The sequence below is a fragment of the Triturus cristatus genome, chromosome 5_1 (genome assembly GCF_964204655.1).
Source record: "Triturus cristatus chromosome 5_1, aTriCri1.1, whole genome shotgun sequence".
Lineage (NCBI taxonomy): Eukaryota > Metazoa > Chordata > Amphibia > Caudata > Salamandridae > Triturus > Triturus cristatus.
The window spans coordinates 205914856-206059034 of NC_140587.1; positions in this window are offsets into that span (position 1 = coordinate 205914856).

Here is a 144179-nt window from a genome sequence, read left to right on the forward strand (position 1 = left end):
GTCCAGGCTGGATTACTGGCTGCTCTCCAGAGACCTGCACTCGTCAGTGCGGTCGGTGTCGCATTTGCCGAGATCATTATCCGACCATGCCCCGGTGCTCCTCGCGATAGCCACGCCATCCCAATATGTAAAACCATTTAGCTGGAGGTTTCCCTCTCGGGCGCTGCGAGATCAGGTCTTTCAGCAGGGACTGCGCGACAAACTAGAGGAATTTTTTTAGCTTAATGAGGGCACCGTGGATTCGCCGGGTACGCTCTGGGAGGCTTGTAAGGTGGTGACGAGGGGGCACTGCATGTCGCTGAAGAGGGGCGTTCTGCGTTCGATCCGAGATACCTTGAGCAAACTAGAAACTGACCTGGCTCGTCTAGAGTCTGAATTGACCCATGCGCCCACAGATAGGATACGTGCCGAACTGCGTTCACAGCTCACTAAATACCAGGAGGAGGCGGACAGGGAAGTCGCGTACCTGTCCAAGGACAGTCGGGCTAGGCGATATGGCGAGGGGGATCGTGCCGGACGTACACTGGCCTATATGCTTCGCGGGCCGCGTGGGTCGGAGCACATACTGGAACTACGGCGTGCAGAGGGGGACGTGGTGCGTGAGCCGCAAGACATCCTAGACACAATGACCGACCATTATAGAGAGCTATACACCACGAAGGTGTCGCCAGACGATAAAGTGCTCGACGACTACCTGGATACCATAGCCTTAGCGTGGTTCAGCAATAGTGCCAGACAATATATGGACTTGCCGTTCACGCAAGACGACATAAGGACGACGATTGCTGGTCTTCCACTCTGTAAGGCGCCGGGCCCAGACGGGCTGACGGCAGCCTTCTATAAGGAATATGCGGACATACTGGTCCCGAGGCTTCATGGGGTGTTTGAAGAGGCTGTGGAAAAGGGTGTCCTCTCTCGGTCACTGCGGGAAGCATTGATCATTACACTGCTTAAACCTGGCAAAGACCCCAGTCACCCGGACTCCTATCGCCCACTGTCGCTCATAAACCTGGACGCCAAAATATATGCCAAACTGCTCTCTGACCGTTTAAAATACATGCTGCCACAAATAGCGCTGTCAGATCAATCGGGTTTTGTGATGGGACGTTCCACTTCCCATAACCTAAGAGTGCTGTTTGGACTCCTGCATTACCTGGATCCTAGAGTCCCGGCCGCTGCGGCATTGTTGGATGCGACGAAGGCATTCGACTCGCTGGAGTGGAAGTTTTTACGGACATTATTCACCCGGATGGGATTTAGTCCGCTCTTTGCCAGGAGGATAGGCGTATTGTATAATGACCCATCGGCTAGGGTGCGGGTGAATGGCCAGACGTCTGCCCCGATCTCTATAACCAGGGGGACCCGGTAGGGATGCCCACTGTCGCCGTTACTGTTTGCGATTGCGACGGAACCGCTGGCGGCCCGCATGAGACAGCACCATACTGGGCGCAGCATAGGTTTTACGTCGCGTGGCCTGCTGGTCTCTATGTATGCCGACGATATCACAATCTATATGATGAACCCGTCGGACAATTTTGACCCGTTAATGCGAGAGGTGACACGGTATAGTGGACTTACTGGCATAGATATCAACTGGTCAAAGTCGGCAATGCTCCCACTAACGGACGGCACGCAGAAGTGTCACACGGAGTTCCCGATCGCTTGGGTTACGGACGAGGTCAAATACTTGGGTATACAGATGAGCCGCTCCACTCATGAAATATTACTGGCTAACTTCGGTGTGGCTATGGAATGGTTGGAGAGCAAAGTGCAGAGGTGGAGGACGTTGCCGCTGTCTCTGACGGGCCGCATAGCCATCGCAAAAATGGTTGTGGCGCCTAAATTCCTCTACCTGTTCGCCAATATCCCCGTGCCGTTGACGAAGGCATTTTTTCGGCGACTCCGCTCAGCGTTGCTTGATCTGGTTTGGGCAGGTAGACAACCCAGGGTGGCCTGGAACCTTCTTACACTCCCCTTCCAGCAGGGAGGTCTCGCTGCCCCAGACCTAGAATTGTATGCATACAGTGCACAGGCCCAATACTTACACTATTGGCATCATCCGATACCTTACCAGCCCCACGTGGCAATAGAAACAGATGTGGCTGCTCCTTGTCCCATGCGGACAGAGGTATACCAAAAATACAAGCGGCAGAGGGAAGACATTGACACCGTAGAAATGGTGCGCTGGGCCTGGTCAAACATCGCAAAGCGAGCGGGCGTAATGGACCTGTATGTTCAAAGTATGCCCATGGAGGCCAACCCCCTGCTGGGCCCGCTTACGGACACGGCGGTTGCACGCCGTGCGCACGCCTGTGGCCTGAAGGTGGCGGGGGATTTGTATCCGGATGACACCTTTATCACGCTGCCGGCCTTAACGGCAGCGCCTGAGACGACGGCCTCGGAGCTCCTCTTGTATTATCAGTTGCGGTCGGCCTGCAAACACAGATACCCCATGTTCCCTAAGGCTCCGCCGACGCTGGCAGCTTTGGAAAATATTCTATCGAACTTTTCCCCGTGCAAATTGATCACACGCATATACAGGACCACACAACTCACGGCGCCTGTCGCACACATTGATTCCAGAGCCTTATGGGAGGAAGACGCTGACATAAGTATCACAGAACAGCAGTGGGAATTCTGCTGCACCCAACTAGAACACCTGTCGCCTAATTACCGACTGCGACTGATACACTTCAATTACCTGCACAGAACCTACCGCACACCCATACAAATGTTTAGGATGGGTCTCCAGGCCGACACGACGTGTTGGAGATGTGGCGAGAGCGAGGCCACGTTCTTCCACCTTGTCTGGTTGTGCGGACTGTTACGCACATACTGGGACAAAGTTTTGAACATTATTGGGCGGATAATAGGAGCGGCGTTGGCGCCGGACCCGCTTGTTGCCCTCCTGGGATTCGTGCTGGGGGTGCCTAGGACGTCGCGTAAGCTTGTCGCCCTCTTGTTATTGCTAGCCAAGCGCCAAATAGCGATCCACTGGAAGAAGAGGGCCCCCCGAGGGTGTCTGGCTGGATGGGCTCTGCGACATACTGCAGAGAGCAACTGACAGCCTATTGGGACCAAATGCCGCAGCGGTCCAGACCAGTAGATGTGTGGCAGCCGCTGGTGGAATGGTTGGCTGGGACGGCAGTTGAGGAGGAGGACTGAGTCACTTGGGTGGATGGCTGCTGAGTGGTTCGTGATTGCATGGGTCGGATTGTGTGACGCGCGGGTGATGTTGGCGCCGGCCTGGTCCGAGCGCCACTTCTGGCTGCTGCTGTGTATGGTGGGGATGAGAGACGTATCGTTTGGAAGACTCGGATGGTGCGGGACCACACGGTGGAGGGCAGCTGCGAACTCCCACCCTCCTGTTGGAGGGTTCCTCCCTGACTCTGGTTTCCAGTTGGTATTGTTTTCTTGTTTATATAAAATGATGTTATTATGCCTTCTACGAATGTACACCGTGGATACGATTGTGCGATTTATTGCACTGAACCCATGCTGCCTGCCCCCGGGTTGTTGGCTGATTAGCAGTGTACGTCTTATTGAGAAAATAAAGGTTTTTGAAACATCAAAAAAAAAAAAAAAAAAGTGATATTTTGAGTTGTGTATGTTGGATTTTTGTCAATTTGGTCCTGTTTGGTTTAGAGAAAGATACGTTATTTGTCTAATCTAGTTTAGTGTCCATCTGTAGTGTTTTCACTGTGTTAGTGTGTGTGTTATGTACAAATACTTTACACATTGCCTCTGAGATAATCCTGACTGCTCGTGCCAAGCTACCAAGGGGGTGAGCAGGGGATTATTTTGGTGTGTAATCCCCATTACTCTGACTAGAAGGAAGGGTGCCTACTTGGACAGAGTGCATACAACTGACAACTAGAGACCCCCATTTCTAACAAAGTGCATTTCTCCCATCAAATCCTCCTACATAGACTTCGGGAGATTGGTGTGGAGGGATCTGCACTTAGCTGGTTGTCTAATTTTTTATCTAACCGTACCCAGGCAGTGGTAATGGGGCCTTTTACATCACCTCCCACTCAGGTTACCAGAGGCGTCCCGCAGGGCTCATGCTTGAGCCCTACTTTATTCAACATCTATGTGACGACTCTGGCTAAACTGATGGGGGATCTGGGGTTTAACCCCATTTCCTATGCAGATGATACCCAGCTCCTCCTCACCTTCGATAAAACGAGATCCGACAAACATACTATCTTCTCTCAGGGCATGATGGCAATTGCAGCCTGGATGAAAACCAACTATCTCCAGTTAAACTGTGAGAAGTCGGAGATCCTGTTGTTCGGAGGTGCAGACATCTGTTGGACACCAAGATGGTGGCCTGAGGAGCTGGGTAAAGCCCCTGTTCCTAAAGAGGTAGTCAAAAACTTAGGCATTAAGCTTGATAAAAAACTCACGATGCAAACCCACGTTAACACCATTGTTGGGACTTGCTTTCATGTTCTAAGTTTACTTAGAAGAGTTTTTCCATTGCTTCCACTTTCCACCAGGAAGACTCTAATTCAAGCATTGCTCATGAGCAAGATTGATTATTGCAATGCCCTTCTTCTCTCTGCTCATGCCACCTCATTGGACAAATGGCAGGTTGTTCAGAACACGGCCGCTCGCCTAGTAACCGATTCCCCAGCTAGGACTCCTTCACAGCCCCTACTGCGTGAACTACACTGGTTATCAATCAGGAAAAGAGTATACTTCAAAACTGGCTGTGTGATTTTTAAGGCCATAAATGAACTTAGTCCTCACTATTTTACTAAGAAATTGGAAATGTATCACCCTATATCCTCTCTTAGATCTGGTTCAAAGAAACTGCTCTGTGTTCCTAGAGTAAAGAAAGCCCGCTCGGGTGGTAAGGCATTCTCATATTTAGCTCCTACATTCTGGAACAGTCTTCCCCTTTTCCTTTGCATGGAAATGCCCCTCTCTCGTTTTAGAAAACTTTTGAAGACACATCTTTTCTAGCTTATTGACTAGTTTGCTGTTGCTAGCGCAGAGATACCCCCAGGGGTGATTCAGCGCGATATAAAATTATAAAATCAAAAAATCAAATCAAATCAAAACAAAACATTAAAAAAACATAATTTTACCACTTCAAGATTCAAACTTCCCACACAGGCACAACAGCTACTAATTCTGCCAATACTTGTTAAATCTTGTTGTTGGGGTTATGTGCATAATTTATGCAATGTATCATGTGGCCACAAACGACTGCTGTAAATAACTGGGATGCATGTAGCCCATCTAATCGGCTTCACCGATTTCTCGTTCACGTTGCCTTTAGAATAGATTCTAAGTTCACGTATGTGTTTGCTTGTGCTGTTCGAAAGACATGTTTATTTCTGTATGCGGTTGATGGCTTCGCGCCTCCCCTGATGCTCACTCCACCGCTTCATGTTAAAGTCTCCGCTCGCCTCTTTGCAGGTTCTATTTATATTCAGGTGCGGCTCTGATCTCTGTCCCCCAGGTCTCCAGTGAGAGGGACCTTTCTGCTCCCTCACACAGTAGATTATTTCTTTTCTTAGCTTGTAATGATTGTATACCCTGAAGAATAGACATATTACGATGACACCTGGTGATGACGTTCCCTTTTTTCAGAAATGTGCCGTTCAAAAATGAATTGTGTGCAATGTCCATGACCTGTGTCTGTCTCTCGCATCACTCATGAGACCCTGTCAACTGTATCTCAACCTGGTGCCTATTCCTGGAAAAAGCTATTAAGTGCCACTTCAAAAAAGGTGTTTGAAAGAGTGCCTCCGTTCACGGTGGACTTTGTGAAATCAATTCCACCAGCAGCTGCATTTAATACACCTCCAATGGTTTCTAACAATATCTTTGAAAGCTAATGCGATGCAAAAAACCTAATCATGAACTCGCTTCCTTTAGTGGCTATGAATGAAAAAACAATGTATTTGCGGTCAAGATACAGCTGCCCTCGGAGGTACGTCGGTGGTCAAGTGCCTTGGTGTATTTTTAAATGCAGAAAAAGCCCAAATAAACACAGCTTCTTTAATGAATCACTGCTGTTTTTGGAGCATCTATGGTAATCTGAACTTGGCTAGTGGGTTTGGATGATCCATCAATGTGTTTTCTGAGTCCTTTTTTTGCTCTTCCTTTGCACAGATTAGGAGTTTTTCAAATAACACTTTAATGCCTACATTTGCTGCATTCTATTTTCTATGATCTCTTTGGTTTCTTTTGTCACCACTTGTCCGTGAATATCTTAGTAATAGCGCATACATGACATAACATTTATGGTCATATTTACAAGCCCCTATTCCCACCGGAGCATCACTGTTTTTGACACTCCGGTGGCGTAGCACCATTTTCCATATTTACAGGTGACGCTTTAGTCACTTAGCATGGCATTACATCACCTTGAAAATATGCCCCTTTCTGCCTCAGTGCTCTGCGGCAAAGGGCCATACAATGGGTGTTCCTGTGAGTTTTCCACCGCAACACCCATTGCTTTTTGATCCTGCCCCAGATTTACAAGGCTGAGGTAACCCCAAAATCTAACGCCGTGGAATACCAGGTGTTAGAATGGCTATAAGAGGAGAAGACATTAACTTCTCCTCGTTTTTTTCTCTTTCCATGTGTACTATAGTCTACAGCACATTTAGAAAGAGCAAATTGCCAATATTGATTGTTTATGTGCAGGAAGGTGTCCCTTCCTGCACATAAACAGTCATTCATGCAGCACAGGCACCCTTGCAACATGGCGGCAGGGTACCTGCGCTGACTCTAGACAGCTTTTTAGTGCCAGTGCTAGGGGAAACACAGGAGTGCACTGTATTCTTGTGAACACAGCACACTCCTGCATTTTAAAAATGGTGGAGCTCCATACTCTGATATTTTTTGTAAATATGCCCCTTAGAATTTCCAAGATCTATTCCAATCCAGACACCAGGGAAGCCTGTGCGTGCCTACATCCACGTTGTAATAGAACTGCACAGTTTCACATTTCAATGATGTTTTGCTAAGGGAAAAAGCATTCTATGAAATTTCCTAACAGTTGAGAGGAAAGTGAAGATTGCTTTAAAACAAGCATTTGCAATGCAATTGTTTTCGCCTTTGGGACCTTATATGTATTTAGCTATGCGGCACATTAGCCTGTGTGCTGAAACATCTACTGTTCTTTAAGATGTAGGGAAAGTAAGCACCAAACTGCGTGACACACCAGGCATGGAGAGACTCATTGCCTTTCAGTGGGAAACAGTATAGTCCAAAGCTCTGTTTTTAATATAAAATCAGGGGCTTCGGTGGTCATATCACTGAAAATACAAAATTTGAAAAAACATTATTGTCTACGGGTGCTCGTGGAACACAATTACTATGGACTGGAATCAAGAGACTGCTAAAGTTATTCTGGTATTTTACTGACCTCTGCTGGTCGTTTTCTATCAAGAAAGTTAAATATAGGCAGTTGCCGGAAAAATTGAAAAAAAGGAAGTCCCTCAGCAGAAAGCAATTCTGGTATTTTACTGACCTCTACTGGTTGTTTTCTATCAAGACAGTTAAATAGAGGCAGTTGAACAGAAAAAAAGTCCCTAAACGGAAGCAGACAAGTCCTAGGCTGATCTCCAGAGCCCACAAAGTACATACACATATAAGTATATACTAAAGTATATACAAGAGGCCTCGAATGCTCGACCTAAATATATAAAAAAATACACTCAAGGTCAAACTTGGAGAAGAGACAGGATCTACATCAATGGAACATATGCTGCTATTGATCATGCGCATGTTTATTTTTAGATTTAACCAAGCATCAATAGACATCACAGCGTTTGACAGAGATTGGTACAGAATTAACACTATATGGATGCACACAGTAGTACATATTGTTCACTTGCTGGTCACATAATCTTATAATATAGACATGCTGTTTCTAATGCTTCATTCTACAATCCAAGACTTAAATGACTCCTGTGAACCAGACTTTGGGTTCAAAGCCCTTTTGTGATCGCAGAATTTGTGGTTGGAAAAGTCTTTCTGACTCCCAAAGCACCCTTTGCAACCCGTCTGAATCGCAATAGGAGGTGCGTTAAAGGGGCATCCTATTTACAGATCGAAGAAGAATTTATCAATGCTATATGACACCAATTTAGGTGGCAAATTATTAATCAGATATCAACACCCCAAAGGGTGGTATCTGATTCACAAGAGGGAACGGATCCCTTTTAAACTCATTCTCCTATGAGAACCCTGAGATCAGTTTCAGGGAGTGTGGGCGGTGCTCCAATGGACCACTGAAATTCACAATGATACTTTAAAAAAGTGGAAAACCTTTTTTTTTTTTAACACAGTCCCCTTTCCTTTCAGGAAAAAGTGCTGAATTTAAATAAAATTGTTCTTGATTTAAACACAGTCAGATACATGGTGGTCTTCTGACCCTTGCAGGCCACCATCCATGTGATTGCGGCCAATCCCAGGGAGTTGTAAATTGCAATCTGCCTATGAATATTAATTAGGCACGTCATCCTATAACCTGCTGTCATTCAGTATTTTGTGAACACACCTATTTGTACATAGGTCTGTTCACTAAATACTATTATATTCGCCAAAAGTACATGCACAATTTGTGACCACTGTTTGCAAACAGATCATAGCAGGAGGCCCTAAATCCACACAGCCCTTATTAAGATCATAGCTCCTGCTGGCCAGCCAGATTCGATGTTCAGCACTGGCTTACACTTGGCTTTTCATCAACTCCAACACACACCGTTCCACCGAGATGAAGACGGTGAAGCTCCAAAGTATATAAAACCTGTTGTGCACTCGAGCTGGAAAATGGCAAATCAATACAGCAATATTTACAAGAACGATGATTATATAAAAGGAAAAAAAACGAAAACAAACTTAAGATAAATGTGGGGCTTTAAAATCTAATCTTATTAAACATTGATTTTTAAGCGAGAATCACTAAAAGGGTGATAAAACTTTTTTCCTGGAAAGGAAGACTGATGGAGGTCGTTCTTTTTGTGCAGTCAATTTTTCATTTTCTACTAAAATCTCATTTTTATGAAGTGAGTGACATCAGATCCCTGCCACGGCCAGTGTGTTGGCCGTGGCCCAGCTTTTCCATCAGCCAGGGCTGCCAGGATGCAGACAGACTAAGGTCCCCAGTTAATTCACATTTTAATGCCCCTAACCTTTATCAATTGAAAGAGCTAACAGAGGGGCGGGTGTTTCTTTTAAAACAAGTTCCATAGGGGCATATCAGCAAGGCGAGGCGATAGAATTATCGCCGCTTTTGCGGCCGTTTTCGTCCGAAAAGTGGCGATAATTTTATTGCCTAATTAGCAAGCTCACGCTAACGCGTGAAAACTTGCGTTAGCGTAGGAATTCCTAACACCCAGCTTTGCAACTCTAATGGGATGCAAAGTGGGCGTACCTGACCCGACATGACTGGAGAAATGTCGCTAAGCGACATTTCTCCTATCATCAAGACCCACGCTATGAAGCATAGCGGCAAGAAAAGTAGCGATAACCCCTGTTATCGCTACTTTCCTTATGCCTGCTTCAGGACTGACTTAGCCATGATATCCTTTGGAAGGTGGATATCATGGCTAAGTTTGTGAGTCCCTATCATCAAGCTAACGCCACATTGCATGAGATTATCGCTGGGTTTCCAGTGATAATATCACGTTAGGCAGTTAGCGTGAGGATTTTTATCGCTTTTGAAATAAGCGTTGCTAATAGCACGCTATCTCAGCGATAAAAATCCACGCTAGCCGGCGATAATTATCCTAGCGCTAAGTGCGCTTAGCGATAATTATCGACGGTTGTTGCTGATATGCCCCTTAGTTTGCTGTAACATTTTCTCAATTTTTTTTGAATGGTGAATCAAACTCTTCTAAAATAACTATTATGCAGGAAGGCCAAAGTTGTCATCTATTGGCAAGATGTGTAATGTCAACTCTTACCATCGACACACAGGGCATGTACAACTTTGAATTATTATTTTTCTGCTAGTTTGCACACCTTAAAGACAGAGAGGATGATTTAGTAAAAGACGAAGAAAAGAGACAAATGGTGTATTTGACTTCCATGTATATTTGTAGACATTGAATTATATGCAAAAGCAGGGGAGAAGACATCTAGAATTTGCAGTGTGCCTTTCTCAGTTCCTAGGGTTGAGACACAGACCATACATTGGGCAAAGTTTTTTTAGAACTTTTTTTTTTTGACAATCTAAAGAAATAGACAACAATGACAGACACATTATTCAGCTTGGAAGTCGCTTAATCATTTTACTGTGCTACAGCTAACCCTGGGAGTGGTACTACGCTCCGCTCGCAGAGCGTGCGTAGTTTGCACTACTACGCACTACGCGAATTGCATATAGTACAGTGCAAAAACGCGTAGCGGGCATATTTTGCTTGCTCGCGGTCTTCAACGTCAAGTTGGCGACCGCGAGCGAACAGAAACAACATCCCGGCGAGACTTTTTCCTCATTCGCGATCAGCAACATCAAGTTGCCGATCGTGAGCGTGGAAAATAAACCTCCCGGCAAGATTCTCAATGCAGGGAGGTCAGGTTTCTCATTGCAAGTGGTCCCGTATGCTCGCGACCACTCGTGATGAGAAACTACCAGTCAGCGTTGAGAAAGCTGCCGCTCGAGTACAAATCTACTCGAGCGGCAGAAAATGACAGCTTGCACTGTGCAAGATGCCGTTTGCAAGCTTCCGGCACTGTGCAATCAGTGCGAACAGCATTTCCCTACCGCACTACGCGGTTCGCTTAGCTACGCATAGCGTGCGAAGTGCACTTTGCGTAGCTACGTATAGCGCTACTACGCAAATTACACGCAGGGTTAACTACAGCGCTGTGGTCAGGTTGCAAAACCAGTACACTAGATCGCAGTGCACCAATGTGTTATTCCATTCTCTTAGATAGGAATCATCACCCCTGCGCAACATCAGCACCAACATGAGTATATGCAGAAGTGTTGAAAACCTAACACGCTACACCAGAGCAGGGCTGGCTTTAGGGCAGTGTGACCGGTGCAGCTACACCTGGTGCTGACCTTCGTGAAGGGCGCTGAGTTTCAAAATAATTTGTGGGTTTAAAAGTATGTGAACTTCATGAACTTCCTTCTGCGTCCAGCAGTTTTTAGGCAACAATACAAATGTCAAGATAACTCTGGTGATTAATCTTCCTACTGGTGAGGGATTAGTATTTTGTCTAATGGCAGTTTTGACTCATCATAAAGTAGGACAGAGGGTTGATGCGCATGCAGTAAAAAATGGATACCACGCAGATCACAGAGCTGAGTGAGTGAACTATGAGTACAGCACAGTAGAGATGAGGGGCACTGTTTGAGTGTGGTAGTGAGGGAGTTCATGGAGAAGAAGGTCTTGGTGGGGCACCAGAAAAGACTGCCGTGCTGGGCACAACCAGCACTAATGCCAGCACTGTACCTAGTACTGAAAATGTATAGATTTCAAAGTGCCACTTCTACGAGGCTTTGATGCGGGGTACGCCCACTCTGCATACATTATACCTGACACAGGTATAATGCAGCAGAGAGGTTTACGAAGTGACGCATCTAGGCAGGTGCGCCACTTCGTAAATATGGAGCAATGTGGCGCATTATTTATGATGCCGCAACGTCACAAAAAGTGACGCAACAGCGGCATAAATGTGATGCAGAGCTTCATAAATAAGGTCCTCAGTGCATAGCAGTTCAAACTCAGCCATCAGAGGGAAAATCAAAGAGGAAACCGAGTACGATTTCCAAGTTCAGTGTAAATAACAATGCTAAATTGAGTCCTGCGTGTGGCTTCTGCATGGGAAGACGTGCCAGGAGACCTAAAAAAAAGTGTGTTACATCTCATATTATTATGCAAGCATAAATCATCTGCCATCATAATGCTACAGATCAAGAATTAAGATACAACACAACAATAAAAATATTTGATCTATAAAAGTAGCAAGACTAAAATGGATCTGTGGCCAAAATGCATAAAGAATTCATCATTGTATACCGAACAATACATACGAATTCCTTGCCTTGAGCACCAGTTTCAAAAAGGTGTAAACAGTAAGGACAATCTCTTCTGATGCCGGGAATTGTAGAAAGTCTGAAGCTTCTGTGCAGTGATACAGGGAGTGCTAAATTAAAAGAGGTTTTAAAACCATTGACCTATAAGCAGAGTATTAGGCACAGAAAAACTTTATGTGTAAAGTGCTGTGGGCTGATATCTGATCGCATGGGCAGAGCAGAAGATTGCACGACCAGTCATTGCACTGAGGAAAAGTAACCAGTCTGTAAAATAGATTAAGGTGAAACCTGACCAAAATAAAGTTCTGATAGTGATGTGCATCGTTGAATGTTCCTGCGGGGGTTAAGCTGCATATAAAGAGCAACAGAAGAGAGTACAGACACCTTTGCCCATCTCTCCTCCTTCCGTCGGGGCTGATTCACAGAACTAACTTAAGACAAAATCCTAAACTTACTACTTTTGGTATTCACAGAATTTAGGATTTTGTCTTAAGTTTGTCTTAAGACAGACTTAAGACAGACTTAAGACAGACTTAAGACAGACTTAAGACAGACTTAAGACAAACTTAAGACAAACTTAAGACTGATTTAAGACAAACTTAAGACTGACTTAAGACAAACTTGAGACAGACTTAAGACAGACTTAAGACAAACTTAAGACAAAATCCTAACTTCTGTGAATACCAAAAGTAGTACATTTAGGATTTTGTCTTAAGTTAGTTCTGTGAATCGGGCCCAAAGTGTATATCATGTATACAAGTATTTTTTGGGACATTGTGGGCAAGGAGCATGAGGGGTCCTCAAATAGGTCCCGCCTGCCTAAGGCTGCCGACATGTCCCTGACACCCATCAGCCAGAAAATTTCTAGGGATCATAAGAGGGACAGGAAGTCCTCGAATAGCAGGGCCTCATTAACCCAAATCCTTTGCCATACCAACAGTGGGTGTGTTCTAAGAATGTCCTCAAGATGGGTAAGCCCTAGTCCGCTATCAGTGATGAGAGAGGTGTAGGATGATGGTAAGGCCAGTAGGCGATGTGTTAATTTGTTTCCTGCGGTCTGTAATGGCGAAAGTGCCTGTAAACCAAAGACACCGCACCATAAGTCACTAAGCCAACGCATTTTCACAATAGATAGCTAACATGTGGGTAAGCAACTTTTTGTCCAGTTTAGTAGCAATCGAAAACACTGAGTTGATGCTCCTTGCTAGTTGGTTATTTCTATTTTCTGTCTGTGGGTGCCAAGACCCCCTACAATTCAAGGTTTCCACATGTAATTAAATTTAGTCATGTGTTTGACAGGGATAGCCTGGAGCTTGAAAACAGGTCTCGGGCCTACCCCATAACCACAGGACATTACAAAGGATTTTGTGGTGTTGATCTCCATCTCTAGTCCCTCCATAAAGGATGCAAAAGAATCCAAAAGATGCTGCAATGCTACGGGTCTATGACCCATGATGACTGCGTCGTCGGCGTACAAAATGGCTGGTATTGGGTGCTTTTCTATCTGGAGCATGCCCCTACACCTTGAAACTAGCTCCCCCCTCCAAGTGGGTAATATAAAGGGAGAATCAAAAAGACGCAAGGACAGACCGTTACCTGATGCCCCTATGCACCCTTACTGTTTTAGAATACTCTACCGAACCCAAGCCACAACTTCACAGCAGCACTTGAGTCGCAATAGATTTCCCTAATGGTATTGATGACTGATCTATCAATGCCCAATCGTTTCATGATGCTCTACAATTTTGAGTGGGACACTCGATCAAAGGCACTGGGCAGGTCCACGTAGCCCGAGTGGAGCACGCTGAGCTTAGCAATTGTATATTTACCCATAAAAAGACAGAGGTTAATACATAGGTTTTCCGGCTCCAATCCCTCAACTGAACCCATACTGGATGTCTGAGAGAGAACTGCTCTCCTCTGCCCGGGTCTCTAAACAAGAGAGTAGGATGCAACCCAACACCTTCATTGTGGAGTCGAGGAGGGAGATTGGGTGATAACAACTGGCATCCTCCCGGTTGCCCTTCTTAAAGATCGGGACAATAAGCAAATTGGACCAAGAAAGAATCTTGGTGGGAGAAGTTGCTGCTCTGACGGCGTTGGCTACCGAAGGAGCTCACAGTTTCAGGTTGCTCTTGAATGGGTCCTAGGTGACCCCATTTGGGCCAGGGATCTTTCTATTAGGGCTGGCTTTACTAGCTGCAATCACCTCCTCCAGTGAAGGGCACTGCTGCGGAGGAGCGTTGCCCCACTTCTTTAAGAGTAGTGCAGAGGCAAAAATAAAATGATAATAGTGGGATGTTGTTATTTTATTTTTAGTATTGCGCATGTAGTTGCACTACAGCCAGGTTAGGGCGGGCAGGGCTGGGCTGGGCTCCCATGACCCAGAGCGAGGAGGAGTGGTTGCTGCAACTTAAGTGTGCATGACAGTTTGGCGAGTCATCTTGGGCCGGCAAAACCGTCATGTGCACTTTGCATGTTCTCCACCGGCTGTAATGCACAGCCTGGGTGGAGACCTTACACAGCCTCACAGTATATCTGAGTGCCAAACCACGGTGCTCAGACCAATCACAACGCTGCTGTAACGCAGAGTTGTGATTGGATAGGGGAGTCTAGGAGCCTCTGTCCTTCCTGGTTCCTGCATTGGAGGAGAGGCGGTGGCTGGCAACCGGCGAACAGCCTGGCAGTTTGGTCAGGACTGTTCCCATGAGGCACAGGGTCATGACTGATTTGCATGTGGCTGGGTCTAAACTGGAGTGGCATGGTGAGCAAAAGAACGATGGATTTAACCCATATCTCTTTACTGGGGGTGAATGTATGATTTGTTCAGCATTCCGTCCATCATTTGTTTGCATAGCACTTTTCACCCTAAATTGGCAGGGTATGCCCAGATGTTGGTCCCTTGCTCACTGTGCCACTGGATTCAAGCTAGCCTGGCTGAAGAAGGGTGACATACCCTGAAACCGGTCCCAGGACTCTTGTTTCCGGTCCAGGGAAGACCTGGCTTGGCAGTTTGGTCTGGACTGTTCCCATGAGGCACAGGGTCAAGACTGATTTGCATGTGGCTGGGTCTAAACTGGGGGGGCATGGTGAGCAAAAGAACGATGGATTTAACCCAGATCTCTTGACTGGGGGTGAATGTATGATTTATTCAGCATTCCGTCCATCATTTGTTTGCGTAGCATTCTGTCAGGCAGCAGTGGTCCTGCACCTGCGTCTTGCTCTGGACTATGCCCCTACTGGACTCCTCTCCACATTCCACTCTCTCAGGCACTATCTGCATCATTGTGGATCATGGGAGCATATTGTGCAATGTGTCCTGAGGCCCCGCCTATACATAGGGTAGAGTTACTGACAGACATTGCACAAGTGAAAAAACAGAGCAGAGCTACTTTTGCACTATTTTGCTGCTTGGGTATCAGAGAGCCTAGCTAGCTGGATTGGCTACAGTATGTATCACACACAGATGCGTGCACAGGCGTAGAACGTGGAGCAACCGGAAAACGGCTTAGGTTTGCAGTCTGTGCATGAAAAACAAAGGAAACAAATGCAGGAGTCTCCACTTTCGAACGCTAAAAGATTGAAATAATTCTGATTCAGTAACAGTTTGCTTGATTTCGAAATAGTAATGCAATATAAACATTTCAAAATCTGATTGCCTCATGTTTGGCTTAGAAAAGGTCATTAAATAATTAAAAAAAATTTACTCCTTTACCTACCACACATAGTAGAAAACAATGCATAATAGCATTTTACGAAAAGTAAGGTAATCTACCCGCCTGGGATCAGTGATTAATGAAGAGGTCTATAACTTAAGGAATGTTTGCACCAAATGTATGTGCTCCTAGATCACCATGAAGGGCCACAAATCCCTACGAAAACCGGTGGCGAAGCTTTCCATGGTGCAGCAGGTGCAGTGGCGACAGGGCCCAGTGGCCTGAGAGGTACACCAAAGCATATTGTAGTAATTTACCACCTTACTAGATCACTGGTGGCTGCTGCGGTCCTATGGCGGTCTGAGTTGTAATACGGCGGTCGGACCGCCGATGCGACGGTACCCGACCGCCACTACTCCTCCAACGTGAGTTTGGCAGTCGATGGACCGCCAAACTTGTAACTAGGCCCTAAGTCAGTGTGGCATTAGAGCTCTTTACATTGGGATAGTAACTTTATTCAGGATACTCCAGTGAAGATATTACAGGATTGCTTCCCGTATAGAAAATTAAGGACAAGTCAGTCACTTAAAATGAGTACTGAATATAGCATTCCAGTGAATATAGTCATCTTTTTTGAATTTGTACATTGAGTTAATAATTAGAAAATGGTGGTGTTCTGCTGCTGCAAGTATGAGTCCGAAGCTTGCAACTATCAGGATGGACAGGTTACCCCGCCACAATGCTGCAATCATGGCGGAGCGTCCTACCTGTTGCGTCGCGATGCGTGAAGGCCTAGCAGCAGCGGCGCAGCGCAATAACCAGGCCACACACAGTTATGTGTCTAGGCATGAATGCCGCCTCGGGGGCACGCCCCCCTTTATTTAACTCGACGCGTACGCCACCGTCGCGGCGTACGCATAACGTGGTTTACATACGCGCTCTAGCGTCGGACGCTAGAGCGCTAACTGCAACATCCCTCTCCAACTTGGATGATGAAACTCAGACTCGAACTCCCCACTCAGTCACTTACTTGGCAGGCAAAGTCTCTGAGGCGGCTGCTTGGTGGAGGATTCCCTCTCAGCCCATACCTGGTCGTCGCTCGGGTGTTGGCGTTTGGCGGGCAGTCGTGTTCCACCCTGTCGGCTTCGGAGCTGGGCCCGTCCGGGTCTGTTGTCGACTCGGGCTGGGTCAGAGGTGATGAAAGTTCTCTTTCGGGAATCCTGGCGTCCTCCTCCTCCTCCTCCGCGGTCTCTGGCCGGTGTTCTGTAGCCGAAGGGATTCGTTTGAACCACGAGATGTTACGTGTGGCTGATTCAGCCCCTCTTCGGGCCGTGATCATTGTCCCGTGGCGGTGTTCCACTGTCCAGCTCCCGGGCTCGTACCGTGGCTTGAATTTCCCCCCGGGTCTCCGGGTCTTTATGAGGACATTGTCCCCCAGGGCGCGTTCCCGGCTTCCCCTGGCCCGGCTCGCTTGCTGGTTCCGCCGCTCTCGCCGTTGCAGTGCCTGCTCCGCTTCAAACGGTGGGGGGGCCCACCCGGGGACTGTGGGTAGACCATCACGGCGTGTCCCTTTCAGCATGAGGGCCCATGGGGCTTGTTTGGTGGAGCAGTGTGGTGTGCTGCGATACTCCCCAAGGAACCGTTGGATCTCTCGTTCCGGGTCCAGATGTTCGGCGCTGGCTATTCGCAGGACTTTATTTAGTGTCCGCAAGAAGCGTTCGACCTCGCCGTTGGCTTGGGGCCACTGTGGAGTGATCCGTCTGTGGCATATGCCTTGATGTGCAAGGAATTCTCAGAATTCGTGGCCCTGGAACGGTGGCCCGTTATCGCTCTTCAGTTCTGAGGGGCGCCCGAACATGTGGAATATCTTCTCTAGTGCTGGCCCTACAAACGTGAAGGCTGTGGATGGCAGCGCCTCCACCAGGGGGTATTTGGAGAAGTTGTCCACGACTACCAGCGTTACTCTCCTGTCGGGGAGGGTCCCAAAGTCCACACTGATTTTGTCCCAGGGGTGTCTCCCGGGCTCTTCAGTCACGATGGGGGCTGGAGGTTCAGGTCGGCTAGTCATCTGACACGCCGGGCAGTTCCTTACGATGTCTTCCACCAAGGCGTCCATTCCCGGAAACCACACCTTTTCTCTCATTCTGGCCTTCATCCTCTCCGTTCCTTGATGACCTCTGTGGGCCAGGGGGGTGGCTTGGTGGCGAAGCGCTGCTGGCATGACGATCCTAGCTCCTCTCAGGACTATTCCATCTCTGGTGGCGCTGAGCTCATTCCGTACGCGCCAGATCTGTTGCAGGTCAGCCCTCTCGTCCTCTGTCCACGTGTTGGCAGACTGTAGGAAGTTGGTCCACGACCCCTGTTGGAGGGCTTCCCGGGTTCTGGTCATTACGGTGTCGCGCTCCGCAGCTTGTAAAATCTCTTGGAGTGTCAGTACCTGAGGGCAGGTTAGGGCCGCGATGAAGTCTAGATGCGCTTCAGCCGCGTCTTCTTCGTCCTTCCCGGCCTGTGGGGGCTCTCTTGTGTCCGGGTGTCTGGACAGGAAGTCGGCCGGGTTCTTGGCGCCAGGCCGGTAGGTTATGTCCATATGGTACTGTTGGAGTCCAATGGCCCATCGTTCAATTCGCGGCGGGGGTGTGGTGCTGTCCCTTTAAAAAGGGGTACCAGTGGCTGGTGGTCTGTCACGACCGTGAACGGATGTCCACAGACGTATAGGTGGAAGTGTCGACAGCCCCTTCTTATGGCCAGCGCCTCCCGCTCGATCTGGGAATACCTTTGTTCGGTTGCTGTGAGTGCTTTGCTCGCATAAGCCAATGTGGCCCACCACCCTGGCTCTTGTTCCTGTGTGAGGACTGCCCCGAGTCCCACCGGGCTGGCGTCGACTAGTAGCTCCGTCCTTCATGTGGGGCCGAAGTAGACCAGAGTGGCTTGGTCGAGGAGCGCTGTCTTGATGGCTTGGAACGCGGTGTCTTCCTGGGGCCCCCACTGCCACGGTGCGTCCTTCTTCGTCAGTTGTCTGAGAGGCTCGGCAATCGTCGCTAGGTTCGGAATGAATCGGCCGCAGTACGTGGCCATTCCCAGAAAGCTGCGCACCTCCGAGGCAGATGTGGGTGCTGGGGCGTCTTTGATGGCTTGGGACTTCCGGGGGTCCACCTGAATGCCGTTGTTGGTGAACTACCCGAAGAATTCTATCTGCTGCTGGAATAGCTGGCACTTGTCCTTGTGGAGTGTGACTCCGTAGTCCTTGAGGCGTGCCAGTGTGGCTCTGACTCTCCGATAGTGCTCATCTATGGTAGTGGAGTGGATCAGTATGACATCACTCACATTCATAACTCCTGGCAGGCCTTGTAATATGTCCCTGATCGTGTTCTGGAAAATCTCCGCCGCGGATGATATCCCGAAATTGAGCCGCCGGTATCTTCTCAGCCCAAGGTGTGTACTGAAGGTGGTGATGTACCTACTCTCTCTGGCTAGTGTTAGCTGGTGGTAGCCGGCGTTTAAGTCCAACTTGGAAAACCACTGTGCCCCGTTGAGGTCCGCAATGATGTCGTCCATGGTGAGTGTGATGTGTCTCTCCCTCTTGATGGCTTTGTTGGGGAGCCGCATATCAATGCACACCCGGATCTTGCCTGGTTGGCGGGGCTTTTCCGCGATCACCATTGGGGACACCCATGGGGTGGGGCCAGTGACTGTTTCTATGACCCCTTGTTCTTCCAGTTTCTTGAGTTCTTCTTCCACCAAAGGGCGTAGATGAAAGGGGATCCGTCTGTGCTTCAGTGCCGTGGGTGTGATAGAGTGGTCGATGTGGAGTTTGACCGGCGGGTGCTTGATTTTCCCCAGGCCCGTGAATAGTTCCGGGAACTGGTCCAGCAGGTTGGCCGTTTGATTATCTTGAACTTTCCGGATGAACACTAGGAGTCCTAGGTCCTTGGCCGCGTGTCCACTTAGGAGCGTATCTACCTCTTGGTTGATGATGTGTACATCAATGGTGATCTCGGCGTCCTCTGTTCCCACCGGTACTGTCATTTTTCCCAGAAGGGGTAGTGGGACATCGCTGCCATATGCATATATGCGGGCCTTCGATGCCTTGAGTTCTGGCTTCGGTCGGAGTCGGTTGTACTACTGCACCCCCATGACGGTGACTGATGCTCCCGTGTCGATCACCGCGTTCACCTTTGAACCTGCGACCCTGACGTCGCACCGGGGTTGTGGTCGTCTTGTGCTTTTTAGGGCTCTGGTGAACGAAATCACATATGTCTCCTCTCCATCATCAGACTCCGAGTCGTCCTCCTGCAGGGCTCGCGTGTGTCTGGGCTCAGCGTCAGTGCGTGAGGAGAGGGACAGCTGGGATAGTTGTCTCACCATGCCTTTCGCAGGCCTCTTGCCCCTGTGATCCTTCCGCGGGGCGCGCTTCCGGCAGACGGAGGCAAAGTGGTTCAGGGTGCCGCAGCTGGTGCACGTTTTACATTTCGCAGGGCACGTCTTGCCTTGGTGTTCTTCGTACCCGCAGTAGTCACACTGCGCTGGGGGCGACCTCCTGGGTGCTGGTCGGCGCGTCGTTTCGCGCGTCCTCACTGCGTCTGCGCGCTCTGTCTTGACGGTCACTCCCGGCCCCGTGCTCCGTGTGTGCGCTTGTTCCATCTCTTCCGCACGTGCATCGGACAGATCGTGGGACCGTGCCAGCACCAGAATGTCAGCCATCGGGATGTTTGGTTGGCGGAGGATGAGGCTCCGCAGCTTCTTGCTTCGGATGCCATAGATGAGCTGCGCCCTGATCTCTTCTTTTGCTCGGTCGCCAGCCAGGTGAGTGTCCGCGAGCACCCTCAGCCGTGCATGAAAGGCATCTACTGACTCCCCCTCTTTCTGCTTCGCCTGACGCATTTTGAAGTTCTCGAAATCTGGGTTCATTTGGGGGTCAAAGTGAGTGTTGAGGGCCGTCACGGCCGCGTCGTAGTCGTCTGCATTACCGGTGTTGGGAAGGTGCTTAAACAACAGGTAGACTTCCTCCCCCGCGTAGTGAAGAAGGAGCGAGCGCTTCACTGCCCCGTCCGTCTCCCGAGAACCGATGAAGTAGTTGTTGAGCCTACCGATCCACATCTGCCAGCGTGGGGTGGCCGTGGCGGGGTCAGCCATCTCGCTGAAGGGTGGCAGGACACCGGTCGGTGGGTGAAACGAGTGGGCAGGCACTTGGGCTCCGTCATCTCCCATGGTGCAGCAGTGAAGGCGTGGCGCTGGGATACAGGGCAGCTGCTAGAGGACCAGCGTAGCGAAGGGCAGACGAGGGCCACGTGGAGGTATGCCTAGGCGACTTCGGGGCCTCTGGAGGGCTGGCGCAGAGGATGTGGCACGAGAAACCAGGAGGGGCGCAACGCTGAGGCGATACCAGCGGGAATCTTCATCCACCGGTTGCAGGCATTAGTGGTTGGTGCACATACGCTCACCGTGTGGAGTGGGCTGCAGTGAAGTCCAGGCCCTTACAGCAGCAGCTGTATACACAGTCACGCGTTGACCCAGGCTCGAGCGAGCAGCGTGACAGGCCGGAGGGGGCTCGGGCGAGACCGGAGCAGAATCGCGGGACTGCCACGATCCGAGTAGCAGGAGGCAGCGCTTGTTGTGGTACATGCGGCAGGTCCGGCCGCCTCGTCGCCAATGTTGCGTCGCGATGCGTGAAGGCCTAGCAGCAGCGGCGCAGCGCAATAACCAGGCCACACACAGTTATGTGTCTAGGCGCGAATGCCGCCTCGGGGGCACGCCCCCCTTTATTTAACTCGACGCGTACGCCACCGTCGCGGCGTACGCATAACGTGGTTTACATACGCGCTCTAGCGTCGGACGCTAGAGCGCTAACTGCAACACTACCCACCAAACGATCAGTTCATGCCCTCTCTTTGAACCATCATGTTTCTGTCGGGGGACTCCCGCTAGCTATGCCGGTTGAAACCTTAGACCCAACAGACATCAGGTCATTGGTCAAAGCATCTGAGCCTGCCTGCCCCATTGAGGGCTTATGTTCTGGCATATGTTCCTGTTCACAACCAACTAGGGGCCTTTTTAATGGAAATGCAGATATTTGTTATTATTTTCCATGTGCGGCTGGTTCATTCAGTTAGCACTGAAGAAGCACTTTCAGATATAAAAACCAACAATATTACAAATCCTCATCCTGATGATGGATGCATTAAAGCATGAGTGAAAACTGAAACATTCTGCCTTTCAGCAGATGGACGAAATGTAAGAGGGCCAAAGCCACATGTTCTTTCGTGCCCTCTTAATTGTAAAGCATTGCTACGAAGAATTTCTGGGGTTAACTCATTATGTGTCCGGCAATACAGATGATAACCTGGAAGGGCCACAGACAGGAGTCTGAGGCCTTGTCCTTCCCAAGACTGCAAACCAGGCACTGTTGTGAAATCTGTAAAACAAGGCAGCTGCTACAACATGCTGACACGTTCCCACACCACTTGCATGCACGTTCATACACACACAAAACAAAATAAATAAATAAAGCCACCTGGACAGGGCCACTTTAATTGCGTGAAAACAATACGCAGTGACCCAGCATTGCGCTTGCTTTGTTTCCTTCCATGATTTTGCCGCTGTACAAGCACCTATTAAACATAGCATCACACACTGCTTTGCTCTTAAATGTTGAACAAGCATTGGAGATGTTGAAACCAGAGTGTTTAAAGCAATCAGTTATGTGGAGACATTGACAAGCATGGGGATGTTCAGGCCTATATCCAGCAGACACACAATCATAGGAAAGAATCAGCTGCAGTGATATGCCTCTGCAATCTATTGCTAAACATGAAGAAATGCAACAGACATAGACATAGGCTTCCATGTGGAAAGGGAATGATTGTTTTTCCACTGCACTTGTTATCCGCTGTCATACTTAACAGATCCGGCCATTCTCTGTCAGCAACCTCATTTCTACACTGACCTGTCAGCGTCATGGAAAGCACCATCGAAGTACATGAAAATTGACTTCCCAGACGAGAATCGGAGGCCAGAACAGAGAATGCACAAAAACACAGCAATCCGCCTTATATGGTGAGGACAAAAAAGTGAAACATGTCTGCTCAGATGTACGATGCATTTACCGGTCGCAAACTGCCCATCGGGCGGTTTTCAACAGGTAAAATGCATTTTCAAATGTACCTATTACCAACTGGCAAAATAGGGTTTGCGAGTCACCATTGGAAAGGGGCGCGGCAAGGGCGTCCCTTCCTGATAGCGAGTTGCACTGGTATGTAGGAATGCTTTGCGACCGTGAATGCGTTCGCAAAACATTTGCAGTTTACCACCAATTTCAAATTGGTGGGAAGCCGTTTGCAAATGGGAAGGGTTCCCCAAGGGACCCCTTCCTTTTGTAAATGGGGTCATCAACATTTTCTCAGAGCAGCAGTGGTCCCACAAACCACCGACCACTCTGAAAAAATGAAAAGGAAACTTTATATTTTTATTTTTGAAAAGCATCCTGTTTCCATTTAAGGAAAATGGTCTGCATTAAAAAAAAAAACTTCTTATTGAAAAAGCAGTCACAGACATGGTGGTCTGCTGACGCCAGCAGGCCACCATTCCTGTGAATGCCAGCCATTCCCAATGACTCACAAATTGTTTCCTGCCTCATGAATATTAATCAGGCAGGTCCCTTGCGACCCATTTTGGAATCGCAAATAGTGTCTGAGACACTGTTGTACATTTCATTTTGAGACTTCCTAATTGCGAGTCACAAAAAAATCGCAATTTGCTAGTCACAAAATGAAATGGTCGTACATGTGGCCCCTAGACAACTTAAAAGAGTGTTTTGGAAACTTAGGGCAAGATGTGCGACTGTTTTCAGCGGTCTCACATGGGAAATCTGGTTGTTTGCGACCACTAAAACAGCTTTTGAAATGTACTAGCCCTATTTTGCCAGTCAATAACCTATTCATCATCATCATCAAGATATCTTTATTTCGGCAATTTGCCTTAAAAAGTACATAAAAAAATAAATATATATACAGACAAACTTGGCACAGAATGAAATATGTCATGACAATACATTAAGTAGTGCATAGTCCCCTTCTCCTATTCCACATTGCAAAAAGGAATTTAGAAACTGCAAAAACTATACATTCAGATGTGTCTGTTTTTAAAATTCTAAAAGCATGGCTACATTGCCGAAAACCCATATTTTTGCAGATAGGCACTATCCAATGCTTCCTAGCTTTTGTGTATGCAGGGCAAAAAAATAATACATGGAGCTCATCCTCTTTAACACAACTGCAGCCAGGGCAGGTCTCAACAGAATTTGATGCCCAGCTGCTAGTGAAAGCTCTCGGAGGTAGTGTGCCATATCTCCATTGCAAATATAGTTTTCTTGATGGTATAGGATAAATAATATCCATAAAATTCTCGAATTGATAAAAATCCTTGACACTTAAAAAAGATTTAGTTAAAACTCCAATATTAGGGGCAGTCTGCACTCTGTTTTGTTTCTCAGCCACATAGATCTTAGTGAGCATCTTCTGTGAGATCATCTTGCAGCTTAGTTCCGGTTCATACCACATATCACCCAGCCCGAGTTTGATGCACTGGGATTTTATAAACACAAATCAAGGGATTTTTAGTACACAGTTGCTTGCCAGAATTTCCTTCAGCTCTAATCTATAATACAATAATTCCGGCGTAGTCCACAACCTGTGCCAGTACCCAAGAGGCTTCAGAGCTAGTTCATCATCCATCGACCTCAGATTCAGATCCATCCTCAGAGGATGCAACGGAGTACTCTGTGGAAGTGATAGTAGCTGTCTGATGAACTTGTTTTCAATTTTGAGAAGTTCCAGCCCAGGTAAATGCCCCCAAAGTTCTGCTCCATATAGAATTGCTGCCCTGGCCTGGCTCTTGTATACTTCAAGCGGGGGTTTAATTGGTTTGTATGTGGACGTGTTGGAAAACTTGAGGATACCCCCAGCATACTGGGCTAATTTCAGCTGCGCCTTGGCAATTTGTGGAACCCATGAAAGATTTTCGCTCAGCGTTACTCCTAGATAATCAAAAGTTTTTACCCTTTCCAGATTTAATGAATCAAGTTTAGGGTTTGGCCGTGTGGAAGGTGAAGGATTAAACACCATATACTTTGTTTTGTTCACATTAATTTCCAGGCCTCGACCTCTACAAAAGTCCTCGAAACTGTCAAGGACACGCTGGATTCCCATTGGTGATTTGGAAAGTAGCAGGGTGTCATCCGCAAACATGATTGCTGGCACCCTGCTACCTGCCAAAATTGGGGCGTCATTATTAAGGGCGCTATTAAGATGGGAAATCACACCATTGACATATAAGCAGAACAGGGTAGGTGCTAGAACGCACCCCTGTCTCACCCCTCTGCCAATGGGGAACTTAGAGGTTAAAGCCCCGTTCTTCCCATGACGCACCTGGGCAAAATTGCCCTCATGCAACTTGATCAGTATTGTCAGGATTGGTAGAGGTACCCCCAAACTGACCAACACGCCCCAAAGTTTCCCTCGGGGTACTAGATCAAAAGCGGAGCGGAGGTCCACGAATACCATGTAGAGGCTGCCACCCTCAATCTTTGCTGTTTTCCAAAATAGTAATAACAAGCGAAAGATTTGGTCCATGGTAGAGGTGTTCCTCCTAAACCCCGCTTGGTATTGGCTCAGTATAGCGTGATCCTCCATCCAGTCCTCAAGTCGTTCAAGGATAAGCCGCGCAAAAATTTTTTGCGGAACATCTATGAGGCTGATGGGCCTGTAATTTGCCGGTAGCAGGGGGGAACCCTTCTTGAAGATGGGAACGATTTCTGCACCCAACCAAGTGCAGGGCACGTTCATTCCTCTCAAGATTGCATTAAATAAAATGCATAGATATGGTCCCCAGATCTCCATTTGGTGTTTAAAGAGGTCTCCCGGCAGTTTATCTAGCCCAGGGGCCTTGCTAGGTGGAATTTTCGAAATGGCATTAACAACTTCCTCAGGCGAAAACTGTATACAATCATAGGAGTCATTCAGTGCTGGTAGTGCCGGATATGTGTCCATATCAACTTTGATAGCATACAGGGCTCTAAAGTGGTCTTCCCAAATACTAGCCTCTATATTAGGCTCAGTGGCCGGTTTAGGATCCCCACTTCCTGTGTTGATTATAGACCAAAATTTACGGGCATCTCTCTGTTCTAGAGCGCATGACAGATCGGTCCATTTTGCATGGTCCCAATCCTGTTTGGCCAACTTCAGCATAGCTTTATAATGAGTTCTCTTGGTGGCGATAAGGATCTTGTCATTGCCTTGCTTTACAGCCCGAATCAACTCTTTTTTTGCCAGGCGACAAGCATCATTATACCAAGAGGAGAGGGGGGTCCTATTCTTTCTCTTGGTTGATACTGCATTAAACATATCTGACAAGATACTAACGAGATTCGTATGCAGGGCCTGCAGTTTGATATTAAAATCTGGAGAAAGTTCTTGGGTTATTAAAACATCTAATTCAATAAAACACGGCAAGACTGAATTGTACAATCTTGCCAGGTCCTCAGAGGATGCCTCCACCTTGTCCCACTTGACCCTGCGCCGGTCATTCGTTTGGACTAACCTGTCTACTCGGGCATCTCTGGGTCCTAAATCCTTCGGTTGTGTGACCGGAGAAGCCAGCTCCAGCCTCAGCAAATTGTGATCACTGTCATCCCTTACAATAATCTCGAGGTCGATAACCTTCGACCACGACTGTGTCCGAACCATAATGTAGTCTAGACGCGATTCGTGGCCCTTTTTGTTGTATGTGCACCTAGAAGGAGTATCTGAATTGGTGCGTCCGTTACAAGCCCTGATTGAGTGGCTTAGTGTAAGGGCCGTTATTTGGACCGCTAGAGGGGACCAGGACCTAGTGTGAGGAGATTGGATTTGCGGAATGGACCAGTAATCATCCTCAGTTGCAAGTGCACCATGGTCCATCCCCGGTAAGGGTTCAAAGTGGCAGTTAAAACCTCCTGCTACTAGTAGGGACACATCCGTAGGGATGGAGTACAGAAAATTTGATAGTTCGTCGACCGTAGTAGACTCACTAGCTAGACTGACAGGCCTCGAGTAGACATTCACAGCAGCCAGCTTGAAATTATTGGGCCATTTCAGGATTACACACTGTATATCGTCCGAGTGTGTGCTAACAGACTCGGCTGAGCAGCCCAAGTGAGTTGCCACCCATATGGTAAGACCCCCAGACGGTCGACCCTTACCCCCCCATCGTGCAGGTATATGAAAACCCGCAAATCCCATTCTCCTTTCCTCTGTTCTTGCCCAGGTCTCCTGGAATAGACATATGTCCATTCCATCGATAAACGTTCCCCATTCACCGCTCGCTACTTCACTATGTAGGCCCGCAACATTCCAAGACGCAATTACCAGGGATTCAGTGTTCGTAGGTGCCCTGGAATTACAGTCGCTCCTAATTGTAACAGTGCTTTCGCATAGGTGCGGCTCTATAACCTCTTGCACGTCTGGACGCCTAGCATCAGATGTAACCTCTTGGAGTTCAGGGGGGAGTTCAGCGATATGGGTGTGTTTCTCTATGACAGTAGTTGACAGCCCATCTATTATTGACGGGCACTCAGCCTCATCGACAGCCCGACTTTTGCTGTTATTCTGAGTTTGCGCCGCTCCCATTACCCGACCAAGTCAATCCACTTGGTCCAAACAGCTGTATCTGTTTTGTATTAATATTTTGGGGGGTGCTGGTGGATGGTCAGATGGAGCCCTTGATGGCCTTGCTCCTCCTCTATATTGTACTAATGTCCAGCCATTCTCCATAGCATCCCAGCGGGTCGGTGGATAAAAGTAAGACAGCGGGTAAGTTTGGATCAGTGCACCCTGTCCCTGGTACATCCATTTGCAGATATATTCAGTAGTTCGGGGATCTTTAAAGTTTACTAGGATACAATCGCCTTTGATGTTTTTAGGGCCATGACCCACCCACGATGCTCTGCGTACCATAAGGATTTCGCTAGTAATGCGTTGGGGAAGTGGTCGGTTTTTATTGAGCCAATCAATTACTTTATTTTTGAGGGAGGGGTATGATTCTATGGTTGAGATTGGGAGCTCGGGGACTCCAACCAAAATTGCCACATAAGGGCTACATTCTGGTGGCAAATCTATGGTACGTTCCTTAGGGAGATACCCCTTGCTCTCCATCTGATCACCCTTCCCTTCATCTATATTGGCATCCCCCCTCCCCAATAGAGTGGTTGGAATAGTGGATGGGTTTGTTGCTATTGGAATTTTTGGAGGAACAGGCGTGTTGTTAATTAGATCTAAGTCAGACTGAGGACGCCCATTTTTGGCAGGAGGAGGGCATGGATTAGGTATATTTGGAATTAGCTTGCTCTGTATATCCAGCGCCACCTGTTCTAACCGTGAAAGCTGCTGCTCAATACGAGACAATCTCGATTCCAGGGGATTGATAATAGCACTCAAAAGAGCAGTTATAGTGGCATTTATCTCTGCTGGGGTGTCATGTATCTCAAGTGGAGTTTCACTGCTAATGGGAGTTACTGCCCCAGTTCCTAAGGGTGTAGGTGGGGCCTGGACTAAAGCAGCTGCCTGTTGGGCTGTTATAGTTAACTCAGTTGTCATCTGGGTACCCGTATGACCTTTGGCAAGTTTCGCTTTTTTTCCCCCCCGCTCTCGGAGCCGTAGTCAATTTTCTTTTTGGCATCGCTCCCTCACGTCTTCCTCGCAACTGGGGGAGACTTAATCTCTCAGGTGAGCTTAGCATTGTTGAAGCTAAAGTAGAATCTAGGGCTTGCTCAGATGGGAGGGGCTGCAGTGGATCTAAACTACAGGATTCATTATCCATGCATGAGGGGCGATTATCTGGCATTACTCTGCTAAGAGCATCCGGAGTGCATACATTAGCAATATGACCCAAAGAGGATCTTTTTGCAAACGCTAAGTCTTGGGAGACTCTTCTTTCCATTAATATTATCCCCTGGTCAATTACGGAGTTTGCTCTTGTTATAAAATTGTCCAGAGTTCCTGTTAATACAGTCCTGCTTCTGGTTGATGATGCAGCCATAGTACGTTAGTCAGGGAGCAAAAATAACAGTACTTACAATCCTCCTCGAAACCGATACAGCAAGCAGTATCAGGGATGACAGAGGGGTGGCCCGGTCCGGTCTTGATCGTGCTTGAACGGGCTTAAACGGGCCCGCCCTTGGCCCGGGCCTCTTTCCGCTTTAAAGGCGCCTCCTGGCGCTATCGCGTCGTCAGTACAGCGCGCCGCCGCTTGGGGTGCCGGGAATTGCAGTCCCGGTGCGGCGACGCGAAAGATGCAGGTTTCCTGGCGCTGGCGGTGGAGAGTATAGGCCCCCTGGACTCTTGGCGGTGGCGGCGTAGATATGAAGCTGGTGTCGGCTCAGGTGAGTTGCTCGTTTCCCCCATATATAACCTATTATCGACTCGCAAAATAGGGTTTACAAGTAGCTATTAGGAAGGGGCATTTCAAGTGCGTCCCTTACTACTAGTGGGTCACAGTGGCATGTATGAATGCTTTGCGACCGGAATGCAGTCACAAAACATTTACATTTTACAGACTCTGTGAAGGAGGTGGTAACCCATTCGCAAACAGGAAGGGGTCCTGTAGGGACCCCTTTCCCTTTTTGAATGTAAGCGCCAACATTTTGTAAGAGCAGGCAGTGGTCCCACGGACCACTGCTGCCTACTTTTAAAAAATGAAAAGGAAACTTTTTCTTTTTCTTTTTTAAATGCATCCCGTTTTCCTCTAAGGAATACTGGCAGCATTTCAGAAAAAAACTGCTTTCTTTAAAAAGCAATCACAGGCATGGTGGTCCGCTGACACACAGAATTATATTTATATTGGATTTGTTCATCTGTGAAGGAGATGGAGGCATGTAAGACCCCTTAGTATAATTCTTGTGTATATTATGGTGGTCTGTTGATCCGAACAGGCAACCACTCCTGTGATTACAGGTCATTCCCAATGGGTCTTAAATTACAACCTACCTCATGAATATTAATGAGGTAGGAAATTTGCGACCCTATTGGGAATCGCTAAATGTATTTGAGACACATTAGTAAATTTCATTTCGCTAATTGCGATTTGCTAAAAATAGCCATTTACAAGTCGTAAAATGGAATAGTCGTACATCTGGCCTTTAGATCTTATATTTAATTGTGAACTGTAGTAGGCCCATCACTGCACACAGAAAAACAAATGCAAACTCACATATACACACCCACAGTGCACCTTATACCGGGCTACGAACGAGCTTGGTGCTAGTGTCTGTGCATATAATCTGTTGCCAAGCCAGAGGCCTCAGCTGAGAGAGCTGAAGACTAAAACTGAAAGAGAAGATGGGCTATATTATGACATGTCAATGAACAGAAAGCCCTTAAAGTATACTATATACTGAAATGAAGAGGCGCATCAAAAACTACAAATATAAAAAGTCAATAATATTGTAAATGTGAAAAGCCCAGGCAAGGTAGATGGATTAGGAAAAAAATGCAGCCTGGAGGTTAATATGGAAACTCACAGAGCACCCAACCAGAAGAAGGACTCCCGGCAAAGGCTGTTAGTGGGTGTTTTTTGTTGATGCTCCAACCCAATAAAGTGTATATTTACTTTGCCCTAGCCATAAACTGTTGCTCTAAGCAGTCTAACGTTAAGGTCCATTCCAACATCAGTTTGGAACTGGAACCGAACGACCTCCTGTCGTCGGTTCCAGCCCAGGAAGTAGGATGCAACAAACCCTGTTTGGTTGCAATCCTATACCTTACAATGGGAGTATACACTGCGAATGGAATGCATGCGGTCATTGCAAAGAGCAGAGGTGCAGTTCATCCCTGCACCCCGTAGCAGGAATCTCAAGGTGCCTGCTACGGGGTGCAGGGATCAGCAGGGGTGCACCATATATGGGAGCAGGGTAACTCCTCCAAGATATGACCACATCCTGTAGAGTGTGGCATTATTTTGTCCCAGAGTGCATCAAATCTTCCAAATCCATAATTGGCTGATTTTCTAGCAAGGAGGTAAGAGCAGGCTAAACACATCCCTAGGATGGCTAATTTGCTTAGACTCTCCCCCCTGCATCTGCTCATACCTTCCTTAATCCTGCCATCTGTCTAAGGTGGGAAGTTCAGAGTTGTAAATGACACAGTTCTCTGCTCTCCTCTTTGAAGAACATAGTTTACGACTCCTCCCCCAGGCCTGGCATTCCTATGAACAGCACACTGCCCTGCCAGCAGAGCTGGTCAACCCCAGGGTCTCTTTATAACCTCTACAAGGCAGCCTGGCTAATCCACTTAACTCTGGTCAATCAGGGCAGACCACTGGAAGGCTGAATTTGGACTTACAAACTCTCTTACATACTCCTTGTATGTGCACTTCAGGAGAGATTCAACAATATGATATTGTTGGATTTATTAATACCATTTTGGGAAGTCTTTGAATGGCCTTTCTAGCCCTCTCCTATCAAGAGTTATTAATCAATAACTTCCTATCATGTTAACCTATGTAACAGGGGATTATGCAATGGGAAAATGACTTGGGCCATTTTTCCAGGGCCAAGACTTGCAAAAACATATTTTAGAAGTACTTGTCTTATATCTACAGGAACCCCACCCCATGTGCAACTAGGGGAGACTTTAGGGGTTCTGAATCTGTGGAAATATTGCAGATCCTCCCTGCACAGTGCTCCTAGCATCAAAGTAGAATTTGAGCAGCACTTTACCAGAATGTGGTGAGTGAAATGGGAAATGTCACTTAACCCAGGGCATATAAAACTCATTTTATAAGGGTGTACCTTATAAATAGCTGACCCCCACCCGTGGGACACCAAGGGGAGACCCTGGGAGTTCCCAATATGCCAAGACATTGTAGGTTATCCATTTTTTAGTGCCCCACATCCTAAAGTCGAGTTTGGGCACAATTTACTTTTTAAAAGCAGTCCTGGCACCCAGTGCTGCTTTTAAACCGACCCCAGGCTTCAGCAGTGCACACATGCAAGTGCAAAAAGAGCTGCTGGCCTCTAAACTGCCGTGCCCTAGGGTACTAGCGACTTTTAGGTAGTTTCAATCCCCCTGCCCTATAATATACTAGGGGCCTATAGGGCAGGTCGTGCCAATCACATGGGTACCCCACCATACCCTTGTATACCCTAGTGTATGTAGGTGTTTTAACTGTATTATAATGTGTCTCTTTCAGGATAGCACTGGCCCTGGGTCTGGTTAGGCAGTGCCCAGGGTCAGTCAGAGTCAGTTACCACCAGTATCAGTTAGAAAAAAGTGGGGCGGTGCCCAGGGAACAGGATGACTTTGCAACACCGACCCCATTGAAATGAGTCGGTTGGAAAGGAATCTGACCAGTCGATTACGATGTGGGCTGGAGGGCTCCGAATGGCGGTTGAAGCTGTTCACGCCCGTAATCGGGCCCTAAGAAGGGTTAATTTGCAGGAAAAAGAGAATCCAGTGCTTAATAATCAAGATCATTAAGGATAAATGTACACAGCTACATTTTTCCTTTTCTCAGTTTTGCAGATTTATTCTAATTTCAAAGTTATCATTACATTAAACAAAATTTAATCGGAGTAAGGTAATTAGCAAATATCAAATCATATTAACAAATCCTCAAAACAAAGGAACCACGTTTGATTCACTATTTCTACATAAAATCAACAGCAGTTTCCTCTGTTCTGACCAAAGCTAGCAGATTAGAATAATAATGAGAACAATGTATCTCCAGAAAAAAAAACGCTTAAAAAATTATATTGCTGCAATACAAAATGTAAAATTATCTAAATTCTAAAATGTCTGAATGTTTAAGGCAAAAGGTCTAAGTAAAATTCAATACTCCCCTATGACATAATGTTTGCAGATCCTTTATAATGTTTTAGACAGTACACAGTCTTTTAGTATGTTATTACATAGAGAGGTTCCACTAAAATGTTATGTGCACAGCAAACTAATCAAACTTAATTTCTAAAGTGCTTGCTTGCAAATGAGTTTCATTGGATAGAAACATGAGAAATGCAACTTAATATATTGAACAGTTCTCACATTCATAACAATGAATAAAGCAACAGAGGTTTAGTACATTATCACTAACTGTTTCAATTATATCCCATCAATTAAGAAAGCTACAAGTGATTCTTTTGCACATACAAAGATTAGGTCAAAAGTTAACGAAAAGATCTGCTCTTGCATGACATTTAAACATGCACTTTCAGTAATGGTTTGCTAACTGAACTAAACCTATATAAAGCATTATTTTTCTGATTGAAAAATCATTTCTCACATTTTAAAACAATGCAAAATCTACATTTACAAGTTTTCAATTTTTAAATACTTTGATAAGCACGAAGCAGCACAAAATGACATCTAATTTAAATAAAATTCCAGGTCCTAAAGTCCCAAGTGAGTCATTCTGGGATTAATGGCTGTCATAGTGAATTGGGCAACTTTAGGTTCTAGAAATAGGGGGCAATTTTCTCCACCACCTACCCAATGCCAAATATGATTATTTGCATGCAGAGCCATGCTGTTGCCTTCCCATTATGAAAGAAAATGAAGGGAGACATTGGCCTGAGATCGCTAGCACCGGAGTGCACAACTTTGTTGGCGCACGTTGAAATGTGAACAGACAAATTGCTATCACTCACAGTGAAGACAGCTAATGGCCGGAGTGGGAAGATCCATTGCTCCATGCTGTATTGTGTGCTTGGTGGCCACTAGGCCAGACCAGTAAATTACCTCACACCTAGCTTTTTGATTTTTGCAAGGAAATTTGCATGATTACCCCTAGGTTTTAGGACCGACGCAGCTGGTTTTTCGTCTTTGGAGGGGCACTGAGTCCTGCCAAACAGGCGTCAGTGCCAGTGCGTTGACCCTTAAAAAGATATAAGGCTAATTGGCTCACCCACAATAGCCATACATTAAGTTACTTAGGGGCATATTATCAAGAAACGGCATTAAAATTATCTCCGCTTTAGCGGCAGAAAACTGCCGCTAAAGCGGCGATAATGGGCTTGATAATATGCCCTTGAGAATTTCCATAGAAGCCCATGTTCTGGTGTCAACATGGGCTTCTATTGGAATTCTCTGCGGCATATTATCAAGCCCATTATCGCCGCTTTAGCGGCAGTTTTCTGCCGCTGAAGCGGCGATACTTTTAACACCGTGCTTGATAATATGCCCCTAAGTAAGTCCCTAGTATATGGTACCAGGGGGTCCCAGGGCCTGTAAGTTAAAATGTGCTATGTGGACTGCAGCACTTACTGTGCCTCACAAATGTTACAAGACAAAGCATGACTCTCAACCACCATTTCCAGCTGGCAGAGCAGTTTTCCAACCACTAACTTGACTTTGCCATTTAAAGCAATGGCAAGGCCAAAGTCTTCCTTTCAAATATTTATAAGTCACCCCTAAGGCAGGCCTACGGAGCCTTAAAGGCAAGGTGCATTATATTAAAAAGTTGGACATGTGTTTTCTAACTTTGCACTTACTGACACAAAAAATTCCTCATTGTCATTTTTACTGTGGAAAGGCTAATAGCCCCATTGTGGCAGTTGGACAAAATATCGAATTTTCAATATAATCGCACATAAATATCTTTACAAAATATACAAAAATACCATGATACAGAACATGGTTGGTTGGAATGTAGTTTTTTGGTAATTAATAAAGTTGCCAAAAATATAGTTGTTTTCAACATTGGTTTCTTTAATATAGTGGTAAAAAATATCATTGAATTAATTTAATTTGTTGTAGTTAATATATTAATTGTTATAAATGTTTTAATATATAGTTTTACATTTTAATCATTATAATAATTTATTTTTAAATGTATGTGTTTATAGTGTAGAAGCAGGTTGTTGGGTTTATAGGTGAATAGGTTTGCATGTTAATTAAAATATAAATAAATTATATTTAATGGCAATTCATTTTTTAATTTAAATGTTTTTAATAAATTAATTTACAAGTAAGGTAATTAGCCGAGAAGCGCATGGGACGTGCCCAGGAGTGTGCCCGGGCGAAGACCAGGCCAAGAGCAGGCCCGTCTGCACCAAGCTGGTCTGGGACATCCCTCTTGGCTAGTTCAACTCTCAGCTTATATTGAGTTGTATTCTGGTTTTTCATCGAACCTTTAGTGTTTGCATATAGTATCGCCTAAACTTTACTCAATGTGTCTTGGCTGTTTGGATGTGTTTAAGATGTTGAAGAGAAAGCTAGCCAACAGCACAAAGGGGGTGGCTGCAAAAAAAACTGTCACTTTAGATGGGTATATTGAAAAGGTGGTGAGTGCCTTGGATAAATAATTTTTTGTCTGCTGAAAGACGCCAATCTATGTTTTCTGCTCCACTCACCGAAACAGCTATTATTACTGTAGGATGTGTTGACAGAGTCCAAGGTGTAAAACAAACTACAAACACCAGTCCACAGACACCCAAGCAAACTAAGGTACTACGCACTAGGAGGAAACATGGGTTAATTTGAACCCAAATGCATAGTATGCAAATCCATTGAAGTTAGCATCCCCTGGGTCCACAAACACCGATACTTTACCTGATTTCAAAGATTTATTTGGGGAAATTCTGGCACAGTTTAGTAAAGTGGCTTCTGCCCTCCTTGATTCCAAGTTCTCATGGTTGTGCAATCGCCAGGGGCTTAGTGAGGTGAAACTAGCTGACTGCGGCCTGCCATTGAGGCTTGGGCCCTCCGCTACTGGTGGGAAACCACGGCCCCCGATGGAGCGAGAGGGGAAGGGGCAACCAGCCTGTAACGTAATAGTTAGGGTCATTCCTCCCACTTTGGTGATAATGGATGTCTGACAGACCCTGTGTTGGCTGGCCCTACTACTGGGGACTCTAACCCCATGAGCAGTTCTCTGGTACCCCATGCCCAGGAGGGTTTGGCCTCTTGCTGTGACTTACGTCTTGCTTAATATCCTTATGTGATTGTATTAGAAAAAGTCTGGAGGTTATGTCCTGAAGTTAACAATGCTGCAGAAGATCTTATAATCAAGAGTACCCATTGGATCCACAGAACAATGAGGAGTAGGGGTAACATACACTCTGAGGTCCTTATGGCAGATGAGTGGGCTGGATTGGGAAGATGAGCAAGGAATTCACTAGGTGGCAGGAGATCTCCTTTGGGCCTTAAAGCAGGGGCATATTAGACCTGGAAATGTTAAGATTCTACCTCTGGGATATTACTAAAGAAATATGGTTACAAACCCTGGTGTTAGGGCACGTTCCTCCTGCATAAAGCACACCCTACCATGCTCTTTTGATATTTCTATCCGATATCTTTTTTCCCCATGAGATGATTTGTCTGAGATACACTGACTATGTGTTCGTTACGAGGCTAATAAGGCCTATGCCAAGGAGGCCATTAGGGATGAGTTTCCCTTAGGGCCACACATTTGTTTACCCCACAAACTCCCACTCTATGAGTGCCAAGCAAACGTACACTCAACTGATTCTACAGTGGTGTGTTGCAAAGGTGACATTACTACCGCTGGGAGTGATGTCCAAGTGATTGAGATGCTTTTTCGAGCATTGCCAGCCGGGCAAGCGGGGTAGGCTCCAAGTAATGGGTTACCTTCATACAGGACTATGATATAATTTTCTTCCAAGAAACTTGGGGGCAGATTTACAAGAAACTAATGCAGCGCGGTGCCACAAGTCATTTGCTGCGCAGTGCAGTGTTAGTTTCGAAGCACAGGCATGCAACATATTTACAACAAATTGCTGCCATGCGTCGGTGCAAGCACCCTTGCACCATGGTGCAAGGATGTCTGTGTCGTGGGGAGATTGTTTATGTGCACCTTCCGAATCACTTGAGATGATTTCCTCTTCCAATGTGTGCTGTAGAATGCAGCACACATTGAAAGAGGAAAAAAAAATAGGAGAAATGAAAACTTTCTCCTCCTTGCACCACGCTACACCACCACAAGGGTGGCGTAGCATTCTGATGCATTTCCAGATTTACGATTGCTTGTAAGAGCCAGGGAAGGCCTTTCGTAGTGGATCAAAGTTAATTTGGACTGACAACTCAGACTGGCTACCTCTGGTTGCACTTTATTTCAAGCACCTTTACTCATGTGGCCCAATAGATTATATGCTATTTTTATTAATTTGTATAATGTGTATTTTGATATGGATATTACTGCCAATTTTAACAGGTTATATGATTTTATTTGTGGTCTGGATATTAAATATGCTAATTTGCACAAAGGATATGAAATTATTCTAGGGGTGGATTTTAACGCCAAACTTAACATCTCCCAGCCTGGAAATGAGTGCAATATGTCTGACAATAATGGTATGGGACACGTTTATTTCCCCAGGGACCAGTGTGGGAAACCTCTTCTCCATCTGATTACGGCTTTTGACCACACTAATGTGACTGAACCCAGGGATCCTAATTATCATTTTAAGGCCACTTTTGAAAGTGAGGAATACTCTTCTACTATCGATTATATTTCCGCAACACTGTTGCCCAGAGTGTCCAGGGCTGCCATTGTTATTAGCGCATTTTGTGACCACAATCTCATTTACCTGGATTTATGACTCTCTCGGAGTTCAGGTAGCTAAGTCCATGGCCATGGACTCAATAACGGTCAAATCACAAGGACTGCACCTAGCGTGGAGAAGAGTTGACCGGGCGCCGGCTCTACGAGACACGGAGTACCGACGGAGAGAGCGGTGCCCCCTTCCTGAGCGGCTGCCAGGCTGAGGTGGGATTGAATACCCAGCAATTGCGGGTATACTCTTCTTCTTCGTAAAATGACATATTGAAGAGAGAATCTACATACTGATGAAATATATTCAGTATCCTTTGTTTGTTGCACGTATTCACATATTGTTCGCAGCAGCACCCATTTTGAGGTCCTGATGTTAATGTTAATGTTAATGTTAAGGGAGATTTGTTAAGCGCACTGTCACCATAAGTTTCCTGGCGCTGATAGACCATCGAGATTGTGCAAAAGGGACTTAGCGGGGGTGTGAAAAGAGTAGAGTTTTCAAGGATTTCCTAAAGGACAGAAGAGAGGGCTCAGTCTTGAGGGAGAGTGGGAGAGAATTCCACAGCTTGGGAGCCAGGTGAATGAAGCTGCGGCCGCCTAGTCTGGAGAGTTTGAAACGAGGGATGACCAGAAGCAGGAGGTTGGTGGACCTCAAAGTACGGGAGGGACAGTAGGGGGTGACCAGGGACTTCACGAAAGCCGGGGAGGGGCCAGTCCGGGCTTTAAAGACCAGGCAGCAGACCTTGAAGGCTATTATTTCACTGATGGGCAGCCAGTGTAATTGTTGGAGTAGGGGTCTGGCCGACTGCCATCTTGGAATTTTAAAGGCAAGTCTTGCGGCCTGGTTTTGAATGATCTGTAGCCTGGATAGCAGGGTTTTGGGAGGCCATGGTACAGGGAATTGGAGAAGTCCAAACGGAACATCACCAATGCTATTATGACCTGTAGCAAGGCTTCCGGGGTCAGAAGTTGGGCGACTTTCCGTATCCTGTAAAGCTGGAACATACAGGCAGATGTTACAGCGCTCACCTGGGCCTTGAGATTGAGCTCAGAGTCAATGATGACCCCGAGACTCTTTACACAACCAGCTGGGAGAGGCGGAGGGCCGAGCTCAGAGGGCCAATACTGGGGGCCCCAGTGGGAAGCGCTCCTCCCGGGAAGGAGGAGCTCAGTTTTCCCAGGGTTGAGCTTCAGTTGGTTTTGATTCATCCAGTGCTGGATGTGTATCATGACCGCCTGGAAGTTGGTGATGGCGTCAGGGGAAGTGAGGGGAAAAATAATTTGTAGGTCGTCTGCGTAGTTGAACACGGTGACGTCCCACCTACCCAAGGAGTGAATAAGGGGTTGGAGATACAAATTAAAAAGAAGGGGGGACAAAGATGATCCTTGGGGGACGCCACAGAGCGACAGGGCGCTGGGAGCTCTGAAAGGGCCCAGGCTGACAGCTTGGGATCTTCCCTCGAGAAAAGACCTAACCCAGGTCAGAGCGAGCCCACGGATTCCAGCTGACTCGACACGGTGGAGTAAGATGGCATGATCCACCGTGTCGAATGCTGCCGACAAATCCAGTAGGACCAGTGCCTGGGAGAGTCCTCTGTCAGCATTGCTTCTGAGGTTGTCCAGCACGGCGAGGATAACAGCCTCGGTGGAATGGGCTGGTCTAAAGCCGGCTTGATTTAGTTCTAAGAAGTTGGATTCCTCAATGAATTGCGAGAGGCAAGCAGTGACATGTGCCTCTAAGATTTTAGACAGGTAGGGTAGGAGGGAGATGGGCCGATAATTGGCGAGGACCGCAGGGTCCGCGCCAGGCTTTTTCAGTAAAGGCACCAGGATGGCCTCCTTGAACGACCTGGGGACTGTTCCAGAGCTGAGAGAGGCGTTAAGTAGGGGTAAAACACTGTGCGGAAAAGTATGGCAGATCTCACGAAACACTGAAGGAGGGCAACAATCTTTGGGGGAGCCAGATTTCACTCGCGTAGCCAATTCGGCTAGGGAGCCGGAGTCAAGGGTCGGGAAGCAAGTCAAGGTAGAGGTGTTAATAGAAGGAACTGCAGCAGTAGCCAGAGGGGGAGAATGAGGAATGGAATTTTTAATTACCGAAATCTTATCGATGAAGAAAGAGTTCAAGGCATTGCATGACTCAGCGGAGGGTGCCTGGTTGGGGAGTGTCCTGGCGTCTGATGTTAATTCAGCAAGAACCTTAAATATCTCTTTGGATTTATTAGGGGCAGTTAGTATTCTCTTGGAGACAAAGGCGGCCTTAGTGGTGGTAATGGCTTTTTTGTATTCTTTACGTGCAAGCACGTACGCCTCCCTGTCGGTACTAAGGTAATTACGCCTCCACCTGCGCTCCACTTGGCGTAGCTCAAGATGTTGAGATTTCAAAGCTGAGTTAAACCATTTATGAGATTTACTGTGTCGGGAGCGAGGGAACCGGGATAGGGGGGCAAATTGGTCGCTAGCCGTCGTGAGCCAATGGGTGATATTTGCATCCAAAGCATTGACGCCTGGGCTGTTACTAGGTGGGGGTTGGGTCTCTGCAAGAAAAGAGAGGAAGGCAGGGAGATCAAGAGCATTCCATTTCCTAGCGGCCCCGCCCTCCAAAGGCGGGAGTCTAACCAGTCCCTTCACAGAGATGGAGGACTTGATCAACGAGTGATCTGACCAGACGCATGGGGAAATGATCGGACAGGGGAGCGATACCCCCTGCGTCCAGATGTGATCCAGGATGTGGCCCCCGGTGTGAGTGGGGGTGGTGACGTGCTGAGTCAGATTTAAGCTGAGAAGTGCCTCGAACAATTCAGTAGCATGGGGGCCGGCATCAGCCTGATTGTACCAGTAATTAAAGTCGCCAAACATGGCGATACGATCAGAGGCAGTCATCAGGGCGGCAAGCTGTTCGCTGAGAGCAGCGGGGAACAGAGGCATAGGAGTGGGAGGACGGTACAGGACAATGAGAGTCAGGGCTCCAGCTTCGGAAGCTAGGCTGATGACAAGGTTCTCAACCTCAGGGAGACAAAGCGAAGAAGACGCAATGAATTTGAGATCTTTGCGTATAATTGCTGCTACGCCTCCACCACGACGGGCTGTAGGCCGGTTGGCATTCAGCATATAGTAGTTGGGTGGCAAAGCTGCCAGGATATCAGGAAGGGAGAGGTCAGACAGCCAGGTCTCGGTAAGCAACAAGACATCGGGGTTCTCGGCTGTCAGAAGAAGGAATATATCAGAGTGATGTTGAGGGAGGGAGCGTGTGTTAAGGTAAAGTATGCGGATACAGGACTCAGGCTGGGTCGGGGCAGACAAAGACTGATGTGTGAGTCGGGGTAAGGGTGTATCAGCCGAGATGCCAAGAGACACTAGGCGATCCCAAATTGTAGACGAGAGAGCACAGGGAGGGTGCTGTAGTGCTCTAAGTGTGGCAGCTGAATGAGTGATAAAAGGAGCAGCATCCCAAGGCCCTGGGCCCGTCAGGCCGCGGACGGGCGCAGACGGGCTTAACTCAGGTGCAACTCCGGCGCGCCTGCGTCGCGCCCGCTGCGCTCGTCCACTGCGCTTCCGGGAGGGAGAGGCCATTTTGTAGGGCTGAGGGCGGGAGGGGCCGAGCGCTAGTCCGCTCGCCTCGGCTCCACTCCAGGCTCCTCACCCAAGATGGCGGCCAAAGTCAGGTCCCGGGCAGCGCTTCGATCGCCTGCCAGGAGACAAATCAGGGGCAAATGCACAAATGAAGCCCAAGTAAGCAAATGCGATCAACATGCACAATTAAAAGGGGGTTAGCAGACAAAGTGCGAGTGCAATATAAAATATACAGTTCCGATTTTTAAAATAGCACAGGTGTGCTGTTTGGGCTGGGTGGGAGGAGTATGTGTGGGACAGGGCCTGATGGGAGTTGAAGTCAGTGCAAATTCTCCTCCTCCCACATGGCCCGAAAAGACCACCTTGAACAGTGCTTACCGCACAGTGAGTGGAAAAGTACTGGCAAGATGGCTGACACTGGGGTCTGGTGTGGGAGCACAAGGCCCTGATGGGAGTTGTGGTCAAAACAAACACCAGGCACCACTGTCAGACATCTTGAATGTAAAGTTGTACTTACTGTCAGGGAAGCATGGTTCATGGTGGCCTATTTGTTCTGGGTGGGAGGAGGAGTGTTAGCCCTGATTACATCTACCAGCAGGCCCTGTCCCACACACACTCCTCCCACCCAGTCCAAACAGCACATCTGGGATCTCACGAAACACTGAAGGAGGGCAACAATCTTTGGGGGAGCCAGATTTCACTCGCGTAGCCAATTCGGCTAGGGAGCCGGAGTCAAGGGTCGGGAAGCAAGTCAAGGTAGAGGTGTTAATAGAAGGAACTGCAGCAGTAGCCAGAGGGGGAGAATGAGGAATGGAATTTTTAATTACCGAAATCTTATCGATGAAGAAAGAGTTCAAGGCATTGCATGACTCAGCGGAGGGGGCCTGGTTGGGGAGTGTCCTGGCGTCTGATGTTAATTCAGCAAGAACCTTAAATATCTCTTTGGATTTATTAGGGGCAGTTAGTATTCTCTTGGAGACAAAGGCGGCCTTAGTGGTGGTAATGGCTTTTTTGTATTCTTTACGTGCAAGCACGTACGCCTCCCTGTCGGTACTAAGGTAATTACGCCTCCACCTGCGCTCCACTTGGCGTAGCTCAAGATGTTGAGATTTCAAAGCTGAGTTAAACCATTTATGAGATTTACTGTGTCGGGAGCGAGGGAACCGGGATAGGGGGGCAAATTGGTCGCTAGCCGTCGTGAGCCAATGGGTGATATTTGCATCCAAAGCATTGACGCCTGGGCTGTTACTAGGTGGGGGTTGGGTCTCTGCAAGAAAAGAGAGGAAGGCAGGGAGATCAAGAGCATTCCATTTCCTAGCGGCCCCGCCCTCCAAAGGCGGGAGTCTAACCAGTCCCTTCACAGAGATGGAGGACTTGATCAACGAGTGATCTGACCAGACGCATGGGGAAATGATCGGACAGGGGAGCGATACCCCCTGCGTCCAGATGTGATCCAGGATGTGGCCCCCGGTGTGAGTGGGGGTGGTGACGTGCTGAGTCAGATTTAAGCTGAGAAGTGCCTCGAACAATTCAGTAGCATGGGGGCCGGCATCAGCCTGATTGTACCAGTAATTAAAGTCGCCAAACATGGCGATACGATCAGAGGCAGTCATCAGGGCGGCAAGCTGTTCGCTGAGAGCAGCGGGGAACAGAGGCATAGGAGTGGGAGGACGGTACAGGACAATGAGAGTCAGGGCTCCAGCTTCGGAAGCTAGGCTGATGACAAGGTTCTCAACCTCAGGGAGACAAAGCGAAGAAGACGCAATGAATTTGAGATCTTTGCGTATAATTGCTGCTACGCCTCCACCACGACGGGCTGTAGGCCGGTTGGCATTCAGCATATAGTAGTTGGGTGGCAAAGCTGCCAGGATATCAGGAAGGGAGAGGTCAGACAGCCAGGTCTCGGTAAGCAACAAGACATCGGGGTTCTCGGCTGTCAGAAGAAGGAATATATCAGAGTGATGTTGAGGGAGGGAGCGTGTGTTAAGGTAAAGTATGCGGATACAGGACTCAGGCTGGGTCGGGGCAGACAAAGACTGATGTGTGAGTCGGGGTAAGGGTGTATCAGCCGAGATGCCAAGAGACACTAGGCGATCCCAAATTGTAGACGAGAGAGCACAGGGAGGGTGCTGTAGTGCTCTAAGTGTGGCAGCTGAATGAGTGATAAAAGGAGCAGCATCCCAAGGCCCTGGGCCCGTCAGGCCGCGGACGGGCGCAGACGGGCTTAACTCAGGTGCAACTCCGGCGCGCCTGCGTCGCGCCCGCTGCGCTCGTCCACTGCGCTTCCGGGAGGGAGAGGCCATTTTGTAGGGCTGAGGGCGGGAGGGGCCGAGCGCTAGTCCGCTCGCCTCGGCTCCACTCCAGGCTCCTCACCCAAGATGGCGGCCAAAGTCAGGTCCCGGGCAGCGCTTCGATCGCCTGCCAGGAGACAAATCAGGGGCAAATGCACAAATGAAGCCCAAGTAAGCAAATGCGATCAACATGCACAATTAAAAGGGGGTTAGCAGACAAAGTGCGAGTGCAATATAAAATATACAGTTCCGATTTTTAAAATAGCTTTGTGGCCTCTAAAAGTAATCACGGGGCCCGGTAGAGCCTCTGGCAACCGTGAGCGTCTATCAATGGGCCAAAGCACAAATGAGGCTTTTGTAGGGCTGAGGGCGGGAGGGGCCGAGCGCTAGTCCGCTCGCCTCGGCTCCACTCCAGGCTCCTCACCCAAGATGGCGGCCAAAGTCGGGTCCCGGGCAGCGCTTCGATCGCCTGCCAGGAGACAAATCAGGGGCAAATGCACAAATGAAGCCCAAGTAAGCAAATGCGATCAACATGCACAATTAAAAGGGGGTTAGCAGACAAAGTGCGAGTGCAATATAAAATATACAGTTCCGATTTTTAAAATAGCTTTGTGGCCTCTAAAAGTAATCACGGGGCCCGGTAGAGCCTCTGGCAACCGTGAGCGTCTATCAATGGGCCAAAGGACAAATGAGGCTTTTGTAGGGCTGAGGGCGGGAGGGGCCGAGCGCTAGTCCGCTCGCCTCGGCTCCACTCCAGGCTCCTCACCCAAGATGGCGGCCAAAGTCGGGTCCCGGGCAGCGCTTCGATCGCCTGCCAGGAGACAAATCAGGGGCAAATGCACAAATGAAGCCCAAGTAAGCAAATGCGATCAACATGCACAATTAAAAGGGGGTTAGCAGACAAAGTGCGAGTGCAATATAAAATATACAGTTCCGATTTTTAAAATAGCTTTGTGGCCTCTAAAAGTAATCACGGGGCCCGGTAGAGCCTCTGGCAACCGTGAGCGTGAGTGTCTGATGAAAGCCTAACCCACGTGTGGGCAGTATGGCTGAAACATGTTGACCACTTTGTTCACTGTCACCGGAGCGGTTCTAAATCCATACCGCTGGTGCTCTGTTTTTAATCCTGGTAATGGGTGTATATGAATACATTCTGAATTATACAACCCTTAGCCAGTTTTATTCACACTTTTTCACTTATATATTTTTTTGAGCTGCGCTTTCACTCGTATTCTGGTTCTTCACATGAGGATTTAGGATATCCTATTTGATATTCAAAACATCCCTGAGCTCCTCTCTCTAGTTGAGAGGGTTGTAGCCCTCCAAGGAATTAGGTTTTCCTTGGAGAGGAGAATCCCCATGATGAAGCATGTCACCTTTGTGGTGAGTGAGGGATTTTGTCCTCGAATGGGAAATGCCCAGTGATTGATTTGGGTGTTCAGTCTGTGATTCTGGTTTAATAGATTTTACCAAATTTCTTATTGTAGCATTTGATCACACTTCCTAGTTGTTCAGACCCAGGGATTTCGTACTGTTTTTTGAAGAGTTGACATGGCCAGCTTTTTGTCAAAACTTTACTCAAACCATCTTTCACTGATGATAAAATGTTTGACCATTAATAATGCCAACTGGGTGGTGGCTAATAAATTTGCCCAGCTGAATTTTGGTTTTAGTGGCGGTCGTATAAAACATTTTAAACCAGGGACATACATGGCTACGTGGTTCGACTAGCACGGTGCTCCCCACACCAGTCCCCAGTGTCAGCCATCTTCCCAGTATATTTCCATTCACTCTCGGGGACAGCATAGGCACAGGTGTGCTGTTTGGGCTGGGTGGGAGGAGTATGTGTGGGACAGGGCCTGATGGGAGTTGAAGTCAGTGCAAATTCTCCTCCTCCCACATGGCCCGAAAAGACCACCTTGAACAGTGCTTACCGCACAGTGAGTGGAAAAGTACTGGCAAGATGGCTGACACTGGGGTCTGGTGTGGGAGCACAAGGCCCTGATGGGAGTTGTGGTCAAAACAAACACCAGGCACCACTGTCAGACATCTTGAATGTAAAGTTGTACTTACTGTCAGGGAAGCATGGTTCATGGTGGCCTATTTGTTCTGGGTGGGAGGAGGAGTGTTAGCCCTGATTACATCTACCAGCAGGCCCTGTCCCACACACACTCCTCCCACCCAGTCCAAACAGCACATCTGGGACTATGCAATCCCTGAAATGTACTTGCAAGATGTCTGATACAGGGGACTGGTGTGGGGAGCACAGGGTTAGGATTGCTGAAGCAGATCCATGCGTTGCAGAAATCCGTGCTAATTGTCCTCAATGCACATACCAGTCTTTGACACAATTGGTGTCATACATGGAGGGCATCCACTCGGACATGTTTGCCCTACAGAGATCATACCAGGCCCTGTCCCACACACACTCCTCCCACCCAGTCCAAGCAGCACATCTGGGACATGCAGTCCCTGAAAGTGGATGGAAATGCACTTGCAAGAAGTCCTACACTGGGGACAGGTGTGGGGAGCACAAGGCCCGTATTGCTGAAGCAGATGAATGACTTTACCCGCTACAAAGCAAACTTTGTACGACTCGTATCTCGGGAAAAGAAGTTTCCGGGGTGCGAGTCGTACAGGGGTACGAGTCGTACAGGCCCCCCCATGCATATGTACGCACTTTACAACAACATCATTGCGTATGTACGGTGCGTACCCCAACATCACATCATCGCGTATGTACGGTGCGTATCCCAACATCGCGTATGTACGCACCCCACAACAACATCATCGCGTATGTACGGTGCGTACACCAACATCGCGTATGTACGCACCTCACAACAACATCATCGCGTATGTACGGTGCGTACCCTAACATCGTGTATGTACGCACCTTAACAACATCATCGCGTATGTACGGTGCGTACCCCAACATCACATCATCACGTATGTACGGTGCGTACCCCAACATCGCGTATGTACGCACCTCACAACAACATCATCGCGTATGTATGGTGCATACCCCAACATCGCGTATGTACGCACCCCACAACAACATCCTCACTTATGTACGCACCTCACAACAACATCATCGCGTATGTACGGTGCGTACCCCAACATCGCGTATGTACGCACCCCACAACAACATCATCACGTATGTACGTACCTCACAGCAACATCATCGCATATGTACGGTGCGTACCCCAACATCGCGTACGTACGCACCCCACAACAACATCCTCACGTATGTACGCACCTCACAACAAAATCATCGCGTATGTATGCACCGTACATAGGCAATGTAAAACAGCACAAGGAGGGTCTATTCGACTCGCACAACACCACAAAACACGTCTACAGTGCACAAAACATGGAAATGACTGACCTGGCCACATCCAAACAGGCAAACAGAGGGGCAAACTCACAACCACCCCTTATAACACACCCCCAAAAATTCAAACTCAGGCCCACCCACAAATGGACCAATAAAAAGGGCCCACACACACAAACCATGAGCCTTTGCAACAGACTCACTGCAGCTAGAGAGCACAAACCAACAGCTGCACTCATCCACCTTAACATATACACCTTCACACAACCTCCTTCACACATACCCCCTCTTCACATTCAGACCCACAACTTCACATTCTCACCCACACACCCACAACCATCCACACCCTCACCCCACACCATGCCCACAGACAAGAATCCAAAGTTCACAAGGGAGGAGCTGGAGATCCTTGTCAATGAAGTCATCAGAGTCGAGCCACAGCTGTTTGGAACATTGGTCAGACAGACCAGCATAGCCTAAAAATCACGCCTGTGGCAGAGGATCGTCGATAGGGTGAATGCTGTTGCACCCATCAGAAGGACCAGGACTGAATGCCAAGCCAGGTGGTACGATCTGCCGAGGGCAGTCAAGCGAAAAATGAATGACGACTACGCCCAGAGCAACATCACTGGAGGGGGTGGGCCCCGCAGACCAGTACATTTCCATCCCTGGGAGGAGAAGGTGATGGCCCTGCTTCCGCCGGTGGGAGTACATGGACTTCAAGGACTTCCAGAGCCTGGTGAGTACACAAACAACTTACGTAACATGGGGGTAATGGCATCCACACCGCAACTACACAAAATGCACGCAACTACCCCCAAGGCCTCACCGGCCACAACCACAGTCAAAAACAACTCTAATGCCAATAACATGTGTATGCCCCATTGAGAAAGCAAGGCCATGCTATGTCCCATGCTACACGAAGCACCAACCCAAGAATGGATGTCCCGTATGCTGGGAGGGTGGGTGTCACAAAACGCATTGTTGAACTCCAAATCAGACACAATTGCCCTCATCCCATATGGCCCAGGTACATACCCATGCACCATGCACAATGCACAGGGATTGGGAAAGTACTGGCAAGATAGCTGACACTTGGCCCGGGTGTAGGCAGCACAAGGCCCTCCTGTGACCAGTGCAAACACAAACACCAAGACAACAAGGTCAGATATCTAGGACAGGAACTCACGCTCAACGTCATGGCAGCATGCTCCATGGGGGGACAGCTGCATCACCTGGGAGCCCAAGTGCCAAATCACACTACACCCACCAGCAGGCCCTGTCACACACACCCATTACACAAGCAGACACCCCTGGGACAGGCAATGGATTTACCCACTGTCACAATGGACATGTAACACAACAACACCAATACATAGCCGAAGAAGCATCCAAGCCAAAAATCTACATGTCAAAGACTCAGGAGAACATATCAATCTGTCCCCCGCAACATACCCATCCACAAGTGAACATTGAGGAGAATGCTAGGCACATACAACTACCTGGAGGAACAGTGCCAACTTGAATGCGTATGAAACATGGATGTTGCATGAAACAGCATTAACATTGTCTGTCTCTCACACACAGGGCAACGTGATGATTCTCCCCCCAACAATGGGGGTGAACAATCACAGTCCCAGGCTCGGGAGGAACCTGATCCCACCGGCAGTGACACCTCTCAACACTCCGCGGATGACCCCGACCGACCTGGGCCCTCTGGTGTCCAAGCCCCTGCAGCACCTTGTTCAGGAACATTTGCGCCAACCACCACCCCCATTCCTGCCACATCCCAGGAGACACCGAGGAGTCCTGCCCGCAGTGAACACCTGAGCCAGTCTGGCCAGGAGGGACAAGGTGCGCCGGGCACCCAGGAGGAGGCAGACAACACTGCCACTGCCATCCCTCAGGGGTCCCGTAGACCCGATGTGCCCACAACGGCAGCCCAGGCTCATGTGGGCAGGGGTGGTGGGAGTGGAGGTAGGCGGAGGCGAGAACCTGACCAGCCAGCTGAAGGGACCGGTATGTCACACATAGACAACATCATGGACGCATACTGGCGTGATAACAGGGAGTTCAGCCAGGTAGTGTTGACCCTCACAGAGATTAGGAACCAGCAGGCCGAGCAACACGCCAGTCAACAAGAACACAAGCGGTGCAAAGGGACATAAGCCATTCACTCCGTCGGATCGCCGACAACATGGGCAACCCTCCCTGTGCCACCAGGTGAAGACCACCAGCAGTCACAGGGAGGGAGGAGGAGGAGGATTCGTCCGACGGAGCGTCCCAAGCATCGTCAAGGCCTGCATCTGAGGGTCCCCGGAGGAAGGTGGGTCGTCCACAGAAAAGACCATGAGAGACAGCGGACCATCCACATCTTCCAGGTCACCTGGCGTGGCACCTGGCCTCCATGTGCGACAGCATCACCTCATTGACTGACATCATCTGCCACATGGACTTGCTGGTCACAGTCTGACCAATTATGCCAAACACTGTGGCCTGCACTCTGATGACTTCAAATGCCAAGGATCCCATCTCCCCTTGTGAACTTTGGATTCTATGGTCCCTGTATTGCACCTTTTTCTGTGCACAAATCACGCCCCAGACCTATAATAAAAAAAATGTATAATTGTAATTTTATGTTGCAGCCATTTAGCATGAGTCCACAACATACGTGTGGGGATATGTCAAAGTATGCCTGAGTGTGGAACTAACTCCAGCCATCCATACTCTTGGATCTGAGTCCAGTCGAGGACACACATGGGTCACAATGTATCACCAAATACAGTACTCACCCGTGATGGCCTCAAGCTGCTGAGGGAGGGCTTGCAAAACTGCTCAGACAGACCAATTTGCCAGCGTATCATGAAGGTGTAGAGGTCATGGGTCATGTTGAGGTGCCCGGGGAGGGAGTCCCAGGTCTGTTTTGCGAGGTGGGAGAACTATCTCCTGCATGCAGTTGTGCTGTGGATGTGATGAACCGTGGCCAGGGCAAGGTGGGCTGCACGAAGTTGGGTCAATGGGAGGTTTTGGGTCTGGGGTTGTGGACTGCCTCCTGAGTGTGGTTCAGGAGTCTGAAGGTGATCCTGTAGCAGACAGTGAGCCATTCTAGCTATCTCAGGTGGACGGTGATGTGGCTGGGGATGTTGAAGATGAGGTGTGCGGATGCACCCTGGATGTGGACAACTTCTCCTGCAGTTTTGCTGTTGTTCCTCCATAGAGGGCGTTGCTGTAGTTGACCCGGCTGGTGTCAACTACAGCATCTGTGGATCATTTGCAGCATGCGGAGGGTGTTGCAGCATGAGGTACAGATGGTGTTGAGTTGCATGGTAAGTGTGAGCGATGAGTCCATGATGAACACCAGCTTGCGTGCGTGGCCACTTGGTGCTGGTGGGGTGCCCAGGCCGGTGGGACACAAGGAGTTGACCCAGCCGTAAGGGGACAATCCTCAGATGATGACCTCAGTCCTGTCCAAGTCCAGCCTCAGGTGGATGATGGTCAGCCATTCGTCAACGGATCTCATGCCTTCTTGAAGGTTGGATCTGGCAATGGCTGAGTCTTTGGTGAGGTTGAGGAGCAGCTGGGTGTCAATGGCAGACGAGATGATGATGAGGTCGTGTGCGCATGTGATGGTGGAGAGGGGGTCATGGAGACATTGAAGATCGTCACGCTGAGAGATTAGCCCTGGGGCATGGGCCACATGACCCCAGTGTACTACATGCTGCAGGGTGGAGGCCGACTCCCTGGGCCTTACTGGTGAGCAACTTGGTGATTTAATACTGGGCCCTCCTCTGGATACCAGGGTTGGAGATGTGTGAGCTGACAGTGTGGTAGCACATGGTGTACAATACCGTTGAGAGGTCAAGGGGGGTGGTCTCACCATTGTTGATTAGGGCTAAGTTTTCGTTGGTGGTGGCAATGATGACGGTTGCAGTGGTGTGATTACTGTGGAAGATGTTCTGTTGCCGGTTGCCTGGAGCTGTTTGCGTGGAGGAAGTTTGTTAGTCGCTCGTTGAGTGTCTTCCTGATGACATTTGCTGGGTAGGGAAGCAGGGTGATGTTCCAGGAGATCCTGCGGTACTGCCATCCGTTGTTGAAGAAGGGCCTGGGTCTCGGAATGCTCCAGCTCCCATGGAATGTGGCAAACTCAAATGAGAAATTAAGGACGCCCTGGACGTGGGCTTCAATGATGGGGAATGATGTGGTTGAGACGTTGTGTGGGAAGGGGCCTGATGGTGAGCCAGAGTGGATGGTGCACATGAGCCAGGTGGTGTATTTGTTGCTGACGGGAGTCCAGAACCTGAGGGGGGTTTGTCATGCGGATAATAGTGCTGTCTGCCTCAGTGTGCCAAGGCTGTTGTGTATGGCCATGAGCTTGCAGTGGTAGAAAGTTGCAAGGGATGTGATCTGACTTGCAAGGGTGGGGTGTCTTTTGGATGGAGATCTGCTGTCAGTTCACTCACAATGCTGATGAGCTCCTTGATGTTGTGTGTTTTGGTGCCTCTGAAGGATCTCCACTTGTCCTTGCTGATGATATGGTGATGGCTGTGTGTGGCGTTTTCCAGGGCTGTAAGGTAAATGAAGGTACTTTGTGTTGCAAGGTTTGCACAAGAGTCCGGCTCGATCTGTAGGAGTCCAGTAGGTCTGCCTTGTCCCAGGTGGCTTAAATGTTGTTGTGCTTCACAGGAAAGTCCGTCAATGTGGCAAGATTGTTGGATCAGTAGCTGATCCAGTGTATGAGGTTGCAGGGTGTGGCAGTGGTGTTGGTTCAAGTGTCCCACACAGCTTGTCTGTGGTGACTTACATCAAGCATCTTTGGGGGATCGGTAGCAGGGTGTGGGCCAGTGTGTTACTTGTCGGAGACGTGGATGCAAATGTTGATGGACCAATGTTGGATGGTGGTGTGGTTCTCCTCCAGCAAGAAGTTACTGTCCCCCAGCCACATGTAGCCTGTGGAGGTGAGGGCGTGTGTGCAGATGTACGTGTTGATGGCTTTGCGGAATTGTCGATGTAGGCCTGGAGATCTGTAGATGAGTGTTACTCAGAGGGTTGCTAGGTGGTTGGAGCAAAACCGGATTTGTGATTCAGAGGGTGTACTTGGGAATAAATTGCAATTCATCCTCCGCGTTGTTGTTGCCTTCCCTGCGGGTGATCTTGTATCCGTCTGAGATGGCAATGAAGAAGTTGTGTGCTGAGGATGCTTTTGACCAGGTTACTGTCATGAAGGTGATGTGTGGGGCCGTTGTGTTGAGGAGGTAACAGAGTCCAATGGCGTGCTTGTGGACGGAGTGGGTGTGGAGTAGGAGGCACATGACCTGGTTGTTCTGACAGGGTCTGGTAGGTGGGGCAGCGCTGTGTAGGCAGTTGGAGTTGCACACTCAGCATGCAAAGGTGTCGTGTGTGCGCTTAGGGGTTGCCTGATAGCAGGCAGTTGATTGTCTGGAGGACATTGCTTGGAGGGTGGCTGCAGCATGAGCCTGTTGTGTGACGTGGGTCATGCAAGGACCAGAGGGTCGTGCACTGTGCATGTTGCAGGCGCAGACGGTCCTGCCTTTGGCACGGCGTTGGTGCAACAGTGGCACAGACAAGATGCTGGCTGCATTTAGAATGGGTGGAGGGGGAAGGGAGGAGCATTTTGTAGGCGTGTGGGTTGCTGAATCAGGGCACTCGGTGGGGCGGTGCCGCAGGTGAGGCAGCAGCAGGCGGAAGGGGTGAGAAACTAGGCAAAAAGTAGCACACAAAGACAAGTAGGTCAGAAAGGCACAGTGCAACAGGTGTATGTAAAGGAAGGAGTGTCAGGTTACTCATGGGTCACTCCGAGAAAATGTATGAAGGATCAACAAAAATGACGGCCACAGGATCAGGCAACAAAATGTGGAGCTACACACAGGAGACACACCGTCAACAGGCGTTGACGTCCTGTCGTGGGGAGCAACCTGCACAAATACATACACAACCAGGTACTTCATGCACAATAGAGATTATTAGCCATGAAGAAATGCATGCATGTTGCCCAAGTACACATACACTCATATGCTCAATCTTTGACAATTATGCCATAGATGACGCATGCAAACTGGCAAGAGATATGCAGTGACAGAGATGAGGCACTTTGGATTGTGCAGAACACCTTTATTGCACAAACTCACACAAAGGGAAATGCATCCATACGAACAGACTCACAGGTCAGTTGACAGAACATGTGGGACATACGCTTAACCCCCCCTTCACAACACGGATGTTGTAAATCCCAATGAACTGGCACACAAGTCAAGGGGATGAGCCAAACACATCCTGCTGCACACGGAGATGTTGCAAATCACCATAGAGCCAGTTGTTGTGATGTCCCACACTATGTCCACCCGTAGCATCAGCAATGTTTCAGAGGCAAGGTTTACGCATATTGATGCCTTCATCAGACTCCACACTCCACTACAGATGACTGTCAAGAAGGGTGACTTTCATGTCATGGGAGTGATGCTACATGTTATATGTTCCATGGTGAGAAGACATGTATGCATGGTACCACAACATGCACAGAAGCAGTCCCCACACATTCCCAACCCGTAACACCACCAAAAAGCCTTGCTGCAATCCTTACCCAAACTGACATTTCCACATGTCCGTGCATGGAACGCTGATTCAGCACACGTTGCAATCCTCATGAGGAATAGCAGGAGGACAAAGATGACACGAGCAGAAAACAGGCGCAGAAACCTGGGAATGACAGACACACAAGAAGTCACCTAAAACAAATCTCGCCGCACACATGGTCAGTTACGAAACATGAACAATGTTGGACACATGCAAATTTCAAAGAAAGTCTCTTTGCAAAACTGTGTGGCATGACATCATCACTCGAGTGACACATCAGTACACACATCAAAGTCACTTTGCATTCAGTCAGCTGGACACACACATTGCAACACATGCCACTCAATGCTACAAGCTTGCACACTCATACCCAGTGACTCACCATTATGAGAAGAAGTTGCGTATGAGCTGACTCCGGATATCATCCTCCTCCTCCTCATCACTTGCCTTGTGACCAAGCCCTGGATCCTCCAAGGGTGGGTGTTGCTCCTCATCAGGATCAAGGATGAGTGGCACTGCCTTCTCAACGGCCATGTTGTGCAGCATGCAGCACACAATGAAGATTTTGCAGACCTTCTCCGATGCAAATGGGAGGGACCCGCCTGTCTTGTCAAGGGACCGGAATCGGCTCTTCAGGAGGCCAAACGTCCTCTCAATCACTCGCCGGGTCTGCCCGTGTGCATTGTTGTACCTGTGATCTGCAGCTGTTCTTGGGTTGCGGAGAGGTGTCATTAGCCATGGCATGTTGGGATAACCAGAGTCCCCTACATGGAAACATCATGTAAATAAGTGGGTCAGGAGATGCCGTAAGAGCCAAAGATACCGCAACACACAGGACCAACAGAGTATACCCACCAACAAGACATGCTCGTTCGTTGTGCAGCCGCAGCATAATTTGTGGCACCCTGCTACGCCTCATGATGTAGGCATCGTGTGCTGATCCTGCAAAACGTGCACAGACATGGGAAATCAGCATGTTAGCAAGACACACCACAAGGGCATTTATTGAGTGGTAATGTTTACGGTTGCGATAGGCTTGCTCCTGTGCCTGTGGTGGTACCAAATCCACATGTGTCCCATCAATGGACCCAATGACATGGGACATCCCTCCCAGGGCATAGAAATCACCCTTGACATCTGTCAACTCCCCAGGAGTAGGACATTTGATGAATTCATCAAGGTGCTCCAACATGGCTGCCAAAACATCATGCAGGACACAGCTGAACATTGTCTGTGACATCCCACCAACATCAGCTATGGTCAATTGAAACGTACCTGTGGCAAAAAAATGTAGGGCTGCCATCACCTTCATCTTTGGGGTCAGCGCAGTAGGATACCTGTGTTGCGGTTGGAGGTGTGGTGCCAGCCTGTCGGTCAAGTCCTCAATTAACTGTTGAGTGAATCTGTAACGTCGGATGCAGGCACGTTCCCTCATGGCAGCCAAGTCTGGCATTGTTCTTGGGACAGGCGGTGCCCTGCGAAACATTGTTAGGAATCATGAAGATTGAGAGTCTGCCAACATCAATGTCAATGAACATAGCTCATGCTAAACTGCTACTACACATCAGGTAACTATGGAGTCTGGTGTGTGCAATACATCCAGGACACATATGCCACCTTGCTGGCACTCCTACGAAAAGCCAGATACACCTGTTGATTGTCAAGTCTACATGACAGGCCCTGAAATGAGCTGGGGGCAAGTCTGAGTGGACAGCCAGAGATATCACCGGAGTGACACACATCCACGTAGCTGCATTGGAAGGATGTCATCTCATCCAGACAGTTGACTGCAAGGCACACGCACAGGTCACATGGAATGTCAAATGTACATATGACACACATTGCGTTGAAGGGATACACGTGACAACAATTAAACACAGCCATTGAGATGACGCAGACATGTATGCCTGGGAAAATATGATGACAGATGCACACACACCCTACAGCTGTGGGAATCCACATGTGGCATGGTGTGCGAAGATGTGATCCATGCCTATCTCCACACAGACCCATGTTGGATGCACCAACAGCAGATGCAGTTGACGGAACACTGACATCAAGCTCATGGGAACACATGACACACACCTGACATAGTCACATAGGGGCACGCTGATCGTGACATGTCAGTTGAGAGAGTGTCCCTGTCCCTAGCATCAGGAGACAGGTGCGGGTGGTAAAGACTGTGCCATCCCACTGCTGCTGTGCATGACACAGTTAGACTACAGACACACATGTGGTAAGTGTTAAGGTGATGTGTGCCACATAGTGCCCCATCACACATGACATGTGTACACAGGTCATCACACATCAATTGTGCAATCGCGTGTGTACGCTTCTTTTCCCTATTGTACTTGTGCCGTAGGGGTACGTGTGAAATGCACCGTACGCCCGCAATCATTGCGTGTGTACGCTTCGTTTCACCATTGTACTTGTGCCGTAGGGGTACATGTGAAACGCACCGTACACCCACAATCATCGCGTGTGTACGCTTCGTTTCACCATTGTACTTGTGCCGTAGGGGTACGTGTGAAACGCACCGTACACCCGCAAACATCACGTGTGTATGCTTTGTTTCACCATTGTACTTGCGCCTTAGGGGTACGTGTGAAACGCACCGTACCTGTGTGTGGATTTCAAAATTACATAGGAGACACATAAGGGACAAGTATTAGGCCCTAAATGCATGCTGGTTGTCATGGATACTGAGTTTTCAGTTGAAATGTGTCCATCAGGTGTCCTGGAACAGCCAGTTGGCCAAAAAATACAATGTTGCAAAGTGGTTGTTGACTTGACATGATGCTCAAAATTTGAACGATGCAAATGTGTGTCATAGGTGTATGTTTAAAGGGATTGGAGTAAACGTACGATGCAAATGTGTCTGACCAATCACTATGTACTCCTCACAATGAATGCTCCTCAGCAAGACAGATATAAGGCAGCCAGAACCCATGAGAGGGCACTTGCCTGCACAACTTTCCAGTCGACCACACTGTTGCTGTCTCTGCTTCCTCTGGACCATGTCACGTACTGTGGAGAGGGCCCAGCCATTGACCCTGGAGGAGAATGGGGTGTTGCTGGACGTCGTCCTCCCACAGTACACCAAGCTGTATGGGAGACCAGGGGAGCAGATGAGTTCTGACTCCACTACCTTTCCCTATGCACCGGTTGTGTGACTGTCACTTCTGGCATTGTGTCCAGGTGTGACAGACATGCAATGTTGTTTAGAGTGGGTCCCAGGGGGGGACATGCTTATGTCTCTAATGCAGAGCATGAGGTAGTTCCTGTGTGCACTCCTCACTTGCATTGTGCTTACTGTGACATTCACTGCATAGTGCATGACACATTCAGCCTGGCAAATCCTTGGTGGCTTTTATTCCTATTGTCCTGAGGTGATTCAGTGGTCCCCCCAGTGTGACAGGTGACTGTACCCACAGATGTGTATGAGTTGAGTGGACCTGTGGTGAGAGTGTCCAAATTAAGTGTACGACCTCATGGACATTTATGTGTGTGAATGTTCCTTGTCATGTGGGTGAGTGTCTATGTGAAGTGTTGCACCACAGCTGCATGGAGGAGGCAACAGATCTACCCATCTGATGTGACAAGTAAGCCGTGCTGTGTGTCTGACTTGCAGAGCTGGCACGACGCCTGTGACACCCCACTGGCAAGTGGCACATGTGCAGAGTGAGGGTTGTATCTGCTGTTGTGACTGACAGGCGAGTAATCTGTGCCTGGGTGTGTCTGTCTAGTCTGCTGAGGGTGCGTCAGTGCAGTGGGACATGTGACTGCTTGACACGGGCTGGCCATCAGCCTGCTGTTGCATGTGCTGCACAGTGTGTGCCATGATCAGTGAGTGTGTCGCACCCCTCATGCCACCTGTTGACTTTCAATGCCATGTAGTGCATTGGGGCTTGCACACAGGCCAATTTCGTATTGTGAATGATGCAATTCCTGTCAGCATCCTATGCCCTGTTCAACGTTTTAAAGATGTTCAAATATGTGTCTCTGGGACATGGAGCAGGTGTATTGATGTTGTGTCACTTTGTCATCCTGACAGGTAACTTCCTACGAGAAGGGGGTGATCTGGAGGGACATCGTCAGGGCCATGAGATCTGCGGGGGAGCGTAGTCGGAGCCTGCCCCAGGTCCGCAAAAGGTGGCAGGAAATCCGGTGCTGGACCCGGCGGATCACCCGAGTCCAGCTGGGGATCGACTCTCCTCGCCTCCACGGCGGGCGCCGATGCCTGACCCCCCACATGAGCTGTGTCCTGGCGGTGGTATTCCCTGACCTCGATAGGCAGTTACAGGAGAGACTGCAGCAACAAGGGGGTAGGTACATGGCTGTTTGTTGTGTTATATGTCACCAGCTTTTGGAAGTGCTCTGTAGCCTGGATACACTCCCAGAGTTTATATGTGCAGTGCATTTTCTGTTCCCCAATGTCACCTGGTGCTCTTTTTCATCCCTTCTTCTCCTTGACATGTGTCCCCTGGTCTGTGTGTAATCACATTTGCACATGGTCATCTAAGGTTCCAGTAAATCTAAGTGCACATTGCTTTCTGCATCATGTGGGAGGGTGGTCTGTGACTTGTGTTGGTACCTTGCCTGTGCCATGACCTGTTCACTATGTTGGGGGTCCATATTTGTTGGCACTGATGATGATTCTCAACATAGGAGTGTGAGGTTTCAACTGAACACCCTTGCTGCATGCATAACCAATGTGGTGGCCTCAGACATGATGTGCGAGTGTGAGATATGCATAGTGCCATGACGGTTGCTCATGGTACAGTCAGCTCATTCCAGGAACACGGAGCAGTGTGCCCACTACAGTCCCCTGAGACACCCTGGCCTCCTAATCATGTGTGTCATCCAACACTGTGCACATTCTCTGTGGGTTCAGCATAGGTCTGCCTCTGTGGCATTGGTCCCTGGCCTAGTTTGTATTTTTCTAATGTGTGCTACATGTGTCCACTGGACACGGATACACCATTTTGCTTGTGCATACCACACTGGGCAGTGCCTGTGTGGCTATTCACAAAAATCTGTTGCTGGTTGATTGTCACAAATATGTGTTGCCAGCCCCAGGAGGTCATGTTGTGTAAATCTAGCAATTTGTGCTGCACAGTTTTTGTTACCCTGAATAAGAGGTGTCACTTCTTTATCTGTATCAATCACATTGACTCAGGTATGGGTGGTTGTGCGGGAGAGGCCTACATGGGCACCCCTGATTTTTACTTGCCAGGTCTGACCTGCGTGTGAGAATTGGCTGTACACAGGATCACCGTGCAGTGCCCCTGTGATGCTGGCCAGTGCTTAATGTTCGTGCTTTGCAGCCTGTGTCATTTTTTCTAAAACATTATTCCTGCTTATACATTTTTGGCACCTGTGTGTGGTTCAGATGCAACGCAGTTTGGACTTTGTGTGCTGACATCTGTGTGGACATTCTGGCTTGCCATGAGGGTGTCTCCACAGTACAGCTATGCTTTTTAACAACCCAATTGCAGGCCCAGTAGCTTATGTATTGTCCTGGGTGTGGACAGGCAGTAGGTCATATGTGTAGCCAACTGTGTAATCAGGTGACAGATGGCCATGTGACAACTGACATAATTCAAGTTGTTACTCTAAAAAAATTGTACCTTGGCACTCACAGCACTTGTCAACAGTTCTTCATGTTTTAAATGTGGTAATTTGATGATTTGTGTTGAGAACACGGATGTGCCTGCATGAAAGATGTCTCCCAAGGAAGTGCACACCAAACGACATTTCCACTTTCATGGAACACGCTGGCACCCTTGGAAAGAAGCCACTGTTAGAATTAAATGGTGTTGCAGATACTCCATATACATGTTCCCACATTGGTCTGTATTTTGTGAGACTCCTTTGTTGTTGGTGATACAAACTAACAAGTCTCAAGACATCCAGACCTCCGTGGGCCCATGTATATGTACTTTCTGCAACACCATTCATTTCTAATAGTGGCTTCTTAGAAAAGGTGCCAGCTTCTTCAATGACAGTGTAAATGTAGTTTTGTGTGCACTGCCTTGTGAGACATATTTCATGCAGGCACATGAGTGTTCTTTTTGCGAAATGGCGAATTGGCACATTCCAAACATGTCGATTGTGTAAAGTGTTGTGAGTCCCAAGGTACCAACATTTTTTCGTTTTGTGTTCCAAAGTACTTACAGGTCTCTGAGTGTGGTGACACCTTGAGTATTGAGGTGTGTCAGTTTACGTTGGGTGCACCACTACTGTTTCTTTCAGGGTAAACAAGAGGTGGCATGACTTCATTTTATTGCTGTGCTCACTGGTTCACAGACACTAGCTTCTCAGTGTATTTCTCATTCAAGTAGTGGCCTGGTTGTCTTTTTTTCCTTGTGTCCAAGTGGCATAGTGGGTCTACCAACTGTGTGCCGTCACAATGTCTCTGCAAAGAATCATTGGTAGTGTGTGTTAATTTTGTTTAGAGACATTGTCCCAAGGAGTGTTCCTTCGTCTGTGGCACCTGACATCTTCCCTGCAAACAGTTGCACAATTGTTGTGCTGACCTGTGTCAACATTTCCTTTGTTGGTGATGCATCCCTTCAACAATGGCCATGCCTGCTCACCGATGTCTCCTGCTGAATCGTCTGTGCCATCCTTGCCAGTCACTGTACTTGTGTTTTGAGTATGTCGAAATGCCTTCGTGGACAAATTCCCCCTTTTCAGCACTATGCATGTGTGTAATCACGGCCTACCACACAAATGGTACTTGTTATGCAGGGTATTGGGGCACCTGACTGACAATTCTGGGCATTGTATCTAGGGGACTTCCACCCTATTCCTTCCATGAGAGACAACATCTTGGTGGCTGGACCAGCACCTGGACATTCCTATCAGTCCTGGGATATGCGTGACAGTATGTGTTCCCTTTGGCTATCTTAGTTTTGTAGGCAGTTACATGACTATACAGTCTTGTGGCATGATATCAGGGTGTGTATTGTGCTGCATCCGCCATGGGTGGGTATGCATGTGTTATATGTCCTCACACCCACATGTGGTGTGTCATGCAGTGTGTGAAAGACGTCCATCCTCCTGGGAGTGGGACACTGCTGTCAGTGATGTGTTGTCATAGCACTATCATCATAGTCCAAAGTTAGGGATGCGTCCATACCACCATGTAGGTGTGGTCATCTGATAATGATGTACACCTCCCCCCCATATCTGTCCACTGCTGGGAGTCGCCTGCACCCACTCCCATATGTCTGGACACTGCTGGTATTCATCTGCACACACCCCTCACATTGCAGGCCACTGCTGGGAGTCCTGTGCACCCACCCCCATATGTCTGGACACAGCTGGTATTCATCTGCACCCACCCCCATGTCTCTGTCCACTGCTGGGAGTCCTCTACACCCACCCCCATGTCTCTGTCCACTGCTGGGAGTCGTCTGCACCCACCCCCATGTCTCTGTCCACTGCTGGGAGTCCTGTGCACCCACCCCCATGTCTCTGTCCACTGCTGGGAGTCATGTGCACCCACCCCCATATGTCTGGACACTGCTGGTATACATCTGCACACACCCCTCACATTGCAGGCCACTGCTGGGAGTCCTGTGAACCCACCCCCATATGTATGGACACTGCTGGTATTCATCTGCACCCACCCCCATGTCTCTGTCCACTGCTGGGAGTCCTCTGCACCCACCCCCATGTCTCTGTCCACTGCTGGGAGTCCTGTGCACCCACCCCCATATGTCTGGACACTGCTGGTATTCATCTGCACACACCCCTCATATTGCAGGCCACTGCTGGGAGTCCTGTGCACCCACCCCATATGTCTGGACACTGCTGGTATTCATCTGCACCCACCCCCCATGTTTCTGTCCACTGCTGGGAGTCCTCTGCACCCACCCCCATGTCTCTGTCCACTGCTGGGAGTCGTCTGCACCCACCCCCATATCTCTGTCCACTGCTGGGAGTCCTGTGCACCCACCACCATGTCTCTGTCCACTGCTGGGAGTCCTGTGCACCCACCCCCATATGTCTGGACACTGCTGGTATTCATCTGCACACACCCCTCATATTGCAGGACACTGCTGGGAGTCCTGTGCACCCACCCCCATATGTCTGGACACTGCTGGTATTCATCTGCACCCACCCCCACGTCTCTGTCCACTGCTGGGAGTCCTGTGCACCCACCCCTATATGTCTGGACACTGCTGGTATTCATCTGCAAACACCCCTCATATTGCAGGCCACTGCTGGGAGTCCTGTGCACCCATCCCCATATGTCTGGACACTGCTGGTATTCATCTGCACACACCCCTCATATTGCAGGCCACTGCTGGGAGTCCTGTGCACCCACCCCCATATGTCTGGACACTGCTGGTATTCATCAGCACCCACCCCATGTCTCTGTCCACTGCTGGGAGTCCTCTGCACCCACCCCCATGTCTCTGTCCACTGCTCGGTGTCGTCTGCACCCACTCCCATGTCTCTGTCCTCTGCTGAGAGTCCTCTGCACCCACCCCTATGTCTCTGTCCACTGCTGGGAGTCCTGTGCACCCACCCCATATGTCTGGACACTGCTGGTATTCATCTGCACACACTCCTTATATTGCAGGCCACTGCTGGGAGTCCTGTGCACACACCCCCATATGTCTGGACACTGCTGGTATTCATCTGCACCGACCCCCATGTCTCTGTCCACTGCTGGGAGTCCTTTGCACCCACCCCCATGTCTCTGTCCACTGCTGGGAGTCCTGTGCACCCACCCCATATGTCTGGACACTGCTGGTATTCATCTGCACATACCCCCATGTCTCTGTCCACTGCTGGGAGTCGTCTGCACCCACCCCCATGTCTCTGTCCACTGCTGGGAGTCCTCTGCACCCACCCCCATGTCTCTGTCCACTGCTGGGAGTCCTGTGCACCCACCCCCATATGTCTGGACACTGCTGATATTGATCTGCACATACCCCCATGTCTCTGTCCACTGCTGGGAGTCCTCTGCACCCACCCCCATGTCTCTGTGCATTGCTGGGAGTCCTGTGCACCCACCCCCATATCTCTGTCCACTGCTGGGAGTCCTCTGCACCCACCCCCATGTCTCTGTCCACTGCTGGGAGTCGTCTGCACCCACCCCCATGTCTCTGTCCACCGCTGGGAGTCATCTGCATCCACCCCCAGGTCTCTGTCCACTGCTGGGAGTCCTGTGCACCCACCCCCATATGTCTGGACACTGCTTGTATTCATCTGCACACACCCCTCATATTGAAGGCCACTGCTGGGAGTCCTGTGCACCCACCCCCATATGTCCGGACACTGCTGGTATTTATCTGCACCCACACCTATATGTGTGGCCACTGCTGGGAATCCTCTGCACCCACCCACCCACCCCCTTGGAGCAGTAAACTGCTGACCTGGACCTACACACACACACCAATATGAAGGTAACATGCAGGGCCAGTCCGTAAGCCCACATTCTTGGCGTGTATACGCCTCGTATCCCAAATGTACTGGTGCCGTAGGAGTACATGTGAAACGCACCGTACCCACGCATTCATTGCGTGTGTACGGTCCGTATCACTATTGTACTGGTGCCCTAGGGGTACGTGTGAAACGCACCGTACCCACGCATTCATTGCGTGTGTACGGTCCGTATCACTGTTCTACTGGTGCCATAGGGATGTGTGTGGAACGCACCGTACCAACACATTCATTGCGTGTGTACGGTACGCTGGTGCCGTAGGGGTACATGTGAAATGCACCGCACCCATGCATTCATTGCGTGTGTACGGTCTGTATCACTGTTCTACTGGTGCCATAGGGATACGTGTGGAACGCACTGTACCCATGCATTCATTGCGTGTGTACGGTCCGTTTGACTGTTCTACTGGTGCCGTAGGGGTATGTGTGGAATGCACCGTACCCATGCATTCATTGCGTGTGTATGGTCCATATGACTGTTCTACTGGTGCCGTAGGGGTACTTGTGCCACGCACCATACCCACGCATTCATTGCATGTGTACAGTCTGTATGACTGTTCTACTGGTGCCGTAGGGGTACGTGTGGAACGCACTGTAGCCACGCATTCATTGCGTGTGTACGGTCCGTATGACTGTTCTACTGGTGCCGTAGGGGTACGTGTGGAACGCACCGTACCCACGCATTCATTGCGTGTGTACGGTCCGTATGACTGTTCTACTGGTGCCGTAGGGGTACGTGTGGAACGCACCATACCCACGCATTCATTGGTGTGTACGGTCCATATCACTGTTCGACTGGTGCTAGGGGTACGTGTGCAACGCACCGTACACGTCCACTTCCGTTGTTGCGGTACGCAGAGGTTGGTGGCCACGCTCCCCCAAGTGACCAGACCCTGGTGGTAATGTATGGGCTCCATATTATAGGTTTTGCTTTGGGTATGGGGTATGGGGTATGTTTCCTGCCCCTCACCCCCCCTGGCGCCTGGGTGTTGTTCTCACCTTCTGCGGCGTGTGCGTCGGGTCCGGTGCACCAGGTCGTAGGCTAGGAGGACCGGGATGACACATACGATGGGGTTCATGGCGTGTACATCGCGTACCGGGGCTCCGTTGCGTAGCGGTTCGCGTTGGACTCTGCTTTTCCGGCTGTGTTTGGCTCCCATAAAAAATGAGCCGTACGGAGTGACGTAGGGACGATTCGTACTTGCTGGGCCGGAAACCGCTGCTTGAATGCGTCCGGACGTCGCGTACAAGCTGTTCCGGATCAGAATCATTGTTTTTTTTTACCCATACGGTCTTTTGTACGAAACGTACAGAAATAGGCTTTCTGTACGAATCGTACTTCCTAGGTTGTACGGACAGTTTACCGGGTACGAGTCGTACGGAGAAAACGCTCCGTACACCGATTCGTACAGCCTTTTCCCAGGATTGGAATCGGCCCCTAAATGTCCTCCATGCTCATTCCAGTCTTTTGACACAATTGGCGTCATACATGAAGGGTATCCACTCGGACATGTCTGCCCTACAGAGATCAAGCCAGGCACTGGCCTCCACACTGACGGCAGCAGTGTCCCTGATCCAGCAGTCCCCCACCCCTCCTTCCTCTTCCCCATCGCCAGTCCCAACAACCCTACCTGACCCAAGCACACACAAACATGCACGTGCACACACATCAACATCCACACACACTCAGGGGACTGACAGCACACACACCAGTGAGAGGCCAAAACAAGACAAACATGCATCCACAGGCACTCCGCATACCTCAGATCCCTCTGCCTCCATAACCCCTACCCTTGACTCTCCTGCACCCCCTCTGCCCAGAAGCTATTCCTCAGTGACCTTGGCCTCTTCCCCAAAGACCCATCTGTGCCCCCTCCCGAGGGAAGAGGAGACCCCCAACCTGACATCCAAACCTGGCCCCACCACCCCCCCAAAGAGGAATAGCCCAAACCCCCCTCCTGAAAATCACCCCGGAGTCCCACATCAAAAACCCCACCACAGACCCATACTTCTCCGACCAAAAAAAGTCACCCCAATCCAAACCCCCCATCCCAAAGATCCAGTGACCATCCCCATCACAGGCTTCCCCCTCCACAAATACAGAATCCCAAAGAAAATCAGGCCCAGTCCCTCCCCCTCTTCCACAAACATTCACCCTCCAACTGTCCCCCCTCAGTCTGAAACTGCCACTGCAGTGGACCCCCCTTCTCAATCTAACCCATCCACTGCTGTGGACCCCCCTCAATCTGGCCCATCCATTGCAGAGGACCCACACACCCCTCAATCTGGCCCATCCACTGCAGTGGACCCACACACCCCTCAGTCTGGCCCATACACTGGAGTGGACCCACATACCCCTCTGGGTCCCATCCCTCCCACAACACAACACAGTCTTCCCTAGTCCGGTCCCATTGGTGCCTGGCATGCCCCAAGATGCCCCTCCCAGTATGTATACAAGTCTGCATAGTTCACCTTTACAGTGTATCATCATCCATATCATTTTGGGCCATGAAGGTGACATGAATCTGCCAAGCTTCCCTGTTTTCATTTCACCTTTGCACATAGGTAATGCTGCCATATGTTACCATAGTGCAATGGTTGAAAAGTGCAACAGTTTATGATGGGCATGCAGAATATGTTTGTGATGTGCAGCAAGTCACCTGTATGTATGTATGGATACTTGTATAGCGCACGACTACCCGGAGGTCTCTCGGCGCTTGTGCGAATACCGCTGTGGAACCCATCCTGGCTTTTTCCCTGTGAGGCGTCCACTCCTGGGCACCCCCAAGGTGAAGGCCAGGCATCCTTAGCGTTGTGGGGGCCGTTGTGGAGATTAAGCAAGCTATTGCCCAGAGTTGCAGAGTGGGACTCCATGATTAGAATGCCACCGAGGCGAGAATTATCAGGTCCGTGGAATTTTTGAGCCCAAGACCCGCCGAGGCGGGGAATTGAACCCTGATCCCGGGCTAGACCTCTGCATCAGGGTCTGCCGCTCTAATCATTGAGCCACACTTCTCATCAATACATTTGGGTACATCTGGGTTTGTTATATGTGGTGGTGACTTTGGACACAACCATGTACACAAGGTATTTGTCCAAACGCTATCATGTGACGTGATAGTGTTGGAGCCATATATGTCTCTCCAGAGGTGGCCTTCCACTGTAGGGAATTTCCCTCATGGCAGTGTGACCATCTGTGACATATCCTGATCCCATGGTGTGTGTGAGGTGATCAGAAATCTGACAGTATACAAACCCTGTTGCCTCCAAATACTCAAGTTTAATAATATGTTCTTGTTTGACAAGGTTTCCGTGGTCTTACTAGTCCAGAGTTTTCTCATCCAAATGTATGTGGTGCCATCCTGCTTTTGTCTAGATACTTCATATTGATGCTGTTTCTTATCTGTGCAAGCTTTAACATCAAGTATGCACCCACACACCATTTGTAATTGAACATGAGATTTGTGTGTAGGTTGTATTCTGTGCTAGACCACTAATGTTGTCTTTTTGAGCTATGCCTGATGCTGTGCCTGGTCAAACTGATCTGGACTAGGGGTGCTGTGATGTATGTTGCTTGGCCCTGTGCTCCATGTGTTCAGATGAGTGGACTCTGTACCCAGATGTGTATTGTGTCCATCTACCATGCAGATGCCACTTGAGCCTGTGTCATATTTATGCTCTGCAAAGCCACACAGGGGAGTATGCTGAAATGTGTTTGTGGAACCTAACTGCAGGTGTGTTTAGCAAGGTTGATATTGCATGTGACGAGCTGGCCCACACAAGGGTAGAGGTGATGGAGACTGGTGTAACGTTACTTTTCGTGTAGTGTAGACTCCTATGTGATGGTGAAAGTACAATTAAGGAGAATGTCAGAGGATGTGGGTTGTGACTAAAGTACATTGGCAGTTTTTGTGTTGGTGTCATGGCGTGTCCACATTGTCCCTATTTGAGTGCTTGACATGCAGGTGTGTGATTCAGAGTATGCAAGCTTGATTTCCTGCTTCCATGCTGCACAAGGTATGGTAGGAATGTGTAGATGTGATAGGAGAATATCCAGCTGGACAAGGTTGGATTTTTGCAGGTGATAAGAGCTGTGGTCTATGGCACTATTGTGCAATTGGCCAGTGACAGTGCATTTTTGATGAGTGAGGTTTGTTGATACTGTGCATGAGTCCATGATTTTCTTGCTCAGGGAAGTCTCATGTGGATGCAACTGGGCCACATTGAGACAAGGTTTAAATAGTCATATGTGATAGAGTTGACAAGTGTTTGTTAAGGTATGTACCCCAGTAGTGTGATTATGGGTGCTTGATGGTGAAATGTGAGGGGTTGTAAAGTTGTAGTATGTTGAGTTTGATTCTGCAGATGGATCTTTTACTCAAGTGACAAGTGGTTGGACTTGTGCAGATATGAGTGGGTATGTGGTGATATGCAAATGACTGAGAACACATCCATTGAGCTATGTATGTGTCTTGTTGTAAAATGTGGTCATGTGTTGAGTCAGATGTCAGGGTGTGCAGTGATGCTGCACGTTGTGGCATGAGTGCAGTCCAAGACATCAATGAGTGTGCTACTGGTGATGGAAGTTGTCCATCTGGCATGTTACTTTTGACGTCTACTGAGGAGGGGATGAGTACAGTATATTGTGTGCATGTCATGCATGTGAGAGGTGTTGTGCACATGCTGATGGATAGTGGTGCTGCCAGTGTATGTGTGGATGAGATGAGGGCAGCGCACATGTGAGTGAGGACGACTCAGATTGTAATGGTTTGTGTAGTTTGCCAGAGCTTGTGTGTCAGACATGCTTTTACGTTAAGATTAAACAGAGGGTGCTTGTGACGTGCTTGTGTGACTGTTAGTAAGGAGAGTTAGACATGTACTGTGACCTGGATGTTGGAGGGTGATACCTGCATATGTTGAGCTTGCTATAGACAATGTATGTACATGGATGATTGTTGTGATGGTCTCCTTGAGGACACTGGTGTGTGCTAAACCGATTAGCATCACAGGAGGAGTAGCCTCCACCTAGCCATGGCTTATGTGAGTCGTGTGTGGGCACGAGTGGCGAGTTATCCTTTGTAATCAGTAGTGCTCACTGATTGGTCAACAATGCCCTTGTATGATGTCCTGTGATGGAGGTGGTGATTGCTTCTGATGTTTAGTCATGATGCTGTAACATTGGCTGGCATTCCATTGCTTAGGGTGTTATTGGCACCTCAAGTGAATGTGTAGGGATGTGTATTGTTATGCCACCTGTGCTCAGACTAGTCCAGCCACGCATCCCCACACTTGCCAGTAGACTACACATGTGTGGATATTAATGGCATCCTGACCTTAAATGGCCAAGATGTTGGGGCACCAGGGGAGTAGACTCATTGTGATGACATCTATGGTTGTGCTGAGGACAATACTCTGCAGTGTGAGCAAACGTAACTGGAGCAGTTCACAAATTTCTATTTGTTTTGGCATTGTCAATTTCTTGGTAGCTATAATCTGGTATGGCAAGGGTGGGACTTATAAGTGTATATGAGGCCTCCCAATCAGAACTTTGTACCCTGCCCTGGAGCTTGAGGTACATATGTCTTTGTTGTGGGTCTCCTTTACTGATTAATGGATTTTGATACAGTGATAAAATACAAAATGTGGCCAAGACAGATATCATTCTGCACATGTCCACCATCCTCGCGAGATGTAGCAATTTACACTATCTTGTGGATAGCTATGTGGATTGTGTATGTGAGCCACAGATTGATCCCCCACCCCGGCGTCGTCACCTGGGCTGTCACATTCTATTACACATTTGGCTGTTCATTGGAGCCTCCAAAGCCTGCTGGTGTATCTTCTGTCCGGTGACTCATTAGTCAGCTAAGTTTTTTGCAGTTCACAATCTGCATTATTGAAATAGCATTAGTCATTAGCTGCACATACTTCAGCTTTTGTAGTTTTGTGCAGACTTGCTATGAATGTCATGCAACAAAGGTGAAAGTGTACATGTTCTGAATTAGAGTGGTGTGCAGCACCACGAGGCCAAACATGGTGACTGTCGCCAACATTGTTGTTAGTCCTATGATTTTCTACATTGCTGGTAGGAATGTAGTCTACAGATGTGGCTCTGGCAACTGTGACGCAAACACTTCTGGTTTATTTTGAGTGTGTGTTGTGGTAGATGGATGCATGGACTATGTGTCACAAACATATGTATAGGTCTGGCACTTCCTGAACCACCATCAAATGTGTGTTTCTTCTAGTATGTAGCATGCTGGGTGTACCTACCTGATGCGGTCATTCCCTCATTGGTCATACTCAACATGTTATGGACACATGGTCAGATTTGAATCACAATGATGCCTGGCACTCAAGGAGTTCTTGCCATACATTCCCTGATCTTTGCTGTCATGGTGGCCTCTGCAATGTCACCTGTCAATGTAGTATTCAATGAGGCACAATGCTTGCATGACAGCATGCTACCCCCACATGAGACCATGTATGGTTAACTGTTTTCATTACAACAAGCTTTGCTTTTTTCTGCAACCATGTCCATAATTTTTAACACAACTCATTAATATTGTTACCTGTCACTCCAAAATAGCGCCCATTATGGCTATCTTTTCCTACACCACCCAGTGGTGCCGTCTCTGTCTATGCAATCACACCAGTGTGCAACTGACGCCCAAGAAGCAGCTACTCACTGGTACGTAATCTGAAACACAACCGTTTTTTAAGTGGTCGGCCAAGGAGCTGGAGACAGGGTAGGTCATCTCGAAATCATCGCCAGGTGAACGTAAGTATCTTTCCCTTTACTAAGATTGCCGACTGAGCTGAGGCTGCTTCAAATAACTCCGTAGTACATTTGCTGATATTTATTTTTTACCGTCACAGTATGCTGAAATACAGCATACCGCTCTAGACACCCTTGAGGAGGCAAACGCATAACTCTAATTGGGTAAGTGTTTACTCCAGCGATTTCTCCACAATGTTTGAGACTACCTGTTGATATTTAAAAGGATGTGTGATCATGTTTTTCCACTTTTGTATGGTCTACTATTACACTAAGGAGCCGATTCCGATGTCGGACGGACCTGAGTCCGTCCGCTATCGGTCAGGAACCGTGACCGACCGACCAACCCACTGTCGTCGGTCACGGCCCTGCCAGTACGATGCGACTGAACCCTGTTCGGTTGCAATCATATCCCACACAATGGGAGCATGCATTCCGGTCAGAATGCATGCCCGAATTGCGCAATGGAGGGGTGCAGTCCATTCCTGCACCCTGTGGCCGGCACCCCAGGGTGCCTGCCACCGGGTGCAGGGATCTACTCAGGGGCACCATAGGTGCCCCCAGGCCACCATTCGGTGGCCTCACACTCATGGGGGCCCTACTGGGGGCCCCCAAAGACAGTTTCCAACTGCCTTTTTGTGCCAGAAAGACCGGCACGAAAAGGCAGTGAGCAAATGCCATCGTACTCTCTCGGTCATAAAGAGGCGGCCGGGGAAGTACTGAAGGATTTCCGGACGGCAGACGGGCTCTCCGAGCCTGTCGTCAGCCATCCGGAAATCTGAGTTGGTTTCCTTTCCGACCCAGCCCATCGGAATGGCTCGGTCGGAAAGGAATCCAGCCGGGACACATTCCGATGCCGTCGGCCTTCCGACCAGAATCGAAATCGGCCCCTAAGTTTTCTCACAGTGTTAAGCATTTTATATTACATTACCTTTTGTAAGCTGCGCAGTTGCTTTCTAGTTTAATTGTTCCCTAACAGGTCAGCCTTATTAGGTTCCGATAAGCCAGCCTAATCAGGTCATTATGGAGTTTTGTTAAAAGAACACTTTACTGCTTGGATCACGCGATGGTTCCAAGCATTGTGTTGATCATATTTTTCCTTCCTTTTGCTCCTGAAGAATTGTCACAGATCATTGTTTGACTCACCTAGGCAAGAAACTTGTTGATATTAATAAGCCACCAGAGATCATTGCCTCTATGGGTTGCGCACATATTCTTTTAATCGGACAGGTTGACTTACTGAATAAATAGTCTTTATCCTTGAGAGCCACCTGATCCCTTTTTAGTCACCTGCACTAAGGGTCCCTCACAGACTCTTCACCAGAGGGTGCCCATCAAGAATTGCAGCGCTGGCTTGGCGAGCAGCAAAGCCGTAGGAACCACCCCTCTGGTTCCATATTTTGTGGCCTGTTAGAACACCTTCCCTTTCACCTCTATAGGAGCGGCATACCCATGTACTTACACTTAGTCTCATTAGCCCTGACTATGATGTACGCGGCTTTGTCCACTGTTTGTTTTTAAGATACGCATTTGCATTTGTTTTGTTTTTTGTATTTACGTGCTTTTATGACTACTTTCTGTAGCCGAAAGAAAGTGATTTGATTGATATGAATTATATTTTTTATTTTAATTTGTTAATTTAAACTTATATTTTAATTTTATTTTGAGTAAAGTAAGTTATATTTTAGTAACAGGTTGTAGATTGATAGGCTGGGAATTATTCAAAATATAATGATTTAAATGAAATGGTAATTCGTTTTTTATTGTACATTCCCTATTTGAATTGATTTCTAATTATGTTAATTCCTGATTTTTTCAATTTTAATTTGTTAATTGTAATGTATATTTTATTTATTTAATTAGTGATAAGAAGTTATATTATAGCAGCAAGTTATTGGGTTTGACTTTGTATAGAAATAGATGGGGTAGATAAGAAAAATAAAATTATTTATATCTAATGTTAACTTATATTTAATTTTAATTGAATGTTTAACTAAATATTAATTTTGCAACTTACACATTTTATATGTTTTATTTCTGAGATGTTTTTATGTGTATTTTAATGTTTATTATGAATGTTTTTTTTCTTCTGTGCTTTTTTCTCATTGGTATAGGTTTGGGGGTTTTTTAATAATATTTTGTGCATTGTTTTTATGTGTAGTGGACTAATTGATATTTGTTTTATATTTTAATGTTGTACTTTTTGTGTTACTTATTTTGTTTTTTTAAATAATTAATTGAATTGTAATTGTTGGTGGAATTTTTGTTTGACAAAATATTTGTTTTAAATTTCCTCAGAATGAATTTAAATTAAAAAACTTGGTATTTATTTTTAAATATTTTTAATTTGTTTGTCCTTTTATAAATGCTTGCTATTGTAAGATGTTTTATTTTATGTTTTACACATGTTTCATATTTCATTACATAATATAGTATTTATTCGTATATGTGCTTTAATATTTTTTTATTATTATTTGACATATGTAGTTAATTATTGGGATTGTTTTTATCATTTGTAACCTGACACCATGTACCCTTCCTACTGTTGCTTTGAATGGAGTGGGAATAGTAAATCCAACCTCTCAGATTTCCAATGCCTCAACCCTTGTCGCTTAGAGTAGCATGAGAATAGTAAATCTAAGCCCTTCGAAGTTCAATGCTTTCCCTACTGTTGCTCAGATTGGATTAGTAATGATACATCTAACCTTTCCAAAGTCCAATGCTTTTTCTGTTGTTGCCTAAAGTGGATTTGTTATATTTGTGTGTTTTTGTAAAAGGCTTAGAAATGTTTTTTGTAAAGTGTTTTTATATTTACTATATCAATTTAGTTTGGAAAAATGTCATGCATATAGTTGTTTATTAGATTTATTGTTTGTGAAAATACTTTTTTTCATTTTTAAATTGATAAAAATATTAATACATGTTAACATTATTTCAAAATTGGAGTAATGTATTCATAAATCAAACTAAATTGAACATGTTTATTTTAATATTTTACTCAGGTTAAATATTGTTGTTGTTTGTATATATTTGTTAATTTTTCATTTCTTTTACTGCTATTTAAACTTGACATTTTCAAAAAATGGTTTCGTTTTGACGTTTGTACATATAATATATATATAGATATATATTATATTTGCATATATGTGTAATTTACAGACATATAAATATATATAAAATATATATATTAATATTTAAATGCATTAAATGTATTAAATAGCCAATATATTACGTTTAAATAAAGAATGATTTTAAATACATTACATTACAGATGATATATATATTATAAAAGCAATATATTTGCTGATTGTTGGCCAATATTCTTGCCAGCGATATTTTACAGTATTGTTGTATTTTGCATTATAAACATAGAGTTGCAATATTTTTACTTACAATATTTTTTACACAATATTTTTGTCTCTTTATATTAATGTTCACAATATTATGTCAGTGATCCTCCATTGGCGAGTACAGAGCTGCACGCTGACAACTCATCAGTGCTAACTTCTGAATAGGACTAATAAATATGACACTTCAAGGTATCAAAAAAATCATCCCATTAAACCTGACATTATGGTCAAATCAAATTCAATGTAACATTTGCAAAAATGGCAACTCTAGAAAATTGCCACATTGTTGCCCAAAGATGTCCATTGACTGTTTACCCTTGCTGACCTCAAGACAGCCTTATGTCCTCCTGGGCGAGATGTGAATGACTCTCAGGAAGGAACACAGAGAGACTGACATTGTAAGAGATGTTACCTCCTCCTGACAGGAAGTCCAAACAGGGTGTAAGCCCAAAAGGTGAGATTGAAAGGGGGAGCCGCCTTAGAAGGGAAAATGGTAATCATTCACAAGAGGGGCTGCTCTTTCGTTTTTGCAGAAAGGCTGGCATCGGGGACAGAGACGGGGATGCCACTGCCAAACAGTGATCTAGTAGCCCCTAGCTAGGCACACCGCTGGATTTGGCTACAAGTTCAACATACCAAGAGAAGTGTTCGGTAATGTTGTGAGCTGGTAGAATGGAGAATTTTGGGCTGGCTAGATGCCACACTTCACAGGAAGTCATCACTAGGGTGGGGGAGGCCTGGTAGCCTATTGGCTGCATCCCCCGAGGGCAAGAAATGGGCAAAAAGTGGCAGATCTCTAAATATGGAGGCACTTCGATTGTCTGCATTCAGTGTCTATTCTGTTTGGTTGCAGGGTTTTGTAATGTCATGTAGGCTTGTTCTAGTATGCATCTGCTACTTTAAGCTGGAAATGAGCAAGGGATACAAGGGATACAATTCTACAGAATTGTGGGAAGATATTTTTTTTTTGTGGCTGAATGTCCCGAAAGCTTTTTGATTATAGTTGTTCTGCTTCTCAACTGAAGAGGTCTGCTAAAAGGCCACATGCTTTTATCCGGAAATCCAGCCAGTAATCCATTACAGATACACTACCAAAGAGGAAAGTGCATACTATTGACTGGAATGACTGATGTGAAGGTAATGAGAAAAAAATAACATAGACAAAACGTGTATCAGCAACACTAAAACATTCCACAAGCTTTCATCAGATATCAATACTCTTCAACTTCATCATGTGAGGCATTCACTTAAGAAAAGGCACCCTGGGCCATCGAGGGCTTAGAAACCAAGGACTAAGCAAACACAGGATATATTTTGTGTTTGTAATGCTACAATACTTAGTAAATAATGCGGGTGGATGTTTTAAGTTGAAGCAGCCCAGCATGGCCATCCACATTACCACCCCCAAAGTAATCACATGAGAGCATTTTAGTTCAAATCTTTAGGGCTATGAAAATGTTGGACTGAGCCATGTACAAATTGCCTTATAGTTGACAAAACATGCATCTAAAAACAAAAAAAGATTATGTTTTAAACATAGGCAAGGTCAGAAAATGTAGGCCCTGATTAGGATGTAGGTGAATGCTGCGGATTGGCAACCGACCGACCTCAGGTCAGTGGTCCCGACACAGCAATTAGGATGGTGCTGTCGCAAACTTTATTTTTCAATGGGAGCTTCTGCAGTAGGCCAAAACTGCCTGCAGCACGAGCTCCCATTGAAACATTGAAGTTTTTAAAAATACCTGCACCCTGTGGCAGGCACCTCATAGGTGCCCCCATGGCTACATGTGGAGGGCCAGGGGACAAGGGGGCCTCCAAAGACACTTTCATGGAACTGCTGTCGGAAAGTTCCATCATAATCCTGACGGCGGAAATACTCATTGAGCCCATCGGAACCGAGCCGGATTCTCCAGCTAGTTTAAACTCCGACTGCCATCATTATAATGCGGCGGTCGGACTTTAAACCTACAATATCCGTTGGAAAGCCACCGACCGACCGAGATTGTAATTAGGCCCGTAATGTTACATGTAGGTTCTGTCACCTTGATAACGCACCAAGCTACAGGGTAGGAGCATAAATGTATCACAACCTGTGGTTCTTAACCTGTAGTCCGAAGACCTCCGGGGGTTTGTGGGGCCTACTCAGGGAGTCAGGGACTGTTTTAAAAAATGTAATAATATTACAAATAATACATTAAAATTAATAACGTATATACATATATTGAAGCAAAATCGAAAACTTAAAATCTTTTTCTATATTTAATTGTAAATTACACAAAGTATTTCAACATTAGAGCATTTGCTTGGTGTATACTAGTTTTAGTATTTTTGTGTTTTGTTTTACGATTCAAATCATAAAAATTGCTTAGGTCGGTGGTACCCGATTTCTATTCATAACTCAGTGGGGGTCCCTGGAGTCTAGTAATGATTCAATGGGGGTCGGCAGAGTCAAACGTTTAAGAACCGCTGATCTAAGCAATACTGATACTGGTTCCTGCCATCTGGAAGATATGAAAGAGGGCATTAACTGCTGTTTGTGCATGTATTGTATGCCTTTAGAGTTCAGTGAAAGGGCAGGCTTCGGACAGAGCAGAACCATTAAAGTTACACATGGTCTGTCATATGTATGCAAAGAACACCAAATTGCATTCAGGGAAGAAAGAAAGAAGGATAACTTCTAGAAGCTACTCTGAGGAGCGGAATAACCTGGTTTGGTTGTCCTGTGAACTGCAAAGGGTACACTACACCAGGTTGGCTGTTGGCGGCCGCCCAACTGCCGGGACACCCCCTTCATCTTCATGAACGTCATCTTCTAAACAGACCTGCTTGGACCCTACAGCAGTAAGTTCGGAAAGTGGAATTGAGTGCTGTCTGTTTCTTAGTATCTGGGAAGATCCCTGAAGGCATGATAAAGGGTCTGCTGGCTTTTCCTGTTGCTTACCTAGCCTGTGAGGAAGTCTCCATACAGCCAGAGGAATCAAGAGACACAGGAACTAAAAGTCCTCTCTACCACTCACCAGAGGATGGAGGACAACTGCATCAAGAACTAAATGCTACACGTACAGATGAGCTGAGGGATGACTCTACCCAGTGGGCACACTTCTTCGTTGACTCAGCTTCAATTGTTTTTACTTCATCCTCTGAGGTATAGCTCCCATTAACCTGTGCAATAGTCAGATTGAAATGGGCTGGGGTATCTCAAAAGTGGGTGGCTTTGACCTGCTGGTTCAGACACTGTTGTTCCTGTGGGTGAGACTGAGTTCCTCTTCCGTTCAAGCTTGAGGTTGGCCTACACTTTTGGAGTCCTTGACCTGGAGTTGCTAGGCCAACCTGGCCGTATAAAGGAATTGAAAAGCATTGAAAACCAGTAGGGAAAATAACGGGAAATAGGTTTATCTTCCCTCACACTTTGTTCGCTTTTTAAAACTGTGAGTCACTTCAGAATTGTTTGCATGCTCACGCGTTTACTACTGCTTTATTTGCCCATGTCTTCTTTGTTTCAGCCAGTTTCGGTACTGGCGATCGAGCACTACTGTCATGAATGGTAGGGTTTGCAAACATCTAGTAGCCACGTTTTAGTCAAAGTTTGTGATGAGCCATCAACATGTTAAGTGTTTGTGAACATTTTGTAAACCAACACTCCATTTTAAAGATATTTAATGCAACTGCATTTGTTTTATCTCAAATACATTACATTAGACTGTTTTTACATGGCATTTAGTAAATATTGATAACTGACATCGACAGCTGACTGTATTGTGTTTTATTATGCTAGTTTTTCCAGGAGCGTTCTTCTAGTAATATCAGCTAGTATTTGCGGAGGGAATACATTGTCCATCACTTGGGGCTCTCATGTATGGTTACATTGTCTTAACACCTTGAAACTACTCACCCACACCTACAAATCCCTCAACAACATCGGGCCCAAATACCTCAAAGAGAGAGTATCCTTCCACGTACCCAAGAGGAACCTCCGCTCCGCAGAACTCGCCCTGGCTGAGGTCCCATGCATCTGCAGAAACAGAACTGGAGGAAGAGCTTTCTCCTACATCGCGGCCAAGACCTGGAACAACCTCCCTGTGAACATTAGATGCACCCCGACCCTGCACACGTTCAGGAAAGACCTCAAAATCTGGCTCTTCAACTGATCCGGAGTTGCTCCCACTCCCCCCACCCCTCCAGCGCCTTGAGACTCTCACGGGTGAGTAGTGCGCTTTACAAACCCCTGATTGATTGATTGATTGATTGATTGAACTGCTTAAATTATTGTGATTTGTTGGATTTTTACTATTTGAACATTGGGGCTACAAGGTATACTCACTGAAAACACAGTTAAGGGAAAATGAACAAAAAATACAAAACACAAAGAGGGGGCTTGGCTTATGCAAATTAGTACTGACCCTGCTCCTCATGGAAATAATCCATATTAAATGGTTAGATGAGTGCACCCCTGAAAGGAAACAGTAACCCCTGGCTGGTATAGTGAGGTATACTTTGGATCCGATAGGTTGGAACACTACCCTCGTTAAGCGACAGTACTGATTTGCATAAAGCACATCTGTCTCGAGTGGCAGAGTTGGCAAAACATAATAGGTTGGAATGCAACCACAAGTGATTTCCAGGGGTTAGACTATTTGCAGTCATCCCTCCCATCACCTTTTGTGTGTTTTATGAAATGGCGCAATTCAAGGGAAAGAGATGCACTCCGTGTACTCAATATTGTAATCCTTTCTTTGTCGTTATGCTAATAATGGCGTGCCACCTGCTTCGCGCTTGGTCTCTTTGCGCTGTGACATGATATCTTCACTTTTGGAATCAAGTGTCAGATTCCATCAGGTTGCACTGCCTTGTTGCACCTTGGGTTTAAATCCAATGGATCAATTTCTTATATTTATTTTCTTCACCTTTATCTTTGTTTAAACATGCAATTTTCACCATTTACTCTCCTTTTATCTTCAATTCATTTTATTTAAACGAAGGTATCTCACAAAATTTCAGGAGTCAGGAGTGGGTTCCACAAGCCGTGACATTTATTAAAACCGCCCAATGCATTTCGGGAAGTTAGTTCCCTTCTTCAGGGGCATCTATAATGTACAAAAATAGAATAATTTAGCTGTTTTCATCCTCTTTCATAAAGCACTTCATTAAAATTAAAAAGACAAGGTATTTCAATCATAAATCAGCAACATAATAACCCTCGATTTACGCATTGCATTTAGCCGTATTTAGGCCCTAATGGCATTCTCATATCATTCATATGCCCTGGTTTCTTCACAATGTTTCCCACAAGTTTGACCCATTGCACCGTAATTGTTATTATTAAGATATTTACAAATATACGCTGCTTTGTTCTTACCCAAGCTTGTAATTCACCCCATTTTGTGTAAAAACAAATCCACCCGTCTTTCCTTTCAGCGCGTTAAATGCACGGATTTACTGAACTCAATGGGAACACAAATAATTCTGAATGAGGACCGGATTACAAAGAAATTTTATGCATCTTAATACTCTGAGAATGCCCATCCAGGCTTGCTCACTGGCAATAACTTGAAACTTCATAGTTCCAGAACATTTCATTCTACCCAATGCATTTCGGTCCACACGACCTTCTTTGGGGGTATCTATAATGTTAAGAACATATTCCAGTGAATAGTTCATATGCACGATAATTTTACAACAAACATTTAGACCAAACACCCCTTCGTGGCCTTCAAAAGTGTAACTAAAGCATGTGTTTGACTCTTAAACACGCTATTCACTACCTCGTCCTGCAATTTTTACGATCCCCGCTGAAACTGCCCCGGTTCACATAACACATAACTTGATGTGCCCTCCTTTTAAGCATCGCGCTCAAGACCCTTTCAAAAAGTGAAAATAAAAATCACTGTGACCCAAGTGAAAATATGCCTCCACTTCCCAACAAATATCCTCTCAAAACTCCACCCCAAGTGACTACTTTTTTAAGCTAACACTAAATCCCTGTGCATACCTGCTACAAAACGTCCTAAATTTCAACCGTCATGACCTCCTCGTTTCCCTCCAACAAGAGTTCTAGTCGTACCGCTCCCAGCGTGACTGTTTTTAACCTTATCCACCCACCTGTGTTCAAAACCTTGTCACGTGCTATCTGTGCCTCACGGTGTTTCTTAAAGTGCCCCTTACCACTCAATCCCTCGAGTCACTCAGAATCACCCCACACTGCCATACTCAACCTCTCCCCCCGTATTCATCATGAAATTATAACATAAACAATAGAAGTCACCTCCTCACCCCCCACGATCATCAAAAGTTAATAAATAAATAAACCATGTTTATACAACGTGATACAAATACATGATATAAATGTCCACATAAAGCCAAAGTCCATTGTAAAGTCATCAATGATTTGTACACCTTCACGTTCTATGGGAAAAGTCTCTGACGTGAGTATATCATTGTAACAATTTTACTCTATGACCAGTATTCGGCGGGGTGCTCTAACAGGATTTGGAACGAGGTTTAATGCTACTTCAATATGGTTAGGCCTGAAGCACACCCTTTTCTTGTTCTAACCATTTGGTGCCTGCAGTCTCTGTTCTGGGTCATATGAATTTTTAGCATGGCGCAGTTGGTCTCTGTGTATTCCTCCCAGACAGTGAGAGAAAGTGGGACTAGGTATTCACAGGATGGATCGTCCTGCCAGGATGGGTGGGGTGTAGCTGTTTCCTGCCACTCTTGCATTTCAAAGGAGCTGCTTCAGCAAACTCACAAAGAACTTCACACTAAGCTTATGCCACATCGGGGGGGGGGTGTGGCTAGCAGCCCAAGATGGTAGTTGCATAAGCAACGTGTTCCGGGCCCGGGACGCCTAATCCGTCCAATTATCAGTGATCCTGGCTTTTCCGAGTATCAGCCTGGACGCCGAAGGTAGCCTGACACCGAGGGCTGTGAAGAGTAGCCCGAGTGGTGATACTGTGCGTTGCTGGCAGAGGTTGGAGCCTCGGAGCTTCCCTGAGGCATAGCGGGCTGACGGCTGAAGGAGTGAACCTTGAGGTGGCAGACTTCCATGAGGCCCCTCGCCGGACTGGTGCATTCCTCTGCGGCGTACACATGGATGCGGGCCTAGCTGATCCATTGGTGGTGTCAGCTGCTGGCACAGATGACCTGGACTTTCTCTGCACCTGGTCTGGTGGGATTATCTGCCGGGGCCTGACTGCGGCGGAGGCAAAGACCCGGGGAATTATTTGGAGGCCCCCCTGGTTGCGATCCTGAGCCAAGTTGGCCTGTGGCAGTTCTGTTACAGCCTGATGACAGGGGGCGGCTGAGGGCCTGGAGATCCCCCCCATGGAAACGTGAGCCTCTAGATACAGAGGTACATTATTGGGCGACGGCCTGCCCTGCGGCCCCCTGTCCAGACTGGCACCATTCTCCTGGGTACACTGGCTCGTGCGGGGGCCCCTGTAGGCTGGCCTAGCTGGTCCCAGGTGGCCGACGTCGCCTGCAGAGAGCACCAAGGGCCCTGATACTAACAAGGGTACGGACTGCCCCCTCCCCCATGCTCCCGATTTACCAGGGTGGATACGGTGATCATCAGTGGGGGAATCAGTGATCTTGAGTGGTGTCCGAGGCCCTGCAACTTCTGAGACTGCGGCCCACATGGCTCTGGCTGTAGTATCACCGGGGCCCCTGTTGTGTCGTGGGTCCTTCGATGTGGACCGGCCCCCCTTACATCATTGACAGCAGATAAGCCTGGTAAATACTCCCGCCCCCCCCCCCAGGAGGGGGGCTCTGCAGCTGGGATAAGAATTACTTCCTGAATGGAGATGGAATGTGGATCCCCTTACAAGATATAATTAGCGGCTTGTTGGTTACGATATCTCGCTGTATTTGCGCCCTCCTTTCCCTGGTGGTTGGGAAGAGCCGGGAGGTGCTGGGTAGTGCAGGAGACCACAAGAGCTTGGACACTGTGAACGCAGCAAGATTGGCTGGAGCGGCCCAGGAGAGAGGGCCCCCACCCCTATGTACTTTGAAGCCTCTGGCGCATCTCCGGCCCACGAGGGCCTCTGCGGTGAGTACAAATAAAAGCATTCCCTCCCCCCAGGAGTCAGGAGGGAGGGAGCTACGAGAACCTGCGAGTACCATTCCGTAACCCTCATAGACCATGCCTTCTCCTACACCTCCATCCTTCATCCATTAGGGCTGGAGGCTTAATTGGAGGCGTGTACTGGAGTGGTGATACATAACCTGTAACTAGTCCACGCACCAGTGAAAATGGGCAGAGGAAAGACAAAAACAGCGGTGGGGACCAGTAGGGCTAGATCTCTCTCACCGCCCTCAGAAACATCATCAGTGCGCTACCGACGTACTAAAGATGGGGCAACAACTACCTCTCCCACTGATAAGCTAGACATAATCTTGCAGGGAATTTGTGACTCTAGATTTGCAATTGCACAGCAACTGGGCACAATCTCGGCAGAGCTCAACCTGCTTAAAGATGGTCATAGAAAACTGGTGGACAAAGTTAAATCAGCTGAACAGACACTAGACACTATGGTACCGAAGATGAAAGAACATGATGACCACATGCAACAACCTCAGAATTGTGGGGTTCCCTGAAGGATCGGAGGACCCACACCCAATGACATTCATAGAGGAGTGGCTCAAAACCAGTGTGGCCCCTACGGGCCTGTCTGCTCTCTTTACGGTGGAGCAGGCCCACCGGGTCCCCAAGCAAAGGCCTATGCATGGCGCGAACCCACGACCGATAGTGGCCAGAATTTTGAATTACAGGGACCGGGACCATGTGTTACAAGCAGCTAGGGACAATGGCCCGATACAGTTTGACAATGCAAAAATGTCTATTTTCCCAGACTATACCTTAGCAGTCCAACGCAAACGTTTCTCGTTTATGGAGGTCAAGGCTCGGGTCCGAGCTGCAGGCCTCACATTTGCTCTTTTATTCCCGGCCAAATTGAAGATTATCCACAACCAGTGTTCCTTATTCTTCGACATTCCGAAGAGGGCATGGGGCTGGCTAGATGGAAATTTCCCTGACACCATAATCACCGGACGCTCTGAGAAATCAGAATGGAAATCGCAGCGACCTCAGTGATGACGAAGGAAAGGACTTATGACACAGAGCACGGGGACTATCCCTCCTTCTCGACAGGCGGTGTTAGAGGGCAGACAAGAAGCCCTCTGGTCTGCCTCTGCCCTGCATACCCCCTGCCCACCTATTAGCTCCAGTCCCTCAGAAGAGGTGTATTCAGACTCGGGGGGGAGTGTTGCATTGTTTCCATCAGAGTCTACGTAGCTAAGTAATGACTTGCTGGGCTGACAATGTTGTGGGTGTATCAGGTCTGCCTTGAGGAAAGGGCTAAATTGTTTCAATGTTTTAGGCCCCGGCTAGTACACAATATGTCACAATTGGGAGTCATGCTAGGAACCCACTTGGTAAGGTTAATTGGAAATGTCCCGTGACCCGGTCTGTCCTGGGCTAATCCACCCATTGCGCATGGTACATAAGTATATCACATAAGCACCTTACCCAACAAGCGAAAGCAATGGTTTCCGTGTAGCTCATTATGTTATTGCTTCTTACACAGTTTGGTCCATCAAAGTTCAATCGTTTGATCCCTTACTGGGATAATGTGGTATTAGTTGGACTGCTGCTGGTCTATTTGCTTGCATCCGAGGGGATGGATTGGGTGAGAGGGGTTGGCTAACGATTCTCCTATGCCTATGTTTTTTAAATGATGCTGGTCTCTAAATCTTACACTATCGTCTCTTGGAATGTTCGGGGATGGGCTTGATGCATAAGCGACATGGGATTGTAGCTCAGTTACATCCTCGTCGTGCTCAAATAGTGTATTTGCAAAAGACACATGCTGGCAGAATCTGCCCCTTTGCGACCAGTATTTTTGCATATGGGACGCATCATTCCAAATGCAAAAATCGCAATTTAAGAAATCGCTAAATTTGCGATTACTTAAATTGTGATTGCATTTAAGGAATCGCAAATTGCGATTCCTTTAATGCAATGCATTAAACAAAAAAAATTGTGATTTCGAAAATATGAATTGCAAATTACCATCTATCTAAAGTTGATGGTAATTTGTGATTTCTTTGAAAAATGCAAAGTCACATGTTACACACACACATGCCCTTGGGGCATATGTGTGCACAACATGTGGATAAATTGTAATTTCAGGGGTGCAACATGGTATCCTTTTGGAACCCTTGGACTCTTGAAATTGAATGCACAATTTGTGAGTATCTATTGGGTACTCGCAAATTGAGCATGCAATTCCCATTCATTCCTTTGGGCCTCTGGGCCCATAGGATTGAATGGGAATCAATTCCTTAATTGCAACTCGCAATTTGCGAGTTGCAATTAAGGAATTTGTAGTAATTGCAATTGTTTTTGCGATTCCTACATGCATAGGCAATAGATATTCTTTAATTGCGTTTCCTTAATAATCGCAATTAAAGAATCGCTGTTGTCTATGTTGATGCATGTGCACCGTTATATCTTCAGAAACTTGTACGTTGCAGAGATGATGGAGGGGTCAGCTTTATGCGACTGCTTATTCCACCTGTTCGAGAGGGGCAGCGATCTGGTTGCGGGCTGGGGGTCCTTTTTCTCTTAATGAGAGTAGAATAGATGACCAGGGTAGATATGTACTATTGCGTGGGGCCCTAGATAGTAAGCAAGTAGTATTAGGGTCCGTTTATGTACCAAATACTGATCAAGATGCCTTTCTGTCCCACTTGTCCCATGTTCTCTCAGACTGGACCCAATACCCGCGGGTGCTGGGGGAGATTTTAATGCGGTATTTGACATGCAGCTGGACCAATCCCACCCTTCCCTGTAATTATTACCAAATGTATTGTGAACATACAAAGCTTGAAAACAAATATAATTTGTGTTAAAAAAAAAAGCTTATGACACATCATACCTCTTGGAGCCTCGTCATGGAAGAAATTCCAGAACCATCTATGGGGGAATACTCCAGAAGTTTCTTTCACTTCAAAGTTGTTTTCAGGTTTAAAATAGGACCCTCAGATCGACTCTTCAGTTCACTCCTATATCTGTGGAGGACTCTCAGAAAGCTGGCCCTGCACTTCACAGGACCTGCTCTGTACTTCAGAGTACTATCCTGCTGCTGGAAGCCTCAGAAGACTGCCCTGCTGCTGGAGGACTGCCTTGCTGCTTGAACCCAAGACTTCCCGAGTGGCTCAAAGTACTAGTTGACTGGCCTCCTGTTTTGAGCTACTGGGACACTAAAAGCTCCGACAACTTGAACCATGTACCTGGACCCTGCCTGAAGAGAGTCCTACCCCCCAAATGGTGCCCACCAACTGCTGGACCCTTGGAAGTAGTGCAAAAGGTGCACAAACAGCCTAAATCCAAAACTTTGGAGTAAAAAACTTTTCAGCAAAATGTTCCTAGAGAACCAATAGGAGACTGGGTCCTACCTGCTCAGCGATCCACCCAAGGTGCATCGCCGGGTGGCCTGACTCTTCTGTAACTCCTACTGCGTTCTTTTTTAGCAGCAACAAATCCAGTTCAACAGCTCCTCACAGAAGTGGTCCTACCTGCTCAGCGATCCACCTAAGGTGCATCGCCAGGTGGCCTGACTTTGCTGTAACTCCTACTGCGTTCTTTTTTTGCAGCAACAAATCCAGTTCAACAGCTTCTCACAGAAAGGCTGTCCGGCCTCATAGAGCTCTTGTCAGCTAGAGACTGCAGCTTCATCCCACTGAAGATTTCTGACTTCCAAAAAGTGATAAAATCCGAACATAGAAATCTTCAGTGCAATTTCATCCAGCAGCTCCCTGACATTGATGTCGCGGACACGGATGGTTGCCTTGCCCCACTGAACTTTACCTTCTCAGATTTTTTTCTAAAATTTCTTCTAAGTCCGAATGGTAAACAGAGGCCAGAACCAATCCACCTCGTGTATCCAAACCGCACTCCATCGTTGTCAGCCATAACTTACAACTTTGCACCGGTGTCAGGCGACTGGATGTCCGTAGTTGGCGTTTTGATCTTTTAGGCACTAGTTTTTACTAAAAACTTAAACAATTCATGACTCTGGGTCTACTGATTGGATTTTTTTCATTCAAGTGTCAAATAATGTATTACATTTTACTCTATTTTTCTAGATTGATGTGGGATTTTTCTTGTGTTGTGCTATCACTTTATTACTGATTAAGTGCTGCATAAAACCTTTACACATTGCCTCTAAGTGAAACCCGACTGCTTACGTACCAAGCTCCCGGAGGGTTACGCACAGGCCAATTTAGTGTCTTTTTGTGGTTCACCCTCACAGGGATTGTGGTCGTTGCTTAAGAAGGGCTCACACACCCTCAACGAGAACCCAGTTTCTATCATCCCCTTTTATTCAGTACCACCACCAAGAACAAGAAAGCGAGGCGGTTATTTGAATCATCATATGCTGATAAGTAAAATGTTTAGAATAATCCTGCTACATCTTTTTACTTTGCAGTCTATTGAAATAGTGATCTTGTTTCTCTCCCCTTGATGCTATAATTCCACTCTAAATTTTCCGCTTAGGCAGGTGGCCAGAAGTACATAAAGAATGTACTCTGCAGCTGGAATGTCAGACTTAACAACAAACTGTTGCTTTTACATGTCTTACTCATGCTACAGGTGCACCTTCTCACACTGACATCATAGAAGGGGAGGAGACTGTTGTTCTAGGAAAGAGACTGAGTTGACAACCGGAAGTGGTCTTTCGGTGGATAACTAGCCTTAACCAATATCAGTGAATTGTACTATAAAGTGCAAACTGAGGCCTCTTGGCATGTCCCATTGGAAGTGAAAAAAGGTGGGGTGCATTAGCCTGTATCACAGTTCACAAAGGCCCACGGAAAACTTTCTCGGCAGAAAGAGTGATCATTGTATCAATGGCAGCCCACGGCAGGCCCCCTGCCTCCTGCTCAAGAATGCTGCGCTTTGAGGAAAAAGGGCCTTGAAAATCATAATTACAGACAACCCCTGCAGCTCTAATTTTAATTTAGATGTAGAAAAAAACCGAGAGTGCATTAATTAATAACGAGTGATAATGGAATGTATGTATTAGAATAATGAATCTTTAATGCCGGAGACAGTTGGGGAGAAGAGAGTCAGCAAAATGTCACACCAGGAAGCAAGCTGCTGTCCCATAAAAGATTATGTGGGCCTTGGGAGATCAGTCACTGATGCCGCTGCTTTTGACAGGACGCTGCATAATGGATGCCCAGTAAAAAGATATACAAAATGGCTGCGCGCTCGTTTGTATTTATTTTGATTGAATTCGCTGTTTTGGGATCTTTTTGTAAAACAACTTGACTTGATATTTCCCGGCAGTTTTTTTCATTAAACTGTCGGTGGTGCATTGTGTCATTTTAAATGTCTATCTATCCTGACTGGTGCAATAAATAATTAAGAATAAATCTGAAAAGCCTCTCTGTCTTGTGCCAGGATATTGATGTACCCTGCCGTGTGCTCCACGCTCACTGTCTCGTCAAGGTAACAAACAGGAACATTCGTATGAGGTATTAAATCTGTTCTCATTGTTCCTAGTTTTTGAAACCTTAAATACTTTACTGAGCACTTCGGTTGCGCTCCGCTACTGTTCACTGTGGGGCAGATTTACAAGCCCTTTGCGCCACTTTTGTGTCATTTTTCCCCATGTTGAAAATGACGCAAAAGTGGCGCATGGGGATTGTAAATCTGCCCCTCTGTTTTTATTTCATTGCTTTTACAGCGTTCTGTGTCACAATTAGGGCACGTAACACTCGGTCACAAACATGGTGGATGAACCATCCGCCATATTGAAAGTGCATTTGTAATCTATTGCACTATAACAAAATAGACTGAATATCTGACACGTTTTATCTGAATATCTAGCCCACTCGACTCTAAGGGGCATATCAACAACAACCGGCGATAATTATCGCTGAGCGCACTTAGCGCTCGGATAATTATCGCCGGCTAGCGCCGATTTTTATCGCTGAGATAGCGTGCTATTAGCAACGCTTATCTCATCAGCGATAAAAATCCTAGCGCTAACTGGCTAACGTGAGATTATCGCTGGAAACCCAGCGATAATCTCTCGTTAGCTAGTTGATAGGGACTCACAAACTTAGCCATGATATCCACCTTCCATAGGATATCATGGCTAAGTCAGTCCTGAAGCAGGTGTTAGGAAAGTAGCGATAACAGGTGTTATCGCTACTTTTCCTGACGCTATGCTTCATAGCATGGGGCTTGATGATAGGAGAAATGTCGCTTAGCGACATTTTTCCTATCATGTCAGGTCAGGAACGCCCACTTTGCATCTCATTAGAGATGCAAAGCTGGGCGTTAGAAATCCCCACGCTAAAGCAAGGTTTCACGCGTTAGCGGGACCTTGCTAATATAGCGATAAAATTATCACCGCTTTTCGGCCGAAAACGGCCGCTAAAGCGGCGATACTTTTTTATCACCTCGTTGTAAATATGCCCCTAAGTAAGCCCTCAGTTACCTCAAAACACCATGGGGCATATTAACAAGGCAGCGATATGAAATTATCGCCGCTTTTTCGTCAATTTTCGGGCGAAAAGCGGCGATAATTTCATCGCCTTATCAGCCAAGACACGCTATCGCGTGTCTTGCTGACTTAGCGCCCGTTTCCAGCACGCCTAACTTTGCATCGCTAATGAGATGCAAAGTAGGCGTGGCTGTGAACCGAACCAGGGAAAATATCGTGAAGGCAGCTTCGCAATATTAACAGGGAACTGTAGTGATTTTTTAAAATCGCGTTAAGTATGTCTTAACGCAGGAATTTAACGTCTGTTAAATTCCTGACTAAGGCATACTTAACATGGGGGGTGGATTCTGTGACTAAGACCACAGGCCCTATCATCTAGAATATCGCCGTTTTCCACCATGGAAAACGGCGATATCCACACTATCTCTAGAATTTTTATAGCCTCGGCAATGCGCGTTGTTAATAACGCGCTAATCGGGCAATACATTTCTGAGATAGCCGGCGATAAATATGCAAGCGCTAAGCGAGCTTTGCGATATTTATCGCCGGCCCTTGTTAATATGCCCCTTAGTAGATTAGTAAGAAGTTACATTTTGATTGATAGCTAGGCAGAAGCGCTTAAGCTCAATTTGTTGTGATGTCTATGATTGAATCATTCAAACAGGGCACTTATTGAAATTTGTTGTCAAAGTGAATGAGTGAGATATTAGAGAGCCCCCATAGAGCTCAATTGTATCCTGTGTGATTTGCCAGGCCTCGTCTGGGGCCTATGATGGGTCACTGGGCGCTATTCGGCAGACATTGAAACGCATGCTCAAAAGGGAGTTCATTGGTTCCAGCCTAAGGTGGTGTGAAACACGCAGGTCTGTGGAACAAGAGGGAATCTTGAAGTCATAGGGAATGAGGAAGGGGTTTCCAAACAGAAAACCACTGGACTGACTTCACAACTTTTGCACCTGCTTGGAGCCTCAGAGCAAATTCGAAGAGGCAGTTGGAACGTGCATTTACTTTTTTGTCTTGTATGAGATGATCTTTTTTTTTTTTTACTTTTGAGTTTTCTGATTCTTTTACACCAGTTCTTCCCCCAAGTGCTTTACAATATTGTAACTCTTATTATTAATGGCTAACTACTTTACTTTTGAATCATTATTGGTATATGGCTTTTAGAAGAAAGCCGGGCCACGAAAGAGAGAAGCCCATGTCTTCTTTAAGAGACATCACAACTGTGAACTGTGACTGAGCTTCCCCACGGGGTTTAGAGCAAGCCCATTAGCAGTAAATTAGTTTCAGCAGCAGGTTGGCATGAATGAGAATGCTAAGGGAAAACGTATAGATGTCATACCTAACAACCAACTATACAACAATGCAGTAAGAAGGGGAGAGTAAAGCATCTACACCCAGTGTATTGTACTTAGATTTATTTATCGCTTACTACCAAAGACGATGGGTAGAAGCACTTTATGACCAGTAGCACGCTACTTCAGAACCATAGGTTAGTAGTTGATCCAATGGTTGCCGATTGGTTTTGGGATTAGTTTTGTGCACCCGAGGAATCATTCCATACATCTCTTTGTAGTAGACTAGATTAATAGGATTTAGGTGTGTGTCACTTAAAGCAACACTCCTTAATTCAGTTCTCACTGACTGGACAGAGATTGCGATATTTAAAATTGAACGATCCCACAAAGTCATATGGAAAGGAGCTATAGTCTACCGCCCCCAAGCCCCAAGTAAGACTTCGGTCTCAAACTAGTAGAATTAATAGCTCCGTATGTGCTATCCACGCAAAGTGTCTTCCTTATTGGAGATTTTAACTCTCATGCAGAACTAGCATTAGATGCGGAGGTTTGCAACTTACTGTCCAATCTGCTAACGCTAGATCTCCACTTGATCGAAATAGGTCCCACCCATTTATCGGGTCACACTCTCGATCTACTATTAACCAATTCCCAGTTCTTGCAAATGGATGTGCCTGAAACTCTGATGTGGACAGATCATTTTTATTAAATTTTTAAATTCCGACAAACTCCATCTCAACTGAAGTTCCATTGAGGAGGGATAGGAGAACAAGACATTGGAAGCAGGTGACTACTGAAAGTGTTCAGTCATCCTTCAGGTCCCCTGAAATGGATAATACAACAGACATCAATCCAGACTCCCTTGCAGATGCACTCGACACAGTCGCCCCTTATTGTTCGTATACCAATAAACCAACTCGACATAATGCCCTTTGGTACATGGCCGATCTGAAAACCGCTAAAGCTAATTGAAAGAGACTGGAACAGAAATGGAAGCTTCCCAAAGATGCTCTTGACAAACATCACTATACGCTTCTGCTAGGTGCAAACCATACTCAGATTAAAAGGACAGGTAGATATACACCATCAACAGATTTGAACAAGCTGAAAATTCTACAAAATAACTCTTATTAAAGTTGTAAAGGAGCACATCAACCCGCGTGCATGCTCCTCAGCCATGGTGGCCTCCCAGACTCTTTGCGACACTCTTGCATCCCATTTTGTGACTAAAATAAACAACATCTACTGCAACTTTCAGAACAACTCATTAGCGTTATCTTTTACCTGTTCAGCTAACTCCTGGCTCAGCCTAACTCATGCTTCACTCGTGAAATTTGAACCCATCACTCACACTCATCTGTCCGACCTTATAACCAACACTAAATCGGGCTCCCCTGCTGACCTGTGTCCCCCCTCACAATACAGCTGTGTTAGCCTCTTCACGTGTTCCAGCGGTCGCGTTTGTATGTAACCTATCGTTGTGGTCAGACTTAGTCCCCCAGGACTGGAAAGCGGCCTATGTCTCACCTATTTAAAAAAACACATGCTTTGATTCTGTGGACCCCTCTAATTATCGCCTTATATCTCTTCCTCCTTCAATATGCAAAATGTTGGAATCCCATCTGGAGGGCTCTACGTCAGGTTTTCATCCCCTACATAACACAGAAACCACCCTTGTAGTGGTAACAGACTCCCTTAGTCTTTGTCTGGATGCCAGCAAGCCAGCTATGCTTGTTCTTTTTGATCTGTCGGCGACATGTGATATTGTGTCACATCCTATTCTGATCCAAAGCCTTCAGGAGATAGGTATACAGGCTAGAGGTATACACCGCCTTACTCTGCCTTACTGACTTTTTAAAAGACAGGACTCAAACTATAACTTTGGGCCCTTTCCAGTCCTAGACTGTCTTCCTGACCAAGGGCGCTCCCTGGGGCTCCTCCTTAAGTCTGACCCTTTTCAACATTTATGTCGCTCTCCTTGCTCGGCTAGTGAAGTCTTACGGCTTTGATATTCTTTCTTATGCAGATGACACTCAGCTGGTCATCTCCCTCGAGCAAGATAGGGAGGATGTTAAACAGCAATTTATCTCTTGTACGAGAAAAATTGTCACATGGATGTCATCAAACTGTTTTACAACTGAATGGTGATAAGTCTGAGATTCTACTCTTTGGCAAAGCTCATCTTCACTGGAACGAGGACTGGTGGCCTAAGGAGCTTGGCCCGGCCCCCTCTCCTAGAGGCACAGTGAGGTACTTGGGCATCTTCTTTGATGAAAAGCTGTCGATAAAGGACCATGTCACATCCACATGTGCCATGTGTTTTGGGACAATGCCCCTTCTCAAGAAGATTTTCCAGTAGCTGCCACTGACCTCTCACAGGGCACTCATCCAGGCCCTGATTATCACTTGCCTGGGCTATGGAAACACACTCATGGTAGCATCAAACGCATCTCTCCATACCGAGATGCAGGTCGATCAAAATATGGCAACCCGACTGATTAAGAAACAGCCACCGGGCACCTCCTCGAGCCTCTCTGCTTAGAACCTTACAATAGCTTCCTGTAAAGAAAAGAGCAATTTTCAAACTCCTCTGCTTGAGGCATAAAGCTCTGGCAGGTAGGGGGTCCAAATACCTTCAGGACAAATTGACACCCTATTATCCAGACAGAAATCTGAGATGAAGCATCCGCACATCCAAATTCGGAGGATGAGCCATTACCTATCTGGCCCCACACCACTAGAAGAAACTCTCATTTTTCATCAGGGCTTGAACTGACTTCGTAGGCTTCAAAAAGTGCTTAAATCCTGGCTTTTCAAACGCTTGCTCTAAACTTTCCTGTTACCTCAGCGCCGATATGCCCTTTCGGGGACGAGTCATGCACTATATAAAATACTCATTAACATGACATCATTAGTGAGGTATCCAAGTGCTTGTAAATGGTTGGTGGGATGAGCAAATAGGCTAGAGAAGATTGAGCATTGATAGATAACAGCGATATATTTAAAAAAAGGAGAGGTTGAGATCTATGCAGTGAGATGTAGGCAATTTCCAGAAATGCTATAAAGGATATTCAGGCAGACAGGGATGTAACTTACAGCATGCCATACTCAGAGAGAGGAAACACACAAAGGATGGATGCAAGGGGTAAGGGGAAACTGAAAAGAAGAAGCACCAATTGAAAGTTTTAAGTCAAGGTCAGATTTTTATACAGGAGTTTAGATTGCAGTGTGAGGTGGCGATTTCAGATACCATGCAATCTGAAGATGTTAATCTGTTGCAAGAAAGTGTAGAAAGAAACAACATAATTTACTTGTGCGATAGGTGTATATAAAATATTTTGATTTGAATTAGAATCAGGTGAACAATTTCTCTACTGCTAGGTTTGATGGCTGTTGGGATGGAAATGCCATCTGCATGGTACACAGACACGTACTTCTCCCCTTAGTGCCCTATGGCATGTGTATCATGTATCCTGACCTATTTTGGCCTGACAAACCTAGCGTAAGTGCAAAGGCCCAGGCTTGTGTCAAACAATGCAGGGTCCAGAACCTGTCCCTTGATCTTGAGGGATGCACCGAGCATATCTACAGAGAGGACAAAGGACTACTGTCCTTGGTTTGGGTTTAGTACACAAGGCGGTGGCAGCAGCATATTGTTCTCTATGATCTAATTTAGTTGACCATCCTTTTTAGGTGAGAATGTGGCCTTGGGTAACTAGTTACCCTCATGTGTAAAGTTTTGCTGGTATGTGAAAACCCAAAGCCTTGTGCTGACATCCTGTGTGTTTGTGGAGGGCATGTGCAGGTGTAACATGTGTAGCACATTAGTAGGAGTAGGTCTTTCTGTGAATATGAGTCAGAACACAGCAAACATTTTTGGATGCTTCCTTCCATGGCACTAGATAAAGGAATGTATTACCTGTGTGACTGTGACCGGATGATAGAGATCCATACACTGAATTGAGGAGGATGGAGACCGGGCTATCTTTAGAAAGTCTATGAAGGCTTTGTAAGCAAGGGGCCGCGGATTTGTTCTTCTTGAGCACTTGAATTTGGTAGGTAGTAAGTATAAACTGTGGGACTGCATTTTTGTATTGTGCAAGGTGAGACATTTTCTTGGCCAAGCCTGCCATTTAGTCTGTCCCCGATTACTACTTTAGAGAGGTTGAAGACAGCCAGGTGCAGACATTTCCCATGGTGTGTCCATATTGTTGTTGCTCTAGCTTAAGGTCATCCCCAGTTCTGCCCAGTGTTAAGAATCACATCTGGAAAATTGTAACGAGGAGAATTATAAAGACCTACAGCTAAAGAGTAATGGAAAAAAATGCCTATAGAAAGATTAATCTTCTTTAACCTGTTACCCTATAATGGCATTGATGAAGTATTGCATGGCGCTAAATTGCAGAATGGAGCCGGCTAATGCACGCCTGCTCTGTACAATTACGAGCTTTGGCCCCCTGAATGGAGAATAAAAGGTGGACTCAGGAGTAGACAGACCTTCTGTAGAGTCCTGAGTACAAGGTAGCTATGAAAGCCTTCTCAATTAAAAGAAACCTGAGTAAATATTACATTTACATTGCCTTTGCTAAAGCAGTGCATGACTGACAGCTCAGAATTTTCTAGCTGCCCTTTTTCTAGAAACTCATTTCCCCTTTTGACCTGGGATATTTCTTAGAATGGTGTTAGCTTCAGCTAATTAGGCTCAAAACCGGATATCCAATTATTCCTGCATCCATTTCATGTTGAGAAAATATGAAATCTTTTATCGCACAGTTCATAAAAAATAATGATCCCATATTTGTCTTGTGCATTTAGGCAACACTGCTGATGTGCATAATTAAATCTCAATGCTTGATGCCACTCTCTTAAATATATCGATGAGCATTTAGATTCACGTTTAATTCACATTCATCTATAGAAGTGATTGAACGGATGTGTAATGTAACTTGATCATATAATAATATATAATCTCCTGTAAACCTTTACTGGACGAAATAGAATGGTGAATGTCGAATGGATCTTTTAAAGTGGGAATTAAGTGTTATTATCCGCACCTGCACCATACCTCCAACACAATTAGTGGCCGGAGTTTCCGCCTTGGGCATTTAATGAGTGGAGAATAGTTAACAACCATTGCTGCCGTGCAGGGGTAAGGGAAATAAAGCTACTAACACTAGCTCCACTCCTCCTGAATGATGTATTTAACTCACTCTAAAGCAGACAGTTCCTTTGAATGCTGCAGTATAAGTTCCTTCTTCAGAAGCCTCTCTCACTTCCACTGTGTGCTGAACCTCCTCCTTCTTTCTCAAAGTTAAAATGTGGCCCAAATGCCGCAGAAAAACAAAACAAAAATAAACATGTATTTTTTCCTATTTTTTAGGATTTGGCTCTAGACGGTGCGCATACGATGTCTCGAATCGAGACCTGCTGTATCTGCTTTGTTGGTCACCAGCCCGCCCATAGGCTTCTCATTTGCTGGCAGCATCATCACTCTATTTTGTATTCTCTCCATTTGTCAAGGGCATGTGTACATCATGCCTCTTCTGGAGTTTAGCCCTCCTCGAGAGCACCAGCCAACTACTGTTAAAAGTTCGCTGTGGCCAATTTCATGCATGGTATTGGGACAACTTTTTTATTATTGGAAAATGGGTGACCGGTCCCACCACAGGTTAGGAGTGCTGTGTTTTTTAATTACCGACTGGTGACATTTTAATTTTTATGAATCCCATGCCACTGCAGAGAAGACAATGTTTTTTATGCACTTATCTTTCTTTCTGGTAAATGAATTGGTAAAAGCAAACCACCCACCCGGAGCTGCTCTTGTCAGCATTTCTTTCCCAGCCTTTTTTCTGTGACTTTAGTGAGTTCTGACAACAGCGGTTGTGAGGCACAGCAAGTGCAACACACAACGCTTGTTTTTTATCCTGGATGGGTAGCGGGTACGGCTAATTCTTACCCAAAAAACCACCCCAGGTGGGTGGCCCCAGTATTTGGAAGCAGAAAACAGAATCGTGTTTGAGACGGCGTGAGAAGGTTGTAACCAGGCCAGGAGTGAGGAAGGGAGGTGAAAAGATTTGGTGTAACTTTATACTTTTCAGGGATCAGCTCAAGATGAGTCTTAAAAAAAAAATTGCTTAATACAACACCTTGATCTCAAAAGAACACTGGCAAAGCCAATAGGTCTGGTCTGTCATGTCGGAACGCTGGTCAATATACATTTAAATAAAAAGCACATAGTTTTAATAGGATAGAATGGAATTTCTAGCAGACAGGTGTGCTTTCAACAGATATAGAATCCCCTCATATATTTAATGTACATCGCAGGAAATGTGCTTTTATTGGCACAAAGAAAATCAGCAGTAGTACAAGAAAACGTACAACCGCTGTGAATTACTGTATCCGAAGACCCATTCGTTTGATGACAGAATGTAAAGAAAAAAAACACTGGCGAAGTAAAGGATTAGGAACAAACGATGGATGGAATGCTGAACAAATCAGACATTCAACCTTGTCACAGATATGGGTTTAATCCATTATTTTGTTGCTCACCACTCCACCCAAGCTCGGACACAGTCATATGCCAATCAGTCTTGACCCTGTTTCCCATGGGAACATTACAGCCCGAACTGACAGGCCAGGGCCTCCCTGGACCGGAAACAAGCATCCTGGGACCGGTTTTGAAGTACAAACCATCACTAGCCAGGCTAGATTGAATCCAGTGGCACAGTGAGCACAGGACCCACCTCTGTGCATAACCTTTTCACTGAGGATGGTAAAGATAAAAAGAGAAAATGATGGATGGAATGCTGAACAAATCAAACATTCACCCCCAGTCACAGATCTGGGTTCAATCCATTGTTTTTTTGCTCACCACGTCACCCCTGTTAGGACCCAGCTGTATGCAAATCAGTCTTGACCTGAATAGCCAGGCCAAGTCCTCCCTGGACGGGAAACAAGAAAACTGGGGTGGCATGGTGAACAAAAGAATGATAGATTTAACCCAAATATCTTGACTGGGGATGGGTGTTTGAAAAGTTTCAACACTCCTTCCATCATCTCATTGTGCTTGCTTTTTCGCCCTAAGTGGCTATGGGTATGCCCACATGTGGGTCCTTTGCTTGCGTTGCCACTGGATTCCAGCTAGCCTGGCTGATGTGGGGAGATACCCCAAAACCGGTCCCAGAATGCCTGTTTCCGGACCAGAGAGGACCTGGCCTGGCAGTTCGGGCAGGACTGTTCCTACTGGGTGCAGGGTCAAGACTAATTTGCATATGGCTAGGTCCAAACTGGGGTAGCATGGTGAGCAAAGGAAAGATGGATTTAACCTAGATCCATTGACTGGGGGTGAGTCTTTGAAAAGTTTTAGCACTCCATCCATCAACTTGTGATGGCTATGATCACCCTAAGTGGCCAAAGGTATGCCCAGATGAGGGTCCTTTACTCGCTGTACAACTGGATTCAAGCTAGCCTGGCTGATAAGGATTGATACCCCGAAACTAGGATGCTATTTCAGGTCCAGGGAAAACCCGACCAGGCAGCTTAGGCTGAGCTGCTCCTATGGGAGCAGGGTCAAGACAGATTTGCATGTTCGTTTGTCTAAACTGGATCTCGTGACTTGGGGTGAGTGTTTGAAAAGTGTCAGTACTCCATCCATCATCTTGTTGTGTTTGCTAAGTAAAGTATTGGCCCACCAGATGTGGCACTGGATTGCACTTCTTTGTGGGCAGATGTGCAAACATGATCAGAATTTCTTTTTACCAGTGAAGAGCACCAGTGGTTTAAGTGGGCTGGCTTATTTCCCATGTTGTAAATTGTTTCCATACCTCTCCTAACATCGAAGTACACCTGCCTGGTCAGAAACCCCCTGCTGTTCTTTTCAAATAAAATGCATTTTTCTAATGTAGCATTTTTATTGCAAGCCTTTGATTGTCACACTTAGGCGGAAGCATTTTAATTCTTCTTCTTTTTGTGACGTGCTGAAAGGGCCGTGCCCATATGCTCTAGATCTGTTCTAAACTCACACTACGATGGTTCTTTTTGCAGCATGAAAGTGTAAAGGGGAGAAAAGTCATTAAGCGATCAGTCAATTAATCAATAATTCTCTTGGACATATAGTAACTACAGACCACCACAGAAGGTTAGTTGATTTATTACAAAGCCAAAAATAAGTGAACATAAAGATACCTCAAGACAAGGGTATAGAAATACATCGAAATTAGCATGAAGCCAAATCTGCGTATCCAGTTTAGACAATGAAACATAAGCTATAATAATTCGTTCAAGAAGTAGGATTCAAAAGATCAGAAAACATAAGTCCAAGTTTCTCTACAATGAGGGTTGGTTAGTGAAAAGCATAAAATCCATCCCTACACTAACACTAAAGTGACATCCCTACTTAAGCATTCTCAGGAAGATGGGTAAAAAGTATCAGCATGTGGAGTCTTCTTAAGAAGTCTCTCCACAATCAATGGGTCATGTAGCATAAAGCTGCAGAGACAGGGCTTATTCTAAGGTGCTCTCTCTCTAAAGGCAAAAGAGAAGTGGGAGCATTCCCTCCTACCAACAACACATTATTCATAGGTAATGTTACCAAAATCCATTGTGAGTCATGCCATCAGCTCTAAATATGATCCGAAGGTGTTTTTCCACTGTACAACCTTGTTCTTTCCTTGATACATGTTGTCCTTAGTTCCTAGGCTTTGTGCTATGTGAAGCACAACGATCTTCCTTTATCAACTCAAGCAACACAATTGTAACTTATTTTCTCCTTGCTTGACTAGTAAAACAAAGACACGATTCTAACTAACAAGAGCGCTTCTTTTACCTGCCACACAAAACGTGAGAAAGAACAATTTCACAGCACACATCAAATTCAAACTGTTAATTCTGAAGCAAGAGTTTCCAGGGAACTTCATTTCAGGCCTACAATATTCAGCTGAAATAAGAAAAAATTGTGTGCGCTTTACGAATTTGCATGCAATATAAGACACTTCTAATTAACGTATTTACATACATGTAAAACAACACAATCAATAGCCACATTTAGTACATGAATAATTGTCAGTTGCAAAACACAAGTTCTTCACGCTAGTTACATTCACTTTCTACATTGAATCTCCATGTTACTTTTCAATTGCCTAAAGTACATCACATTTAATTTTAGCACATTTCACAATTCTAACACTTAGTTAATACAACAAAAGATTATATGTGGGTGCAATTTACACATGATAATAATGCACCTCTAAAAATAAAATATGATTTCCGCTACATCAGTTCCCCCCTCTGATGATGTTGTCATCACAAATCTTCAAAAACCCCAGTAAAGTAGACCAATCTAAACAGATGTCATAGTTAATCTCCGCTGTCTGAACTCCTCTAAATGCTTCAAATTCTCAAAATGATGTCCTGCAGTCTTTCCACCCTTCTCTCTCTATCCCTTAAGGAGTTTTCCACTTGCCTTGCCTTGTGCATTTTGTATGCCCTTATAATACCTACGAAGACAATAATACATATCAAAACTATAATGATTGGTTTAAAGATGTATCCAAAAATTCCGCTTCCTAAATTCGCAAACCATTCTCTAACCTTGCCAAAATCTTTTCCAATCTTATCCCATACTCCCTCAGCCGCTACGTCCTTTATTTCCTGATGTATGTCAGTGATGTTACTGATATATCCCTTCAGATCTTTACTTTTATCAGGGATATCAGTACAACACTGTTGGACCTTTAGCATCCAACAGACTATGCCTTCCTTTGCCAGTAACCCGCCTAATGCAAGATGTTTCTGCATCACCATCGCCCTTATTGAAACCATCTCCCCATCTATGAGTAACACTGACTAAGCTGTGTTAACCGACAACTTATCTCCAATAGTAGACAACTTCCTGATCTCAATGTCATTCCGCACCACTCCTACACTAGGTATTATCGCTCCAAATATGTCTCCCACAACCTCACCAGCACTCAGCCCACGTTTTTCCCTATGGTTCGATTTTCCTTCCAAACATTCCAAATCTTCCACATGATAAATCTTTGGACCACAACTACCACAGAAAAAGTACCATACCAATGGTTTGGAAGCCAAACATATGTATTCTTCCCACACGCATAATATATACTCCTGGCACCACTTGTACTGATTCTTGCAAAAACCTCTTCCAAGGACCACTGGCTAGAAAGATATGGTCACACACACGCTGTCCCACAAATACAATATCATAATGACTCTGAACTTGGCATATGCAAAGCTTGCCTAGTTGTTCCCAATATAAAGCTATAGGACCATTGCTTCCTTTAGCCTTATGAGATAACCCCCTCCTTGGCCCATTCACATTTAATGTTAGTTAATGATTAACCCCCTATGCCTATCTTCTACCTGATCTACAAATTTCTTTTTTATGTCTGTTAATATGCAGGTTACTGTGGGTGAAAATATTTTCCCATCCTCTCTTCTTATAATAATCATATTTGTTCAAATGTTTATAAACAGGTATTTCTGAGAGTGCCACTTCACAGTTTGAGAAGTAGTACCCATAATGACCTTTTCCATAGAACATGCTAAGAAGCAAACTACAACTAATGCCAAATTTCCTGGGAAAGTGATGGTATCTAATCCCTTCCTCAACAGAAGCAGGTAATTGATTACACACATAACTATTTGTCACTACCGTAGTGTCTACACACTTGTAAAGCAATTTAGCATAAGCATTCAGAGTATAATTGCCTTTAGACAAATCTACATGAAGAAAGCGACTAGTTTGCTCTATTAAGCCTTTTTCAGATCATAATGTACCCTCCTTTGAGACAGCAGAAATAGGTGTAGATGTCCTATGTACCCCCTCTCCATGTTCCTCAATCTTGTGTGCACTTAATATTGACCCAGTGATAACTACAGCTATTACTATGATTACCCCTGCAATGAGTCTACCAATAATACATGTGTGCCTAAGATTCAAATTTCCAGACTCTATTTTCAAAGTGGTTCGGATTATAGCTTGTAAGAGGATCAATACACAGAGTCTCTTTTTTCCACCTCTTATTCATGTGTAACAAATCCTTGAGCAATCTTTCTTTGAATCTTGGAAAAAAATTAGCAAGTCCTTTGCACAATATATATATTTTTTTTATACTTTATTTTTCAATTTTGCATGAAAATGAAAAGGTTTATCCAATATACGACAAGGAAAACAGGAGCAGGCCGTGAGACCCGGTGGATCTTCTGAGGAATATAAAAGCACAATTGATTAGGTGCAATCTTGGTTACATAGCCCTTTTTGTGAAAGCCATAGCTCCGGTGGTTATGCAAGTTTGGACCCGGGAAACAGTTTAACCAATGAGGCTGTGGTCCGTGGTTTTTACTTTCCTTCTGCTGGTCTGAGCACTAATTAATACCACTAAAGATTTTACCAAGGGAGGAGTCTGTGTGCCCCAATATTGAGCAATATTAGTGAGATTCTATTCGTGTAGAAAATCGACATTGTGAAAGGAGAGACGTATCGTCCTCCAGTCTATTTAGGATCAGATAAATGACTTGGGAGATTTGTTAAAAGTGTTTGGTAGCCTGAAGAAGGTGGTGAACTAAACGATACCACCGAAACGCATCGCTTCTTTATATAATTTTTTAGAAAGGACTCAAACAACATCTGGCTGGAATAAGAGCAGTTTCTGGTTCAAGAAAGCACCCAAAACAACATCGGGCTTAAGTAGAAGAAATAAATGTTTACTGTATTGGGAACACTAGCACTTATTTTTATGCATTTGGTGTGCCTTTGATATGTTACACGTTGTTGTTTGTTGGCTTCCTGAGGATTATAAGGTTCTCCCATTTTCCATAGGCATGACATATTTTTAACAAAAAACTTTTTTATGAGATATTTGTTTTGTTTTTAACAGATTTTATGATATTTGTTAAAAAAAATATAAAGAGTAAACACAGGATATATTTTTATATTGTATTCTCGGTTTCTATTTGGTGCTGGCAAAAGGCTTATGATTGAATGTGAGTGATTTGCCTTATGCTTTACAAGGAGTCAAAAGGGATTTTTTTGTTTGACATAAGTGTCTACTGTTGGTGTCCTGTCCCTTTGGCGTAGTGGGACCCCTCTCGCTTTTTTGTTGAAAATGAAAAGGTACAAACTAGAAAATACAGACACCAGCCGACAATTGCAGTTGTATAGGTTGACCAAGTTACATCATTTAAAAAAAAAATCCAGTCTTACACACCATGTTCCATTTAACATAGTAAAGTTCTACCATTGGGGTTGATGACGTCTTGCTAAACTCAACAGCCAGGGATACAGGGCATGATCCATGAAACATTTCTAGGTTGCAAAAAATCAAAAAGAGAGTGGACCACTTGTCCTGTATAGCCAGGGTCTTTCTTCTGTTAGTTCCTTCATAAAAGAACCCTCATAACTATACACAGGTACAAAAGGCGGCATGAACTGGGTTACCGCTTATGTGTATTAGTGCAGCATCATCATTGGGTCTTTTTTGAATGTACGCTGCCCTCCACCCGGAGGAAGACCTTCTGGTTCAACAGTAGTATCCAGACATGAAAAACAATGGAGGGGGATGTGAGAGGGTTCGTATCTGGTGAGCTAAAATCTCTTGGTCATTGTTTCCATAGTAACTTTATTCTTGAAAGGTTGATCAGAGAATTAAAAGAAAGAAGTGCGGGGTGAGACGGAGTTACTGGTCTGCCGTACTTTTCATGATGTAGGGGTCAACATGTTTCAGCCTTCTGTCAAGGTCTAAAGGCTTTCATCAGGACCGATAATTGTAGGAAGGCGCATTGTCGCTCCTAAAGTGAAAAAACTTTTCACTTGTTCTGAGTAAAGAGGTCAGATCAATAGTATCTGTACCTGGAAAAGGTAGAAAAAGTTACATTCACTAAATTTTCATAACTCGAGACCATGAAATGCTGTTTTATGAGATCATCTGGGGCAACTACTTGTTTGGGGGAGATAGGTGAGGTAGAAGATAATCTTAAGCAAATGGCGAATACCGGGGGCGGTTACGTGAGGTTAAGGGATGCTAGTCTTAGGGAGGTGAAATTATAAAATGACTATGAGAGTTTTCTCACTAGTTAGAGTTAGTAAGTGGAAACGACGGTGGGTACAATAGTAAGAACGCCGTGAACATTGTCATTCAAGGTGGGTAAAAGGTTCCACGATAAACATCGTGTATCATCATTAACATGGAAATTGTGAGTAATTAGAGATGCCGATTATGAAGACATAGGTAATGTGAGCCTAGTCGCATCTTTCAAAAATTAGGTCACAAGTGTCTCAAAACATGCTACGATAATGTGTCAAAACGTATTTACCTTAGACAAAATTATTAGCATTCCTTCGGAGATGCCCGGGGCAGGTTGAGAAATCCATTGCTATGGTTAAAGAAGAAAGCACAAGTGAGGTAAATTAGAAAGGTCTTACTTCAGTTTAGATGTTGTTCCAAACAACGGCGGCCATCGGAGCTTACCGATTCTCTCACGTTCGTTGTCTGCATCTGCCTCTTTCCGCGGTGCATCCAACCAGAATCGTCCGTATAGGCTTACCGTTAAGAAGTGCAACGGTAATAGAGGTTAAAGAAGGACTCAGTGTTGCACTGTAAAGGTTGGCAAATGGTCGTGGTTGGCAAAATGCAGTTGTGTTGTTGATCTCTCAAAGACTTTACTATATGGGATGTGAATACGTTGTGTTTGTTGATCTATCAAAGACATTACTGTAAGGGATGTAAATATATACGTTTTTGTTTTATGATGGTGTGTTGTTATTATGTGGTTATGTATACGCTCCATGGGGAAACAAACAAAGCCTAAATATGATACTCTAATCGATATATAGAGAAGCTGTGACACAGCACAGTGACATCCTTATAGGTCTGGGATCAGATGGTGGGATAATCATTTGTTTGGTGTAATTTGCGTTCTATGGTTAGTCGGAAGAGATTAAGGTTAATCAAATGCTTCGATCTAATTTGATTCATCATTGATCTGTTATTCATGTTTTGACAACATTATTAGGCCAAAGTATACCAAGGGATATTATCGTTGAGGCCTTGTTTGTCCGTGGACAGACGGTGAATCCAACGTTGATCTTTTTCAAACAAAGTACGTTCAGCATTATAGTTAACAGTTCTCAGACTCTCTAGGACAACCCACTTTAGGTCGCTGGTGTCATGGTTGTTCTCTATGAAGTGTCTGCTCATTTTGGTTGTCGCTCTTTTACAGTTCACATTGCTTTTATGTTCTGTGATCCTCAGCTTTACTTTTCGGCAGGTCATCCCAATATATCTAAGGTCACAGGGGCAGGTGATCATGTAAATTACATGGGTGGTATTGCAATTAGTATGCTGTCGAAGTGTCCAAGTTAGATTGGGAAGAAGTTGGATGATTTTGGTCACTTTTGTCAAATTGCAAACTGAGCACGTCCCACAAGGGTAGTGTCCTGTGATCGGTTCAAGGTTCCATGCTGCTGTTATGGTTTCTGTAGTTGTTTGTGGAGCTGGTCTAGTATGTACTAGAAGGTCTTTAATGTTCTTCGTTCTTTTGTTCGCAAACCTTGGTTTTGGCCATTGTAATGTATCAGAAGTTAGGATTCTCCAGTTTTTGTTCACAATCTTTTTCACTGTGTTGGATACGGTGTTATAGGTAGTAACACACGTTAGAAGATCCTCTGGTTCTGCCCGTGTGGACATCTGTAGAAGATTTTCTCTTGGTTGATACAGCGCTCTTTTTTGGCACTTCCTGATAATTTTCATTGGGTAGTCTCTTTTGATTCATTTTTCGCCCAATTCTTTGGCCTGAGTTTTGTAAGTTTGGAGATTGCTACAGTTCCTCTTCAGTCTGAGAAACTGGCTGAATGGTAAATTGTCTCTGAGAGGGCGTGGGTGAAAACTATTGTAAGACAGCAAGCTGTTCTTTGCTGTTGGTTTATGATACGTCTTCGTCTGAAGGAGATTGTTCTCTGAATAGACAGTGACGTCAAGGAAGTCGAGTTTTTGTCTGTCGGAAGTGCAGGTAAATTTTAAGCACTCATCTCTGGAGTTGATCCATCCAAGAAAACTTTCTAGGGTTTCAGCAGTGTCCTCCCAAATCATAATGACGTCATCTATGTAACTCTTCCAGAATTTTACTTTAGTCAGGTAAGGATTGACGGGATTATGAATGTATTTTTGTTCAAAATCACTGACATACAGACCCGCCACACTGGGAGCAAAGGTGCTGCCCATAGATGTACCATGGCGTTGTCTGTAGAGAGTACCTTCGTATTCAAAATAATTTTCGGTCAGGGCCAATTTGCAGCACTGTAGTACGAAATGTCTCGGTGTTGAATAAGTCCAAGGTTCCGAGAACAACACGTTTTCCAAAGTGTCTAGGGTCTTCTGTTGTGGGAGACTGGTGTATAAACTTTCTACATCCAGTCCCACCAGATACATGGTGTTCTCATTGTATATCTGGTTGTCCAGTTGATTAAGGAGGTCACGTGTATCCTTCAGGTACGTAGGTGTACGTTGTACAAGGGGTTTGAGGAAATGGTCAGCAAACTGTGATAGAGGTTCCAAAACCGACCCAATTCCTGAGACAATAGGTCGTCCTGGTGGTGGAGATCGATTCTTGTGTGTTTTTGGCAGAGAATAGAAATATGGTATTCTGGGAGATTTTGTTATTAGGAAGTCTGCTTCGTGTTTTGATATCCACTGATTAGTCTGTGCTTCTTCTATCATGGAATTTATGGTGCTTTGTAGTCTCTTTGTTGGATCATTGGTAATTTTTTCATAGAATTTGTGATCTGATAGGAGGTCTTGACATGGGTGTCATATCCTGATTTGTTCAAGAGGACGATTCCACCCCCTTTGTCAGCAGGTTTGACAATTATGTTTTCATTCCTGCTTAGTTCTTTTATTGCTAGTCTTTCACGTTTTGTGATATTGACAAATGGTCTTTGGGATGAGGGTTTGATGTTGTCCACTTCTTTGAGAATAGCTTGTTCGAAGGCTAGTACTTCTATAGGGACCAGATGGTTGGGTGGACAGAAGGTCGATTTTGGTCTGAGATTGGTATCACTTGTCGACGCATCATTCTGTTTGTTTTTGAAGAAAGCTTTTAATTTGATTTTTCTACAGAATTCTGATAATTCACACTTTACTTTGAAAATGTCTAAAGGAGGTGTGGGAACAAACCCTAGTCCTTTGTTTAGTATCTCTTCTTGATCATGGGTGATCGTGGTGTCAGTTAGATTTATCACCAGGGATTCGTGTTGCTGGGGCCTGGTTGGTCTCTGGACATGCTCCTGGTGTATATCTGTCTCTCTTGGTCGTTCCAGGATACCTCTTTTTTTCTTCCTCGTTGGGTGAACCGACCTCTCCCTAAAAAAGGGGGTCGTTGGGTGTTCATCATGGGGCCCATCATGTGTGGTCCTGGTAAATACGGGTTCATCCATCCCTGGAAATTGGGTGCAAATGGTTGATATAGTTGTTGTGGTTGGTCGTAAAAGTGTGGTGTGGACCAATTACTGCCTCGTCGTCGTTGATTTCGTCTGTATCGACCTCTTCCTTGTCTGGGATAGGAGCCTTCGCCGCTGCTCCAATCAGAATTATTGCTGGATGTTTCACCAGTGGAGTCATCATCATATTGATCAGGTATTGTGTAGTCTTCTCTAGAGTAGGGGTGCATCTTCTCAACTGAGAATTTCTTGAGATCCTTGCTCAGTTTTTGTATTTTATTCTGAGTGATGTATTCCTTGGTCTCATTCATTTCTCTGTTGATCTCCTCCAGTCTTTTTTTATATATTGTAAGTTGAACCGTTGTCTTCAGTTTGGCTTCGCTTGTTTGGATTTTGATTGTCAGAGCTTCTACTAATCTGGTGGCTGTTTTTATAATCAGGACTAGATAATCTCTGGTACATTTCCATGAGATGGGAGACCAGTCTTTCCTGAATAGCATGTCTTTCAGGAAGATCCGTGGAGCATTCTGTATCCATAATCCTTTTGGTGCCGCATTTGCACGTAAGTACTCCTTCATTATGATGCCATGGATGGCAGTTCGTACTTGGTCTTTTTTCATCTCGGTCAATTCATCCCACTCACTAGTTTGAGTCAATGTTTGAGCTAGGTCTTTATCTTGTAGTAAAGACGATTCGCTAAGAATCGCATTCACCTCATCCTCAGAATAACTCAAACCCTGGTTCTCCGCCATGTTGCCAGTTTTTGAAAAAGTGAGGGTCCTGCACTCCTCTGTGTCGGGGACCGTTATTCGTGATATGAAAATACTGTGGGGGGGTATTTTGCTACCTCCACAATGGAGACTCAACCGTATTTTCGGTGGTCAATCCGGTTTTCAAAAGAGTTTCCCGCAGCTGCACGCTGCTTAATTACAAAAAAAATCAAAGGAGAGGGAAAAAGAAGCTGTGGTCCATTCGGCTTCCTATATTAAATGCAAAAAATCAAAAAGAGAGTGGACCACTTGTCCTGTATAGCCAGGGTCTTTCTTCTGTTAGTTCCTTCATAAAAGAACCCTCATAACTATACACAGGTACAAAAGGCGGCATGAACTGGGTTACCGCTTATGTGTATTAGTGCAGCATCATCATTGGGTCTTTTTTGAATGTACGCTGCCCTCCACCCGGAGGAAGACCTTCTGGTTCAACAGTAGTATCCAGACATGAAAAACAATGGAGGGGAATGTGAGAGAGTTCGTATCTGGTGAGCTAAAATCTCTTGGTCATTGTTTCCATAGTAACTTTATTCTTGAAAGGTTGATCAGAGAATTAAAAGAAAGAAGTGCGGGGTGAGACGGAGTTACTGGTCTGCCGTACTTTTCATGATGTAGGGGTCAACATGTTTCAGCCTTCTGTCAAGGTCTAAAGGCTTTCATCAGGACCGATAATTGTAGGAAGGCGCATTGTCGCTCCTAAAGCGAAAAAACTTTTCACTTGTTCTGAGTAAAGAGGTCAGATCAATAGTATCTAGTTTCTAGGTTGTCCAGCTCAAAGGTCCACTACTTCCCCTCCATTGTCCCCTCTCCCCCCGGATTGTCTGGAGTTGCATTCTCTTTGCCTTCGTTAATCACCTGTTCCTGAAGGTAAAGTTGTAGCGGTTCCCAAATGTCTCTGGGGCGTGATGTTGGTGGCATTAACTCACCATATGTGGTCAGTTGTTCCTGACAATATATTAGATCTTCCAGCCAGACCTTGAACTTGGGCGCTCTCCCCCTCCCCCATTTGCAGGCTATCCTGCATTTAGCAAGCAGAAGGCTTAATGATATAAATTTCCTAAAGGATGCCTTAAATTCCCTTGTGTAACCCAGCAGTGTAGTAAGAGGGAAGAGGGGACGTTTTCCCCCGTCATCCAGCCTCGAGCAGCCGTGACCTCCGACCAGAACACTAGAATTGGGGGGCACTCCCATACCAAGTGGAGGAAATCTGCGCCTTCTTTTCCGCATCTATCTCACTGGTCGTGATTCCTGAGTCGGTAGTGACAGTCGTGCGGGGTATAATAAAGGCAGTGGAGGAATTTAAAATGTATTATGCGCAGTCTGCTACTGGATGAAGTTCTCCCTGTTTGTTGGCAGCAATAGAGCCATTGTTCATCAGTGATCGTGGCGCCCAGCTCTTTCTCCCATTTAGTTCGTGCTTCCAGGGCCCTGTGTGGTAGGTTGGTTTGTGTGGTGCGATAGAGCAGGGACACTATGTGAATGGGGGATTGGGTTGCAATAAAGCATGTAGTGGAGCGCAAATGGGAGGTTCAACAGGAAATCCTGCAGTGGCCGATTTAACATCAAGACGGAGTCTCACATACATGAACATTTCCATAATAGAGGGTGGACAGTGCTTAAAAAATTGGTCCCGTGTGCGGAAGGTGCCATTCTCATAGAGGGCTGCCCAAGTTTGTGCGGCATGTTTACGTAGCATCTGTTGGCATCTCACTTCACGCATGACCGGGATATCCAGTCTGCCGGCTAGTGGCAGAAGGGGGGAATATAGCGTGTCTATATCCATACGGTGGGCAATAGCTCTCCACGCTCTGTTAGTGCATTCCACAGTAGTTTGGTCCATGTCTTTGTGATTGATAGGCGCACTTATATAGGAGGAGTTAGGGGTGGAAACCATAGGTCAATGTTCTACCGCTAGGTGTGGCATGTATGGTGGTGGGTGCATCCAGTAGGGTGCAAATTGCACCTGGGTACACCAGAAATGCAGTTCCATGTCGGGGACCTCAAAGCCGCCCCTATCGAAAGGCAGGGTGAGCATCTCCCATTGCAACCTGGGTTGCTTGCCTCCCCACACCAGGCGAGTGAGTTGTGAATTGAGGGTTTTGAAGAAGATTTACTGAGCGCATATGGGATACATGTGAAGAGGTATAGTAATTTTGGAAGCACGACCATTTTGATAAGTGCTATTCGGCCCGCTAGGGAAAGTGACATTGTTATCCACTGTGTCATGGTCTCTGTGAGCTTATCCAGCGCCTTGCCATAATTGGATCTCATAAGTTGCTCCCGATCTCTGGTGACCACTATGCCAAGGTATTTTACCTCGTCGGCGCACCAGTTTAGCGGGAAGTCCGGGGTATACCTCTGGACACTGCTTGTTAAGGGAAATATCTGGGACTTGCCCCAATTGATATTGATTCCGGAGTATCTCCCAAACAGCAGGAAAGCCCTCAATATGGGATTCAGGCTTTCCTCAGGGTCCAGTAGTTATAGCCTGATGTCATCAGCATAAAGCGATATAAGAATTTGACTCTCCGGGTAGATGAGCGCATGCTCTCGATGATGTTGTCATAGCATGGCTGCGAGTGGCTCCATGGCTAGGGCAAATAAGGGAGGAGAGAGCGGGCATCCCTGCCTCATCCCCCTCGTGACTTTAAAGCTGGGAGAGCAGACGCCATTGATGAGCACTTTAGCACGTGGATTAGCTACCAAGAGCTGAATCCATGCAAGGATAGGGGGAACCCCATTCTCACCAGGACACGGGCAAAATAGTCCCATTCTAAAGAGTAAAATGCTTTGGTGGCGTCTAAGAAGACCGCCAGCGCCGCTTGGTCTGGGCCGATGTCTTGCATTAGAGAAAAAGGGTACGGAGATTATGTGACGTCGCCATTTCAGGAATTAAGCCCGATTGGTCGGAAAATACTAGAGCTGACATCAGGGGAAAAGCCTGTTGGCTAATAGTTTGGCCAAGATTTTTGCATCGCAGTTTATGAGCGAGAGGGGGCGATAAGAATCACATCTATCGCTTGGTTTGCCGGGCTTGAGAAGTGATATTATAAGGGCTTCCCGCATTGTGAGGGGGAGTGTACCAGTCTCCTGTGCTTCCTCGTTAACATACTTGAGGACTGGGATGAGGATATCACTATAAGCTTTATAAAATTCAGCCGGTAGACCGTCTGAACCGGGAGCGTGGCCAGATTTCAATTGCATAATGGCTGCCCGTATCTCCTCGTCCATGTAGTTCGCCAGGAGGTACTCCCTCTGACGCTCTCCCAGCCATCCCAGTGCAATGTTGTGAAAGTATGGCACAAAGTCCAGCATTTGAGTCCTATGCGTTGTTGGTGTAGAAGGTGAGGAAAGGATGTCTGGGGTGTCTCTACATATCCCATTGTCAGGATATATGATATCTATGACAGTATTAGTAAATCTAGGCGATCAGGTGAGTTCAGCTAGGGCTTTGCCAGGGCGTTCCCCTCCACCATATTGGCGGGCTCGATGGTATTTAATACGGAACCTACATTCTCTCTCAGCAGTGTCTTGGTACTCCGTGAGTTTCTCCCTGAGCTGTCCCTTCAGATGAGAACTCGAGTCAGTGCGTATTTGGTCATCAAGGTGTTTGAGTTTGGTTTCTAGTCTGCGGAGTGTGGATTGTATGTCCCTTAGTATGCCTCCTCCTTTCGCTATACATATCCCCCGTATTGTCTCTTTGAAAGCCTCCCAAACTGTGGAGACCTGTGGGACGGAGTCTAGATTGCGCGGGAAGAAATCAGTGATTTCCTACCTAAGCTCTGTTAAAAATGGAATGTCAATCAAGGAGTTCGCCGGCAGTCTCCAATTTTGGTAGGGACACAACGGGCAGGGTGGCTCCAAATTGAGGACTACTGGCGAGTGGTCCGAGTATGTTCTCGGCAAGTGTCTAGCAGATTTGAGCCACGTGGTGAGCCCCCTAGAAGTGTGCCAGCCGTCTATTCTAGACCATGTGGAATGAGTAGAGGAGTAACATGTGCCCTCTGTAGCTGCAGGGTGGAAACTACGCAAAGCGTCGGTCATGTCATGCGTGGAGAGGATGGCAAGCAGTTGTTGTTGGGCCGCTGAGTAGTGGTACGGCTGTGGACACTGTCTATCCATCGCTGGGTCAAGTGTTAAGTTGAAATCCCCTCCCCATACCACATGAGCAGAGCCAATGTCAAATATTTTCCCCCATAAGTTATTAAAGAACATGGGGTCGTCTGTATTATGCCCGTAACAGCAGGCAATCGTATCGGAGTGCGAGGACAGTTGAAGTTGAAAAGTTAGTGCACAGTTACTTAAAACCATTTGCAGTGTAACAAAAGCATTTAAAAACAGAACGTTAAAATGAATTCATTTTAAAGTTTAACCAATTTAATTTCAGAGACAATACAATTAAAAAAATAAAAAGCGAATAGTCGTATAAGAGGCATTATGACGAGAGTTATTATATAATTTTTAGCGTATGCCTTGATCCGTCCACGGCACGTCTATTTTCTCGCGGTTTGTAAAGATCTTATTCTTCAACAAGTCTGGAACGCAGCTCCTCCATGTATCTCCCAATTCTAGCCAAGGCGGTTGGTAGAATGCAAGAGAATATAACTGCGACCGCTTCTTTCACCGTCCGAGCTCCTTTGCGTATCCATATTGGCTTTAAAAGCTTCTGACGAGACTGTAACAGGCCAGGGCAGCAGCACATCAGGTGTAGTAATGATTCTGTTTTAAAATTACAGATTCTGCAGCTGATTTTGTTATCAAGGGATTTCCACCCAGGATTCAGTTCTTTAATTGAGAGGGTGCACTAGTCTGCCCCATTGAATGTATGTTATGGCCTTCCTCCCACAGCTTGGTGAAGGTAAGGCTGGGTTTTGTGCTCTATATATGTTGCAATCAGCCCAGGTTGACCTTCTCCTGTTTCCAAATTTGCTAGGTCAATTTTTTGAGACAATTGATAGCATTGTTTATTGATTGCATTTTGGATGGCCTAGTAATTTATGTTCTCTTGACCCCAATTCTGTGTTACCAGATCTAAAATTTCTACTGCTTCCTGCATGTAGACTTACCATGGGTTGTTTGGCCCTCCGTAGATAGATTTTAGCATGCTCTTCAGGCTTCCATCCGGAGCTTTAAGTATTTGGTAATAGTATTTTGCTCCCACACCCAAGCATTCTTTGTTCTGTTGTGCCAGACCGAACTCCAGGTGAATCCAGCGATTGCGGGAGTATTTAGGTAGCTTAAATATGCGTTTGTACACCTGGCATTGCGCTTTTTCCATCATTGTGTCCATTTTACCTGGAAATGCCTGCTGTGCATACCCCGCAATTGCCCTTATTTTAGATTGTAACACCTTTCTGATTGGGATGGTTGTTGGACTTTGAATTTTTTCATTTAGTTTGCACAGGGCGTAGATTGTTGATTGTACTTTAGGTTTCATTTTGTGTAGATGCAAAGTCGCTTTGCCCGAGTCGCTCAACCAGCACCCAAGATAATTGTATGACTTTGAAACAGCAATTGTCTCTTTACCCATGTGCCATTTGAGGATTCTTTTTTTAGTGCAACCCCGAAGATCAATACTTTGGTCTTGTCTGAGTTTATTGTTAATTCATTAAGATGGTTGTAGGTGTTTAAAGCATCTAATCCCCTTTGTAACCCTGTTTTTGCATGATCCATCACCACTAGATTGTCTGCATATTGTAAAATGTGAAGTTGATAAGCTCCGAATTTAGGGACTGCTAAGTTGGCATTATTGAGAATCTTGCCCAGGTCTGCTGTGTATAAGTTGAATAGTGTTGGGGCCAGTACACATCCCTGTTTTAGGCTTTGATTTGTGAGACAATTTTTTGTCATGGTGTTGTTTGTTAATTTGACTTTGATTCAAGTGTTGCTATATAGCAAGATAATGGCATTGAGAAGGCCTGGTGGAACATGCCAGTTGCGCAATTTAGACCAGAGCTTGCATCGAGGCACCCTGTCGAAGGCTGCTGATTAGTCTACAAAACAGGCAAAGACTGTTTTTTTGTTTTTAACGTTAGCTTGCCGGCTTAAGTACGATATGGCCGTGATGTTATAGATTGTCGAACAACCTTTGCAGAACCCTGTTTGATAGGGGGGAAGGATTTCATTTTCTTCAACCCATCTGTTTAATTATGTTAATAGGGTACTTGCGTAGGCTTTCCCTTCAGTATCCAGGAGCGCGATTAATCTGTAGTTTTTTGGTTCTGTGTTGTCACCTTTCTTGGTTGTAAAATTGACCCACGCCACAAATCTGCCACCCTTGCATGTAGTCTGCATTTAGTGAATAGATTGAATAGGACTCTCCCACAATATGCTGGATCTTCCCTAAACATTGCTCCCGGGAGGCCATTGGGCCTTGGTACCCCATCTTTTCTTATCTTTTTTACTACTTTTTCAACCGCTGTGCCATCTTGATCTTTGCTCACAGCTTCAGTAGTAAATTCCACTGCGTTGTTTGTACTTTCCGTGGGGCAATTCACACTAGTTCAATGCATCCTTCCTTTTCCACATAACTTGTGGAAACGTGTCTCAGCCATGCGCCGGCGTGGACAGAGTTACGCCGGTCCACTTTGTCATTTTCCAACCGAGCTATATATTACCAAAGTTGTCGATGTTTATGAGGCTTTCTTAGCTCATGGATCTTGATCCATTCTTCATCTAGCTTGTTCATAGCAAGGGCTTCCGCTCAATATGCAGTTCGTTGCGCTTATCAAATGTTCTTTGCGTACCCGCAATCTTGTGAGCTCTTTTTGCCTTATTTGGTTTGCGTGTTATGTCACTAAGTTTTATGTTATTATACGACATTTGTGTAATGGGTTTCTCATTTAATTTGTGGTCAGCTTTCTTGCTAATGTTCAGAGTTGTTTTCAGGGCAGATGTCCACTCCGACCAGTTTTCCATGCTGGGCCCGATACCAGGGTGGTTGCCTGTGCCTTCTTGTTCGTCTTTCCATGCCTTAAATGCGGTAGCCTGGTGATTATTCCATTTTATTCTTCTGACAAGGGCAAATTCCTCAATGCCTATTGATTTAGCTACTGTGATGGTTTGTTCCTGTTGATTGATAGTAATGTTCAGATCAACCTGGAGTATTGCATGGTCGCTGGTATCTTCTGTGTTGATTTCAAAGTGAACAATTTTGCAAACAAGCTGACTGCACACAAAGATATAATCGATTGTTCAACAATTCTTAAAGATGGTTGTTCCAGGGCCATTTGGGTCTGAACTTTTTAGTAGATTTTCAATTGGCTTGAGATCATAATTTTTTAAGAAGTTATTGAAAGTTCTTTCAGCGCTTGTTAGGTGCATCCTCTCGCTTGGCTTCGTTCCCAGGTGGTGCAAATTGAAGTCCCCCACAAGCAATTTGGTTGGTGACAGGTATGTGCATAAGATTTCCTGTATTGTTTCAATCATAGATTCTGTGGCCTCTAATTTAGACTGACCAAATGTGTTTAGATATACGTTTATTATGAGCAGTGAAACACTGTCTTTCTTGTCCCCTTTTCCCTCAACTACAAGTGCCTGTAGCATATTTGAGTTGGTATTTATAGTCTTTACTGTCAGTTGTCTTGCATGTTTGACGTAAATCGAGATCCCGCCTGAGGGTCTTCCGTACCGGTTGTGTTTAATTGCTAGTTTGTGGAAACCTGCATAGCCTTCCAGATGTACCGGCTCTGTATCTGTAGCCCAGGTTTCTTGTAGACATAAGATATCGCCTTTGCGCAGTTTGTTTGTTGCAGTAACTTGTTTAAGAGCTTTTTGTATACCTGCCACGTTCCTGGAGGCAATTTTGAGGGAATTTTCTGAAATTTGAATAGACCTTGGAGTGCTAATATTTCCCGTTGAAGACAATTTTGTGTTGAACTGCTCTTGTGGGTCCCCTGAACAATCAGCAGTGTGCACTTTTGCGTCAGGTATGGCAAATGCAACTCTGTGTTTTACAGCTAGTCCTGTTGTATTGCTCCCTCCATCGGCTTTTCTGGGGCGTCTCGTCTTTTACTATTCTGTTTATGTTCGTCTCCTCCTGTGTTCTGACAGATATTCTTAGGTTTTTGTAATTTGGATCTAGTTGTGTTTTCGAGGTACCATTCAATATACTTTGGGATGTGGTTTGGAATGGTAGATGGTTCAAGTACAATTAGTGGGTATTTTTCTTGCTTGGGTACCATTATTGCTATTCCCTATTTTTTTAAGATTTCTTTTTCAATGAGCACCTCTTCTGGAATATGGTGATTTATCCAGGTCCCTACCGTGTTTCCCGGGGAGAGTCTTCATTCCTTGGTTCAAACTGAACACTCACCATGTCTACACTTGTTATATTAACCAGTGATGTGATGGTATGTGTATCGTGCCTACCCTTGGATTTATAAAGTGGTTGGAATATACTTTGTATTACTTGTGTCGACCAGGTTTCTATTACTTGTGTCCGCAAGGTGGACTTTGTTGCCAGTCACACTCTGTAGGTGTTTAGTTCCTTTGCACGATGTCTTTCCAGAAGAATTAGGTGTGTTTCCAGTCACGGGCTGAAGTTGCTTCTTTCCTTCATCAGTTGTCTCTTCAGGGGGACTATCTGTGATTTTATCCGGGCAGATTTCTGAGGTGACTTCGTTACCGCCACTTGATCAAATTTCTCTTGAAGTTGGTTCGATTGTTATTCACCGTGTAATATTATACTGAGACCTGGCAAGGGTTTTGTTAGAGTCAACATTAGTTACTTTGGTCTTTAAGTCCTCGATGAGGGTGGTCAAGGCTTCTGGGATTGTTGCTAATTTATCAATTATTGGGGAGCAGGCACACTCCGTATTTAGTGTAGTTGCGTACACCCGTGCCCTCGTAATTAAGGAGTTCAAATTGGCCAATTTTTGATCAATCCCTCTGATTGCTTTTGCCATGATAGCCATGATATTATATATATATATATATATATATATTCACTTAAAAAACCATAGGTTTCACACATGTTATAGTTAGCTGGACATTTCACTCGTAAAAAACCAATGAAATTCCCCTGTTATAGTTAGTGCAGGCAACTATAACTCACGTGACCGCAATCCTCTGCTGATGACGTCAGATATTACATCACTGATGACATATGTGTCTTTATGAAAAATAAATATTTGTAATATATGTATAGCTAAAGATTAATGGAAGAAGACATGGGTAAATAAGTGTCTCAATACAGTGATGTAATATCTTACGTCATCAGCAGAGGATTGCGGTTGCGTGAGTTATAGTTGCCTGCACTAAATATAACGGGGGAATTTCATTGGTTTTTTACGAGTGAAATGTCCAGCTAACTATAACATGTGTGAAACCTATGGTTTTTTAAGTGATATATATATATATATATATTCTAATATTAGCGGCCAGCCCCGGACCTTGCAGAACTGCTGATACCATGATGCACTTGCCTAAGCCCACGTGGGGCGGGACTGTTGGAGATTTAAAGCAGGTGTGCTGCAAGGCTTCTGTTTCCTGATTCTGCCTGTGAACAAGGACGGGGAGTCCGAAACCGGTCAGGCTTTGATGATTTTTGAAGCAAAGTCAACTGCTGTTCCGTTTCTCTGACCCCAATAGAGGATTACTCACCTATTTGAAGCGTTCTCACTGCAAGGGCAACCTTTTCTTCTAATATTAGCGGCCAGCCCCGATTGCGAGAACGCTCTGCCGCGATTAACAGCGGATCTGGTGCGTCTAAATCAAGGCGCGGTCAGAATGGGTGAGCCCAGATTGAGGTTATAGCATGGTGAATGGGGCAGCATGGAACTTTGAATCAACCCACTGGGGTATGTTATATATTTTAAAGATGCTTCAAGTTACGGACCTTGCAGAACTGCTGATACCATGATGCACTTGCCTAAGCCCACGTGGGGCGGGACTGTTGGAGATTTAAAGCAGGTGTGCTGCAAGGCTTCTGTTTCCTGATTCTGCCTGTGGACAAGGAAGGGGAGTCCGAAACCGGTCAGGCTTTGATGATTTTTGAAGCAAAGTCAACTGCTGTTCCGTTTCTCTGACCCCAATAAAGAGAGGATTACTCACCTATTTGAAGCGTTCTCACTGCAAGGGCAACCTTTTCTTCTAATATTAGCGGCCAGCCCCGGTCGCGAGAACGCTCTGCCGCGATTAACAGCGGATCTGGTGCGTCTAAATCAAGGCGCGGTCGGAATGGGTGAGCCCAGATTGAGGTTATAGCATGGTGAATGGGGCAGCATGGAACTTTGAATCAACCCACTGGGGTATGTTATATATTTTAAAGATGCTTCAAGTTACGGACCTTGCAGAACTGCTGATACCATGATGCACTTGCCTAAGCCCACGTGGGGCGGGACTGTTGGAGATTTAAAGCAGGTGTGCTGCAAGGCTTCTGTTTCCTGATTCTGCCTGTGAACAAGGACGGGGAGTCCGAAACCGGTCAGGCTTTGATGATTTTTGAAGCAAAGTCAACTGCTGTTCCGTTTCTCTGACCCCAATAAAGAGAGGATTACTCACCTATTTGAAGCGTTCTCACTGCAAGGGCAACCTTTTCTTCTTATATATATATATATATATATATATATATATATATATATATATATATATATATATATATATATATATATATATATATATATATATATATATATATATATATTACCTACTGGCAGTCGCCAGTAGGTAGTTATAGTTAGGACCTATTTTCCATAGGAAATCCGCAACATTCTATTTGGAATAACGTTGGCGTCGATTGATTAATCTTCGCGAAATTTTCCAAACTTTTGGCCAGCTCTGGTCCACTCCTATCCTGAAAATTTCACGGTGATTCGTCAAGCGGGGGCCGAGAAAAAAGGGGGGTCCCAAAACACGTTTTCCCCATGCATTTTCCCATAGGACCTTTTCACGCAGCTACAGCCCGAAGTGCTAAACGGAATTACACCAAATTTGGCAAAGAGGTAGTCCTCAGTTCAGACTCGTGCCTTTTGCTTAAATGGTGTAAATCCATTCAGTAGTTCCTGAGAAAATCAAAAGTAAAATCACATATATATCTGGGCGGAGCCTAACCACATATCTCATCGTGAGATCTGATTGGCTGTCAGCACTTCATCCAAGAAGTGTTGGCAGCCATCTTGGGGCCAATATACATGATAGCACCTCATTAAAAAGCATTGCAGTTAATAGAAGGTTTTAAGACTTTAGTTACATTACAAATCATTTGTTGATGGTACCATACTCATTTTAGGAATTGTGGTGTGTTCTAAGGTGATTTTACCATGTGAAAAAGCCTTCTGCTGTGATATCATGAATCATGTTTGAAAGAAAACTATTTTCTCATGCTTTTCCCACAGAGGTTTGGAAGGTGATCTATAAGCTAAACTGAGAGCATATTTTCTGTAAATTCACATTATCTTTCTCAGTCATGTGAGAATGAAGTCTGACATTCTCAGTAAAACATGTACATCCAACAAGGGCAGAGACTGTCAGTTGATTCCTTTGTGTTCTACTGCAGCTTCCCAGAGTGTTCTAAAGAACAACTAGAGCGCTAACAGTCCTACTTATGACAAACGTATGGCACACCTGAAGCCATCTTGGTTGGAATAAAGTGGTACAAAATGAGGGGGTTTATTTTGCCATAGAAAGTATGATTAGTGCTGCAGAAAGAAAAATTAGGGCACATTTTGAGTGACTTCTCAAATCCTCTTCTATTTCAATAAAACATTCTGACATGCAGACTGAAACATGCACTTTGAATACCAGCAGCAGACTTCCATGGTGAGCAGTAGCTGAATTTATGGCAAATGTGTGACACATCTGAATGCCTTCTTGATGGAATCAAAGTAAAAAACTGAAAGTATTTCCTACTGAGGAGACTGTAGTAAATGAGGAAATTAGGAAACATCATAACAAATAAGTCTCCCAAAATGGCCACCAGAGACAAAAGAGCCCAAATGTAGCCCAAATATCACCCAGATGTAGCCCAAGTATAGCCCAATGACAGAATGTCCCAGAGTGTTTTAATGAACAACTAGAGCACTAACAGTCTTACTTATGACAAAAGTATGGCACACCTGAAGCCATCGTGATTGGAATAAAGTGGTAACACCTAAAACATTTAATTTAGAAAGGAACAAAATGAGGGAGTTCATTTTGCCATAGAAATTATGATTAGTTCTGCAGAAAGAAAAATTAGGGCACATTTTGACTTCTCAAATCCTCTTCTATTTCATAAAAAAATTCTGATATGCAGACTGAAACATCCGCTTTGAATACCAGCAGCAGACTTCCCTGGTGAGCAGTAGTTTTACTACAGTGATCTAATGAGCAACTAGAGTGCTAACATTCAGAATTTATGGCAAATGTGTGACACATCTGAATGCCTTCTTGAAGGAACCAAAATAAAAAACTGAAAGTATTCCCCCACTGAGGAGACTGCAGTAAATGAGGAAATTAGGAAACTTCATAACAAATAAATCTCCCAAGATGGCCAACAGAGACAAAAGAGCCCAAATGTAGCCCAAATATCACCCAGATGTAGTCCAAGTATAGCCCAATGACAGAATGTCCCGCTCCCCTCGCCCGCTTCCCGCTCGCCCATCTCAGTTTCCAGCCGCTGCTCCCCTGCGGCCCCGCCCCCGCACATCCCATTGGCCACCCCACTCCCGCCTCTCAGCTGCTCCTCCATCCCTCTACCCCTCTTATGGAGGCCGCGCAGCGGCAAGGAGAGCGGACCTTGCCTCGCTAGGTCGCTCCCCAGCCACTGCGCTTCCCCTCCGTGTGCCGCCAGGTTCGCTTTTGCTCCGTTTTGCTCCGCTTTTGCTCCTGCCTGCTGCCCTGTTCATGCCCTGATCCCTGCTCCCTGTCCCTGATTCCTTCCCTGTTGCTGATTTCCTTCCCTGGTTCCCGCTCCCCTCGCCCGCCTCGCACTCGCCCATCTCAGTTTCCCACCGCTGCTCCCCTGCGGCCCGCCCCCCGGCACATCCCATTGGCCACCCCACTCCCGTCTCCCAGCTGCTCCTCCCTCCCTCTACCCCTCTTATTGAGGCCGCGCAGTGGCCACACAGTGGACGCGTGCAGCGGGTGCGCCGCTGGCGCGCCAAAGGCAGGCCTGTCTCGCCCGTCCGCACCCGGTCCACGCCCAGCGCAAGGACCCCTGAACCACACGCTCGCCACGACGCCAGACTCAAGTATGATGCCGACTCCCTCCACACACTCAACGCCAGCCGAAACAACACCTGCTTCCAGGCCGCCCCGAAACGGACTCACGGTCCCTTCGCCTGCCGCACCTGCAGCTTCACCTGCGACAGAGCCACCAAACCTCCAAGGACGAGACCCAGCAACCTCCGCTGCATCCTGCTCAACACCCGCTCTGCACACAAACATGCCGTCGAGCTCTGGGACCTGCTCGACACCTCCGACCCAGAGGTGGCCTTCCTCCCCGAGACCTGGTGGAACGTCTCCTCGGCACCCGACATCGCCATAGCCATCCTGGACGGCTACAAGATCACCCGCCGGGATCGCGCCAATGGAAGCGGAGGAGGAATAGCCATCGTCTACAAGTCCACCCTCAAGGTCACCACCCACGCAGACGACACCCTCAACACCGCCGAACACCTGCACTTCTGGATCCACACCGACCCCAACACCACCCTCAGAGGAACACTCATCTACAGACCCCCCGGTCCCCGGGCTCAGTTCAGCGACTCCACCGCCGACCTCGCCAGCACCCACGCACTCGCCTCCATGGACTACATCCTCCTCAGGGACCTGAATTTCCACCTCAAGAACAACAACGACGCCAACTCCGCCACTCTGATCGAAAACCTCACCAACCTCGGCCTCAGACAACTCGTCACCGCACCCACCCACATCGCAGGCCACACGCTGGATGCCGTCTTCTCCACAAGCACCCGCGTCGCCTTCGACCACACCTCCGAACCCCACTGGACCGACCACCACTGCATCCACTTCACCTTCAAAAAACCAACCAAGCACCATCGCACCCAACAGCTGCCGCGCCGCTGCTGGAACAAAGTCACCGAAGACCAGCTGACCACCACCCTCGCCTAGAACCCACCTATCAACCCCACCTGCCCTGACGCCGCAGCCCGCAACCTCAGACAGTGGATCGACGACTGCGCCAACACCCTCACCCCACTCAAGAGACCATCCAACAGCCAAGCCAGCAAGAGAGCCACCTGGTTCACCGACGAGCTCCTGACCTCCAACCGCGCCTGCCGTAAGCTGGAGAAGAAATGGCTCCACAAATGAACGCCAGAAAACCACGCAGCCCACAAGGACGCCACCCGCAGACATCACCACCTCATCAGACTAGCCAAGAGATCCTCCTTCAAAGACCGCCTGGATAACAACGCACACGACAGCAAAGAGCTCTTCCGCATCGTGAAAGAACTCTCCAGTCCCAACGCTAGCGCCAACGACAGCCCGCCCTCACAAGAACTGTGCGACTCACTGGCCATCTTCTTCCACCGCAAGATCGCTGACATCCACGACAGCTTCAACACCACGACCGCACCAACGATGCACGACTCCACCCCCTCGGCCTCAGACAACTCGTCACCGCACCCACCCACGTCGCAGGCCACACGCTGGATGCCGTCTTCTCCACAAGCACCCGCGTCGACTTCGACCACACCTCCGAACACCACTGGACCGACCACCACTGCATCCACTTCACCTTCAAAAAACCAACCAAGCACCATCGCACCCAACAGCTGCCGCGCCGCTGCTGGAACAAAGTCACCGAAGACCAGCTGACCACCACCCTCGCCTAGAACCCACCTATCAACCCCACCTGCCCTGACGCCGCAGCCCGCAACCTCAGACAGTGGATCGACGACTGCGCCAACACCCTCACCCCACTCAAGAGACCATCCAACAGCCAAGCCAGCAAGAGAGCCACCTGGTTCACCGACGAGCTCCTGACCTCCAACCGCGCCTGCCGTAAGCTGGAGAAGAAATGGCTCCACAAATGAACGCCAGAAAACCACGCAGCCCACAAGGACGCCACCCGCAGACATCACCACCTCATCAGACTAGCCAAGAGATCCTCCTTCAAAGACCGCCTGGATAACAACGCACACGACAGCAAAGAGCTCTTCCGCATCGTGATAGAACTCTCCAGTCCCAACGACAGCCCGCCCTCACAAGAACTGTGCGACTCACTGGCCATATTCTTCCACCGCAACATTGCTGACATCCACGACAGCTTCAAAACCACGACCGCACCAACGATGCACGACTCCACCCCCCCCCACGATCACCAACAGCGCCAACCACCTGACTTCCTGGGCCAACACCAACGACGACGAGACATGCAAGTTCATGAACTCCATCCACTCAGGATCTCCGTCAGACCCATGCCCACACCACGTATTCAACAAAGCAGACGCGGCCATCGCACCCCAACTACGGAAGGTCATCAACATCTCCTTCGAAAAAGCGACATTTCCGGAAAGCTGGAAGCACAGCGATATCAACGCCCTCCTCAAAAAGCCCAAGGCGGACCCCAAGGACCTCAAGAACTTCCAAACCATCTCCCTGCTCCCGTTCCCGGCTAAGGTCATCGAGAAAATCGTCAACATTCAACTGACCCGCCACTTCGAAGACAACAACATCCTGGACCCGTCCCAATCCGGATTCAGAAAAAACCACAGCACCGAGACAGCCCTCATCGCCACCACAGACGACATCAGACGCCAACTGGACAGCGACAAAAAAGCAGCCCTCATCCTCCTGGACCTGTCAGCCACATTCGACACGGTCTGCCACCGCACCCTAAAGACACGCCTCCAAGAAGCCGGAATCCAAGAGAAGGCCCTTGACTGGACCATGTCCTTCCTCTCCGGCAGAACCCAGAGCATCCGCCTCCCACCTTTCCAGTCAGAAGCCACCGACATCATCTGCGGCGTCCCCCAGGGATCATCCCTCAGCCCGACGCTGTTCAACATCTACATGGCCCCCCTCGCACAAGTGGCCCACCACCACAACCTCAACATCATCTCCTATGCTGACGACACCCAGCTCATCCTCTCTCTCACCAAGGACCCTCACACCGCCAAAACCAACATTATCGAAGGTATGAAGGCCATCGCCGACTGGATGAGGTGCAGCCGTCTGAAACTGAACTCAGACAAGATGGAGGTCCTCCTCCTCGGACCCACCCCCTCAGCGTGGGTAGAGTCCTGGTCGCCGGCTGCGCTGGGGACAGCACCGACACCCACCGACCACGCATGCAACCTAGGATTCATCCTCGACTCCTCCCTCTCCATGTCCAAGCAGGTCAACGCCGTCTCCTCCTCCTGCTACAACACCCTACGCACGCTCCGCCAGATCTACAAGTGGATCCTGACCGAAACAAGAAGAACAGTGACACAGGCCCTCGTCAGCAGCAGACTGAACTACTGCAACGCACTCTACGCAGGAATCCCAGCCAAACACCAACGGCGGCTACAACGCATCCAAAACGCCTCCGCCTGACTGATCGTCAACGCCCCCCACCGCAGCCACATCACCACCCCTCCTGAGAGACGTGCACTGGCTCCCCATCGACAAGAGGATCACCTTCAAGCTCCTCACCCACGCACACAAAGCACTCCACAACGCCAGACCAGCCTACCTGAACAGCAGACTCAGCTTCTACACCCCCACCCGCCAGCTCTGCTCTGCCAGCCTTGCCCTCGCAGCTGTCCCCCGCATCCAACTTACGACCGCCGGCGGCAGATCCTTCTCCTACCTCGCCGCCAAGACCTGGAACACCCTCCCAACCCACCTACGACAGACCCAAGACCTACTCGCCTTCAGAAGACTCCTCAAGACCTGGCTCTTCGAGCAGTAGCAGCACCCCACCTCGCCCCCCTCAGCGCCTTGAGACCCTCACGGGTAAGTAGCGCGCTTTACAAGTACCCTGATTGATTGATTGATTGATTGATTGAATGTCCCAGAGTGTTCTTAAGAACAACTAGAGCGCTTACTGTTTTACTTATGACAAAAGTATGGCACACCTGAAGCCATCTTGATTGGAATAAACTGGTAACACTTAAAACATTTAATTTAAAAAGGAACACAATGAGGGGGTCCATTTTGCCATGGAAATTATGATTAGTGCTGAAGAAAGAAAAATTAGGGCACATTTTGAGTGACTTCTCAAATCCTCTTCTATTTCATTAAAAACTTCTGATATGCAGACTGAAACCTGCACTTTTAATACCAGCAGCAGACTTCCGTGGTGAGCAGTAGCTTTACTACAGTGATCTAATGAGCAACTAGAGTGCTAACATTCAGAATTTATGGCAAATGTGTGACATATCTGAATACCTTCTTGATGGAATCAAAGTAAAAAACTGAAAGCATTTCCTACTGAGGAGACTGCAGTAAATGAGGAAATTAGGAAACTTCATAACAAATAAATCTCCCAAGATGGCCACCAGAGACAAAAGAGCCCAAATGCAGCAGAAATATCACCCAGGTGTAGCCCACATGTAGCCCAGTGACAGAAGTGTGCAAAACACTTATTTTTTGAGTATTTGCAGTTTTATATAGTGCAGACTTGTCAGGTATTGGAGTGCTTTACATGAGCATTGGTTACATCACACAAGACCAAATTTATTTTGATTGTAGACATGGGGAGATTAAGTGATTTGACCAGAATCACAGAATGTTGAGCTGAAGCAGAAACTCCAACCTGGTTCCCCAGTTGCAAAGTCTGAAGCTCTGGAAGTAACACCACATCCTCTCCCCTAGGTGCAACATTTAATCAAGTGGTCAACTGGATAAAAAACATAAAGAATACAAATAATGTAAAAGTTCTTTGTCGCTATTTGAAAACTCAGAAAATATGTCCTCATTTTAGTTTTCTAGAACACTAACCATAATTTTGATGCAAATAAGACCCTCTCATATATGTAATTTCTAAAGGAAATACCCTAGGTATTACAGTTTTGATTACATCAAGATGACGTCAGGCGTTCCACACTATTGTAATAAATATAGAATGTGAGCAATCTAGTTGTTCATTGGGATACTGTTGAGAGGCAGAATCCAGGGCACGGACTCTGAAAATTGAAGGCAGGTAGGAGAGTGCAGATGCAACAATTTGACCACACTGGGCAGGCAGGAAGGGCAGTGGCAGCACAACAGACTATGGAGGGCAGTGGAAAGGGGGGCAGGGGCAACAAACCAACAATACAGGACTGGCAAGAGAGGCTGTGGCAATATGATAGACCATTGTGGGCAGAAGGAAGATGCAGTGGTAGTACAACCATACATGCCAACAGACCCGTTTCAGCCAGGAAACGTCCAATGTTTTTAAGCTCAAATGGGCTTTATTCGATCTGTCTCCTGTATACAATCTCCTCTTTTTCAATGTAACTCAAAGAGGAAAATCAATACCCCAGTTTTTTTCAAAATCTCCCTCTTACCAAGTTCAAAATGTTCGCAAGTATGGTACATTGGATCATGGTAGGCAGGAGGAATTAGGGTAGGCACATGGACTCGGATAACAGAGGACAGGAGGGACATGGAGAGGTGCACCAAACTGACCCTACAGGGTAGGCATCAGGGTTTGCAGCAGCACAATACACCACACAGCGCATGCGGGACGGGAGTGCAGCACAACAATCCATAGAAAGCAATAGGGAGGGGACAGGACCATGCACATGGACAACAGAGAACAGAGGGGAAAGAGGCAATGGTAGCTAGCTGACCATAATGGACAGACAGGAGAGAAAGCTGCAGCAGAACAGACCATAAAGGGCAGGAGGGACGGATCAGGGGCATTACAATGGAACAGACAAGCCAGGTGGGGGGGAATTAACCCTGGGCGTGACACTACGCTTCGCCCACGTAGTGTACGTAGCGCTGCCTGCTTCGCAGTTTTCGAAGTAGGCGAAGCAGGCTAGCGCTACACACACGCATGCGCGGGCATCCGTGCATGCGCATTTGTCAGAAGAAGTTGGAAATGGAAGAGGGAGCCCCGGAGACGCCGCGCTTCAGGTAAGTTTCTTTACTTCTTATTTATTTTACATGCGGGGTTTGATTTAAAAGGAGGGCAGGCGGGAGGCGGGTGGTGCGTAGTGGGGCTACGCGTAGCGCGCGAGTGTGCGTAGATTTGGGCACACTACGCGCTGCTTCATGTAGCCCCACTATGCCCACTACGCCCACCCTTAGAGGGAATAGGGGTCTGCACATGGAAACAGAGGGCTGGGAGCAAGGGGGCAGGGCAGGAGCAGCAAGATGACCATGCAGGTCAGGCAGGATATGCACTAGAAACAAGACACACCATGGAGAGCAACAATGAGACTATGATGGCATACACACAGACCATGGAGGGAAGGTGGGAGGGGGTCAGGGGCAGCTAGCTGACCACACAGGGAAGGTGGGAAGGGCCATGGCAGCACAGAAGACCATGCATGGCAAGCGGGAGGGTTAGTGGCAGCACAATGGCTATGATGGGCAAGAAGGAGGGTGCAGGGGCATGCACAAAGGACCATGGAGGATAGAAGGGAGGGTCAGGACCTGGGCACAGACAAGAGAGATCAGGGGAAGGGGCCTCACAACAGACCGCGCGGGGCAGGCAGGAGGAGCAGTTGCAGCACAACAGACCAGGGAGGGCAGAAGGGTGTGGCAGTAAAATGGACCATGGAGGACAGGAGGAAGGGGATAGGGGCATGGCATGTGGACAGGCAGTGTGGAGGCGGTAGGGACAGGTTACAGTCATCTGACAATGCTAGGCAGGTGGGAGGGGAGTGGCAGCTCAACAGAACACTCAGAGTAGATAGGAGTGGCAGGTCCATGGAACATGGTGGGCAAAAAGGAAGGAGCAGGGGCATGCACAAAGACATCGGAGGGCAGGGGGAAGGATAATAGGGGCAGCAAGCTAAGCACAGGGGCTAAGCAGGAGGTCAATGATGGGCCATAGAATTGGGCAATGGAGGGCAGGAGGAGTGGACTGGTACATCATGCTAAATGGAGGGCAGTGGCAGCACATCAGACCATGCATGGCAGGAGGGAGGAGGCTAGTCCATGGATTCAGACAACAGAGGATAGGGAGGAGGTGGATGGGGCAGCAAGCTAACTGTTCAGAGAAGGTGGGTATTAGGAACTTTATTGTTTTTAAAATGTGTGTCTGTGCGAACTACTTAAAATATTAACAAGTATGCAGCATAATCTCACTTTTAATCAGGAAGAAGAGGACGTTTGTGACTGTGACTCCGGGCTCACTTGGCAGAAACACCCCCTGACCCTCCACCCCCCATCGCAAAATGTAATGCCCGTGAAAAGGGTAGGTGGACGCAGTGTTATATAGAACATAGTCCTGAGAGCACAATTGAAAATGAAAACTAGATATAGTATATGGTATAAACTATGCACCAAAAAGTGTGATATAATAAGAACCGGGGCGTGAAATATAATATGCAATACATTGTGCGCAATGACAGATTGATTGGAGAGAACGAGATAGCACAGGCACTAGCGCTTGCTATGCGATATGCGCCTTGGAGTGTAATATGCACAGGGCAGTGTTGTGTAACCTAACTAGTCTCTAAAGTTGTAATATAAAATATGTGCTGGGGAGTGTAATGTTGCATATGCACTGTGACAAAGATATGGTTCCCAGATTGTAATATGTATGGCATAGCGCTGTGCGTTATAACATAGGCATCGAGGAAGGCACGTTAGATGGGGCAATATAACCCGTGCGAAGGCAAGTGTGGCATGACATATTCACGGGGTGGTGTTACAGTGCACATCAGCTAGAGAGTGTCATAGCATACGCACTAGCTGGTGGAATACAACACAGAGGTGTGAGGCACTCGGCGGGCACTGGTGGGTGTAACACAGCATTGGGCTCAGCCAGGAGCACGCTGTGACTCTCAAGTGAGGTTTGTCTCCTTTCCAGAGAGTAAAATAAAAAGTATTACACATCCGGCGGTGGATGTGTGTTTTATTAACTGTGAGGGAGTTTTCTTGCATAGTTTGGTCGAATTTTTGTCGAATCCCCTTTGAATGGCTTGGTGTGCGTGTATATTAAATGTGCCCGTCAATAGCTACCCATGTTTGTATAAATAAACGACAAGGGTGTCTACTTGGAGAGTACCCACCGGCGGGGGCGCCGGGATTAGGCACGGTAGGGCGTAAGACACGTCAGAGCTTCACTAGCGGTGTAAATACATTCCATGTGGATTCATTCTATGCATGGTCGTCTTTTAATGAATATCACGCAAATCGTCATGGTGATAGGTACATACGGTTTATCCAGCATGTCCTAGGTGTTTCTATAAATCTATATTTTTTTTTAAATAATAAAAAACAAAGGCCGGCCCCGGGGGATGGGGTCCCCGGGGGCATAAGTGGCCTGAGGAGGGGGCCAAAGCCCCCTCCTAAAGAATTTTTTTTTAAAAGGCCATGACCCGGGGGTTGGGGTCCTCGGGCCGCTTAAGGCCTTGGGAGGCCCAAATTAATTTTTTTCAACAAAAAAAATTAGGGTGCAGGCCCTGGGGGATGGGGTCCCCAGGGCCAATAAATTAGAAAAAGAAGGGGGGCCACACAGCCCACCTTCTTAAAAAAATAAAATAAATAAAAGACCGGCATCGTGCCGGAGGCCACGCCCCCTCCTTGCAGCACTCTGTAAACGCGCCCCCTGGCCAGTTGTAAGTTGGGGAATTAATTCCCCTTCAATACTGAGGGTCCCTGAGGGCCAACTAGCCCAACAGGTATCTCCAGTATGCGCCAGGGAGCTGCGTTGCAGACAGGTGTTCTGAGGCCACGCCCCTTTTTACACCTTTATGCAACGCAGCTCTGTGGCGCTTACTGGAGGTACCTAGTGGGCTAATTTGACCCTAGGGTTCCTCAGGATTCAAGGGGACTTAATCTCCCCACTTAAAAAACAGCCACAGGGCGTGTTTACACAGTGGTGAAGGGAGGGCACGGGACCTGAGTTAACGGGTGCAAACAAGCCCTGTGGCGCATTTTAAGTTAGGGAAATAATTCCCCTTCAATCCTGAGGGACCCTGGGGGCCAACTAGCCCACCAGGTGCTTCCAGTAAGCGCCACTGTGCTGCGTTGCAGAGAGGTGGTCTAGGCCGTACCCCTTTTTACATCTCTCTGCAAATCAGCTCTGTGGTGCTTACTGGAGGTACCTAGTGGTCTAGTTGGACCCTAGGGACCCTCGGGATTCAATGGGACTTAATCTCCCAACTTAAAACGTCCACAGGGCGTGTTTACACAGTGTGGAAGTGAGGGGACGGGGCCTGAGGTGACGTGTGCAAACACGCCCTGTGGCGCGTTTTAAGAAGTAGTTTTAATCCCCTGCCCTATTGTATACTAGGGGCTTACAGAGGAGGTCATGCTGATCACAGGGGGACCCCAACGCATATTGTTCCCTAGTGTATGTAGGTGTTTTCACTGTATTCTGAATGTCTTTAAACATAGCACTGGCTCTAGGACTGGTTAGCCAGACTCAGTTACCACCAGTATCCGTCTGAAAAATTTGAGGGTAAAGGATGATTTTGCAACAAGGCTTCTTTCTGCTCTTTTGTTTGTTCTTTCTGCCCGTTATCCTTCTTCCTGCACTTTTCTTCGTCTTTGAGGACTTCTGTTGCTTCTTTCTGCATTTCTTTTTTTTCTTTCTGTGCGTTTTTTTTTCTTTCTTCACATGTCCTATCTCTGTAGGCATAGTTAGAAATTAGCTTTTTAAAAAACCTTTGAAATTCACTGAAAAAACCATAGGTTTCAGGCACGTTATAGTTAGGAATTAGCATTTAAACAACCTTAGAAATTCACTGAAAAAACCATAGGTTTCAGGGGCGTTATAGTTAGCTGGACTTTTCACTCGTACAAAACCATTGAAATTCCCCCGTTATAGTTAGTTCAGCTAACTATAACTCGCGCGCCCGCAATGCACTGCTGATGGCGTCACATATTACATCACTCATGACATGGTCAGTGACATCCCTCATGAAATCAAACGTGCCTGCAGCGGATCTTCTGAGCCACTCCTCAGAGCCACGTCATCCAGTTCTGGGTTCCTTGGTGGTCAAAGCGACCCCACTTCAGACTAGCATGGCTATGTTCGTGCAAAGATGTAGGGGCACCAGTGTCATTGGTGTTGTGGGCCATCAATTTTGCGCCGCGATCGGTACCGGCGTCCGCCGGGGCTTGGACCAGCTCTAATCAGTGGGTAGTGAAGGCCCTATGATGCAGCACACGGCCGGCCGCGCAGACCAGGCCCTTCAATTGGATTTCTGTGTGGCTTTGTTAGTGGTCTGAGCAGGAATATCAGGCACAGTATGTTGGGTCTGCACCCTGGGCGCCATTGCACCAGTGTCAGCAAATCATAGCCCGTGTGACAACCCGGGGGGACCGCGCCCGCATACCCAGGATTCTGAGTCACGGTCAGTTGGTGGTGGCGTCTCTTCCGCGGAGGGGTCGTTTGTGTGGGGAATGATCTGGTAGAGTGCGCATCAGGCCGTTCTATTTCTTATGGGCTCAGCTTTTTTTGCCCTGCAATGCGCGATTGTACCCCATAGGCCTCAGTCCCCAAGTCGCTCCTCAAGCAGCAGGCTCTTCGGTCACCAGCCACGACAGCTCCCGTCTCCTAATGCGTGTTCACAACGCCGCTCCAATTGTGGCACGTGCTCCCCGGGGCCCGGTCCCTTGCACAGGATAGTGGGCACCACCAGGGCGCAATCTAGTCCTCGCATCCCAGCCACATGCTGGGACCCTCACAAGGCTGCCTGGACCGCTGCGTTGTATGACGCGCAGCAGCGGGTACTCACTGGGACTCTCGGCGATGGCTGGCCGCCATCAGCAGGATGCCTCTCTTCGGGCCTCGCCGTCGTTCATTCACTGGCTTCTCAGGGAGTGGGTCACTAGGGACCGGCACTGATTTTTTGACGAGGAAAGCCCGCCAGGCAGGGGAGGAGGCCCGTGCCTCAGCCGCGCCCAGGTGCACACGGCGATCGTAGCTCAGCTGGGTCTGCGGACGCCCACCATTTTGTAAACCGGGTGCAGGGCGGTTCTGCGGTAATGCTCTGTTGATTTGTCAGCAGCTCGACCTCACCACTCGTTATTCCGCTGTTTAGATGCCGATTACCTTCCGCTTGTCATTCTCTGTAGTATGAGGGATTGTAGGGTGAGATTAGGCAGGTTGGTGAAGGATTTAGGCTCCGGATGCAAGGAGCCTCACGTACGTGCGGCCATCTTGCTTGAGAGCCCTCTATCGCCCCTCCTTTGCACAATATTTACACTGTTTTCAAGACTCCCCTAGCCCTCTTTCTTCTGCTAAATGAAAAGTCCATATTTTATTCTTCTTCCACTTGGGCCTAACTTATCTTCTTTCAAGCAAGATGTTTACAGTTCAAGAGTTCAATTTACATCCCTTATAAGATCAGAGCCAATCTCCTCAATGGCTTGTTGCATCAGTTCAGCTCTCAATGCTGCATTCTCTTGAACAGACTGTGGAGCTCCGAAACTTGGGAACTCAATGGCATACAGAATCAGAGTCTGTAAGCCACTTACCCTTAGTGGAGACTGGACATTCAGCGACAGAACTGCATTAGCCTCGATTACAGGAACTCTCAACAAGATCTCGACAATCAGTATTGAAATCTCTGACCTTGTTCTCCCTGGCATTTGTAATCAGATAAGTCCACTCGGGAGAGGAATATCCTCGCCAAGGCACTAGTGCTCTCTTAGACCTCCATACAATTTCTGCACCTTGTCCGTTTCCACTTAGATCAGACTCTGAAGATTTGCTGATTGATGCAAGTTGTCTTTCAGTTGCAAGTTTCAAAATTTCTCCTCCTCTGTCTCACAGGCCACGTTTTATCTGCAACATCTTTCTTCTGTAACTGCACACAACCATTTTCCACACCAGTCTCTTCTGCTGAGTCAGACTCTATACGACTCACAACATTGCTGTCTCTCTGAGTCTTACCAGGGTGTCAGTCCCCTCAGCCTGAACTGGTGACACAGCTGGGATTACTTTTGGTAGAGGAGCTGTTTCATCAGAGGGACCCGTGACCAGTGGCGGCTGGTGACATTTGAAAGTGGTGAAGTGTAAAAGTTCATAATGAGTGCCCTGTGGCGTGCGAGGGCAGCGAGCCATACGGTCAGCATTTTTAAAATACAGTGGGCAAATGGTGCATTTTCAAGCATATTTGACAAAGCAATAAGGTTAATAAATCAATAAAGAGACTTCATATGTTAAAGACATAGGTAGGTGCTTATTCAGTATAACCACAGAACTCCATAATGAGATAACAATGCTGAGTACCTCACAGAAGTTAATTCATAGTATTCTGGGAAAATCACATAGAGTAAAATGATTGAAGACGCTCCTTAGTTTTTCAGTGTTGGCAAATACATGTTAGGCAAAAATAACCATGCTGGAGTTCAGGTGAATATGCAGTAAGGAGGCCTTTAAATTTTGTCTTTATCTTGTCACATGCACATGATTTGCTGGGGGTTGAAAGACAGAGGTGAAATGTCAGGCAGTGCCTTCTGACAAATTGCTGCTTTTCTCTTCTGATTGACATTGATTTGTGCTCTGACTGCAAAGTGATAGGATTTTGTAATGGGAAACAAATGTGTGACAATATCGCTGTGTGCGCTTAAGGAAGTGTGAAACTGAGGAAAAGGCTGTATTATCAAAACACATTTGTAACAAAGTAAAATGTAATAAATGCCTTCAAATAAACTGTACATATGTTTTCAAAATAAATAAACAGTTAGGAAAAAAGCTTTATCATTTTATCAGTAGACACACTGCGCAATATAGATCTGCTAACTACCGTCCTGGTCACAACATTAAAGGTAAGGCTGGGATTTCCTTTCCCAGTGTTTACTCCACAACACAGACTACAGCCTGAGGCCACACAAGTCGTGCCATCTGGTACATGGCCAGTCCCTTGTCCTGACAAATGGTTTGTGTTTATTGGTTCACCTGCATTTGGAAGGAGCATAAGTGTCTGCTATTGGCAGTTTCATTTGGCTGAATCCATTTCTCAGGACATAAACACAGGGATGTAATCTTGCTGAAGGAAACAATCTATGACAATGCTACTGTGGGTTTCAAGGGATGCTTGTCATTTACACTGGTGCATATATATTTTAAGGACAGTACCAATACACCTGTCTATGTGCAGAAAAGAAACACACAAGGGGTTAAATCTGGAGGTCCACAAAAACATGTCCTGGGCTTTGCAATTGGACTGATAAATATGCCAAATAAGTCTGGCTGAAAGCCAGCAAGCCAGAAGATATCTACTCATTTCGTTGAGCTATGCTAGAGAGAATTGATGAAATGTGTTATATGTTCAGCTGATTACACCCCTTCTCCAGCTTGCCTCATTTATTTGTTTGAATTTTTCTTTCACATTTGCCTTTTCATGAGGTTTAAGTTATGTGTGTACTGGTCATAATTGCTCAGCGCGATAAAAAGAGAGCAGTTTGTTTTCATTAGGGAGCCCGGTCAGAGCAAATTCCATTCATTATAAAATGCCACAAAAGACACACACACAACCACTGTTAAGTTAGGATTACGTACCCACCAACACCTGCAGGACTGTGGCACTACCACGTTGTTAACCTTAACATTGAGTCCTGAATGACGCCATTTTGTCACTCACTAGTGTTATGCAATAAGAGCTGAGGATGGTGTACATTAAACAACAAAGGTTATTAAGGCCATGCATTAGAAAAGCTTCACTCCTGTATTGAAATTGAGAGCGAAACATATATTGTTGGTACAAACTGCGGTGCACTTCACTAGTTGCAGACCAAAACACCGTATCAGCGGAATCTTTAAAACAACCAATACGCTTTGCCTAAAGTTTGTTTAATCCCAACATCAACTTAATAAAAAAATGTGTTACACATTTTACCTCCGTGACTCAGCGAGAGTGCCGGCACCGCCTCTGCTCAAGACTCCAGTTCAGCCACCACCACAACGTCTTCTCACCCACTCCCTCTTAGTGGTGCTGTCCTGAACGTGAGGAAGCCAGACGGAGGGAAAATAAGTCACCACTACGTCGTCCCTCTTAGTGGTGCTGTGCCTGAAATTGAGGAAGCCAGACGGAGGGAAAAGAGCAGAGGGACAGAATGGCCAATCACAGCAAGCTTGATAATAAAGTCATGCAGTGATTGGCCATATGTCCATGGACGTGAGCCACCACACCTCCAGCGTGCCTCGTGTGCAGGGCCACTCAACCAGAGGCGTATCCTGCCCAATCCAGATGCTGCTACATTGCTGAGCTACAGTGCTATGATTGGACAGGGCAGGTGGTCAGAGCGCTCATTTTAAGCACAGAAGGCTGCGGCTGTGACCCTGCCCCATCTCACCATTTCACTGGCAGCGAGACTAGGAGGCCTGCAGAGCGCATGTTGGGTTGACCCCGTGTTAGACCCGGCCCTCGTAACATAACCATACCTGACCCCTGCACCTCACACAGCCCCCGAGCCCACGACCTAGCCGATCCTTCCCACCAGAACACACACACCCGACCCAGACTTTCCCATCCGTGGCCTTCCTCCTTTCGGCCGCACCGGGCCCGCGTGCCCACTTCATGCACCAAGATGGCCGCCCGGCCCCAGCGCGACCCTGGCCTAGAGGCGCCACTCCGGCTGGAGGACATCACGCTCCCCTTGGGATGAGAGAGGGAGGAGCAGTTTCTATCACACCTCTGTGCTTCCCTGGTAAGGTGGGTTTCGATCGGCCCGCCGGCCTCCCCGAGGGCTGGCTCCACGCCTGCTGGGTGTCTGGGACTCCTCCCAACCCGGCCCTGAAAGGATCAAAAGACAATGGCAGGAAACCCCGACAAGCGACCCCCAGGTGACAAGACCCCTGCCTGCATAGACTCAGGACATCAAAGAGGAGTCGTCCTATAACAAGGGGTGCTCTGGGACTGTCCGGCAAATACGCCTTTGGAAACACCTGAGCCCTGCTGAGTGACTCGCGGCTCCCTGAAGATCGTAAGACCTCCGAACTTGTGCTTGAGCCCTGCTGAGTGACTCGCGGCTCCCTGAAGATCGTAAGACCTCCGAACTCGTGCTTGAGCCCTGCTGAGTGACTCGCGGCTCCCTGAAGATTGTAAGACCTCCGAACTTGTACCTGAGCCCTGCTGAGTGACTCGCGGCTCCCACAGACTCTCTTGGTCCCGCCGGACCCCACGACGACAAGCGTATCCCCCAGCTCGAGGATTGTGAGCTGTGCGCCGGGTACGCTCCTGCATTTGATCCATATCCCCCAAAGACTGTCCCGCTACCTCTTACCCCCCTCAAAGACTCTGTGAGCCCGCGCTCCACTTGTATATATTTGCCGTGCTGATCATAAAGATCCTACAACTCCGATCTGATAAAGATTCATTCTTAAGAACTCCCGGTGTAGTGTCTCTTTGTGGTGTGTTGCCGAGTGTACGATCCTAGATACGAGATTCCTCCCCTGAGGAGTCTCCCGCCAGTGCCCGGCTACGGTACCTCGAGGGTTGGTCTCAGAATAGTCAGGGCCCCCTCCGGGCTCCTCTGAGGTCGCCTTCTAACATTGGTGGCAAGCGACGGGATTCGGGCCCATAATCTAGAGATCGTACCGTGAACGGTTGACGCACTACCGACAAAGATGGCAGAAGGAAGCGCCGTGGTTCTCACCGAAAACGACACCAGTACCGTATTCCAGGCGGAACAACTGGAAGAGTACACACACAAAGAATTGAAGCAATTCTGCAAGGAACTCAAAATCGCTACCACTGGTCTCAACACCAAAGAAGATATGCAAAAGGCACTGAAAGCTTGGGTAGATTCTGGAGCCCCCCGCACAGAAGGAGCGGTGGAGCCCCACGACGAAGCTGGACCCTCCCAAGGAGAACGCAGCAGCAACCAGGCGCGAAGCTTCGTACCAGACGGGGGCCTATCCCCGGAGGAACTCGCAGACAGAGAAAGAAGTCGCCATCACGAACTCGAATTAGCCAAACTCAAAATTGAGGGCGAGTTGAAATTAGCCGAGAAAAAGCTAGCAGTGGAACAGATGCGGGTGCAAGGAGAACTAGAAGAGAAGAAACTCCAACGGGAACACGAAGGAAGGAGACTTCAACTGGAACATGAACGCAGCTTGAATGAAATGGAGCTAAAAGCGAAAAGCGAAGAAGCGCGGCCCCCGGGGAACCGAGGGGCGGCCTCCCCGGCGGAACAGAAGGTCCACATCCCCAAGGATGTGGTCAAAGAATACTACAAAAACGATGACATTCAACAGTGGTTCCGGGCCTACGAGGTCGCCATGGCCTCCCATCGGGTCCCGCAGATGGATTGGGGGGCCGGGTTGTGGGGACGATTCCTGAGCGAAGGGAGAGACACCCTGCTCGACCTACCAACCTCCATGCAGACCTCCTATGGCCGCATGAAGGAGGCCCTCCTCACAAGGTACGGCCTCACCCCGGAGATGTACCGCCAGCGGTTCCGGGACTGCAGGAAGATCCCGGGTACCACCTGGGTGGAATATGTCAACTTTTTCAGCCGCGCATTCGATGGGTGGATCAAGGGCAGCAAGGTAACCACCCTGGAAGAACTAACAGACCTTATGTTGTGGGAACACCTGGCTGCAAACTGCTTTGTGGAACTGCGCCAGCATCTGCTCGACAGCAAGCTCACGGATCCGAGAAAGCTGGCTGTCGAGGCGGATCGCTGGACCAACACCCGGGTCTCCCGGGGCCCTGTAGGAGAGTACCCCCGAGCCAGTCAGGGACCACCCCGCCAGAGAGGGGGGGGAAACCAGGGAGGGCAGAGAGAGTCCCAGTCTAGTTCCCCGAAGACCCAACCTCAGCCTTTCCCGGCACCCCCACCAGCTGTATCCAGCCCCCCCCTGAGACGGGGGCACCGGGTGACCATCACTTGTTTCCGTTGTCAGAAGCCCGGGCATTACGCCAACGACCCTGAATGCCCCATGGCCCCACACCCCACTCAGGCAGCACCCCCCGCTAGACAGATAGCCAATGTAGCACTGGGGGAGGAGGTTGAGGAGACCGAAGAGTGGGAACCCGCAGCCATGGCCCTAGTATCCTTAGGAGATAGAGAAATGGTCCCTGGAAGCCTCCTGCCCTCCAACACGAAGAAATATGGGCAGCTCGTAACGATCAATGGCCACCAAGTAGAAGCCCTCCGTGACACCGGGGCCAGCATCACCGGTGTCCTCAGTCATTTAGTCTACGAAGACCAGGTCCTCCCCAACGTCTTTTGCCCGGTCATTTCCGCTGACAACACGGAAAGTCTGTGTAAAGTAGCCCTGGTGCCTTTTGAGTGGGGAGGGGTGGTCGGTAAACTGAAAGTCGCAGTGAGAACCTCCCAGCCAGTCGACTGTCTCCTGGGGAACGACCTTGAAAGTTCCCCCTGGAAACAAGTCGAGCGCAAGACCCACCTAGGGATGATGGGCCTCCCTGAGTGGGTGTGCGCCACCACCCGATCCATGGCGGCCCAACTGACCCCCCTGGGGGAAGTCGACGACGCCCCGACCACTGAAGATAGGATGGGCCCCGCCGAGGGTCCCCACATTCCCCCACAAGAAGGGTCGATCGCCAGTGACGAACCCCCACCTTCCGACTCCGCCCAGGTCACCGAGTTAGGCGATCTCCCCGAACTGGCCCAATGGCGCCACGAGGGGGGCCCCTCCCGAGAGGAGTTCTGCCGTGAGCAGGCTACCTGTCCTTCCCTGGTAGGACCACGGCAACAGGCAGAGGCCCAGGCCGCAGGCGACCAGACTGGGACGCACCGGGTGTATTGGGAGGATGACCTTTTGTACAGCGAGCAGAAGTCGGTGGAGCTAGGATCCGGCCGGGTGCTGGTGGTACCCCTACGCTTCCGAAACCTCCTCCTGGGCTTGGCCCATGACGTTCCCCTCGCAGGCCACTTGGGCCAGGACAAAACCTACAGTCGCCTCGTGACTCACTTCTACTGGCCCAGAATGAAAGCCGATGTAGAAGCCTACTGCAAGTCCTGTCCCACGTGCCAGGCTAGTGGGAAGAGCGGAGGAAAGCGCAAGGCTCCCCTCCAACCCTTCCCTGTCGTCAGTACCCCTTTTGAGCGGGTTGGGATCGACATCGTGGGGCCTCTGGACCTCCCAACCTCCCAAGGGCATCGCTTTATCCTCGTCCTGGTGGATCATGCCACCCGATACCCTGAAGCCATCCCCCTGCACACAGTCACAGTCCCCGTGGTGGGCCGGGCGTTGATGGGAATCTTCTCCCGCATGGGTTTTCCCCGCGAGGTCGTGAGCGATCGCGGGACCAACTTCATCTCCAGATACATGACGTCCTTGTGGCAACAATGCGGGGTGTCCTATAAGTTCACCACCCCATACCACCCCCAAGGGAACGGCCTGGTAGAGCGGTTTAACCGGACTCTGAAGGGGATGATTGCGGGCTTGGAAGAGCCCCTCCGGCGTAAGTGGGACGTCCTGCTCCCCTGCCTCCTATTCGCCTACCGAGAAGTTCCCCAGAAATCCTTGGGGTTCAGCCCTTTTGAGTTGCTCTACGGGCACCCCGTCAGGGGGCCCCTCAACCTGGTCAAGGAAGGGTGGGAGGCGGTGCCCCGAGGCCCCCCCCGAGATGTGTTCCGGTACGTCCTGACCCTCCGAAACCAGACTCGGAAGTTCCGAGAGATGGCCGAGGCCAACCTGGAGGCGAGCCAGGAGGAGATGAAGCGCTGGTACGACCAGAATGCCACTCTGGTCGAGTTTCAGCCGGGCCAGCAGGTATGGGTCATGGCCCCCGTGAAACCCTGCGCCCTCCAGGATAAATGGACCGGGCCCTTCAAAGTGGTTGAGCGGAAGAGCCAGGTCACGTACTTGGTGGACGTCCAGTCACCACGGGACCCCCTCCGGGTCCTCCACGTGATCCGCCTCAAGCCCCACTTTGTGCGGACGGAGCTGAGCCTCCTACTGGCCACTGATGACGGGTCCGAGGAGGAGTCGGATCCTCTCCCTGATCTCCTGTGCACCAAAGAGAAGGACGGCTCCGTAGAGGGAGTGAACCTCTCCCCGTCCCTCTCTTCCCAGCAACGTGAGGAGTGCCGCCAGCTCCTAGGGCAGTTTTCTGACCTTTTCTCCCCGGTCCCCAAAGTCACCGACTGGTGTGTCCATGACGTGGACACCGGGGACAGCCCACCGGTAAAAAAAACCGAGCCTACCGAGTCCCTGATCGGGTCCGGTCCTGCATTCAGGCCGAGGTCTCGAAGATGTTGACCTTGGGAGTAATCGAACCCTCAGACAGTCCCTGGGCCAGCCCTGTGGTCCTGGTCCCGAAAGCAGCTGCCCCCGGTGTCGCCCCAGAGCTCCGCTTCTGCGTGGACTACCGAGGACTCAATGAAGTCACCCGAGCCGATGCCCACCCCATTCCCCGAGCCGACGAGCTCATTGACCGACTCGGGGCTGCTCGGTTCCTCAGCACCTTCGATCTCACCTGCGGCTACTGGCAAATTGCGCTCACAGAAGGAGCCAAGGAGCGGTCCGCCTTCTCCACCCCGGATGGGCACTATCGCTTTCGCGTGATGCCCTTCGGGATGAAAAATGCCCCGGCCACCTTCCAGCGACTGGTAAATAGAGTCCTGGCCGGGCTGGAAAAATTCAGCGCTGCATATCTCGACGATATTGCGGTTTTTAGTTCCGAATGGAGTGAGCACCTCCAGCACCTCCGGAGGGTGCTAACCGCCCTGCGCCAGGCAGGCCTCACCGTGAAAGCCAGCAAATGCCAGATTGGGCAAGGATCGGTAACCTACCTGGGGCACCAGGTCGGAAGCGGTCAGGTCGCTCCTCTACAGCCCAAAATCGACGCCATCCTAGCCTGGGAACCCCCCACTACCCAAACGGAGGTCCGAGCCTTTCTGGGCCTCACGGGCTACTATCGGAGATTCATCCGGAATTACGGCAGCCTGGTCGGTCCCCTCACGGGACTCACGTCTAAGAAACAGCCCAAGAAAGTGCAGTGGACCCCTGCCTGCCAGGAGGCGTTCGATGCCCTGAAAGCGGCCATGTGCACTGCCCCCGTTCTCCAGGCCCCCGACTACTCCAAGGAGTTTGTGGTCCAAACGGACGCCTCCGAGCATGGAATTGGGGCCGTCCTGTCCCAGGTGAATGACCAAGGCCTAGACTAGCCCGTGGCCTTCCTCAGCCGAAGGCTGTTGCCCAGGGAACAAAGATGGAGCACCATCGAGCGCGAGGCGTTCGCCGTAGTCTGGGCCCTCAAGAAGTTACGCCCTTACCTGTTCGGCACCCATTTCAAGGTCCAAACCGACCATCGCCCCTTGCGATGGCTCATGCAGATGCGAGGAGAAAACCCCAAGCTACTGCGGTGGTCAATCTCCCTCCAGGGGATGGATTTCACCGTGGAACATCGCCCTGGGACTGACCACGCCAACGCCGATGGCCTCTCCCGGTTCTTCCGCCTCAGCGAAGAGAACCCCCAAGAGGATGGGTAGTTCTCTCCGGCTTTCAGCTGGGGGGGACGCGTGTTAGACCCGGCCCTCGTAACATAACCATACCTAACCCCTGCACCTCACACAGCCCCCGAGCCCACGACCTAGCCGATCCTTCCCACCAGAACACACACACCTGACCCAGACTTTCCCGTCCGTAGCCTTCCTCCTTTCGGCCGCACCGGGCCCGCGTGCCCAGTTCATGCACCAAGATGGCCGCCTGGCCCCAGCGCGACCCTGGCCTAGAGGCGCCACTCCGGCTGGAGGACATCGCGCTCCCCTTGGGATGAGAGAGGGAGGAGCAGTTTCTATCACACCTCTGTGCTTCCCTGGGAAGGTGGGTTTCGATCGGCCCGCCGGCCTCCCCGAGGGCTGGCTCCACGCCTGCTGGGTGTCTGGGACTCCTCCCAACCCGGCCCTGAAAGGATCAAAAGACAATGGCAGGAAACCCCGACAAGCGACCCCCAGGTGACAAGACCCCTGCCTGCATAGACTCCAGACATCAAAGAGGAGTCGTCCTATAACAAGGGGTGCTCTGGGACTGTCCGGCAGATTCGCCTTTGGAAACACCTGAGCCCTGCTGAGTGACTCGCGGCTCCCTGAAGATCGTAAGACCTCCGAACTTGTGCTTGAGCCCTGCTGAGTGACTCGCGGCTCCCTGAAGATCGTAAGACCTCCGAACTCGTGCTTGAGCCCTGCTGAGTGACTCGCGGCTCCCTGAAGATCGTAAGACCTCCGAACTTGTACCTGAGCCCTGCTGAGTGACTCGCGGCTCCCACAGACTCTCTTGGTCCCGCCGGACCCCACGACGACAAGCGTATCCCCCAGCTCGAGGATTGTGAGCTGTGCGCCGGGTACGCTCCTGCATTTGATCCATATCCCCCAAAGACTGTCCCGCTACCTCTTACCACCCTCAAAGACTCTGTGAGCCCGCGCTCCACTTGTATATATTTGCCGTGCTGATCATAAAGATCCTACAACTCCGATCTGATAAAGATTCATTCTTAAGAACTCCCGGTGTGGTGTCTCTTTGTGGTGTGTTGCCGAGTGTACGATCCTAGATACGAGATTCCTCCCCTGAGGAGTCTCCCGCCAGTGCCCGGCTACGGTACCTCGAGGGTTGGTCTCAGAATAGTCAGGGCCCCCTCCGGGCTCCTCTGAGGTCGCCTTCTAACACCCCCTAAAGGCAATCGGCTGACCCGACATGCGCACTTCTTTAGAAATGAGAGTCAGAACCAGGTACGAGCCATGAAAATTACTTTGAAGCCCTGCCCCCCATGCAGAACTACCGGGCTCCGGCTAATACAAAAAACCTGATGCCGTGGTCCCTCACAGCTGAGGGAAAAAATAAATAATGTATTTTGGGGGCAAAATATCAGTGGGGCAACGCCCCCACGCCCTCAAAGAGGAACCGCTCCTGCCTGTGACTCGTCGGGTATGGGAAGCGTGAACACAGTTCAGTACTCCTCCACACTTCACTGAGGAATTCATCATCAATATCACTTGATATGCTCCATGCCACCGAGAGACAAGTCAGTTGTTGCTCACATGTTTTCTGATGAGCACCCAATCACCAGGTCAGGGCAGGTCATGGCAGATGTCTTTCGAGGTCTGTGCAGTCAAAGCTTCAACCCGATGAAACACAGAACGAACCACATCAGCCAATCCTTTACAGTAGTCAAGGATCAAGTAATCTGGGATATTTATCTACACAGTGGCAGGCACAGCAGGCAAGTGCATTGCTCTTCCCATCAATATCTCATGTGGTGACAACCCATTTCTCCTGTCGTAGATGCTGTGTAAACTCATCAAAAACAGAGGCAACGCATCAGGCCATTTCAAAAATGTTGAAGCACACGCTTTCAAGGTGCCATTGATCTGCTCCACAATACCAGATATCTCCGGCCTATAACTACAATGCAGTCTTTGATCCACACTCAAGGCAGTGCACAACAATTTCATGAATTTGTTGTGAAAGTCCATTCCTCTAAAGGACTCCAATGTAGTTGAAAATCCTAATCTAGGAATGAGTTCCCTCAACAACAACTTTGCCTCTGTGAGACTGTCACACCTTCTAGTTGGATAAGCCTCTACCCATCGAGAAAAGATGCACATGACAACTAAGATGTATTTCAACCCATTGCACACAAGCATCTCAACAAAATCCATATGGATCTGATTGAAGGGATCCCCTGATTTTTCAATGTGGCTCAGCGCAGAAACAGTCTTTTTTACAGCATTCATTTGTTGGCACGTGACACACCGATTGACAACACTGGTTCTAAAAACCACGTGAAACCTCGCATAGAACCAAGTCTGCCTGAACAATCTCATCATTGTATCCCTTGCTATGTGACCTACTCCAGGAATTTGCCTTGTCATTGGGTGTATTGGACAATCAGGTAACACTGCCGTGCCATCAGTTGATGCCCATATGTCATTTTCCGCCTCTCACAACCTGTTCTGATCCAACCTGCTTCTTATTTGTCTGTGGCTTCCATCTGCAAATGTCGAACTTTATCCCTTGTTTTCTGCAACAGCTAGCAGCATGCTGAGTTTGGTCTTCTCTGCACTCTCGCCAATATATGCCCCATTCAAAATGCATGCATGTGAAGCACGAAACTTTGTCTGCATACCTATTCCCTGTGGTAACAAAGTCAGCTCCCCTTCCATTGGCTGCGCAGTTAAAAACAGCCACCTCTCTTGGTAATTGCAATGCTTTTAGCAGTTGTCTCACATATTCCCTGCTCCTTATTGGAGAACCTGATGACGTTAGGAACTCTCTCTGCAACCATAGCTGTCCGAAAGTCCTGAACCACACTGAAACTGTACTGGCTATAGGTATAGATGGTGACTCAAATTGTTTCAGAAACTCAACATGCAATGGTCAAAGCAATATTTCAGCCAGTTGTGCGAAGTGTACTCCCTGTAAATAAGCAGCTTCCACCACTTCAGAGATGGTACAGACAGGAAATTACCTTCATTGCCTCTCAGGCATAAACCTTCAACAAAAAGGACTTGATCAGGATCAGACATTGGTTCATCAACAAAGTCGGGTCTCGGCTTTGTGCAAAGCTCAGTGACATCCAACAACAATGTCAGGTCTTGGCTTTGTGCAAAGCTCAGTGACATCCAGACAGTCATGGTCTTCACAATCTTCCCCATCAGCATTTGGAACAGGTTACAATGTAGCAGGATTTAACAAAGAACAGAGTTTTAGTGTCCCATCCTTGGCAGCGAGCAACATCAGGTCGTATTTTGTCAACCTATTGTTTGTCAAATGCTGTGTTTTAGTTCTCATCATCAGAAGCTCAACAGAATGCTGTATATATATATATAGTAAGAGGATGACCCACCACAATGCTCTCACATCGTTCGACACTGACACTAGTTGCATCCACAGATGTGAGACATCCGGGCAATGCTGCAGCTACCGGATCTAGTGTAGCTAATAAAATGGATACTGGTCTATGGGCACCTCTATGTGTCTGGGTAAGTACAGATAGGGCACAACCCTCTCTCTCATGACACAACAGCGAAAACACTTTATTGTAATCAGGCATTCCTAAAGCTGGAGCGCAACACAGGCACTCTCCCACCTCCAGGAAAGTAAGCAAACAATCATTATCCCAAGGTACCGGATCGCACACATCCTTGTGGGTCAGCATCTGTAAAGGCCTTGCCATCAAAGAGAAATTTGGAATCCATTGTTAGCAGTAGCCAACCATTCCCAAGAACATCCTGACCTCCTTCTGGGTTCTGGGTGGATTCATTGTCGTGATTGCCTCCACCTGTTCTGGTGACACCTCCCTTTTGCTTTTTTTCAGTTTGATGACCCAAATACTGTACTTCATTCATACAGCACTGAAGCTTACTTGGAGACACCTTATGCCCATTGTCGACAAGACGGTTCAGCAACGCCATGGTATCGTCCCTGCAAGCCTCGCAAGTTTCAGATGCAATGAGAAGGTCGTCGATATACTGAACCAGTACTGACTTTCGAGGCAAGGTCAGACCTTCAAGATTCTTTTTCAGGAACTGGCTAAAGATTGATGGACTTTCAGTATACCCTTGAGGGATACGACACCATGATAAGACACGATTCTCCAAGCGGAAATCAAATAAAAATTGTCTCTCCTCATGCAATGGGGTGGAGAAAAACGCCTGAATGACTCACCCTCACAAGGAAGCTGAAACAGGATCACAGACAGATTTGGTACCACGGGACATCATGGGATCACTATGTTATTAACCTTTCTAAGATCCTGAACAATGCAATACTTCCCACTCAGTTTCTGCAATCTCATGATAGGCAAATTGCACAGACTTCCCATGTCTGTTAGAATGCCCTGCGCAGTCATGGACTCAATAGCAGGTGTAAGCCCTTCCACCGTTTCTGGGGTCAGGTTGTACTGTGGTGTTCTTGGAAATTCTTCATTAGGCTTAATCTGTATGTGGACTGGCTCGACTCCACTGTCAATGAAGGTAACATAGCTGTATAATGGTTCTGATTAGCCAACTTGAAACCAATGTCCTCATCATTAGTCTGAAATTTGATATCCTTTGACGTGCAATAGATGGTACAATTCAGTTTGCATAAATGATCACGCCTTAGCAAACAGAGTGGACTCGAATCACACACCACAAACTGATGGTGATCCTGGAAGGTTCTAATTTTCACGGGCACCTCTTCTGTCAAAGGGTTTGTCATTCTTTTGTTAGAGACGCCTACAACTTGAATGGATTTTCCCACGAGGGGCAGGTTTGGATTACTGCAGATCTATCAGTAGAATGGGTAGCACCAGTATCAAGCAGGAATATAATGGGATGACCATCAATGTCTGTTTCTACCTATGGTCCATTCTGGTCTACCTCTAAGACTACGCCAAGTGTACAGTCTTCCTCCCGCCTCAGGCACCGTCATAAGGACGGGTCCTGAACAAATCAATTCAGTGCATCCACTAGGAGCATCAGATGATAGGTTTGATTGCCCTGTGAGATTCTCGCAGGTTGGGGCAGTTGCACAAACTGGTTCTGATTCCCTCCCGTGTTGAGAAATCTTGCCCTAGTCACCATCGGTAACTGACTTACCACA